General features: G+C 46.5%; 1 protein-coding gene and 1 long non-coding RNA gene across 5 annotated transcripts; one reads left to right on the top strand and one right to left on the bottom strand.

Annotated features, from left to right (window-relative positions):
* Positions 1–56592: 56592 nt before the first annotated feature.
* On the top strand, positions 56593–111221 carry LOC134551072 (uncharacterized). Of its 4 annotated transcripts, none has more exons than XR_010080520.1 (6): positions 56593–56767; positions 57626–57768; positions 58421–58791; positions 60150–60301; positions 65192–65311; positions 86203–88271. It is a non-coding gene; the product is annotated as an uncharacterized LOC134551072 (long non-coding RNA). The 4 variants fall into 4 exon arrangements; XR_010080521.1 differs by lacking the exon at positions 86203–88271 and adding an exon at positions 66988–73300; XR_010080522.1 differs by lacking the exons at positions 65192–65311; positions 86203–88271 and adding an exon at positions 106216–111221.
* On the bottom strand, positions 109400–127547 carry IGF2 (insulin like growth factor 2). Its single transcript, XM_063398170.1, has 4 exons — positions 127065–127547; positions 119390–119552; positions 112437–112603; positions 109400–111996 (listed from the first exon to the last, which is right to left on the bottom strand). The coding sequence occupies exons 1-4, from the start codon at positions 127170–127172 to the stop codon at positions 111754–111756; spliced, it is 681 nt and encodes a 226-aa protein (XP_063254240.1). The 5' UTR covers positions 127173–127547; the 3' UTR covers positions 109400–111753.
* Between the last annotated feature and the right edge of the window lie 10773 nt (positions 127548–138320).

Here is a 138320-nt window from a genome sequence, read left to right as displayed (position 1 = left end):
CAAACTTTGATTGGAAACATCTTCAAGAGGTGCCATGGATTTGCTGTTTTGCTGATACTACACAGGAGATCATACTGAAGGTTTGCAATATGGTGTCCTGAAGACTTGGGCTCTTTTTTGTCATTTTGCTTCTGTTTTTTTTCTCTGTCCACCGTCCAGTTACTCCATCAGCTATGGGTGTGGTTACCTCTGTCCTTTCTTTGGATTGCCTGACCAGGAAGTGTTCCTAAACCCTTTGTTATGAGCTGGCAATGTTTTGTAACTTCTTCAAGTTTTGCACATCAAATTATGATACTTAGGAAGCTGATGGTTTTTTTACAGGTGGCAGTTGGGCTGTCACTCCTAATTTTGTCAGGTGTTATTCTCACTGCTCACTGCTCACTTGACTGCTCACATGTCATGCCCTCCCCCATTCCAGGCCTCCTTGCAGGGTTCATGAGAGGTGTGGGGCTATGGATGCTGTAGCTTCCACCTTTTTCCTACACCCTTCCTTAGGAAGATATGTACTGTAGGTGAGATGAAGGAGACGTCACACGGCTGCTCTGCACCTAGGAACCCTAGTCAGTCTCTGTGTATTTTAAAACTGTAGCATTGTTTTAGCTTGACTTGTCTTCATTTTCAGTGCAGTTAACATGACCTCTGTTAAACTGAATGTGGGTGTTATTCATAGATCAAATTGCACCCAGTTAATGAAATCACTATGAAATAATGTCTTGTGTGATAACGGTATGAACTGGGGTAGCCCCAAAATGAAGTGAAATAACCATAGCAATAGTTAAGAATTCTGTGCTGTTGCCGTGGCTACTAGCCTATTTGACTTACCATTGCAGTGAAAGAATATTAGCCAGGAGACAACTCATTTCTGAGACTCCCACATGACAATAATACTTTCTGCCAAACCTCCCTCCCCCCCACCCCGCTGGAGTGAAACAAGACAGACATCAAACTGTTACTATTGTTGATTCTTGCAACGCGTCCCAAAGGGGAAACTAGATTTTCAAATGTCATTAGAAGGGGTATTTGAAGAGATATTTGAAAATTTTCACAGAGGTTGCTCTTTTCTTAAAAAGAAAAAAAGTTTTTAAATAAATTGATTAGTTGTATATAAGAGATAAATTGTTAACTTTCTACACAAATTACTCATATTTTCAAAAATTTAAACTATCCCAAACTGAACTATTTTAATCAAAAACCTTAGCATATGTTCTACAAAACAGCACTGTGGTGCTCTTCTGAAATTCAGTCTGAACTTTCCCCTTATCTCTCATGCATCTGAACAGGTGGTCCGAGGAGCTCTTCCAAAGTGTACTGAGATCCTGTGGATCTTTATTCACACTCTTAAATGGTTCCTGTTAAATTACAACCTAGAAAAATGTCCAGTCTGCTCCAGTAGTTCAGAAATCCTTGTGGTTCTGGTGGCTTTTTCCACTATTGGTTCAAGATGCCTAGGAGAAAAGCTGTTAGCAGGAAGGCACCCAGCATAATCTCAAAATAATGTACTCTGGATAAGTATTGGGGAACCCACTCAAACCATTACCTGCTCTTGAAAATCTAGACTGGGATGTTTTCTTGTGCGTCTGAAAGGACTTTTCTTTCAAGAACAAGTCACCAGTGCTTTGGACAGCAGTTATGAGGATTTCCTCATGATATTTATAGAGATCATGTTGATTATATGTAGTTGAATATATGTAGTTAATTTTTTTTGGCATAAGATCATGTGCATCACAGTAGCTATAAAGCCTCACAAAACTGCAGGGCTGAAGTTCCAACAGCAGCATTTTAGGGATTTTAAAGGAAGAATAAGAATCGCATAGCGACCTAGTATCCCCAAATTTTTACCACAGACAAGTGTTGTGCTTTAGATGTTCGGCTTGGCCCAGCTTGTGAGATGTAGGTACACAGCCATGGAGTCCTGCATCCAGCAGTCAGAGGGATGGAGTGAGTACAGAAATGCCTCCAGCTCATGGGTGTCTCCAAGGCAGCTATTGGAAAAGACAGCAGTCTTCAGCTCTCCCCTTTCCGACTTCTCCTGCTATGGAGACCTGCAGCTGAGGTGTTCTTTGGCCTGAGTGAGGATGAAGCAGGTGTCTGGTGTGGAGGCAGCGGCAGAAGAGCTGCAAAAAACCTCTTTGATTAGCCACTCAACATATCTAGTGCAACTTCTCAGGATGCCCAGATCGAGAGCCTGAGGACAGTGAGTACATTTGCATGATTCACTGAGGTGGGACAGGGTGGAGAGGCTAATCCCTGTCTGCTCCTAAACAGTACAAAAAGGAAGATCCAAAACAAGCAAATCATCACCAACCTCCAAGGAGTCAAGGAGACGTGCTGGTGGATAGCTGGTGTCTCTCCTCCTTCGTGTCCTCGCAAGGGATCCTGGACTGGGCACTTGGAACACACATCTTGATGCCTGCTGATGGCCTCGCTGCGTGGACATGGTGAGTATACAAGTGTGGGGAAATAATTTTTACTTTAAAATGCAATCAATTCCCCCTCCTTCAAGATCCTGCAGTGAACTTCGCTGCACTGTTGCAACACTATTTCCTACATTTGTTCAAAGAGGAAAAGATAGTTCAGGACCCTGCTTTAACCCTAACATGAGTCAGTCCAGTGTGCAGCCTCGGTCACATCCAGTGGTGAATTCAGACCAGCACTCTGGGAGCTTGAAAAAAGGGAGTAGATCAGGAGGGAGCTGAGAAGAGAGGATCTGACAGGAGGAGAAGAACAAAGCCCTTGAAGTGCCTGCAAAGAGATGTGAAGGTGAGAGGTGCTTAAAATCCAGCGGTCAGCTCTCTGTCCCAGTGATGGCTTGAGAAAACTGGGATCATAGGGGTGGTCTCTGCTACAGCAAGGAGCATGTCTGGAGCCTGCTGAGGAGGAAAGGCAGCTTGCATGTAGATTTGTGTTGTTGTATAGCTGAATTAAAGCATAAATCAGCTCTCCCCTCACCCTGTCTCCCCTCCTCTTTCCGTGTCTCTTAATACATAAAAATAAGGATCCTTTATGTGAATAAAAGTAGAAGGCGTCTCCCCTAAGCATGTTTTAAAAAAGCCAAAAATAGTCCCGAAGTCTCAACCAAAAGCGAACATAGCCAGAATTTCTCTGGAAAATGTCTGTAGCTGAAGTGGAGTGTGTGGGGGCAGAATTCCCGTTTGAACAGGGGCTGCCTGTGCAGCAGGGCATCTCTCCTCGCCCCAGCCCGGCTGCCTGCCCCAGCCCGCGGCGGGGGCTGAGCCGGGACTGGGCTCTGGCCGGGCGGGCAGACCCCGGGAGGCAGCAGAGCCTCCGCTGTGGGCTTCCCTGTCCTTCATCTGACAGTTCTTGGCAGCTCTGGCGCAACGTGTTGTTAACAGCAGTCCTAATTAATGGGGAACATGTGTGTGTTGCAGAAATCTTCCTTTTTTTTTTTCTTTTTTTTTTTTTTTTTTTTTTTTTTTTTTTTTCTCTCTCCCTGTTTGGTGGAAATATCGTAAAACTGTTTATTCTCACTATAAAAGGGGCGGGGGAGGGGTTTACTATCTTCCTATCCCAAAGGTTTCCTTTACCTCAGATCAACCCATTTTGGGAACAGGCACTTCTCTAATCCCTAGGTGCCTTTTCCTAAATGCTTTCACACATCTGCACCACTCTGTCCTGCATTCCTGCCATACCATCATCTTGTCCTAATGAAAAATAGCAGACTTCAACCCTGCCAAGTCCCTCTTTTTTTTTTTAAGACAAAATCCTGTTTATCAAAAAGAATTTCAGAAGTTTGTTGATTTTTTCCATTCATTAACTTAAATTTTTGAATAAAAAAAAAAAGAAGAAACTTTTGCTTTCCCAATTGTTTTCCCTTCTTGAGTAATAAGAAAACAAATGTTTATATACCATCTGCCACCAGCATGTTCCACAGATGATCTGGCAGACTCATGTCTCCAGTTCACCCCTAGCTCAAAAATAAGGGTCCCATGTCATAGGTGACTTGCTCTGCAGCACAAAGAGTGTTTTGGTTGGCTTAGGAATAAACACAGGAAGAGCAAAGCAAAGCAAAGCATAGATCTGTCCTCAGCTGGTGCTGAACAGGGAGAGGACAAGTGAGCACAGTGCAATGCAGAATTTCTCTAATTCCCTGTGAGTGTTGTAGGGCTCAGGGGTCAGAGGTACAGCGTGGCAGGGCTGTGCTAAGACAGTGTGCTCTAAGTTGGACCCTGGCCCCCTCTGTGGTGCCCTGTTATGCAAAGCACACAGACCCACACAGCTTATTGCAGCCAGGCCTGGAGCAAGAACCACTCCCAGACCTCCCCAGGGTACACAGGGATGCTACAGGACATCCCTATACAGCTGTAGATGGCCTTTCCTTGATGCTCAACCTGTAGGAATCCTTTCACAAGGGGGTGAGTAAAACCTAAGACAGGGGAAGAGAGCCCTAATGAATCTGATCTTCTTAAGGGAGGCAGATATTTCTGCTCCTGTTTCATAAATGTTGAAGATGAGAGATGGGCAAAAAAGCTCAGCTGGTGGAGGTTAGTGGAGAAATCCATAGTGCACACCCATCTTTTAAAGTTTCCTACTGCCAGGACAAGGAGAAGCAGCTGATAACCTTCTGGATTTCCCCAAGATCTGGAGAGGCTTTCACATCTCCAGTACTGGAGCATCATCCTTGGGTGGGTTCCCGGCAGCTGGATAGATGAGGTGGGCTGCAGGCTCAACAAACAGCACAAGGGCCGTGGAGTTGTCCTTTGGAATTCAGGTTGTGTGCAGGCACTGGTAACTTGGAAAAAACCTGTCATATCCTGACAAGTCTGGAAGGAAATATTATCCTAGACCGTAACCAGGTTCCTGAATGTGTTTGCTGAAGGTCCTGGGAGACTGGATATCAACAAAGAACAGCTGTCCAGTCTCTTCTGGAGAATGGCATTTCTTAACAGAGATGTGGGGATTACCTGTTTTGGAAAGAGTGGCTTCATCCAGCTACTCCTTGAACTCTGATTGCCGTGGTAAGCTTTTGGAGACGTATAGAGTACATAGGAGGGGAGCAGAATGATGAATAGCAATCAGTATGCAATTTTGGCTTAGGGCAAAGTTAAATCTTACATTTTCCAGGAGGCTGTTATTTCTGGTGGTTTTGGTGTTTTGCGTTAAAGAACAAGTTCTGAAATTCCATAGATAACAATTTTTCCTACATTTGCCCCAAACGGTGGAAAAAGGAGAAGGCCATTCGTAAAACCTTGTCCTTTGTTTCTTGTGGAAGACAGCAGAAAATTTGAGACCAAAGCATCAAATGTTTCACTTCTCATCAAACTCATGGAAATGTCATTTTTTCCAGGTTTACCAGAGCCACAAATATGTTCACATAAGCTGATACTACCAATAGAGCTAATGGGCAGGTCCACAGCCAGCATTAGTTGGCACTGCCCTGGGGTATACTTGTTACCTTAGCAGCTTGCCAACCAGGGTATCGTTTTCCAGATGATTTGCATGGAACTATGACAGTTTGTATCCACTGAGGACCTGGCCAACTTGATACCCACCCAGGAGGATTTGCTTTTTCAGAGCTTTACCCTGATCTTCTAAACCAACTTGCCTGAAGTGACTCACCTTGCTGTCAGGTCCTCAGCTGACCTGACATTTCCTCCATGAAATTATATATTTATATACATGACATTTTGTCCATGGCAATGCATTGTGTGACTTTGTGGCATATCTGGCAAAACTCCACCGGGAGGGTCCAGGCTTGGTGAAACTCCAGCAAAGGAACATGGCAGCGGCACCTTGTTTTGCAGGATGAACAGGAAAAAGGAAAAAAAAAAAAAAAAAAAAAAAAAAAAAAAAAAAAAAAAAGAAGGAAAAGGAAAGCAAGCAAGTGGATGAAACTGGTGGAATCCTAAGATGAAAGAAGAGATGGGGTCATTGCTGAATAACTATAACAGACCTCAGCTGAGGTTACTGATCTGTGACAACCTTGAAATCTTATAGATACTCTGTTTTTTCCCCATAGTCTGCCAAGACCTTGCTGACACATTCAGCATAAAAAAAGAACCAGCATATGCTGGTTTCTGGATAATCTTCCTCTAATGTATTTGGTGCTTTAGCATGCAGAAAGAGAAGGCTCCATCTTTTTGTCTTCTATGAGAAGCTGGTTAGTCCTTCTGATCCCCTTTTGGTCCACAGACTGAACCTATCCAGTTGCCATCCTTAGTGCCTTCAGGCAAGGGGAGCTTTTCTGAGTGTGATGTTTGTGATGCCTTCAGGGCTCATCCCTTGATACACATATACATGTGGTCTGTGACAGCTTTCAAAGAAATACCCCTTACCAGCATGACCCATTTTTTCTGGACACTGGTGTCTAAGCAAATAGTGTTGCCAACTTCAGGCAGCGCAAACTGCATTTGCTTTTAGAAGAGCAAGGCAGGGAAAGTTGCTGTAAAGTTTGGAATTAAAAGATAAGAAGTGCCACTGGTGGGCTGAGAAATGCACAGCATGCTAGTCCTCAGAAATGCTCACACCAAACCTAGGTTCATCTTAAAGAGGGTAAAAATCCAAAATGGTTGGATGTGAGGGGGTGTACTCAAAGAGGAGAACAAACCCACCCATGTTGGGTTTTCCCACAATGGAGAGTGTCAAACCATGTGTGTGCAGAGCTGGCTTCTCATCACCCTCCCACCCAAGCCTGTCTGTCTGCCCTGGTGCTTCCCTCCTCCGTCAAGGTACCTCTGCTGCGGCTGAGGAGAAGCTGGGTGGGGTGAGGGAGCTGCTGTTTAGTGACCTTGCACACAGGAGTTGTGCTGTAGCATTTTCTCACCAAGTCTGGTTTGTTTCAGCTATGCTTGTAGATATACGTGTGTTTTTTTTGTTGTTGTTTTTTGTTTGTTTGTTGGTTGGTTGGCTTGTTGGTTTTTTGTTGTGTTGTGTTGTGTTGTGTTGTGTTTTTTTTTTTTTTTTTGACACTGACTTTGAACTCCACATCATTTTTCTACTTCAATTCTCTTGACAAATGACTGTTCAATTTAGGCCTCCCCGTATCCCCTCTCTGTTTCTCTTTCTCTTGGATCTTTGCCACTATTGGGGTTTTAACCAAGGTCTTTGACAGACATCTTCAAAGTAACGTGTTTCCATATTCAGCCTGAGATCAATTGTAAGTTATTCTGTGGCCAGCCTTTTTTTTATGCAATCTCTGCTTTAGAGCATATTGCTTATATGTTTCTTCTTTGTGGTAGAGAAAAAGGCATTCCTCTGATTTCTGGCCTGTGGTATCAGAGCTAGATTTCTCCCTGCCAAGCACCTCAGGACTAGCAGCTGTCAGACATAACTTATGTCAGACATAAGGCTGCCAGTCTGACTCGTCCCACAGTGATCCTATAGCTTTCTAGGTACAGCGCAGTGTACTATAAAAACTTCCCATATTTTTAGTATTTCAGCCTTGGTGAAATGTCCAACTATGTTGTGCAGCTACCAGCTACAGCTTTTTTTTTTTTTTTTCCTTATTCTGGTGTTCAGCAACCACCTAGCCCTTTCATGGTCTTTAGATAAACCTGTCTCAGCTACATCTCCGCCAAAAAAAAAAGCAACAGACCTTGCAAGAGCAGCTCCCTTTTTGAAAAGAGAGATGCAGGGCCCCTCTGAGAACCTGGTACATCCCATCTGGACCCGTTCAGGGTGGTGAGAAGGGGTGGCATTAAACTTGGCATTAATAAAAGGTGAAAGAAGCACTCAGCAGGACTTCTGGATGCCTGTGTGACCTCCTATGAAGGAGGGTGTTAGATAGAAATGGGGTACAGGAAGAAAGCAAAGGAAGGTCTTTGCTGGGAAAAGGATGAGGGGAGGTACTGTGCCAGGTGTTTCTCTGAAAGCTTCCACAAATCAGGGCTGGAGAAGACTACTGTCAGTAGAAATATTGCTGTCTTCCTAAATTCATATAGGCAGGTGAGGAAAGGAAGGGAGGAGATCTCCAAAAGATGCCTATCCCTTTTCCTCTACCATGAGAGAAACTATACGGGGAGACTGGATGTTATAAAGATTTAAAAATAAGGAGGGGCTCTAACATTATGTCTTTTATGCATGTCCACAAGGTAAAGGCCCTGCAGGCTGAGCCACTGAAGGCAATCTCTAGGCAAAGTACTTCAGGAAATTGTTGTAGGGGAGAGCTGAAGTGACTGATGGCACAGGAGATGGCAGACGAATTTGGGAGATAACAGCAGATGTGAGAAAAGTCGATGTGTATCTTAATGCACACCAATTGGGAGTTAAGTAACATAGGATACTGAATTACCACCTTGCTGGATGAGGGCTGTCAGTGCTCCTCTGCAGCCCAGGGGTAAATCAAACTCTGATTTCCTGTGCTTAGAGGGAAATTTGGGACAGATGGGCAGGAGGGGTGAGAATTGCAGCAATTCCAGCAGTTTTGAAAGCCAAGTGGCTTAGGAGAATTTGAGGGAAGGCAAATTTCTGAACCTCTAAAAAACCTATGTGATCGGTGATTTTCTTTCATAAGTCTGATTCAAACCTGCTCAAATCATGTTAGTTCTTCTTACTTCTAGTCTGTAGATTGACTTACAAAAAGAAAAACAAAAAGGAAAGAAAAACAACCCCTGAGGAGAAGAGGAACAGACCCAAATCCACAACACATCAAGTGGCCGTGTAATACCACATTGCAAATGGGTTCACCATGGGCTTGCAGATGACTTAATAGTGTAGAACGGCCCACAATGCTCCAGTGACTCATTGCATTTGCTATATCTGTTCAAACTCACCCTACTGAGTAAGAGAGATCTGCCTTCAAAAAAACCTCTAATAAATTCTGTTGCTTTGAAATATTCCTGGTGCTTTCGAGAGAATCGTGGCATATCTCATGCTCTGAGAACACCTCAGCCCACTCTGTGGGGCTCTGATGGGACATGCAGGCAGTTCAGCCTCATTTAAGCCAGATTAAAAGACATGTTGAGCCAAAAGGGACTTGAGAGAGTTACCCACAATCTTCCTGAGGCGAGCAAAATAGATTATTTGGGATAGGAGCATAGCTGACGTTTATTTCGCATCTCCTCCTGCTAGCCAAGGGATGGGAGATGCTGCATTTGATGATTCTGGGCACTGGGCAAGGAGCTGCAGAGCAGCCCCAGTCCAAAGATGCCCCCATGCCTTGCATGTGTGAACCATCACCAGCATCCAGCTGCAGGGCTTCTCACTGCATTGCTTGTACTTGATTACCTTGGACTTTGACTTTAGTCGGGTTGTATTGGTACAGCCTAGTGCAAACTAAGGTCCTAAATTCCCTTCCTTCCTCTCTGCCTCATAAATCCATTTACCTCTATTTATTGGATGTACAGGAGCAACTCAGTGCTGTCAATAAAATAATTGCACTGATAGCATTAGTGGAAAGAGCACAAGTTATGTCAGTCCCACTGTGCATGGTGCTGCAGGCACATGCACAAGAGGTAAGGTGCCCTGATCTACAAGATCTTTGCTGTGGAAACAAACTTCCTAAAATGACTTTTAAATGGATGTTTTCTTTTTACAATTCAGCCCAGACTTCCTTCTGCCAGCTTGCTTTTTTCCCAGTGAACTTTTTAGCTGCTTAGCTGAATTAATTATCACAGCTTACCACAGGTTCTTAGTTTTTACTAATTACCAAAATTGGCAGTTTCCCTCTGATGTCAGTATGGGTTTTGCCTGTGGAAGGACTGAATGACACCCTCAGGATTACAGTGCTCCACAGGTTTTAGGAGAGGGGGCTTTTTATGTTCCTTCAGTGAAACTGTGTGAGAGGGTTTGATAGAAAACTTTCTAGCTCAGCTCTCTTCAGTTACTTTTTCCATGAAAGGTAACAGATGGTCATTGTGACGTGAACGTTATTCCAATATCCACAGAGGAGGAAAAAGGACCAGCGTGATCCAAACTTACAGGTTAGTTTATTTTAAGTTATTTTTTTGACGTCAATAGGCAGTGATATATATAGCAAAATATTTTTCCTCCTTACTGCAGGGCCTTTAAAAGGATATCTTTGTTGTCTTAGTTGCCATAGCAGTGACAAATGTGGATATATATCCATATGCACATGTATACATGTGAGGAGGGATTCCCCAACCCTGGGGCTGATTCTGTTGGCTTCTGTGCTTGTATTTCCTCTTCCTTCCGCTGCTTGAGATGCTCCAAGGCACTAAGACAGCCTGTGAAATGTCCCCAAGTTGGAAAATGAGTATTTTCAGTCAACCATCTTGAAGCGTGGGCCTTATCGTGTTTTGCAGGGCTCTGTTATTTAGCGCTTATCTCTAAAAACAGGTAGCAAAGGCAGGGCAGAGCTCCTCTGGTGCCAGGTGATTGGTGTGTGAAGGAGATGACAGAGATTCTCAGTGTGATGGGGCTCCATAAATAAATTAGGAGGCTATTAGTGGTAAATGCGCTGTTTACTATTTAGATGGGTTCACATGTGCTCAGATTGTGCTGAAAGGACTTTGACGTATTTAGCTCATCCTCACCTTGGAATAGATTTTTATCTCTGTGCTCATGTTTCAAAACTGTTCCTCCCTTTCAGCAACCTACTAACATACTCCAGAGATATTCCCTCAGTGGTGTCTGTCACTGTTCTTCCCTGCATTTTCCCTGCCCTGAGCTCTGCAGCCTGTAAACAGCAGGACTGTGATCCAGACCTGGAGTGGTCCCTGAGTGCAGCCCTTAGGAAGTGAAACACTTGCAGAAAGTTTTTTGGTCTCCTTCTGACCCAGTTCAGTTGTCACTTAACTTGAGGCCCACCTGTGTTGGTGAAGGGAGAGGATTCATACACAATACCATCCCAGAGTACAAAAATAGGGGAATCTGAAAACCTAACCAGCCTAACCTAACCAACCTTTTGGTTTTCAGCTCTTGCTTTCTGAAGTTTATATTTCCTCAGTGATTTTCATACTGGGCCTTTTTCACTTTACCTATGCAAAACCACGCTTCTGAATACCCACAGCCTGCCAAAAATCAGCTTTTCCCTTTTTGCTTGTTTTTGTTGTTACCAACAAGTAAGATGCTGGAATGAGAACTTGGCTGGCCATTGTGTTGATGACAAATGAAAGAGAAGCAAACACAGCTTGCTTGTCTGCAGCTTCAGTGGTTCAGCAGGGCTGGCAGTAGTAAAGGCATGTTATTTGTTGATAAAACACACAGCACCAAACTCTGAGAAGGAGCTGAGACCATATCTCAGTGCAATCATCTGCCTGTCCTGCCTGCACCTTTGGAAATCCAGTTTCTTGTGCTGGCTCAGCCTGGAGAAGTCCTAATGGGGCAGGGTTCCTGCTGGGTCAGGTCAGGAGGGACACTCCATGGGGACTGTGAGCACCTGACAGGTAGCACAGGGAAAATCACAAGGTGCCACTTGCAGCCGTGATGTGCATGTGTGTGCACATTCAGTCTTTGTCACTGTAGCTTCACAGGTATGTCCACATCCACCTTTATTCGTATGTAAACATACACACGTGTGTGTGTGTGTCTGTGCCCTGGTGTGCAGGGCAGCTAATTGGTGCTCCCTGAGTTTTAATCCCACCCTCACCGATTCTCTACACGATGATCTCACTAGTACTGTTTAATCTCCTTCCCTTTGTGTCCCATCCCTGTTGAGGCTGAGAAGTCTTCATGCAGGACTGTCTTTCCATGAGTGTATGCCCAGTGCCCAGCATGGGAGGCCTTACCCAGAGATCATTTAGCAGCTCCTGAGCAAGCTGCTGCCTGAAGGCATTTGAGGATCAGCCTCCAATGAGATTTTGAAGCAGAAGCTGGAGCTATGCTCTCAGTGGTGTGGTGGATCCTGGAGTTAAGGATCCTTAGAGTAAAACAGGGAAGGAAAAGGTCTCATGCTTTGTTTGTAAAAGTCCTGCCTCTGGCACAGCAGAGGTTTAGCCCCTGTTAAGAAAAGAGGTGCTAGTGTTACACCCAGAGATTCTCTTGGTGCTTTGGGCTATGCTGGCCATAAAGGACCCTGCAACTGCATGCAGTGCAGTCATGCCTGCAAAAAGGTGCATGCATGCCAGGCTGCAAAGTCAAGGGATTGCAGAAAGCTCAATGGCCCTCTGAGGTCAGGGATAAACCCTCGCCTTACTCAAGCACTTGTGACAAATGCATGCTGGGGCAGAGGTGCACCTCGGGGCAGAGCCCTCATATTTCTTGTGCTTCAAGGACATACCTTTGCTCTGTCACTGCTGAACAGTGACTCCCTGGGTTGGAGTCCCTTTGGGGCTGGATGTTGGTGGCAGATTGTCTTTCAGAGTGCATGTATGTCCCAAGAAGGGATGGTAGAAGCTGGCACGGTGTCTAACAGAGCGCTGTGGGAAGGGGTGCTGGAATGCAGCATGTATCAAATTCTCATAATTATGGTGGTAGCTAGAACAGTAGGAGACAGACTTGGACCATAAAGCTGGCAGCCTGAATAGCCAAGAGGCGCAGGATGGCAAGGAATGTGGAACCATGGAGGGAAAACGTGACTTTCCAAGGTTACACGGTGGGGTGGTGGGATAGCCAAGAAGAGTGGCCTGACTCCTAGGCCACTATCTTAGCAACACAACCACATTCCCCTCAGTAACAGGAGCCATGCCGAACCTTTGCCAAGAACCATCTTTGCTCTGCTTTGAATGGTCACCATTTTTGAGGGTTTTTGTGGGGGAAAAGGAGTTGAATAGTAAATAAACCCATTCTTTTCTACTTCTAGAGAGGTATTAAAAGCAGTAGTGTTGGAAGCCAGCAGTATTATTGGTTTTCTTCATTGCTCCAAACCTTCTGAGAGGGAGGAAACCTTCACCTCTGCTGGTGTTTCTTCTAAGGCTGCTGTCTTTGCTTTGAACTCCCAGTTGCTGGGTGCTTCTACAAGTCATCATTTTGCCTTTTGGTTTGCTTAACTAGACTCAGTGGTGGAAAACAGGACCATAACAAACCTCACTCCTTACCAGTTTAAAAAATTGCTTTATAAGTCAAGGCCCTCCAATGTGCAGCAGTAAGTAGTCCCCATCCATCCACCCATCCATCCATCCATCCGATTTTACTCACTTGATAATACACAGCAACGACCTCTACCTGGAAAATAAAGCATCAGACCTCAAGTACTTTTACATGAAAATAAATAGATTGGTATGGAGTTTATGGATATTAGGGACACTGGTCCAGGCTCTGAACAACAGAGCCCGTTTAATTTCAAGAGCTAAATCTCTGCAAAATGTTCACAATAAAGCCCCAAACTAGGTGCAATAAACCTAACACCAGCCAAGTTTGCAAACCCAAGCTGAATTGCAAGGAAGCCCAGGGCCAGGTTTCCAGTCAGCTTTGAAGCCACAGTTTTAAAGAGGCTCCTGATCAGGATTTTGATCTTCTCACAGGCTGTGCTTCAAGCCATTTCCACCAGCCAGGATTTGAGCTCACTGCTGCCAAATCCCAAACCTGCTTAGGATGGAGCAGTGGCAGTGTCCAGAGGTGAGTTTTAGCCATTCCTAGCATGCAGTTTGGTGTAGGACTGGTGCCCCAGGGAAGGTGCTCTCAGTCCAGCCGGCAGCATGGGCAGGGCTGAGTGGCAGGCAGCTTCCCCTATAGATTGTAATGGTTTCATTTTCACTGGGTTTCAGCACTTGGCATTTTGGGCTGAATTTCATGCCAAGTTTTAACATCCTAGAGGCCCACAGGCCTTGTGGACAAGCAAAACCACCAATGTAATGAAAATTGGTTTAAAATTGATTTAGTTAAAAAGAAAAAGAAAAAAAATAATTCAAGCCACCATGTGGAAACATTTAGAAGAGTCAGTTATGAAGTTTAACCAAATGGAAGTAAATGCCTTTGAATGTGTCCATACAAAGCACTGGCGCTTTAGAAAGGAAATTTATTTACCATGAATTTTAATTAAACCAGTTGAGCTTTTTTTTTAATAAGAAGTATTGAGTAAAATTTAGCAAAATACCAATACCTCTTCTTAGACTTCCAGAAATGCATCAGTCTTACAGTCACCTTTGTAAACTTTTTCAGACACTTAACATATTTTTTTAGGGGGGTGGGCATTGGTGTTTCAGTCCAGGTCCCTGAATATATTTACTAAAATGCCCAAGTACCACTGATTTCTAAGAGGATCTCATGCCTTTGAGGATCTTGGCTTGCAGACCTCAGGCTGGTTAATCTGAGGAGAGGTTTCTGCCCTTCTTGGTCAGCTGAAAAACTGTGACTGGACTGCAGAATCCTAAATTACTTAAGTCCAGTAGCAATTTATTCTATCTTTAAGGTTTTGACGCTATGAAGGACTGTAATCAAAACACATAGGGCAGGGAGGTGTGCTGTAATCCCAAGGTTTCCAGCCTCTCATGGGCTTGTGGAAATCATCTCCAGTCTTGGCACTTAGTGGTCCTTGCTTGATGTCAAACCTGCTTGGTCAGGGCATAAGGTTGAGTGAATATCTCTATTTTGGGTTGTTTCTGTGCAGACTGGGTAATTTCCCTCTGAATAAAGAGCACTGAGCAGTCCCTGTACTAGGTTTCAACAGGGCAAAGATCCAGCTTCAAGTTTCCAGGTAGGTTGTCCTGACAGCAGCATGGAAGAGATTTGTGGCTGATGTTGCTGAGCTCTCACAGCACCACCAGAAGCCTTCGTCCCACAGTTGTTTTGTCCCGTGGATTGTGGTTTCTTGTAGGGTTTTTACCCTTGCTGTGGTTGTCTTGCAAATCCTATCTGCAGTGACACAAGAGCAGGATACTTCTGCTGCCTGTCCTTCCCTTCAGCATCTGCCCATGTGCACAGCTCTGCACATTAACACAGCAGTCTTGGAAGGGGTGTGATCAAAAGGTTTTAGAAGGACTCTGCATGTTATGAAATGTTTTGAGGCTCAGAGCCCAAAGAGGGAACTCCATCGTGAATTCCCCATGTATAACTAATTTGGGAAAAGGGATAAAAATGGGACAGAGCCTCTTGCTTTTCTCCCCCCTCCTCGATGGCCCCTTTCAGAAAATTAGGGGGCCCCTCTCCAAGGAGAAACTGTTGAAAATTGCACACTGCTTTCCCTTCCCCTTCCTCCTGAACATAGCCAGAACAGCAATATACATTTCTGAGGTTTGGCAGCAGCATCTGAAAGCATGATTTTTTGCCAGAGAGGACTGACTGATGGGGGCCAAAGTGCATGTGGGTTGGGGGGACACTTGGGGAAGAGAAAGGAAGGCACCTGTACCCTCTCTTCCTGCCACTGCTATTACAGATCTTGTTCCCACCATTTCCCAGTTGGTACCTGATGAGCATGTTTATTCTCTGGATTGTATCCCTGGCTGCTGGAATGAGACCCATCAGGCGAGATTTGTGCCTGAACTTCAGTTTCATAACAAAAGCAGAGACAGTTGTTCTTGCGACAGACCTCTCTTGGGCTGAACAAAAACATGTACGACCCATGTGCGGTCCATACAGCTGAGAAATATGTTAGCTAAGCTACTCCACAGCTAGTGATGATCCTACTTTATGTTAAGGTTTCCTCTGCTGCAGCATCACTGCCTTCCTCCTCCCAGCCCCATCCCCATCCTGCCTGATGCAGCACCAGCCCCAGCAGCTTGCTGAGACCCCCCTTGGTCTGCTTTGGTTCTGGTTGCTGTGATGTCTAGACTGGTATCTGGTGCTGCAGCACACACACATGTTTTTAGCACCATGCTGAAGTCTAATGATGTCATCCCTTATGGCTCAGAGGAAGAAATTTCCATTTCATTTCAGAATTTTTATGGAAAGATTTGAAAAGTTTGGAAGGGGAGTGTGTGGAAATTTTGATCCCCAATGAATCTGAAACTCAAAGTGTTTTCATGGCTCACAAGTTCAAAAGCCCCTCCTGCACTTCCTTCTCTGTACCTTTCTTTTCTTTAAAAGGAAAAGGGAGAGGAAAAACTGAGAGGAGAATAAAAGAATTTCTCTCCCCTTCTAAACAGCACTTTTGATATACCATAAATGAAACTTTCTCTGAGCATTTTGTTAGCATTTAAAAAAAAGTTATTTAGTTAGAAGGAAGTCTTTATTTGACAAAAACTCCAGACTATTTCCAATTATTAATATTCATTTACGAGCACAAATCTGTCTTTTGTTGTGCATGTTTGATGTAGAGGTTCTAGGGCATGCCCAAAGCCCATGAAGCAGCAGCAATGCAAGCTTACAAATGTTTTCTTATTGTCTGTCATCATAATTAAGAGAATAAATATGTACATTAGGCTTGTCACCTTTCTCAGCTTAGGATGGGAGGAGGCATTCATGCTCCAGCGATCTATTTTCCTGCGGTTAAACTCTGCTAAACTTCCTCTGCCCGTCCACAGCAGAAGGGTATTTGGATGGAGCTATTCCTGCTGCCCCCAAAGTTCAAGCCCCCATCAGAGGACCTGCCGCCATCAGCGTGGGAGAGGAGAGAGGGGCTGCTGTTATTCATGTTTTAACATGGCTGGGTTCCACTCTGGCAGACGGGAGAGACTGAAGTCTGAAAGCCGTGGGCTGATAAGTGGTTTTTGAGAGATAAGATAGGAAAGACTGTAATTCTGGAAGAGAGTGTTGAGTAGTTTATATGTGTAAGTCCAGATGTTCAGTAGAAGGAACTGTTCCAGCCCTTCAGCTGAGAATGTCTTCTTGCACGTGTACGGTCTGATGTGCTCATGGCAATGGCCAAGCAATATGGGCCACAGGAGAAGCAAATGGAGCACTGAGGTTCCCTGTGGAACTCAAGGAAACCACAGGGTTAATGCTCAGGTAGTGTCCTATTTCCATTTTGCTTTGACACATGCATTCCACTGAGAAGACAAGGATGCTTTCTGATCACAGGAGCTGCACACCTCCTGGTCCCAGGGGCTGCCTTGCTGGTCCCATGGGACAGTAATTTACTACTGGCCCATTAAATGCTACCCACACATGGCTGGTGTGGATGCCTAAGTCTTCCAGAACACAGGGAGGCTCAGTTATAGATTCCCTGATTTCTGCTCAGAGTAATGAGCAAGGTGTAAAGTAGGTCTCCAGTCACATCTGATGGAGCTAAGGTGACAGTGGCCATTGCAAGGCAGGAAGAGTGTTTCTCCCTGCCTCTAGTGTCAGGCTTTGGAGCACAGTTCTGGTATTTGGGTATACAACCTGCTTACCAGCAAAGCTGTGTGAGGATACCTCTTCCAGAAAGTGCTTTTCTTGCAGAGGGAAGGCTTGTGTCCAGAGCAGCTGGACCACTTAACTGCTTTTGAATGTGAATCATAGCTGAAGGAGGGCTGCATTTAACTAGAAGCGTATCTTATCAGCAGCCCATGTCTCAAACATGCAGTCACAGGGTAAAGGCTGTTTGAGTCAGAGAGAGATTCAGGGCCAGGTTCCCAGGATCTGTCAATTGGGGATAGCTTCCCTAAAATGGATATAGCTGTATTGATTTAAATAGGCTGGGAATTTAGCCCTGAATATTCTGCAAGTACACAAACTGTCATTGGCCACGATTTTTCCAAGGAGGCACATAATTTTTTATCATGAGAAAGATCACTGCAGACAGGGAAACAGATAAGCAGTTGGATTTTCCTTTGGGCTGTGATTTTTGGAATAGATGCATTCATCTACCATGGGCTTGTTTAGTTGGTGTTTGAACAGAAACAGAGAACATCCATACCTAATGCAGAACCAAACTTTCATAATTTTTTTATTTGTCTGTAAGAGAAAATTTTATTTGGGACCCTTGGACATTTTAATTGGTAAGCATCACCAGGTTTTTCATGTGTGCTCCAAGGACAGGTTGTCATTCACTTGGAGGATCTAAGTGAGGTGGTTGGGTTCCCTCTCTTCTCTGCAGGGTTGGATATTCCCCAAGGACACCTTTCCAAGTTTTGTCTGCTGCTTGCATGCACAGCCTGCTGACTCTGCTGTCCCCACTGTGGGATGGTCACCCTGACAGGGTGTGTGGGGGGCAGTGGGGGGCAGTGGCCTCTTGAGCATGCACTGTGTGTTGGACGCTCACCTGTCATGTAGTGGCCACTCTTTGCCCGTGGGCATGCCCTGCTGAGACCCAAGCAAAGCATGGTAGGCTCATGTGGGAAAGAGATGTGTCTGCAGGAGCTAAGGCAGGAAGGGTTAAAATGGGGTGGGGAAAGACCCTTGGCCTGAGGGTGACCTGGTTGTTGGCAGCATGAGCAGCTCATGGTGTTGTGCCATTCTGTCCCTGTACAGTGGTACTCCACCTACGTCCTAAAATCCTCCTCGCCTGCCATGGGCCTTCAGGCATCACCAGCTGCTCCTGCAAGCTGCAGCCACAGAGAAGCATGACCACAGCACTCTTCTGTTCCACATTACAGCCCGGGATCCACCTCTATTGCCATTAGTGTGCATTCCTCACCCTGATTCACAGTGGCATCTCTCTCTGCTTCTTATTCATTACCCAAACATCTTGGCGAGCAGCGGCCTGTTAGTGGCTTTGGTCACTTGGCACAGGCATTGGAATCTCATGGTAAACCCAGAGACACTTTATGGAGGTGTAATATCTTGGTTTTGGTTCCCATTGCATTTTTGTAGCACAGAGGCCAAAAACACATCAAAGAAGCGAGCTTGGCAGCGAGCACCAACCCTAAATTCATTACACTCCAATTAGGCTGTTAAGAAGAGATAAAAGAAGCAGCAAAACTGGATGTCCTCCTCAATTTCTGTTTGCTGAGGTTACTTCTCTCTTTTGTGGTCTGGGTCCCTGGGTATCTTAGTCCACCAGCACCAGTGGTGATGTGTGCTTAGGGACAGCTGAGACATCCTTCTCATTACAGCCATGATTGGATCAAAGTGCTTTAGACAGTCCCTGAGGAAGAGCGAAAGGTTTTTCTCGTTGTGCCTCCCTTTGGGACAAATAGCTTTGTCACTATTTCACCTCACTGTCCCGGTCCCCTTTCCTCTCTGCAGTCTGTGATGGATGTGGATTCCTTGCTGCCAAGGGTGAAGGCCAAGACTTTGGGCGGCTGAGGCAATGGGCATTGTCTCTTGCAACCTCCTTTGCTTGGATGGAGTGTCTACAGCTATCCCTTGGTCAGGGGACCGAGGGACCCTCGTTCCTCTGAGGACAGGAACAAAGATATCCATATATCTTGATATATGGATATCAAGAAAGAAAATCAGTAGCTTGCTTGCAGCTTGGGGATTTGGGTGATGAAATATTGCATTCCAGTGTCTGCTCTCAATGGTTTATTAAATTGGCAGATCTCTTTAAATTGTGTACCACTGCTTCCCATGCCACCAAGTACAGGAACAACAAGGGCTTGAGTAGCAACAGCATCCATGGCAAAGGCTGCCCTTGCTGTTAGCTCCTGGCAGAAGTAGTTGCAAATAAAATAATCTTTTTTATATTTACCAATATTTCATTTATGGTCTAGATGCCTAAATAATGGTAAAGTCTTCTAGAGAGAATCAAAAAAGTTTTATGATCTAACAAAATTGTGTCTTTTAACAAACATTGATTTTTGCTGTTGAAAGTAGTGGCAGTTTTCTCCCACATCTTGAAATGTGAAAACTCCCTTTAGTCAGACAGAAAAACGAGGATTTCCAAAAACATTCAGGAGTGATTTGTTCAGTTCAGAAAACCTGATAAAACCTGTGAAAATTTCTTGACAGCTTTATGGATAACACTAACTCTATCCTCAAATGGATCTGGCTTTGATGGATAAAGAATATTTCCATTTGTTAATGTGAGCTAAAAGTCCCTTTTCATAAAAAGTGGAAAACATCACAGCAGAGCCATGGTTTCTCTGTGGGACCATCTAGGATGTCCAGAACTTGACTAGGACAGGGAGGTAAGGTCATCAATGGTCCTCAAGAAACTCCTGCATGTAAATGATGCATCCAGATAAGTCTCTCTTAACTGGAGGATGTGTGACTGTGCCTCAGCTCCCTGACTTTTCTTCAGGGCACAAACCATCTTCTCCTACACATGTCCTAGTGTTCATGGGAAGGAAACCTGTGCACGTGGGTTAGTCCTCAATCATATCCTCTCTCCTGGATGCCTCTGGTGGCAATGACCTCAGGCAACAGCATGGCACGAGTCTGCCGTGCAATGTAGATATGGCCTCAATACACCCACCTCCAAGTTCAGGGACAGTCTGTTCTTTCTGAATACTGTGTGACAAAAGGGTAACTGATCCACTGCATGAAACACATTGGGTAATGGTTTCCTTAATGGCTGGGACAACTGTCAGTTTGTCAGATCTTATTAAATACAGAAAATGAACAATCCTTCTCTCCTTTTCTTTCTCATCCCTTCCTCTCCTGTAACCTTGATGACAAAAGCTGGCTTTGTCTTCACTGGGAGAAAATGGGGTGGCACATGCTAATCTTGTGCTAAGTAACAGGTAAAACTGAACTAAAGCTGTAATTCCAGAGAAGTCACAGGAATTGTAATTTTTGCTTCATTTTCCAGATCAAGAAAATGCTGTCTTTGGGCTGGCCTGTTAGCTCATCTGAAAATGTCTAAATCATCTTGTCTTTCCAAGGCTTACTTGGAAGCCATTTACTTTCCATTTACTTGGTTTCAACCACACTATTTTGTTTTCATTAATCTTCACTGGTGCTCTTTATTCCCAGTGAAGATCAGTATCCTTCTGGCTGGAGACCACAGACAGAGGGACCACAGAGGCCAGCAGATCCATGCAGGTGATCCTTCTGCCTGCAGACACAACCACCTCTTTCCTGTGCACCACAGGAGGTTTGTAGAGAGCCCTGGGTTAAGCCCTGATCACCAAGAACTGGGGGAACCTGTGCCTCCAAATAATAGAAAGCAGTTGATATCTTGCGGGGAGCCAGCATCAGCAGTTTCCTCTTAGCTGTCTGACAAGGGAGGAAAAGGCTGCAGGAAGCCAAGAAGTCTCAAAGAGATCCCTCAGCACAGCTCAGAAGGGATTTCCTAAGCTCACCGCAAAGCCCCAGGGGAGGACACCGGTTCAGATGCTTTTGCTTCAGCACGCTGTGGTCAAAATCCCATTACCTACATGTGCTTTTTCCAGGGGAGCACTGAGCTTCTCCACACTGTGTAGAGCCTACCTGGCCAGGACTGGCCTCTGTGGTAGCGTCAAGGCTGGAGGAAGGGGACTTTGGGTCACCTTTCTCCTCACTGAGGAGGGGGCAGGGTTCAGAAATGGGATTGAACACTCCCTTGGGGGGCTTGTATCTCAGGTAGGACAGGAACTGCTGACTAGCTGATAAAGGGAAGAGAAGGGAGAAAACTCACTTTTCCTCTTTGTGCCTAAGGCCACATGATAAGCTAATATCCAAAGGCACACTGTTCTCCCTCATACCCTTTGCTGTGCAGGGAAAGAACAACTGCTGTGAACAGGCACCAGAATATGTTCTGGATGGATGGGGGCCCTGGGTCCTCATATGGGCAAGGGCATTTCCCCATCATTCAGTTTTTTTTCTGGCTCTCTACAAGACAGGAACGAAGTTCCGTGTTCTACTCCATGATCTTTTTGTCTTTGAAGCTTTCAGCTTTGTTGTTGTTGTTGTTTGTAAAGCTGGTCTCCAAAGGATCTCCCCTCCACATTCACACACATGATCAGTAAAGACTTCCAGAAGAAATTTTGAGTTTGGCTGGAAATTGCATTCAAAACCTCTCCCTGCGGAGGAAGATGAAAAGATTCCTACAGAAGGTTTTCACCTCTTCTGCCAGGAACTGTAGTTCTTTGGATTCACTTGAGTGACCCATCAACTTCCCGTACTCCCTGCTCAATCTGTGTCACCATTTTCCAGCTAAAGGCGTCCAGTGCTCCAAGAAAGAGTTGTCAGCTGGGTTGCAGCAATGTCAGGAACTAAGGACAAGCCCTTATTGGTAAGGCATTTCGAAATCTGTGCCTCGCATGTTGATAGTCAGAAGCTTCCTGATAGGCCCCGAGGCAGCTCTTCTTCCACTGCACATGCCTGGACATAGCTGTACCTACAGTTGGGGAAGGAGGTATCAGGACTTCCCCTGCCCCGCCAGCAGCAGCCAGTTTCAGCCTCAGCAATGAAATAATTGGGCAGGTGGAAGCCTTGCTTCTTCTCGTTTGTAATGTCTATGCTAGAATATTTCATTAATGAAATCACTGATGTTTATTACCTACTAAATGATCTCTCTCTCCAACAATCTCTGAGGGTTATTACCACAAAGACTTGCACAACAGATGTTAAAAGCCATCACTTTAAATCAACATATACTTTTATTAAAAACAAAACTGATTTTTTTTTTTCTAATCCCTGCATTCCAGTCACTAAAGCTGAGATAATCTTCTGGAGAAGCTAATGGATATTGTTAATATCTGGATTGAATTTATAAAGAGCGAGGAGAGAACAAACAGGAGAGCAGAGACAACCTTCAGCAGCAGCAGCAGTGCAGACAATCTGTTGTGCTTTGCTAGCAGAGCTCTATTTGTGCCAGCCATTTCATCCATTTAGGATGATGCACAAGACGAAGTTGGGTATTTCTAATTATGCCTTGCACTTTTTTTTTCCTGACTCAGGATCCCAGATTTAAGGAGTTAAGCAACTGTAATGTCAAGAGTGCATATTGTCAGCCATTTTTCATTCCTTGTGGTTTGCTACAGAAATCTAGACAGGCTGTTGTTTGTGGTCAGTTTAATGCAATTTGAAACTTTTGTAAAGGTGACTGAAGGTCTGACATCTTCAGTTGAAGTTATTTTTTCCCCCTGCTCATGAATGGAGCCAAGTCCAAGCAAGAACAGCCTAGGTTCAAATCTTTCTAATGTACTGGTGACTGCTTGACGATGAAGGATTTGCTTAACTGCAGGAGTGACACAAGGAGCAGATGAAAAGCTTTGGATCCTGATTGCATTGAGTGGATGTTGTCACTAGTGAGCTCTAAATACCAGCAATTCCTCACGAAATTGAAACAACCGCACTTTGCAGTGCCAGTGGTGGTGCATAATCTATGCTAATGTGAATGGTGATACAGGATAAGCAGGGCAACATGAATGATAGTCCAGGTGTGGCCTTGCTTTCCAAAGTCCACAAAAAGAAGGTTTCCAGTTCAGACTTATTTATGCAGGGGACTTTCTCAAAGATCTCCAGTGAATAGACATGTTTCCAGTAGATCTAAACTGAGAAATCAATTCTAGCATGTAGACTTCAGTGGAAAGTTTTGTAATAAAACACATCTTGTGACATTTCATCAGGTACTGGAGAAGAACTTTCTCCAAGAGACTATTTCCCTGATGCTTTTTTTTCCTCACTTTGGGTAATTTTGTTTTAAGACCTGCCGTGAGTCATGTCCATCGTAGTGGATTAGGAATGGTGCCTTTGGCATGTTTCAGAGTACTTGGTTTGGAAATAACGTTATGGTTTCTGCAAACAGTGTAAACTGAAGATGTGCAGAGTGCTCATTCCTAGAGCTTCAGAGTACCCCAAGGGATGGCAGAGCTGGCAAACATGCCTCCCTGATTTCAAAACAGAGGGGAGGCGATCTAAACCCGGGGTGCTCTTCCCACCACTCTATCTACCATTGCAACAGCCATCCAAGCTGCCTCTCAAGGACCTCCTTCATTGTCTTCACCTTCCTAGATTAAATAATAAGTGGCAAACACTGTTTTTTCTCTTTATGTCTTCTTTTCTTTGTGTTCCCCCCTCTCCCCTTTCCATTCCTTGCAGAGCCTGATGTCACTCTCCCAGCAGACACGCGGGAGGTTCGCGCTGGGATTTTGCTCCCTGGGATAACGCACAGTGTTTACTGTCTGTTGGCTTTCCGGTGGTCTCCCGGCCTCCAGCAATGGGAGTCACGAGGTCCTTTCCCCCCCGTCCCATGGTCTGTGGTATCTCTTGTTTTCTGAGCGCTGGAATCTTTGTCCCCGTTACGTAGCCCCAAACCTGACCTTGTCGGAGACCACACACGGGTGTCTCTGGATGAGAGGGGAATGTATGGAATGTTTTTCAATGAGCAGTTTATGAAATTCCTTTCCTATATGTTTCAGAAATTCTTTAAGTTAAAGAGGACAAACTTTTCTCCAAGGAAACTGGAGTTCGCAGGAGCTCAAATGCAGGCACTTGTTTTTAAAAACATTCTTTATTAAGAAGGGGGGAAAAAAGGAGGGGGTGAAAGAGAAAAGAGAAAATGTAAACAAGAAAGCCTAATTCCCTGCTCTGTAATGCACAGGCAGGAATAACAGCACAGTGGGGCTGCACTCCTCTGAGGCCTGAGAGCAGGCTGTGTCCTCCCACCAAGTGATAGAGCTGAACCGACCCTGTGTGTGCCATAGAGTGCAAGGGGTGGGAACCAGAGCCTCATCCTGACCCACAAAATGTGGGGAAGGAGGAAACAGGCTAGTGCTGATTGTGAAGATGCCCGAGATAGGAAAAGGCGATGCTGAGGACAAGGGGATGCCTTAAATCCAAAAGACTCTTTTGAAGACAAAAGCATATGGCTTTTAGGCTTGTTTTCCTCAGAGTGTTTTATATATTTACACATTGAAAATAGCAAAATCAGGTATTTATACAAAACTTGACAGAGGAAACCAGGGCCAAGATAGATAGATAGATAGATAGATATAGATAGATATAGATTTTTTTTTTTTTTGTATGCAACTGAAGTGCAGGGGGAAGAAGAGGGAGGGCTCTGGCCAGGGCAACCTCTGCAGTGCAGGGCTGAGTCTTCATGAGCTGGGGGAACCAGCTCTGCCCTGGGTGTGTGCTCCAAGCACTGAGCTATTGTATGATAAGGTGGTACCACCTCTTCCTCTGTTTGTGTTTTGGTGTTTTGGAGGAAAGTGGAGTTGCCGTTGCATGTTTGAAGGGCCCTGGCTTTGGTAGCCATGCTCCAGGAGATCCTGGGGAGGTATTGATGAAGGTGAAGAGGGGAGGTGGGCATGGAACTGCATGTCAAAGCTGAGGTGCTTTCAGGCATTCTTCAAAGCAGAATTACTAATTTTGAAAACTCGGTGGTTTCCAGGGACTGAGGAGGACCTTTGTCTGAGCCTCGCATACCTCAGTCCCACTTTAAGTACCTAGGTCCCTTTTTGGATCTGGGCCTAATCTGCTAATTCAAATCCAGCTTGCATGCGTCAGAACTGTAAGCCAATATAGAGTTGGCAGGAAATGGCTTTCCTATCCTGTGAACATTTTCAGGATTTTTTTTTAACCGAACCTGGGTTTAAAACTTGGGCCAACAGCCAGAATTTTGAAAATTTTTGCAAAATGAAAACCCAAGTTCTGAATCCTTTTCCTCTAACATCAGCTAAAACATTTGATTTCAATATTGACTTCTGCTTTGTGCTTTATTCTTTTATTACCAGTGGTTTAATTTTAAAGACAAAAGTGGAATTCAAAACTGGAGGGAGTTGGTTGAACTCTCTCGCCCCATCAAAAGTCTTGGTTTTGACAGATTGGCATATTCTGATCTAAAAAGCACTTCATCAGAAACAACCGTAGGCCGATGAGCTGCAGCTGTTGGCATCTGATGGCAGTGGTCTGTAATAAATGAGTATGTCAGTGTAGTACAACAGATGAAAAACATACCAGCTGGTGTACACTGGCTATCTCGGCAGAGACACCATCTCAGACACTGGAGATGTTTTTCCTTCTTATGAGGCATAGTTTCTTACCTCCTGGTTGAGGACCATGTTCTGTGACTTGTAGTATCACTGTATGGATCATGGTGTGATGGACAAGGTTTGGATCAGGGACATTTCACCACTGTTCGCCATTTACACAACAGATCCATAATGGTATCTTTTAACAATTTGCAGCATGGCTAGGGCTTCTCCTGCTGTATATAAATTTGGATTTTACTTTCTGTGCCTTCTTTTATGTTACCCTCTATTGACTGGCGCCAGTACTTCCCCCTTGGTTCTGGTCCAAAGACCGTTGGAATCAACCTAAGTCCTTCCAGCAGCTTCAGTGGGCTTTGGAGCAAATCCTTTGCATGCTAAAGAACCTTCGTCTCACCTTTCAGAATCACAGAACATTCCAAGTTGGAAGGGACCCACAAGGATCATTGAGTCCAACTCTTAAGTGAATGGCCCATATGGGGATCGAACCTACAACCTTGGCATTATTAACACCATGCTCTCACCAACCGAGCTAATCTCAGGCATTTCCTGGAAAATACACTTCTTTCACAAAGCTTTTAAGCACAGCTGATCCCATGTAACTTTTGCAATAGACTTTCTATTACTTTGCAATAGACTTTCATCCAGTAAACTGTACGTGGGTCAACTGAAGGAAAACCAGGATTCACTGATCAGGGTTGCTCTGTGTTTGCTCTGTCAGAGCACACAAGCAAGAAAATAGGTTGTCTATTAGTACTGAGGATGAGTTTAAAAGTGTGATAAGTGCCATCTAGGAACATGTCTTGTGTCATAACTCTGTGACTGTCATATAATATTCTTGCAGAGATTTGCAGTTTCTTTCCCTGTAGTTATGAGAGACTTTTGGAACAAGAGTATGGAAATGTAATGAAAATGTGTGGGTGTGGGATGGCTCACTTCAGTGTCTTCTTGATTCCAGTGGCCAATAAATTAAAAATATATTGCAGTTTATGAAATTGTGTGTCCAGTGAAAGCCAGAGGGGTGTCAGATCTGCAGTCGTCCATCATACCAGGTGTTGTCTTTCCTTGGAGGGCAGTGAATACTGCTGGCTTGCAATACAGCAGTTCTTATCTGTCCCTGTATGACACTGTGCAAACAGACCCATTCAGGCTGTGCTGACAGAGCTTTCCACCATATCTTTTCCATTATTCTCCACCCTTGTGTGTTCTTAATCCCACAGACACTCACTATGTGTGCCATTTTTCCCTCCTCCTGCTCTCTGTCCCTTCTGTCTCTGTAATGAGTGCTAGTCCTACAATGACCTTTACTGACCCAGAACTGCCTTTTGGGTAGCACAGGTGACATGCAAACACAAAGTAATTGTCCTTACCCTGAAAAGGCTAGAAAGCTAGAGAAGATGCATCAGATTCAGAAAGGTGCTTGTTCAGGATTGAATGTCAGGTTGGAGAGAGAAGCCAGACCCAGTGATAGAATCACCTTTTCTCTTCTTAGTCCCCTTCTTTTACTGTTACCCAAGCGATGGTTCACCTTACCATGGTCAGTAGAAATATGAATCTAAAGGATTCTTATGCCTGGGGCCAGCCCCTTGCACCTTCATGGTGTGTTGAGCATACATATGAAGATGATGTTCCTACCTTGAGCAGCTGGTGATCTCCTCAGGTGAACCACAGACACTGGCATGTGGAGCAGAGCAGCCTCCGAGAGCAGGAAAGAGCAGGCAGCTGTCAGTGGTATTATGGATGGTTAAGGTTAGCTGTCCCTTCAGCCAGAATTGTGGGGTTGCTCCAGCTGCTAGGAGGACTTTTGGGAATGGGAGGAGGCCATGAAGAAGGTAAGGAGCCTGACCAATTGCATGGGAGTGATGGAAGGGGTAGAGAAGAGAGACTGACACTGCCTGGGACCCTGCTGAGTTTAGGTTCCAAGACCAAAGCAGAACATCCTGGAATTATTGAAATAAAGTATAGTAACTGATATAACTAGATTTGCTGGCTTGAAAAATGTTTGGAGGTTTAGAAATTCTCTCTTTCACATGACAGGAAGCGAGGGGAGGGGGGAAGGGGGTGGGGGCTGGAGGGAGTATGAAGAGATACTGGGAAAAACCCCACAACCTACTGATCTCACAGAATGACATAATTTTTGAGGGTGACAGAAATCTTTGTTCCCACTGAACTCCCACCATACAAAAGTTAAGCTTGTGGTCATTGCAAGAGCAGGAAAGGCAATCAAAAAAGCCCTGTCCAGACTTGCCTATCCTCTCCATCCTAATTTGCTTTCACATCTAGCCAGTTCTATCCTCAGTATACCCTGTGTCACTGCAGTAGGTTTTTTGCTGGACAATGAAGTTGTGAACCTGAAGAACAGTGACTTCCATCCAGTTGTCTCTGCAGTTTTCCAAGCCAAAAAAGAACAAACAGAATGAGAACATCAGCCTATCTAAGAGTAGTGAACACAACTTCAGTTTTAAAGCCATCTGTCAAACAGCTGGCTTCAGAAGGAAAATTTACCAAGCAGGAGTGTGGAAGAACTCATGATTATTGTTTTGTTTTTTCCCTTCCTTTCATCTGGCTAGGATTAAGTGTTTTGTTTTTCTCTTCTACATGCATCAACATGCCACCATGGGATTATATTACTTCATACACAGATGAACAAAAGTAAGAAAAAAGAGTTTCCAGTGCTCATATGCTCATATGGAACATCAGCTGGGTTGAGGTAGAAACTGCTCAGGGCTGAAGCAGAGGTGTGAGAAGCACAGCATTGTCTCCTAGGCAGAGGAGTGAAGTCAGCAGCTTTCTCTGCGTGTTGGGGGAGAATGTGAAATTTCAGGTCATTCCAGAAGCACGAGGGTGAATTTGGAGAAGTGTTAGAGAATATAGAAGGGAAATTTTGCTAGCTGATTCAAGGTTGGCTTATTACAAAATCATGAGAATCAGGGCTAGAAAAGAAAACATGTTCTATTAAGTCATTCTATCCGGTCCCTGCAACCAACCAGTGTACACTTCCTCCCATGGGCTTTCCAGGCAAGGTTAACCCTTAGAGAATAATGAATGATCATTGTTGAAGTACAAAAGGAAATTGGCTTCTGGATTTCTTCCCCCGCACTCCCCTGGAAAAGTATCTTTTCCTCTTTCTGATTCAAATCTCCTCTGCCCTTCCCACCCTGCTGGGAGCCCGCAGACAGATATCTTCTCCCAACTCAAAAAAAAAAAAACCCAAAAAACCAAAAAAACAAAAACAAAAACAAAACAAACAAAAAAAAAGTCAAGAAATACTGGTATCAGAAAAAACAAAGATTTAGGAGGGAAGTTCTTAATCCCTTAAGAGAGATGTTTCTTTCTTTTCCTACTCTAAAGAAAGCTCCTTCCTGCCCCCCTACCTGCCTTTGCAAACACTTAGCAAAGATGATGATTTACCAGTTGTTATCTAACTTGGAGCTGTTGGTTTCCTGAGGATGAAGGCCCAGTGCACAATACAACAACAAGGTCTTACATTTAACTGCAAAGTCCCTTGACACTGCAGCATTCCAGCACAGCAGGCTGGAAAATGTGTTGCAGCTCCATATAAATTGAAGAGGAGGGGAAACGGAAAAAAGAAGAAGAAGAAACATAATGAATTAAATATGGAAATGAATAATACACTCACGTACAATCTCCTCTGTGCCATCTTGGTATTCAATTCCATTTATTTTATGTTATCCCTGCATGATCGACTTGCACAGATTTATGTGTAGTGAATGTGCAACTGTTTAGTTGAGATTATCCAAAATAAAGCTGGAGGCTCAACCATGGAGGAAGAGAATAGGAAGGGTTTGCAGGGCTGGGGGCAGGCTTAAGAAGCAGCCCAAGAAGAGAGGGAAGCATGTAATACTGGCGTTTGTTGCTGGTGTAATTGTAAGGATGCACCAACTGCCATTGAAATAAATGCCTTTAGGTTTTGCTAGACCACTGTGTCAAACAAAGGAGAGATCCCATCTGTCAGAGCTGCTTCTTCAGGCTGACATTATTTTAGTGTTTATGAGGATATCTAAAGCACAAAATGAAGTTTGAGGTTTTCAGAAGAATGTAGAGCTTCTGTGGAGCAGAAGACTGAGCCTGGAGTAACGGAGCTGTCCACCCTCATCCTCGATATGTGACTTCTAGTGCTTTGACATGAAGATGTGCAGCTTGATTTTCCTCCTCTTCTTAATATCCCACTATTTCTAGTGTAGGCTTCTTTTTCTTTGATCCTAGGTAAGAATAGACTGTGGTGAATCTCTGTATTTTTCCTCTCAGGTATAGTTGCAAAACATTTTTGTAGGAGCTGCTGTGGAGTGAATGTTTTATGAAATATATTGATCCAAGAACAGGTTAACTTGAGCTGATGAGTTACCATGAATCAGCTGCTCTGCAGTAACTGTCCAAGCACATGCTTTTAAACCTAAGCACTCCCATGTAATCATGTGTGCCAAAGTGCTAAAATGTCAGTTTGTGTCTGACAAACTCCAAATGTTTTGTGATTTCATTACATGTTTCGTATTAACTACCCGCACATTGAGGAAATCGTATCCTACTTCACAGTTGCATTTGTTTAACATCAGCCTGAATTCTCTCTGAATCTTTTTGTGTCTATTGGTGAAGGACAAAAGGTCTGTAAGGCATCTTTTCCACGCAAAAATACCTACATGTAAAAATATCCAGTCACATTTTAACTAACTGCAGCAGATTAAAAGGTTATACTCATAGCATTTCAAGACTTGTTTTCTCTTGCAAGGTCATTTTTGTGGCTTTACTTGAACGCTGAGATGTCCATATCCTTCCTGAACTAGGGATGCCAAGACTGAAGATATAATTCTTCTAATGAGTTTAATAGTGGCCAGCTCAGGGACAAAACCACTTCTCTGTTTCTATTTGGTAAAGCCTTTTTTTTACACCTGAGTATCATATTAGTCACCAAACACTGCACTGAGATCTCATGCTGAGGTGGTTAATTTTGATGTTCTTTATGCACAGATTTGCAAGACAGATTTTTCACCCTAAACACCAGGTCTTGGCTTCAACCCTTCAAATTTCAGTCAGATTTTCCTGCTGGAGGTGCCATCTTTAACTCATTGACTACAGAGGAAGCCTAGGCCAACTATAATCTTACTTTAAAAGCCTTTTAGGAGCAGGAGATGGGTGGAGTTGAATCTCAGCCTTTATTGCCAGGTGTGATAAGTTTCACTTGCCTCTAGTAAAATGCAGATATTGCATTGTGATGATTTAATCAGGTAGTTCTTGTACCCCTCCTCTCCAATCCAGCCTATTCTCTTTCTTCTTTACTATCTCAGTAATTTGTATACTACCTGCAAATCCCACTATCAGAGAATTTGTGTCACCTAGGTTATTACTGAAAATACTAAACCTTGTTGGACTAATAACCAGTTTTTGAAAGCATCTTGCTAATAATGGTCCTATTTACAATAATGTTTCTCGGTTAATAACAATATGTTGAAAGCTGTCACTGAAACACATGTTGGTAGGTCTAGTACATGCCTTACTATTTCCATATGCTGCAAAGTATTTGTGTCTTAACTAAGGTCTTGTGAGATATCAAATTACAGGCCTTGGAGCAAAACAAATATTCTCTACTAATGCCATTCCTTTTACCAAGATAAACCTTTGTTCAAAGAAAGGTGACAGTCTGTGCTTCTCATGGGTACCAGCACATTGTCACACCTCTGTAAGTCTGTTTCTAAGAAACATTGAATTTGCTGGCAAATGGGTTTTAACAGAAGTCCCATGGCAAACTTCTGGAACTCAAATTTACTGCCTTTATTCCCCTCAGGACATGTTGGCATTCATGTCCTGTTGTTGTTGGCCAACATCTCCTCAGTTGTCCATATCTTGCATTTCAAAGAATGTGACCCTTTCTTTGAGGAGGTATCATATTTCCTTGAAATCAAAGACTGTTCCTCTCTCAAGGTCTTGAAAAGTTCAGCCCACGCTTGTGTGATCTACCACAATTCCCAAAGCTGAGGGATTTTCTTATTTACTTCCAGATACTTAGTGCAGGGTGTGTTGGCAGAGGACAACCTGGGAGGGCAGCTTACTCCCTCTAATCAGTGCTGGATGTATTTTGCCTCATGTAGAGCTAGTACTGTTCTTCAAATTGACGCACAGGCAATAAGGAGTTATCTATGTGTCATTTGTTGTATGTTGTTGCTCTTGGAACCTATCTTCCCAGGGTTTGCCTGCTTCTCTCTGTCATGTTTAATTCTTTTTGCTAAGGGCTTTGGGACGGGGACCTGTGATTATTTTTTTTTCTTTGTAATTGTTAGGGCCCATAAAGTTGCAGACCTCCTCTAGTACTGTGTAAATAATAAACAATGCTAATTCTTTTCACTCAAAAACTCAGTCTGCAGATTCTTAAGAGGGAGAATAGTGTCAATGCAATCGCAAAAGTGCACATCATCACCAGATGGAAATCAATACATGGCATCACTGTGAGAGTCCACATGGTAGCATTTGTCAGTAATTCTCTTCCAGTCTGTCAACACAGTACTCCATCACACAAACAGGAGGAGCATGTTGTGGGTTTATGTATTTGAACCTCTCTGGGGACACCACTAATATAAAAAGCATTGCCACCAGAGCCGCCTTCTGCACTTAATGAAAGGAAATACATTTTGCTTCATTCTCTCCTTGAGCTTGTGGGGACTTGGACTCACAGAGCACAGCTATACTCTTCATTTGTGGATAGCAGCACTGCAAGAGTTACTGGCAACGGTGATAACAGACTCCTACCCCTGCAGGATGAGCTAGGACCAGACCCTTGGTTCACATTGGTAACATCTATACAAAACTTTAATACCAAGGCTGCAAATCCACTCGCTGGAGCAGTGGGATGGTGTTGCCCATGCTTAGGACCTCCAGGCCTTGCATGGGGCTCCTGTGCCTCACCCCTTGGAGAAGTGACTGCTGCAACACGTAGCGTCCCACCTGGTCCCACAAGGGCACGAGTGCTCGGCCAGCCACAGGCCCAGGGCGATGGGGAGGCGATGGGGAGGCGATGGGGAGGCGATGGGGAGGCGATGGGGAGGCGATGGGGAGGCATTGTGGCGGCCCTCAGCCCACGGCCAGCCATCTTCTCCCCCGGTCCCCCGTGGGAGCTCTCCACAAGGTGGCAATGTAACACCACACATCCCGCCATGCCCGCGGGGCATGACTCCGGCCTGGAGCCTCCCTCAGCTCAAGAGGGGTGTCCTCGGCTCTGTGCCCCCACTGCAGGCGTGAAGGCAAGCCCAGCTCAGACCGAGGTGAGTACAGGCGGTCATCCTGAGGGCTCTCTGCCACGTCTGCAGGGACAGAGAGCCAAGTCCAGCTCTGTGGCTTTGACACTACTTGTAGGCCATGGGAGAAGACAAGGCATGAGCCTATGGAGTCACCAGGCTTGGAGAACTGTGGTCGTGCTCTTTGGGCAAAATGGCAGACTTTTAAAAGACCAAATCTGATATCTTAGTCTTACTAAATTGTACTTAATTGAAAAAGTAATCCTGCTGCAATATGTAGGATATCAGCGAAGCACAAGGTGACCTTGACATGAACGAGCAAGCCAAACAATGTCTGTCCTAGCTTATACCTGCTCCCTGTTAGTTTAAAAGCAGCCAGGAAACATGTTAGCTGAATGAGATGTGATCATTGTTAGGTTGCTTATATCTGCTTAAATGTAGCAGTAGCAAAAGAAATACAAATGATAGATACATAATACTAGCTTCCTTCTACACCACAGGCCAGGATTTTGTGAATTATCCCCAGATTTCAGTACCTCCCCTCCAGCTTCTGTTCTGTCCCTTACAATAAAGACTTGCTTGCCAATTTCTCTGAACAGGGAAAGCGAGCCAAGCCAGTCCTGGAAGGGGTTGATCTGTGTTTGTTGTGCTACGTTTTGCGAAGCCCTTTTTTGATATGTGCCAATGTACTTTGTCCCCCTTAAGTCTCTTTATCCTTGTGGGGGGTCTCTGTCCTTTTGCTGATGCCTTGAGAAACCCACTGAGAAAACCTGAGGTGGTTCAGGGTGGAAGTGGGAAGGATGCTTTGTCAGCTCTTCACAGAGAAAGGACTCTGTCTAAAGCTGAAGTGTCCTGTAGCTGCTGTGCAGTCATGTTGTCTTCTGAAGCGACAGGTATTGGTCATGGATGGCAAGAGGAGAGCAGATGAGATGGATCCAATGAACTCATCTGGTATGGCAGGCTTTAAGCAGTTTGAAGCCTACAAGGGCATTTCCAAACCACAAATTATTTCCAGAAACTGGGAAACAAGAGGAGGGAAACAAGAGGAAGGAAAGCTTGCACATGGCAAGCTCAACAGAGAAGAAAAATCCTTTGCAATGAAGTCATTGGACAGAAAGTAAACTGCCCACAAGCCCTTTTACCAGAAGAGTTTGGACTGAGAGTCCAGTGAATAGGAGAATTATATGTAACATGCAGTATATGAACTGTCTGGACAATAAAGAAGTATTGTCCATGGATTGGTCTCAAAACTTCCACTGAAGGCTTTAGTGCATGAGTCAGTCCCAGACAAGATTGGTATATATTACCAGAGCTAGGTTAGAGGAAAGGTGGAACTTTTCACAGAAAATAGTTAACGCTTTGCTTAATCAGGCTTGCTAAACTTTGCTTAACTTGTGCAATGATTTCTGGCTCCTCCATATGGCCTTCACCTTTGAGTACTATTGATTAACTAATACCTAGTTTACCATATGATCCAAGTTCCTCTTAAACACCTTATTCTTCTTTATTTAATGAAGTTTGTTATTTTAACCCTTTGACTGGGAATTTACTCACTCAGTAGGTGGCTGGTACCTCTTCTGAAAAGTTTTGTGTTAGGGAAGCAAGTGAGAGAGAGTGAAGATCCTGTCAATGAAAGCCAAACTCTTTTGAACTGTTTAGGCTCTGAACTCTTTGTGTTGTGGTAGGATCTAGTAGGAATTCTTCAGCTAGGAGAGGGGGGCCTGCTCTGGGACACAGGACCAGCACGAAACGAGAGAGCTGCTCCTGCTCTAAAGAGCTGCAGCATGAATAGAAAACACAAAGAATGGGAGGGAAACTAGAGGCACAAAGGAAAGAGATTACTTGGCCAAGATTGAACAGTAAATCAGTGGCAAAACTTCGAAGAGTTCCCTTGAGTCCCAATCTGGTGACCTTTCCAGTGGGGCAGGCTGCCTCTGGCTTTTCACTGAAGTGTGCAAAGCGCTGGCTTTTGATTTGCAAATAAATTAAAGCATACAGCACCTTATGCCAAAAAACTTCAGCACAAAGTTAACATTGCCTAATGGTGTCTCGTATTGTTCCAGAATGCATGGAGGATTAATCCTCAGCACAAGGTGAAAAATTAATGCAAATGTAAATCCTTCTGAAAAGTAGGAAATATTGGTACACTGTCAAAATAATATTAACTCTTCCCTCTTTGAGAATTGCTGCTATATTTGCTTGTATAGACCAAATCTCAGGGAAAATTCAAGAAAGAAGGCACATGAAAGCATCCAGTACAGCTTAATATTGTCTTTTTCAAAGCATAGCCCATCATGAGAGATGGAACAGGCAGCAGAGGGTTCTCTTAAATTTCTTCATAGCCACTTCCTTTAAATTCATAGACTTAAAGCCAGGAAGACCTCCCTAGAATGTCTGACCTTATCTATAACAACTTTCAGACTCCTTTTAATTCCTCTGTATTGAGCCAAATACACTGAGATTGTCCTCAACCTCTTCAACAAAGGCAGGTCTTGAGTGCCAGAGTAGTTTCAGACAGAGAACCTATTGTCTGGGGGCTTTGGCTCGGGTCCCCCCTGCACAGCCACCACAAGGCTGCTTTGCTAACCTCGGCGTGCTCAGCAGAGAGGATGCATCTTGGGGTGCTGAGGCACGCTGCTCCCGGAGCGCTTAGAATAGTCCACCTAAAACTGGAAAGTGATGCTTGGTATTATCTATAGCAGAGCTGGCATTCCTCTAATACCTGGATGAATTTAATCTAGTGCCCCTTTTCCTTTTGGGGAGAAAGGGTTCTAGCAGTGACACAAATAGGTTAAAATTTAGAAAACGGTTTGGCTCTTCAGGGCTTGTGATCCCTCCCTATTTATCAGCAAGGTGCTAACAGCTCAACTTCCAACATCAAGAGCAAATAAATACATTTATTTAGTCAGGATGCTTTCCCACTGAGGGAAAGAGCTAGTAGGGGTCTGTGGATCCAGCAGCACCTGCAGAGATGCTGTCAGTATATGGCTGCAGAGGACCTGGTGCTGGTAGGGTGGCCAGTGCTCCCATCATGGCAGTGAGGGACTGGGTGTGGGCCCCTCAAATCTCCCTTGGACCTTGCTGAAAGCACTGAAGCCCCATGTATGCTTCAGCTCCTCACTTAAAAACACTTCTCCCTTTGCCTCTCTTACTCAGCTTATAAGCGACTTGGGCAGAGCCTGGGGCTCACTCCATATGTCTGGGTGTTCCATTTAAGTGTAAGATGCTCAAATCTGGTATTTTGTGTATATAAATCCTGGTTTTATTGAGCTGGGAGGAAGAAAAATCCTCTTTTCTCATCTGCAGCACACCTAACTCTTGTTACCCAGTAAGTAAGAGCTGGGTAGGGAGAGCTCAGGCTCTTGTGCCATTTAATCACATCTGATCTTACAGCCCAGTGAAATGTTTATAGGAGGCCATTTATTAGGTGTCTTTTCCCTCTACGTGCTCAGGTGCTTTGAGGAACTTCCTGAATTTGCCCCTGTGCAACACTCAGTTGAATCATTCCTCCAGACAAGTTTCAGCCCCAGATTAATAGGAACTTGAGTCCAAACATGATTCACTCTTTTGACTGGATGCTGAAAGTCTGGTATTCTCTTGCTTGGACAAGGGCAGCTGTTTTTATCTTTCTTAAAAACAAGAAATAGAGAGTAAGGGAAAGGAAATAATGTACAATGAATGGCACTTGGGAGTTATTTGTGTAATTAACAATGTCTTTGCAATGCTTCCATGACACTGGAACTAAAATCCACATGCCAAAGGGAAAGTGGCTGAAAGGGGATGCCCATGCAGCCTACCCATCTGGAGTGGTCCCATCTGGTCCTCATCCCTCACACCTTAGGATTTGTCAGTCATGACATGGTTTCATTTTCTCCATCCTGTAGTGATGCAACATCTCTATGTCATGATGGGAACTGAGGCACAGGCTAGTGAAATGTCTTGCCCTATGGTTAGTGGGAAGCAGACTCCAAGTCATTTTTAATGTTTTCTTCACTTCCACTGGGCACATTCCCCCAGTGACTTTTTTTTTTTCTCTTTTGTTTTTTTCAGGGTAGAAGGTTCCCTTATGTGCCCAGGTATCTCTAAGGGACAGAGACACCAATTTTCTTTGGTCTCTATACTGTTGTTTCCTAGAGGCTAAATATCTGTCCATGCCCTGCTCTTTACATTCATCCCAGAATACCTGTCACCATTTACTGTCACATCCAAAAAACTGCACTGTTTGGACGTTTGGTCATGTGTAATGTAGCAATCATGTTCTTATGAGAACTAGGCACTTCCCTGTTTTTCATTGTGGTCTCCACTGAGCAGGTAGCATGCAAAATGACCCCAGAAAATTTGCTGTCAGTGTTTGTCAAATGTCAAGATTTGGACATTTTCTTTTCCATGCCTTCCTACCTCCAGCAGGGTTGGCAGTAGACTGAGTCCTCTAGCACTCCCCCAAAAGGTTTTTACCAGGTATATATGGTGTGTTCAACAAAGAACTACTTTTCCCAGTAGTGTAAATAGGAGTTGTGCAAGTGAAACGTGTCAGATTCTGGAATCCTGATTATTTTTAATGGCCCAAGGAGCTGCTACCATCACAGAACCTGAACTTTCAAATCAGCCTGAAGAAGTCCTACCCTAACTGTTGTTTTGATCCCAGTCACTTTTGGTTGTGGGTGAGAAGGTGCAGGATGCCTCCAGAGCAGTTGCCAGGAGATGGGATAGGTGTCTGGCACAGGAGAGGGCCGTAGAAAGGAGCAGAGCCACATTGCAGAGCCAAGGTGGTACAGTAATGGCCTTTTGACAGGGATGTGGTTTCCAGAATGTCTCTCTATTTCTGGCAGAAGATGTCAGGGCCAATGAATCCTGGAAGCTCTCAAGTGCAAGTCTGGATATGTTCTGTCTCTGTGTGCCAGCTCTGCTGAAGGAAAAATGACTGCCACACCACTGTCCCATCCCTCAGCAGCTATTTGGCAACCTCACCCCTACATAAACACAGCAGCTGGTTTGCCTGCTATCTGCTGACCCTTTTCTTTCCCTCAACCCTTATGCCTCGAATGGATCCGTTTTTGGAATTTATGGAGAGTCAGATGTACAATTCAGAACTGAACGTGGATGAAAAACTACTGGAAAAACGGGTGGGGGTTGCTGGAAAGCAGCATTATTTATCCTCCGTGGCCCGCGTCAGGTCAAGTAGCACCTCTCCTGGCTCCCTTGCAGTCCTTTGAGCCCCTGCTGAATCTGATGCTTGTTCAAGGTCACCTGGCCACTTTTGGCTCCTGGCTCTGTGCCTCAGCCCCTTGATGGATGTGTTCTGCAGCATGATCAGCCAGGAAAGAAGGGGCAAACCTCACTTACTGGCACAAGTGGGTTTGTTCAGTTCAGACCCTCTCTCTTTCTCCCCTCAACAGTCTTGGATCCACCAGTTTCTTTGACAATGTCCTTGGCTCCAAGCAGTCTCAGGGGCTGGGCAAAGTCAGAATTTCATTTTGGTGCATCTCACCTAGAAAAGTGTTACAAAAACATGAAGTGATTGCTAAAAAGGGTTGGAAATTTTATTTCACTTTCTATTTTTCTGTCACAAAAGACAAATATATTAAAACTGTAATTATTTGTGGTAAACAGGATGGTTTTAACAAATTTTTCAGCTTGCAAAATTGTTACAACTCTTCTAAGCCAATTTTTAAAGAAATTATTAGAGGCTTGGAGGTTTTCTACATTGAAATAACATTTTTTTAAAAAATTTAATTTATAGTAGGAGAAAGACATTAAGTAGCAAGGAAAAGTCCAAATCAAGTATTTAAAAATTATTTTTATCTGTACCAATTTTTGTTTTGACTTGGTTTGTTTTTGTTGGTTTGGTTTTTGTTGTTGTTGTTGTTGGATTTTTTGGGTTTTTTGTTTTTTGTTTTTTTTCCCTCATGGTCTGTAAACAGTTCTGAGATTTCCTTCCAGTTTTCTTTCTGATGTGGAGAGGAACATCAACTGAAGTTTCGAAAACTTTTATGAGAAAGGGAAAGTCTCCCCTGCCAGGCTCTAGCTGCAGCTTGAATATGTCTGAAAACACTGACTGTCAAAAGCTGTGATCTGATTTTACCAGGAAGGATTTTCTTATGTCACACCCCTCTGTAGCCTCTGAAGAGTGAGTAACAGGGAGCTATTCCTGACAGTTTCCACCTGCGTGAGCTCTTAAATTTTCTAAAATAGAGTATATCATGTTTTGGAGATGGAGATGTGTCAAGATGCTTGGAGACAGCCAGAAGGATTTGTAAATAGAATTATATGAGGCAGGAGTCAATGAATAAGAATAATGACATGTAGGAAAGAATTGGGAAATAAGTTAAGGATGACTCAGTGGGAAGGTACACAGCAAACAATCACCCATCACTGACAGAAAATGCACAGGGGAGCTTTGAAGCAGATTATGTCCAGTAGAGACTCCAGTTTATAGAGGTTTGCAGCTCAGGGACTCCTCGAGCAGGGAGCTTCATTCCTTTGTTTACAGGCATGTTTAGGGTATCTTGAAATACAGTGTGAATACAGACAAAAATCTAATAATTGTAACTTTTTCAAAGTTGAGTGGAACTGTTCACCAGAGCTGATAGAAAAGATCCTGTGGCACCTTGTTTGCTAGAGCATCTTTCTTTTCCCCACATCTCATTTATCCATGGTTTGATTTCTAGAACAATCATGCCAGTCCTGTGTTTTTGACTTTTACTTTTGCTCGAAAAGTATTTTTGGTTTTTTTTCTATAGTAAGCCTTGGGTTTTTTTCTATAGTTCATCCTTTCTTCCAGTGAAGTTTCAATTAAAAAAAGAAGTCAATTTGCAATTTAAATCTTTTATTTCACCCCACTTTTAATCTTGTTTCTCTCCCTAGCAGAGTAGTTAATTGGAGATATGAAGCACTGGGTGGCTTTGACCCTGAAGAACATAATCTACTCTTTCTTCTCCTGCGTATAAATCTCACTGGTGCACCTTGCCCTTTGCAGCATGATAAGACTGAGTGGCCAGCACACACTCAGCAGAGGAGATGAGCAGGGTGTAGGTATGGATAGTTTCCAAATGACCCCAGAGAAGTGTACAAATTTTGTTGCTAACAACCATACTCCACATGGCAGGGATCCAGGGCCCTGCAATTAGATGTGAATATTACAGTTGGCTTCAAGACACTATGGAAATGAGAAATTACTGTCTTTTGGGGAATTGGAGCATCTTTTTATTAGATGTGGAGAGAGCAGATTGGTGTCAGGCTCGTTGCATGTTTTTGTATTCCAGGCAGTTTGCCTGCTCGAGAGGAAACTATTTATTGATCTCTGACTGTGAGGGTTAATAAATCTCTGTTCAGACTGGTTCAAATTCTGGCCAGGTCAGTCTGAGGCAGATGATAACTGCTTCTTAACCAGAGGCACTCTCTGAAGCTGCCCTGGTCTGGTCTGCAATAGGAAACCAGGGGTTTCTTGATCTTCCCTCAAGTCTCCAGCATTCAGGTGGTTCAGATTTAACTCACATGGAGTTCTTTTTTTTATTGCACGGCATCGAAGCCAACAGCATTTTTTCCCATCCCTTTAAGTATTCTGTTACACATCCGTGCCACCTTCGGAGGGGGTGGGTGTCTGCTTGGCAGACAGGCTGGTTTCATTGCCCCGTACCTCCCCTTGCCTCCTGAAGGACATCTTCATCAGGAATCTCTGTGTGTGGAAGTCAGCCTGTGCTCCACACAATGTGTGAAAGCCCCCTGGAAGGATTTTACCAGAGGTCACACTCTGGAGCCTGCCTGTCACTGCCCACCCAGGGGTGGCCACCCCACCGTGCCGCCTCCCCGGGACTTGCCCTTTGATTCCTCACCCCGAATGCTGAATGCCTCTGCCTCAATAGACCTAATTTCCAATTGTCTCCATGCGCTTTGGAAGTCTCTCTATCACACCCTGAACAAATATGCCTTCTTTTTTTTCTTTTTTATTTGTTCTTCTGGACTCTCTGCTGAATAATCGGTTCTTTCCCCCACTTCCGTGTTTCTGCTCTAATCAAGGACAGATTCTTGTGAAAATAGATTGGTCTTCCCACCCCCTGATGTGTGTATGTCTTTTTTTAAATAATTTCCTAGAACTGGTAAATTTGGCTGGCCCTCTGGTCTCTTCTGCTGTAGGAGGGTTAAAGGGAGAGCTGGGTGGCCTGTTTGCTTTCAACTTTAACTATTTCATCATTTTCAGAGAAAACCGTTTCCCTTACTCCCCTTCCTTAAGAGGGTCAATCTCATGTGGTGTAGGAACCCCCACTGAAACCTTGTCAGCAGCTTTGGGCTCAGGCAATGCCTCCTACCAGCTGTGTTGAGCAGCCCCGAACTCTGGGTTGATGCCTGTTGGATGCTGAGTGCCCTTGGCTCTCACTGGAAATGCCAGGACTCAAGACAGGGACCCTTTTCTCCAGGGCTGTAGGCACACCCTGAAGTGTGGAAGCTGTTGATGCTGAGTTTCATAATTGAGGATATGGTGTTCCCTGGACTTCTCCATTTCCCTGGCCTCCAACTGTGTATGGAAAGCACCAATTCTCATCTTCCCTCAAGGGTGCTGGATGCCTGGCAGGGGAACAGCACATCTAGAGGAAGGTGAACCTCGCATCCAGAGGAAGGTGAACTTCTGCAAAACCTGAGGAGGGCACTAGAGAAGTGCAGAAATGTCAAGGACTCAGCCAGCTAGTGCATGTGGCTGCCATCTGCAGAGCCCACCGCCTCTTCTGCTGGGCTTTTCCTGGGAGGGTGAGGTGAAGAGGCGGGGGAAAAAGGGTTCTCAGACAATTCTTTATGTTGTGGAGCAGCTAAGGTCTTATCAACACTTTCCTCCCCGTCTGATCTGTGATTACTGAGCCTGCACGTGAACACACGGGTTGTGTGTGCGTATAAAAATATATGGCTGTATAATTAGAACCAGCCAAGAATATTTGGCTGAAATGGTGGTGAAAGGGTAGGGGGGAATCAGGGGGTGTCCAAATATACGGATTCATTGGAGCCAGAACTCTTCATGGGAAGTGTCAGGTTTGATGAATTTCCCATTAAAAAAAGAAAAAAAAAAAAAAAAGGTTTTGACATATTTTAAACATTCCAATGCAGCATTTTAAAACCATCATCTCCCAGCCTCATTTTTTTTCCTGCTTGCAGAGGTTTTTGAGATCATTCTGAATCAGGCAGAATAGAGATTTGAAGTGTGGCCAATGTCCTAAACACTAGCTAAACAGCATCAGTCAGTGTCTTTCTCTCCTTTTCACCAAGAAAAGCTTCCTTTTAAAACTGATTGAAGCTGAAATGGTCCAGGGATATGTCAACTTTAGCCAAGTAGTATGTTTGACTAGATGAGGTGATAGCCACCTCTAATTAGAATGTTTCCATTATCTGTGTATTTAGTGACTCTTCCCACCTCCAAGATGCACCTACCATCCTACCTTTTAGCAGCTTTTTGACTGAGTCCCTTAACTGCACTGGTTTCCCTTACTCTCCTCATTTGCCCGTGACTTTCCATCTTCCCAGAAAGGCTCCCTGCTCCCTCACTAGTGCTGCAGGACCTCAGCCTTGCCACAGCAACAGGAGCTCAGGGGGATAGCAGCACTGGCAGAGACTACCATGCATCGGGACTGTGTGAAACCCACACTTCTCAGAGAGGCTCTGAGCAATCGGGACTCACCTATTGAGGATCTAAGCCTGTATTAGAACCACATCCATTAGGGGAGTTGGCCTGAGGGCCACGTGGCCAGTACTTTTGCCCAAACTAATTATTCATGCTTGTCTAGGTAGAAAGTCCTTGGAGCCCAGACCCTCAAAGGTTTGGTTTGACTTGAAAATCAAATACCTAAATTTAAGGATTGCAGCTTTAGTCACTACACTGACAGCCAGTTTTAAATCCACTCTGGAGAACTTATAAATGCTTCTTTATAAGCCTTTCAAACTGTATTCTGACCCCAACTGGCTTTGTCGTGGTGATGCTGAGCACCTCAGCTCACCTCCTTGCTCTTCCTTCCCCATGCAGCAATTTCTCTGGGGTCATGGCCACAGCTCCTCCCTTCCTCCAAGCCCCTCAGCAAAGCTGTCACCTCAGCCACTCTTTCAGTAGGTCACTGTGGTTTGGGCTAAGCACAGGTTGGCAGCTGAACAAAAAGGTAATGTAAATTTATGTCTGTTCACATTTAAATAATACATAGACAGCCCTGTCTGTTTATATATACTTAAATATACGTATTATTCTCATGCTGGTGTTCCAATACCTTGAACAAGTTCAAAGCCAGGCTGAAGAGCTGGGGAGAAAGGACCTGTTCCCAGTGTTCTTCCCACAGTGTTCTTCTGTTCTCAGTGATACCATTGTGGATGACAGCAGCTTGTCACTGTACCAACACCTGCATTTGGGAGCAGTGGGAGGGACACTCAACATCTCTGTTTCCTTCCTTGGGACATTGGAAAAGAATTACTCCTGTGGGTCATATAGGAGCTGCCATCTGCAAGGTTTCCTCCAATTTCCTTGCCATCATCAGGTAGAAGCTCTAGAACTCCAGATTTAATTCAGCTTGGATATATATTATTGTCCTTTTTCTTTCTTTTCTGTGCTGTCCATGTTACCTTCAAAGGCTATTTATCTCTCCATGTTCTTTTGCATTAGTTACAAAGGGCAATCTTGTTAGATATAGTGATAAATAGCAGCAAAAAATAATGCAAGCAAGAAATGAACTGTTAAAAGGAAATTACACTGTAAAGTATTCAAATGTTAATGGAATACTCATAACTGTTGACAACACTTCACAATCTTGGTCAGATCTTGAATTTATCTATTTTATATTGTGGCAAACTCAAATCTAAACCCAGACAGAGGTCAGAGGATTGATCTGGTACTACCTGAACTGAGAGCAAATCAAAGTGCTGCCATACTGGGAAGCACTCCCATGGGACTGCCTGACTGAACCCAGCGGAGCCAGAGCTGGCCCCACTGATGTGCAGACAGTGGTGGTGCTTCCAGGGGAGCCTGGCCACCAAACCTCTGCTGGTGCCAAGCCCAAATATGCTCAGTATTGCAATGCCAGCTAATTGTGCCTCCATACAAGAGCTGGATTCCATGATCCATGTGGATCCCCCTCCCACTCGGAATATTCTGTTTCTGTGATACACCCTCCAAAACACCAACAGTCCCTGTTCTACTTTTGTCTCCAACAAAACCTTTTCTATTCCTATTTTTCCTGCTCTTTGCCCTGGTTTTCAGCTTGCTTTCCATGCCATGCCTCCGCATGTACATTCAAGGCTTATACAGGCTTTATTGATGTTTTCTTGTAAATATGGGTTTGGGCTGCAACCCACCCATTACACATTCAAAGGGTGCTTGACTGACAAGTCTCTCCAAATAACAGAAAAATCAGCTGCACCCTACTCTTTTCCTTTCTTCTCCAGAGATCTGCTTGGACTCCCTCCTGTGCTGTGCCAATGCTCAGGCCTGCCTGCTCCCCATGGACATTTAGGGAGGCTTTAAGGCTTCCCTGTATTGATTTTTATGTTCTATGAGCTGTGTGAAGCAGAGGGCTGTCAAAGCATTGCACCTTACAGTGAGGATGCTCGGGGCTACCCTGGAGCTCTCCTGCGAGATCCGTGGTGGGGCTGGCTGTGCCAGGGGCCATGCAGCCCTGCTGTTGGCATGCATGCATGCAACCACACCAAATAAAACACTGCAGAGCACTGTCCCATGTCTCCAGAGTAGGACAGCATCCCCTGAGCCAGCAGAGGCAGCAGCTCACATCTCTGCAGGCAGCCACACGAGCTGCACAGCCTTAACACTGCTGCTTCTCATTTATTCACCTGCCTTTTTTTTTTCTTTTTCCCCCTCCACCCTCTTGCAGACGGATTTCCCTCAGACAGGACCTCCCCGCGGCCGTCTCTGAGCGTGTTGTTCCCTCTGCTGAGTTCTAGACCCTGCGTAGGGGTGGGCTGGGGGCTGAGTTTGCCCGAAGGGCATTGCTTTGTACCTACCAGATGTGCTGAATTTCTCACTCTGGCTCCCTCTGAGCAGCCCCCTACTTCCTATTGACCTTGCTGTAATTTAGATTCTCAGCCTTTTGCCAGTCTCTGCAGCTGATTTATTCTCCTGGTGTTTAATGTTGGATTTGCCTCTTTGGAGAAAGGTTATAAGCACCTTGGAAATACTTGAAGAGCTGACTTTCTCTCTTTTTTATTTTTTTTTTCTCACTCCTTGAGAGCAAGCTCCTGTTACGGTATGTGGTAGCCTGCAGTTCCCCAGCTAGCAAATTCTCTGCTGGTCAGGTCTCTATGTGAGCATTTGAGATCTATCATTAAGCCTTTAGAGGTCTTGCCAGCCACTGGTTTGGCATCCAGTCATTCTCAGCAGGACTGGTTGCCTGTATCCTGTCTTTAGCTAATACTCTGTCAACCACAGAGGAAACTCTGCCAACAAGATCTCTATCAGCCTTTCAAGGACCAACCGTTCTGCCATGTGGACTGAAGTCCTGTGCTCTGGCCTGATCTATTTATTAAAGAGCTCTGCCAATCAGCAGACCTTGTCAAAAATAATGTTTCCCCTCATCCTCTCGCTTCTTCCTGGAAAATTATGTGAGTGACAAAATGTTTGTTTTTATTGACTTACTCCATGGAAATTTACAGGTGCTGTTGGAAAATGAAAGATCGGTTTTCAGCTGCTGAAGATCTTTCACTTCAAGGCTTCTCAGATTTCCAATAAAAGAAAAATAATTGAAAATTTTCAAGGAAAGGCACTAATCACTTGTTAACACATGGATTTCACCAAATCTCAGCTTTCCAGCAAGACTGGAGAGACTCTTTGCATAGGTTCACTAGTGACTGAATGGTTTTCCTATCACAGAGGTGCTCCTGCAGGATGGTGCTGAGGCTCGCTGTAGCACACATTGCCACCTGCTCTTCTGGGCAGTGTTAGCTGCCTCTCACCACCCCCATCATTGTCCTGCATTGCTGGTTGAGTTGACACATACAAAAATGGTCTTTCTTCTTGATGGAGTCTGCTGGCTGTCTGATCATCTTGATGGCTTTCAAGCATTGTTTCAGAAGGAGTGTTTTTTGTTTGGAAGACAGGTGTAATTGTGTGGCTTAAATTCTTTGTCTTGCAAAGATCTTGATCTTGTTACCATTTCTTTCTTCCTGTGTGGACTAGGTGTAGTCACATAAGCTGTAACCAGAGTCTTCTTCATTCCTTTGTGTTTGGGAGACCATGTCTGAATGGAGGGGGAACTCTCCTGGACACTTCAGACCCAAGACAGGGGGTTTCACTTCACTGAGTCTTTAAATGTGTAGAAATCTGTGACAAAACCTAGCAGTTATCACAGCTACCTTGCATTTTGATGACTACTTGATCCTGTCTTGCTCATCTGAACACATCTGGTCCCGCCCTCCCTTCCCATCAGATATTTATCTACTGTTAACCTTCCAGGCCTAAACACACACACAGGATCATGTCTTTGTTTCTATCCAGGCCATTGGCTTCCTACTTTGTGGACCAGAAAGTGACGCATTGCATCACATCCAGCTCATTAGGCTCTGCTGTACAAGCATGAGGGAAGGTGGAGAGGGTTGACTGAACAAAGCCTGGAAGTGCTCCATTAGTGAGATGTGCTCACAAAGCCACTGGAATTAAGCTTTAAAATACTCTGTGCAAATGCTGTATTAGCTGAGCTCTGAGAATTGCTCTGTTGTGTGTGTGTATGTGTGCACATGTGTGTGTTTCAGCCAGATGTTCTCAAGCTCAGCCTCCCTGAGCTTGGCAGACAGCTCTTTACAGAAACTCGGACTAGTGACTTCAATGCCTAGTGGATTCCTCTGAGCTGGCCACCAGTTTGTCTGGCACACACTGATCAGCCATTTAACCACAGCTGGATTGATAGGAGAAAGCTTTGGAAACCAAAGAGCCTTGCCCATCCTTGTTGGCTGGGAGAAATGAATCTCTCCCTCTTGCCTGCCCAGCTCTGGTGGTGTTGTCACTCCGCCTCAGTTGACACCTCAGTCGTGCCGCATAAAAAATCACCAAACAGCTGGTAGGGCAAACACAGGAACAGTGGGTTTTCCTTTGGAGAATGCAGCTCTGTCAAAACTCCAAATATCTCAAAATATTTTTAGTACGAAAAGTGCTATTTTTAAAATTTTGAAACAACTTTTTAAAATGTGGTGTAATAGGTTATATGAAATATAAAGTAAGTCCAACTAGTCTTGTCCAGATTAAAAAAAAAAAGGGTTTTAAATTTTTTTTTTAATCATAGAGAATTTAGTCGTATTCAGGTTTTATCCTGGCTTTGAAGAGAAAACCCTTCTGATCTTGAATGAGTCCAAATTACAGTACCCCGCTTCTTTTGTGAAACAAAATACTGATTCACAGTGAAACTTAATGGGAGGAATTTTCTTTAGGATCAAACCCTATTTATGCTACACAACTGAATCATGCAGTTGGAGTTCTCTTCCAAAAGCCTCAGTCCTTCACCTGGAAAGCAGGAAAAGCTCCCTGTAGTTGTGTGACCGATCACGAAACATGCACATTGAGTCAAGCATGACAGCAATGAGGAAAAAGGAACAGCCATGTGGGTAGGGCAGTGGTGTCGGCCATGAGATCCGTTCCCTGTTCCCTGGGAGCGGTCCCTGCGGCCGTGGCCCCATCACCTGCCATCACTCATCCCTGTTAGATAGCCATTATGGCTCCGGCAGCGGCTCCCAGTGTGCCATTAGGAGTGATCGAGTGCACCGTGTGCGCAAAGCCACACCTGATGACGAAGGTGGCCCCAGCTGATGAAGGCGATTTGGTGCTGGGTATCAGCTCCTTGATTATAAAGGAAACGTGCAAACCTTTTTCCTCTTGGCTTCTATTGCATTGCCTTTTCCTCTTGGCTCCTTGAAGGGAGCCAGAAAAATGCCACGGTTAGAAGTCTGCTGGAAGCTCAGCAGTCGAGGGGCTGGTGGCACACAGGACCTGACAGACTTGGGAGTGAATAGGATAAACCCAGCAAGGGTTAGGTGAGGCCAGCAAGCTTTATTTTTGAAGCAGCAAATTTTGAAGGAGAGAGAGAGGGAAGAAAGGAAGGAGGAAACAGCTGTAAGGACATTTTTGTTGCTGACTGGTCCAAAGGAATGTGTATAAACAGCTTTAGATGTATTTTCCTGAGCATGCTAAGTGTATTTACTCCCTGCTCTAATTGGTCCTGCCTGAAGTTAGCCAGGACTAAGAGTTCCCATGGGAAGTACGCCTCACTGACTCAAGCGGTCTGCAGACTGCCTGGTGTTCACAGTGCAACCTGTGTTTATGATGGCTCCTGAGCTGTCCTTTCTCAGCCTCCTGCTGCAGTGCCCAGGGCCAGGGCAGATTTGGCCCTGCCCAAGGGTGCAGGCCAGGTGGCTTCACTGCAGGGCAGCAGCAGGGCCTGGCTGGCACCAGTGCTGGATCTGGCAGCACAGGAATAAAGGGCTGCATCTCCCTCCCGGGAAGGCTGGTCCACACGGCTGAGGCAGAGGATGCTGGAATTTATTTCATGAGCTGGCCGCAGCTCAATTCTTCCCTCAATCCAAGCAAGTTGCAGACGAAGGCTCCATGAGCAGGAACATTTTCCTGGTGTGTGCACTGCCATGCAGGCACCAACAAACAAAGGCATTTTTGCACGTGCAGACACCCCTGGATGCACACAAAGTGTTTGTTCCCAGTAAAACCCATACAGACACTTTTTCTGAAGAAAGTGCAAGCAGTCAGCAAAAAAGGGGGGGGAAGCATAAACCAGTTTCTCTTTGCAAAATGTCATTTTGATGGAACTGACATTTTTAGCAAAGCCAGTATAAATTTCAATGTTTTGTTTTGTTTGTTTTAAAAAAACAAACACAGAAAATGTCCAAATATGTAATATTGACATTTTCAGATCCAAATGTTTTCCTATTCCATCCCAGCACAGTTCTTAAAATTTGAGTTAACTTTTTCTTAAAAATACTACAAAGAGACCAAAGGAAAAAGAACATTTAAGTTCTTCTGAAGTATGTGGGCTTTCCACAAATATTATCTTTTCATTCTGACTCAACACTCGAGCCCATCCATCAAAGTGAAAATGAGATGCCCTCTTTTGGGAAATGCATGTTTTACTCCACTATCTAAGCCAGTTTGTTGTGAAAATGTTTCCAAAGAGCCCTGCCCATGGCTGGTGATCTTTTGGGCTGCTGGCACCCTCCAGCCTGCAGACACCTGTAAAATGCATCCTTGGCAGGGTACCAGCACAACTGCCCTTCCTTGCAGGGAGCATCAGGGCAGAGGCAGGTTACAGCCTAGGCTATCACCTTGTCCAAAAGAAAGATAAATCAAAAATCTCATCCAGCAGCTGGATTTCTAAAAATTTATTTCCCTGAAGCTGCTTGAGGGCAAGAGATGTTGAGGATGGGAGATATTTGAAGCGGGGGGAGAGGGGGAATTCCTGGGTGCAGAATGATACAAAAATACGGTAAGGGAGCTGCCACTGCCTTGCTGGCTGCCAAGCCGTGGGGCCAGCAAAAGTTGTTGACAGGGAGGGAAGCACTTGTGTGGTTCTGACAGTTTTTAAGCACTGTGTAAACACTGGCAATAAGGATTGACTATGACTGCAATTCTCCTTCATCCATTATATTGCTTTAGATCTACAAAGAGAACCCAGAATGAGTGGGTTTGAGTTTGGTAACCTTGGATGCTGAGTTGGGCTTGGGATCTCCAGCAAGGTTTGTTTCATAAACATGCTGAGCCTCTAGTTTCCCTTCTCTTTCACTTCCACCTTTCCTTCAAAGCTCTCTTTTCTTCAGTGCTTCCCAAACCCCACCAGCCTCTGATGTGTCGGACTCGGATCTCAGGACTTGGCAGCAGAACCTTCCTATGTGCCCAGGAGGTAATGCAAGTCACACCTGTCATTCTGAAGAAGGCATTGCCCATAAATTTAGCGGGACCCCTGAAGGGAACCAGTAGGAGAGGAGAGATGGAAAAAATCAGCCCCCAGAAGAACCCAGACTTCTCCCGGCAGGAATACTGACCTTCAGGGGGTGCGGTGTGTAAAGCACCAACAACATGCGGTGTCATGCATGATACATGTGCCAACTCTCCAGGAGTTTTCCAGGAGCATTCCCAGTTTCTATCTCATATAGAAGTTGATGCTCTGAGCCCCAAAAACCTCCTATTCAGTTCCTCAGGACATGGGCTTGCTGCCCATGGCCCAAAAAGTCTCAGATTTTACAGCTGGCTGGAGGGGTTATGAAAACGTGGAGTAAGTCCAGTCTGGTTTTTATTTCTTTTTCCTTGAGCTGGCTCTTTCTTTATCTTGCTATCCATCCCATGACATCTCTCTTTCCCTTCTCCCATGGCCCCACACCAGAACCAACTCCACCCTTCCCTGAGTGTCCCAGTTAGGAAGCAAAGAGGTAACTACGTGCCAGCTACCTTCTTATCTAGTCACAGTATGTTCCCCTAAGGGAATTTTTGGCCTGGGATTGTGTGTGTGTGTGTTATGTGTGTGTTTTATATGCTTTATTTTTATCACAGAAAGGATAGACAGTACATTATGTCTTCAGTCCAGGAGGTTACACACTAGATAAGAGTCAGACAGATATACTACAACTGCTCCAACCCGTGGAGTTGTGTTCCTGAGATAGCACTGGGAATGTAACAGGTAAACTGTTTCCAACCCCCCACATTTGGGCAGTGGATTTTGTGTCAACAAATCCAGATCCAAGCAGAGATTTCAATGCTGATGTTCCTGCAGACAGAGAATAAAGTCCAGAGTGCTTCCTCTGTTTCTGCCACACTTGTATCTTCTCATAGGCCTCAGTCTCTCATCGCCCCCATCCTGTCCACTCCTCCTCTGGCTTCATTCTCACCCTCTCTGTCCATCTCCAGTCTGGGTGTGTTATGTGGTTCAGTGATCCCCTTGGGCTTATCCAAGAATACATCCAGATTCAGAAGGAAATGGGGGATGTGTGTGTTTAGGCGACAGTGGTGTCAACAACCTCATAGTAGCACCTGTTAACCAAAGCTGGGAAAGGAAATAAAACAAAAAAAGGTATTTTGGCATTAAAAGCTGGAATAAGAGATGGTTTGTCTGTGCCTACTTCTTGCATCCTTCTGGAAACCATCTGGGCTAATTATAATGCTGGGGACTGTATACTAGTTTTTAAAGGATTAAGGGTGAGCGACAATAGTGGGTGATCCCCTCTACAGTGATCACTCCAAAAGAGTGATCCCTTTTTATTCTGTTGTTTCAATAACTGCATCCTTACCACTGAGCCTCAGCTGTGGCAGGCTCCAGTGGGCACCCAGGGTCTTGTTCACAAGCACCATCACTCCTCACAAAGCTTGGGGGCACAAAGCCACTTCCATGAAGCCATTCAGCAAGGGAGGTGTTGCAGAGCCTTTGAGTCATCCCGCAAACTCCTGCTCTCCTTCACCTCCTCGCCCCAAAGCCTTTGTCTTATGCTGTGAAGGTTAACAGCATGTTGCAGCATCACAGTGCTCCTCTGGGGATAGTGACTCTGGGTTTATTTTCTCTGGAGAAACAGATAAAGGTGGCACCAGCTACTACCCAACACTAAAGCTAAATTAGTAAATTTATTGTTCTTTCAAACCTGAGGGATGTGACAGGGGCTGTTTTGGATTTTGATCCAAAGCTTGGCAAAGCTGTGACCTTTGTATCAGCCTGACAATGAGCAATTGCAGCCATGCTGCCCCAGCATCCATCAAATGCAGTGATTTAGTGGCTTGACTGGCATTGTAGAGATAAAAGTCACTGTAACTAAACATTGTCACAAGATGGATGTCTCCCACTTAGAAAATATTGTCTTAACTTAGGCTTTAGTTTCTGGATGTTTCTGTGAGGGTCTCATCCCAGTTGCTGCACCCTTTGCAAATATTACACAGACTTTAACGAATGTATCTTTGTGGCTTACCTGTGAGATAAGAGCAAACCATCATCCTAATTTCAGAGTGAGGGAAGTTAAGGCACCAAGGGATAACCACCAAAGTGTAACCACTCCTTGTGTTAGCTAGCAAGAACCATATCATTTTCAGTTTTCCTGATCAGCTTTTTTGTAGCTCTTTATGCATATTCAGCATGGCTCTGGCTGGCCCCAGGTCCAGTTCCAAAAGCCGACAACCTTGGCATATCCAATCTCTCATGTCTTACACTTGGCAACTTGAAATGAGAGATATGCAACACACATTTCAAAGCTCTAACTCCCTAACTTGTGAGAGTCTGGCATTGCCTTTTTGGTGTCCTGATGCTTCTGTTCATGCCATAGATATTCAGTATAAACTCAAGTTTAAAGTAAAGCTGACATCACCCCTGCAGTGTTATTTTCAAAGACTCCTGTGGTAAGGTTAATTAGGCCATTACACTATCTTGCAAGATTTATAATCACTGACTATATCAAAGGAATTGATCAAACAAATATCAGATTAAGTTCTACCTACGTCTCCCTCAGAAAATTCCGCACTGATTGTTCCAGTGCTACTCATGCAATACAACTGTGGGACAATATTTTCTCTCCTCAAGGTTTTAGATGAGGAAAACCAGAGCTGCCAGAGCCCAAGTCAGCGAAGTCCATGGAGTTCTTACATCCTTCTCCATCTGCATGTGTCCTCAGTCTCAGCCATCTGCTGGGAGTTTGCAGGTTGAGGAGATGGGACAGGAGAATGGTCCCTGCCTCATCACATTGCTGGGTCCAGCTGAACTTCTCTGCAATGAGAAGTTGGTCTACTTGAGCCCTTTAGCAGCTTCTCACCTCCACCTCCAGGGGACATGGGCAGAAGGGACAGATTTGTTCTTGGCTTTTCCTTCCTACCAAAGTCCCCCTTTCTGGTTCAGCTTGTGGCAGAGATTTTTGCTGGACACTAGAACACTTTCAAGATATAAATGAAGTTCTGAGCAATGACTTCTGCTACTCTTACTTCTGCTACCTGGCAAGTAGTTAGAAGCTCCTCCCAGATCTCCCAGCCTCCCAAAGACTCCCCTCATCCACTGTGAGGTTCCCTGTGGCCAGCTCTCCCTGTATGGCAGGGCTTTGCTGGGGTAGCACTGCGGAGCTGGTGAACCCACAGCCCAGGTAAGCTTTTTCCTCCAGCACTTTACAGCTCTGGGACTGTTAAAACTTGCACATTCTTGAGGCTGAGCATCTCACAGTGGTTTTGGGAACAGGTTATTCTGCCTGCCTCTAGCTTGCTTTTATATTTTCAGGTCTCCCAGCTGCTCTGCATGGCCAGCAGGAGGGCTGAGCTCTGCTTCTTCCAGTGTGTGTGGTGGGACTAGGTCCCTACTCTGCCATATAAGCAATAACTTATTGCTCTCCTTGGTGAGGAGAGACTGGCTGTATGCCTGGGCAGTGGGGCTGGGACCCAGTGGGTGCTCCTGCCAGCCAGGGTGTCAGGCAGGGTAGCAGAAATGCTTTCGTTCCAGCTAAGCGGTTGGGAAAGTGTTTTCTTTTCATCCTCTTTCTAATTTTGGGCTCTGAACTCAGTGCTCAAAACACACATACACCCGAGTCTAAAGTCCAGCAGGCCAAGATACATGTGTCATTATGGGGACTGTACAAACAGGAGCAGGGTGGGGGGAAGAGGAGCCAAACAATGGAGTCTCCCTTCTTTCTGCCCAATATTTATTGTGATTTTCATGTATCTGTCCCCGGCTACCCTCAGGCATGTCCAGGGCAGGTAGAGTTTAGCAGCACCTTCCTTGTTTAAGCCAGACCTCCTCTATCCATGCTATTTGACTGTTTTCCCCCTTTTTAAAGTCATTTGTCAGATTTTCCATGATGGAAGATGACACAGGGAGCATCACTGCGGCTGCAACACAGCACACTCCTACCTGTTTCCAGGCTAATGTCACTACACCCCCTCTCATCTGTGCAGCACAAAAACAGGACCAGAAGCACAAAAACAGGATCAGAGTCCTACGTGGGAATGGGATGAGGAAACAGCCTACCCATCCACAAACACAGCCATCTCTGCCTGAAGGATGTGGCCCCAGGACAGGATGTAACCAGGCAAGTAAAAAGCCAACAATTCATGAATATTTTGCAGACAGACCTTGAGATATTTTTAAGTTCTAGTGGAAAATAATATTTGATACTTTGCAAGTTAGTAATAATGCATTTTATCTATGTGACTTTTTCTGCAAGGCAGGCAATGATATCACATTATTGATAGTATCCTTTGTACTATCCATTGGCCTTATTAGCAACACTTCCCGTCTCTTATCCCACTCACTCATGAACTGATTATTCATTCTGCCACAAAGTTAAATGGACAAGAATACAGGTCAGCTGGACCTTGAAAATCAAGGGGTTTGTATTTAATATATTTTCACCTGTAAAGCAAGGCAGTGATATTAACTGAAAGTGGATGCTTCCACAGCGGGTTTCCTCTCTCACCCTTCCCCAAAGAAGAGACCCCTACCCACTGTATTGCACCACCCTGTGTGTCTGCACAGGCACTGGGTACTGAACAGAGGCTGTACTCGCATCAGTGCACAAAATATTATATTCAGCACCCTAAAAAGAAAATTTAAATTATCCTGTCCTGCGAAGTTCCCTAAACATTCTTAAAATAGATTTTTCCATCATTTAGGGTCTTTTGCAGAACCCTGGCTGATGAGGTCTGGGAATCTGCTGTTAATTTGCTCATTAGGAGGTGTTTTTACAATGGCTTTCAGCACTCATGAGTTTTGTACTTTTTCTAAAACACTCACTAAGCTTCCAGTAGCAAACTGCATGAGGAGACGAATGCCCTCTTGGTAGATCCCATTGATCCTCTAAAATCAGCACTAAATCCAGACTCCCCCATGATCTACTTCTGGTCAGGATGGTGCCAAGGCAAGAATCAAACACGTTCACGTCCTCAGATACGCCATGACTGAGAAGTCCTGGGTTCAGAACAGATCTGAAGGAGCTTTTACCTGTCTATCCCAGGAATGCATCCCACTGCCAGCCTGCTGCTCCAGCAGTGAGTCCTGGGCTGTGACGCACACGGAGGAGCAATGTGGCTGGGAATGCCGAGGATGCCACAACAGGAAGCACGGAGACATAACATGTCCAAGTGGGGTAACTGAGGCAGGCAGAGCAGGAATGCGATTACATGACCCCTGCGGGATTTGGCTGAGACGCCAGGGCGTGCTGAGCTCACTCCTCCGTCAGCGGCAGGAGGGAGCGGAGCAGGTCTTGCGGTTTGTGTCTTATCAGATAGACCCTAACGGCATCAGCAAACATTGTGGTTTGGGGTAAGAGGGATGCCAACACATTCCCCAGCCCCTGCTCTGCGTCCCAAAGTACAGCTAGCACAGGGAGAGAGAGCAAGTGAAAGTTTCCAGGGGCACACTGGTGTAGGAGAGGGAGCCACCTGCCAAGGCTTGCCTGGAAGCCAGCAGATGCCAGAAGCTCAGGCTAATTCAGTGTGCAGGCTACAACGCCCTTTATGAGCTCACTCTTCAATGTGATCGGGAGTTTTCCTTTGAAAGAATTTCAGGTTTTTAACTTGAAAATACCACTTTGTCCAAAATGAAACTGTCCGTGGGAAAAAGGAAAAAAAAAAGAAAAAAAAAGAAAAAAAAAAAAAAAATCAATGTCAGCTAATGCAAACAGTCCCTTGCCAGTGGTTTCAACTCTGGGAAATCCTGCACCAAAAATATTTTAGGTTCAGTAACACTGTTATGAGTATAGAGAACATGGAGTAAAAAGACCTTGAGACCCTATTAATAAATCATCTGAGTGTTCTTTCCTAGGTTTTGCAGGTATCTTAAGTGTCTTATGTAAAGCTCTGAGAAAACAAAACTACCAGTTCATCCATATAACATGGCTTGCTCATTCTTCTTCTTTCTCTGCCCAGTTTGGGATTATTCCTATCAGCCCCTTTGCATTTTATACACAGCTTCCCAAGTTCCATCACTTCATTAGGAAACAATTGTGTCCAGCAACACTGGCAAGAGTAGGAGCAGATCTGAGGTGCTTACAGAAAAGCTGGGAATAAAATTTTCAAAAGTTTGGAAAACAGTTCTCAAAGCAATTGGTTTGGGGTGGTACCTGAAGCATCCCTCATGTCAGATCAGAATCAATAAAGGGGACCTCATCAAAACTACTTTGCCTCCCAGATATATTTCCTTTGAATGATTCCTGCTTTTCCCAGGTTGAACACTGCTTATAGGTTAAATGAAGGTAATTTTTTTCCCCTACCTGGAAATACTGAAAATCTTACATGGGTGTCTGAACAAGAAGTGAGATTGCTTCCAGTCTTCCACGCAATTCAGAAGTCAGGATGTTTATTTAACTTTCTAAACTATATGGACCATGTCAGAGCTCTGAGCTCTGCTGGAATTTGTGAAATGGTTGATTATGGGTTTCAGTTCACATCGGAGAGGAGGATTCAGATGACTCTTGCTGCATTTGGTGCATTCATATTCCTGCCCTTGTCCTTCCTGGTTTTAAACTGTCACCTGCCAAAAACATGCTGAGGTCAGGATTCAGCTGGTGGCCTGGCTGGTGGGAGAAGCAAAAACTGGCCTGAACTTCCCTCTTTTAGCTTTGCTTGAGCTTGGGAGTGCTGACTTTGGTGAAAACTTTTTATCAGTCTTCAAAGCTGCTTGCTTGTTACTCAAGGGGCAGAGAGGCAGTACACTCCAGCTGGTTAAACTCACTTCTCTGACCACAAACTTTGACCCCTCCTCAAAATGTTAATTTCTAGTGCCAACCCAAAAAGGGTTGCTCAGCCCCTCTTCCCATATCCCTACTCCGGCTCTTTGATAAATGTAGATATTGCAATTTTTTTTTTAAATCAATTTATGCAACAATCTCTCTTCTCTTGTTGTTATGTAGCTATCAATACACATACAATGCAGAAGCACCTCAGAGTACCTCATTTATTTTTCTTTTACTTACAGGCTGATGTTCCTAAACAGATGGCTGAGCAAACCCAGACTCCAGGCTTTAGTGCTGAGTTTTACTGTGTGGACCTTGGGATGTTTCTGAACTCATTTCTTTGAGAAATGAGGGAAGTCCCAGAGGTGGTTGTGCTGTGAGCAGTTCTGCTGGCTGTTCTCCTTTGCTAAAGCATCAGCCGTGAGTACTCTGACTCCTTTTCCCAGGAGGGACTGACCCGGGTGGAGGTGTAGAATGGCAGGGGAGGCTGCAATGTGCCTGTGTCCCCAGCAGCCCTCGGCTGAGTTCGGATCTGCAGCTGGATGTGCCTTACAGTAGCCCTCAAATGTCTCTTTCTGCTGACAGCTGAAGCTGATGGTGCACGGGGCCAGGCATTGCCTTTGCCCAAGCACTAGTCGGTTTGGCCAAGATCTAAGGCAGGCCTTGAGGCCAGGCTGAGAGAAGAGGCAGGGTGGTGCCCTGCTGTGCAGCCCTTCAGCAGAGAGCCAGCATTTACAACCCTGACCACAGCCGTGCTCCTGCACACAATAGCCAAGAAAACCTGCGAGAACCATAGGCTTGAAACATGCCCATAGGGAAGATGAGTCTCCTCTGGCTCATTAACTCCTGAAAAGACTTTAACCAGGGCCAGCTTGCAAAAAACCCCAAGCCAAGCTCAATAACAGAGACAAGAAGACAGCTGGTTAGCTATAACTAGTGTATTTAGCTACTTCCCTAACCATTGTCCACCCTTATTAATGGTTAAACACTCCCTGTGTCATTGTTTGCTGTTTCTGGCCAATTCAAACTTTTCAAGTGGGAGGAAGAGTGAAACATGGAAGAAAACCAACACCAAAGGCCTGCTTGTATTTTACAAGACACCAAATTAAATGGCACCTCAGATTACCCATAAGTCATTTGCTTTCCTGTTAAGGGACATTTATTAGAATTCAGAAATGCATGAATGAGAAGAGTTCTTAACCTTGCCTTGAGACTGGTGACTGCATGTTTTGCCTCACATCTTCATACTTATATGTTATCTTTCCCTTATCTCCACAGTATCAGAGAGCTTCAATTTTCTGCTTATTTATCTCTGTGGTGTTCTGATGACTTGTTAAAAGAATGAGATCTGACTAACTTGTCCAAAGTCACACAAGAAACTGCTGGCAGCAGAGAGAATTGATGAATTGTTGGCATGGCAGGTGGGTGACCATGAAGCCCTTCTCAAGCACCTCAAATGTCACAGCAGCCCTTTGGCCTTGGGCCCCTGCCCTTCTTGCATGGGAGGGGTGAAACTGCTGGCCTGGGGCCCTCGAGGGTCTGGGTGCCCCGTGGCTGCCCATGCATGGCACAGCTGGAGTCATGGGGGCTTTCCCTGGCCACGGGGCGGTGGCAGGTAACTCATGCCCCTGCTCAGCCACTAATGTCTCTGTCCTTCACCAAACTGAAACTGCTAAGAGGAGCAGATCTGCTAAACCACATTCTTTTTCTCTTTCAATCAGGTGTTCAATAAGGATTAAGACAAATCTACTCCCTTAATTTCTTACTTCCCCTGTTCCTACTCCTGCCCAGTGGCCATGAGATTCTGTTTGAACCAGAGATGAACCTCCTCTAGTAGATGAAGACCCATATCCAACCTTTGCCTCAGACTTGAACCAAACTTAACTTGACTCTTCAGTTGAGTTTGAAAAGTTCTATCAACATTTTATTCAACTTTCACGTTCCTCTGCCCTCTTTGGGATTTGACTGGAGGTAGAGGCACCAAAATACCCTGAGGAATGCTGTCTTACAGTAATTTCTGACCCTGCTGATTAACCAATCTTTCTGATTCTGGTTAACTCTGTTCATTTATAGGCCAAAAACCCACTTGGGCAAGATTCAAACTAACATCCAGGCCAGCAGCTTCAAATGCTCTCATTCACAAGTGTTCAGTCAGAAATCTCTCTTCTGAGTTTGGTGGCTCCAACATCAAAGGTACAGCATTTTTCATTGCATGACCACACTGACATCACCACTGCAAAGCCTGATGTTGGATGGAATGAGCAAATCCTGCCAGTTTTCACTGTCTGAATTTGGCAGCATGCAGAGGTTGTGTGATGAGCTCTACCGAAGGTGAGGTGATGTTGGACAGATGTGACAACCCCTCTGTCATATGTGGCACTCAATAACCTGACCTCTGGGCCAGAGGGCAACACTGAGACTGTCTGGGAGTCCATCACTAAATGGTCAGTATGTAAATAGCTTTGTGGGGTTTTGTTGTTGTTGGTTGGTTTTTTGGGGTTTTTTCTCCTTCTTGCTCTTTTATCTGATGGACAGCCTGGTTCACACAACAGTATGCTGGGAAGGTGGGCAGATATGAGTGCTCTTCCATGCAAAGACATCCAATATTTTCTCTTGGGCTCTCTTTCCTATTCCAGTGCTGATCTACCACCATATGCTCCCACACATGCTGCTGTGGTCCCTGTCTTGCCCTGAGAATTTACTGAGCCTTGGATGGGCTGAGGGAGGTATGAGAGCATCAGGACCACCCAGTGCATGGCTGGCACATGTCCTTATAGCACTCAAGCATCTGAGAAACAAAACATTATGCAGGAGATAATGGACATAACAGGAGATAATTTTGCAGACAATTAAAAAAATCAGCCAGTGACATTTCAGCCAGCCAGGATGTCTTGAGCAGCTTCCACCTGCCTAGCCCTGCCATTGAGATAAGGCCCTTCTTGCACGGCAAGAAAAGTAATTGAGCAGCCAGAGGGAAGTGGCGGTGAACATTGTCATGTTTAACATCTGTTAATGAAAGATCATTTAACCAACTGCAAAAGCAAGAATGGTCACTATTTCAGCTTCCCAAACTCATAGTGCTGCAGCACTTCTCAGAATTGTGCTTCCTGTAGGACAGCACTGCTGGGGTGAAAGGGCAGTTTGGTTTCAAGCAGATTATTGCTTCATAGCACAGGGGATACAAGGACTTCAGGGCTTGAGTCTGAGCTTGACAACACCCCCAATACATGTCAGATGTCCTAGTCCAGCCTCCAGCCTTCCTTCCCTACCACAACAGCATAAGAACAAACCAGCCAGAGTTGTTGCTTAAAGGGAGAGCTGACTGATACCATTCTGATGGTGAAGCACATGCATCTGGATGGGTGCTGTGTACAGCAGGACCCTCTGTTTCTTGAGAAAGAGATGAGAGATCAATTATGGGGCATGAAAATGGTGATGCCTCCTGCGGGACTGAGAGAGCATTAGATTCCACTGCTCTGCCTCAGGCAAAGAACAGGCAAGTCCTTAAGGAAGCTACTTTGCTTCCTTGTTGGTTTTTTTCCCACTTCTCATGGGAGAGAGGGTGAGGGGTGAGTCCCAAGATTACCATCTCCCTGCAAGCAGCAGCCACATCACCTCCACCATGCTCTGAAACCAGATGAAGATTGCAGGTGCATTGCCTGGTTGCCCTCATAGAAGATGCCTCATAGAAGCCTCATCAGCTAATTCATCTCAGTCCATAGGAAAATCATGATGGAGTACAGCTGTTTCTTTATCTCAACTGACTTCTCTTTCTCCCTTCTCCCTTCCTGCAACTGCCCAGGTTGTTTGGTAGCACCTCCACTGTAGTGTCAGTGCCAGTGTGCAGCGGGAGGGGATCTCATCTCTGAACAATGCTGGAGTGGGAGGTGGGAGTCAGCACTCTTCTTCCAGCAGATACCATCCAACCTTAACCTCCACCATCCAGATTTGCAGGTCAGTGCCCCAAAGCGGTGTTCCTCCTTGACTCTGATGCTTCTACCCAAATGATCATTTTAGCTGGTAAAGAATTTTTCTAACATATAAAGAAACAAAGACCTAGCAAACCAAAATATAACTAGTGCCCAGCTGCCTCTTTATCTGACTGTGCTTTATTTTCACAAGCTGAAGAACTTCATGGTGCCAGGAGGGATGTGATAGAAGTTCTTTGTCTCATAAATTATTTTGGCCCAGTTTTTCCCCAGGAGATAGGACTTGAGAGCAAGAGCTGGCAGCATGGGTTCTGCTCCCAGCTTTGGCACTGACCTGCTGCGTGACCTTGGACAACTCACTTCACCTCCCCTGAGCTTCTGTTTCCCCTCCTCTCCTTTGTCTGCCTTGTTTATTTGGACTGTCAACTCCTAGAGAAAGGAATTCAGCCTCCGTGGCAGCTTGAAGATTGCATAGCATGACGGGAGCCCAATCCGACTCGCTTCTGGGAGGTACCACAGTAAAAACCTCATAATGATGACTAGAAACTAGCATTTGCTAAACAATTGTATGGGAGTTTTTGCTTATTAAGTGACATACATGAACTAGCAGAACATCTCTGACAGTTCAGAGAGCTTGTCCAGGGACAAGGACTGTTTTTGTTCCTTTTCCATGGCCACACTGAAGATCATATCTACCAGCCCCATAAATATTGACATCTTCTCCCTGTCCCAGCTGTACAGTGGGAGGAGTGGGAAGCATCTGGCAAGGAAAAGGGAATGTTTATTGGAGGTAATGAAGAAGGCTTCTCTTGGAGTCCTCCCACTTGCAAACATCTGGATAGATAACAGCTCTTGCGAGAAAGGTTAAAAGAGCTGGGGAGGCCTCCTGGAAAGGGCAGGGAAACACTCCACTTTGGAGCTGGTTAGCACCAAGGGCAGAAAGGTGGAGAGAGTCTGTGGGGGCTAACACAGGCCCTGTCACCCAGAAGTCAGGGATGGAACAGGCAAAACCAAGACCACCAAAAGCCCATGGGGCAGATCATCTTTAGGTGAAACCACAAGAGCCTTAATTCCAGAATACACCTCTTTCAGGCAAGTGCTGCACCTTTGAAATCCATTTTACCCTCTGGATGGTATCAAAAGGTGTAATGGAGGGCTTGCCATTGCATTTGTGGCTCTTGAGGGGACTGCTCAGAGTCTCCCTGGCAGTGCCACTGCTGCCCCTCAGCCAAGAGCATGGCCTTCTCTTCCCGCTAAGTGACCCACAGCTGGTACACAAGGACATCATGATAGGGCAAGGATCACGTCGTTTGTGCTACACGCTGCTCCACAGATATAGCTAAGAGCAAATTGTTTCTCTAACATGCCAAGGATGCTTTCAAAAACCCTCTTACCCCACTACCCCTTCGGCAGCAACCCTGCAGCTTGGCAAACTCCACTGGAACACTTGTCTGCTTTTAAAATATCTTGAATGTATTGCATGTATTGGCCTGTCATTGGTTTTCTCAAGCCCCAGCGATGCAGAGGGGTCTGCTGGGAGCAGTGTGGAAAGCAGCTCCTTAAGTGATGCTTTCCAGTTGACAGGACTAGAGGGCAGGCGCTACCTGCTGTTAGGGGAGAAAGCCAATCCAGTTGTTAATCCATCAACTAGAGCCAATGCAGAATTGTTTCCCCCAGTGCTGCTTTCCAATGCTTTGTCCATTTATGCCTCTGCTGGTGAAGGTCCTTCCCCTGCCTGCCCCCTCAGGAGCATCCATTTGGGATAAGTTCTTCCTACCCTGGCAGTGCCTGGGAGTGCACAGAGGCTTTTTCTGTCTCCAGATGTGTAACAGGTGGTATAAAAAAGGGCACAAACATAGGAAGGATGACCTAAAAGAATAAACACCACCTGGCCTTAGTTCCCAACTCCCCACTGCAACAGGAGCTTTGGAAACTCAAGAGAGGAGCACGCATGGAAGAGTGATGCTCAGGTGCAGAGCGAGCAGGAGTGAGGATCCCCCTGTGCACTGCCACTGATGGTGTTTACAGATCTGTGTTCTGCCACTGCATCCAGCTTGCTGCATAGCCCGAGGCCATCACCACATGAAACAGGTGAAGGGCAGTGGCTGCATATTCAAAGAAAACATAATAAAAGAATAAAAAAGTCTGTTTTTCACAGCTTGCAGGTTGAAGTTAAGTAGTTACTTCTTTCCATGGCAGTCGCTGGGGCTCAGAGACCACCACAGACAGGCAGTTGCCAGGGTCTGAAGGGTGAAATTCCTGTGTCTCAGTCTCCAAATTCTTCAAATAGTCCCTTCAATTTTTATGTTTTCATAAAGGCATGGCCTGCTGCTGGGTGACCTGGAAGAGGCATCACAGTGCTTTGTCAGCACACTCGCCTCACTGCAGAAGCTAAGGACCAAGTTGTCTTATTAATCATTTAAAAAGTGGGGAGGAAAAAAAAAATAAAAGGCACAGTTCTGGCTAATTGTAGGGGGGAAAAATGGGGTCAGAGTTCATTTTTTTCTCTGCTGTCGCTTCACAGTTCACTGGCTGACAAGGAAAGCAAGATAAGAAGAGACTGGAGATAGTTCAGGGAACAACCTCCCTCTCCCAAGGAGAAGTGGGGGAGTTCAGCTTTCTGATATGGATGGAGAGGCGACTGTGCTGGATGTTAAGCCACAGGACTTGGCAGAGGGGATGCCATAAGCTGCTCCAAGAGGGAGTGGGGGGGTTTGGCATGGTGCACATGGAGCAAGCATGTCTCATTTTTTGCCACCCCATAAATGTACTGACGTTGGTGCTGCTCGCAGGGAAGTCTGAGCTGAGAGGAATTGGGAGCCTCCTGCACCAGCAGCTGTGCAGGATTTCAAGCAGATACATTTGATTGAATCTAAGCCTCATGGTTTATCCACTTTCCATTTTTTGTTTGTTTGTTTCTTTTTAATTTAACATCTATGCAAAAGTATAGATTGGAGGGGAGAGCAGAGCCCTGGTGCTCCTTCCTGCTCTGACACTGGGCTGATGATACAGCAAAGCCTGCCAAACCACCCTTCCCTCATTCCGTCCCCTATGGCCGCTCCCGCTAAGAGCAGCAACTGCTGGAGTAACCAAGACCTCCTCAGGAGCGTGAGATCCAGAATCATTCATTTTATGGGGCCCTCCTGCGAGAGCAAGGGATTTGTTACCCTGATTCCTGCTGGGGAAGCGCTCCCACAGCCACAATGTGAAACACAATACAGCACGGACTCTGACATTCAAGCTGGGTTATTTGAGGCAAGTTTGTTACACGGGGCCTACGCAGCACAATTCCAGCAGTAATTATCCAGGCTCCTTGCACCATTCTGGCCGGTTAAATGCTAACTCTGGCCTGAAAGCGCAAAGTCACCAGGAAAAGCCGATGTGCCGTGCTTGGCTTTAGGGGTATAGGGGGAGGAAGGGGGTCAGGAGAAGGAATCACAACCAGGGGTGGCTGTTTAGTGAAGACCCCAGTGCTGGGGTCATGCTCTGGGGCTGGGATGTTTGCCTCTGTGAGCATTAGCAGTGGAGTATGGCAGATGGCTTGGAACTTTCTTCAGCAGCGGCACTCATGGAAATTCCAGTGTTAATGAGAGGTATGCTTCCTGCTACAGAAACTGAAGTGATGCCTAAAATTCCCTGCCTAAAGGTCAGGCCAGGGGATCACAACTGTGAATGTGAATCTCTGTCACAGGGCTATTTAGCTTAGGGAGACTTATCTGCAAGAGGTTGCCTTAAGGTAGGATCAAAACTAAGGTCCTGAAAGTCTTTCTTTCCTCAACTGAGCATGTGCAGAGCAGGCAGGGGTTGCCGGGGAAGTGTGAGGTGAGAAAGCTGTTGTCAAACTCTTGTGAGAGGTTAACCTGGTTCCTGAAGGTTGCACAAGCCTCCACCAGCAACACAGGTGGTGTGGCAGAGCTGAAGGCTGAGCAGGTAAAAGGCAGGTGGGCCACTTGTGCCAGTCCCCAGACAAACATGAATAACTTCCAGCACAGCCAATTCCACCGTACTTCAAAACAGAAAACAACTCCTGAAGAGCCTTGGAATACTAAGACATGTAAGCAGGAATAGTGGATAAAAAGGGCTGAACAGAGGACTATAAACATCTACAAAGATATGTTCTCCTACCCCTCCAGCCAGTATACCCACCCCTTCCCTTCCCAGCCTTATTTTCCACTAATGCAGGATAATTCCTAATTGCTTTTGCTATGGAAGTAATGACACATCGGGGTGTTTTTTCTTTCGATTGGGACAACAATCACGACCCTTCTGCATTTAGACATGAAGGAAGAGGAGGAAAACAGTCTTGTTTTCAATAAGACAGGGTCTCTTCCTCCGTTGCTCAACTGCCCATTTGCACAAGGCTTTCTGGCCCCGTAGTAGCCTGTTTCCCTGGAGAGTACAGTCAACATGGGGAGGCAAGGCAGTGTTGGAAGGTAGCCTGAGGATAACAGGCGTTATAAAGAGGAATTTTTTTCCCTGCTGTTTTTGTTTGTTTTACCACAGAGGCTCAGAGGAGCTGGCCAAGAGCCTCACACAGCAGGTGCTGCCTGGGAATGCAAGGGGAGCAAAATTCCTACTAAATGGAAGCATTATTTGACACCACTGCCTTTCGCAATCTCTTTCTTTTGTTTCAGACAAACTCCAAGGCCTCCTGGGCTTTGTGGTCAAAGCTGAGTTGGACTCTTCTGCAGGGGAGGAAAGGGAAGTAGTAAGGGTGTCCCCAAACATGCCAAACACTTGGGTGACAGAGACCAAGCCTTCTGGAAACAATACTGCTGGGTTCCCACAGAAGTAGCAAGAGGGCCAAGAAAAAAAAGAAAAATCACCTTTGGCTCCCTCACAGAAGTGTTATACCTTTTTCCTTTTTCTTCTTTTCTTTTCCTTTTTTTTTTTTTTTTTTTTTTTTTAATTGAAGGAGAGGCTGAGCCTGCTCACCCACACCAAAATGCTTTTGACATTTGGAGATCTTCAGGAGTGGGTTGCTCTGGCCAGCTTGCTGTTGTGTACCATGGCTGTTGCAAGACTCAAAGAGACAGTAAGTGTGGCTAAAGGAAAGCATGATAACTCCTTCCTTTACCAGAGGCTTCCCCTGTAGCTCAGTCCTTCAGCTCCTCTAATTTTCTTTTGGACTTCAGCTCCTTTCCCAGTAAAACTGTGAGAATCCATGGGGAGGGGTGGGGGGGGGTGGTATAATATATCAGCAGCATGGGATGTGTAACTATTTCATAAATGATGGATCAGTGTTAAAACCCAGAAAGAAGAAAGTCGGAATCTTCCAGAAATGTCTTTGCCACAGACTTTACATCCTTGTAGTTTTTCACAAGCAGCTAGACTGCCTCTGTCCAAATGCTCTGCTCCTACCAGCAAAAATACTGTCTCAGAGGAAGCCTTTTGGATACCATCAGTTGCCAAAATGACCCCACAGAAGTGATAGGTCATTTTCAGAAGCCTTTGAAAGGTGCAGTAACTGGCCATGCCTGTGTGTTCAGGCATGTCTGTCTCATGGCTGTCCTCGAGCAAAGGGACAGTGTTCTGGTTAGCTTCACACCTTGCATGCTGGCGTTGTGCTCACTGATGGGGAGCCCTGGGGTGCTCCTCCAAGGCTAGTGCTATTAATATTAATGATTTTCTCCCCCTTTCACACTCTGTGGCTCCTGGGGGACCAACATCCCCAGCCTGGATGCTTTTAAACAGTGCTGTGTGAGACTCAGCCACATTCCTTAGCTGTAAGTCGTCAGAATCACCCACCAGCTCTCTAAAACAAGTTCAGAGCATGACTTGCAGCCACACAGATGACGCAGCTCTTCAGGCCCAGAGGTAAAACCTAGAATATTAACAACACAGTGGATAGGTGGTACCCACATTCCACTGGCATTTCTCCCTGCCAGTATCCAGCAATTGCATTCCTCAGCCCAAACAGCAGCTTTCTTGAATTTCTTGTACTGCAAAAGATGGAGAAATCCATGTGAGACAAGTATCTGATGCTTCCCAGCTCTTCCACTGCTATTTATTGAGTACACTAAAATTAATGAAAACCAAAGACACTTGAATGGAGTGCAGAAAGTCATAAAGTTCAGAAAATGAAAATTGAAATGAGCCTCTTTCAGAGGGCCATTTGTATATCATTAAAATTTCTGCCCACTCAGAAAGGAGAAGGAAGCAAAACTTAAAAGCTTCTGGTGTAAATTTGCAATGGTGAGAAAAGTATGTCCTTGACAAATAGCCAGAAGGACAATCTACTGCCATGATCAAGCTCTTCAGGATCAGGAGTTCCAGTGGATGGTATAGCTACTGAAAAATAGCAAGGATGCAGAATAAGGCGGCACAAATAGTTTCAAAGATGGAAAATATTCCTTGATGGTGTAAAATGCAGATTTATCTCCATCTCCAGTTCGAAAGGGGATGGGGAGAGCTTAATAATGTACAACACATCTGTGCAGAGAGATGGGTGAGGTGTTCAGAAGTCCTTTGGCAAGGCTGGTTAGAGCCCTTGTTTCAGCAAGAAATGTCTGTCTGGTTTTTACATCAGCAAGTTCAATTTCTGTTCATTTTTCTAACTGAAAGTATTTTGAAAAATATTTTTTTAAATATCCCAAGTGAATTTTTTCTGTATTAGTTAAGGACAAATGATAATGCGAACAACAGTGCAAAAAGTTTTCAAATAACTAAAACTGCAGTAAAGTTGACTCACAAATACTTTTGATATATCAGCTTTTTGTCCAGATGCCAGGATTAAAAAAAACCCAACTCCAAACTTTGAAGAATGTGGTGTGCCAGGCAATGCCGCTCAGTTATGAGGCAGAGAAAAGTGTAAAGCTGATGGCTACGTGTGAAGCCAAACAAAAGTGAATTGGAAATGAATCACATTTTTAAATTAATGTGAACTTCGAAATTCAAGTAATTTGATGAGTCTCCAACTACTGATGCATTCATATTCCCATATATTGGTATGTCCGGAGCTGGATGTTTTTCTGGAAGATGCAGCAAAGCTACTGGGCTCGGTACTGGGCTAATTGACTGCAACTGAATGGCTTTGAAATATAGGAAGTCATACCAGATGTTTTCATAGTTCCTTCTGGTCTTAAATCCTGTGATTCTATGAATGAATTTCTGAATCTGAGAAATCTGAGTTCCGGAGAATACAAACATATGAGTAGAGTTATACTTCTGGCCTCCACATCAGAAGAAAGATACCGAATGTGCATTGTTGTGATAAATCAAAGAAGCAGCTAAACCAGAGCTGTAATAAAAGTCAACTGCAGATCTTTGTGCAGAAACTGGTCATATGTCATGTGAGGACAAGGTTCGGAGATGAGATTTCTCAACATCTGAAATGACTTCTTCTGGAAGCAGCCCCTTCCAAGCACTGTGGTGGAGATCCTCCTCCAGACTTGGTCTTCTGTGCCACACAGGAGCTTGTTTGACAAGTGACGATCAGTGAGGCACTGAATGCTGCTGACCACAGTGTAATTGAGATGAGCATCCCTGCCACGAAAACCAGCAGTGAGGCATTCAAGTCGAGAGAAAGGGTTTTGTTTTGCTGGGCTTCCTTAAGGGGAAGCATGTCAAAACTGAGGAAACTGAAATCCACAGTCAGCAAGAAAGCTTACTCAGCCATGGTCTAAGCACAGTCACACCAACCATGTATCCACCCACTCCCCTGCTCAGAAAAAGGAAGAAGTGCAGCAACAACAACAAAAAAATCTCAGAATTATGATACTTCTGTGTCATTTAATAACACATCTAAGCAATCTGATACATTCTGGGAGGAAATCCACTGTACACGCTATAACTGAATTCACATGACGTGAGTGTATCACCACTGAAATGCCTTCTTGCCAGGCTCTGAGCATCTCCAGTTTCCTGCTCTCATCTCTCTTTGCTGTGCCTCTGGCTCTAGCTGGAGAAGGCATCAGAGTGGGCAGGACCCACCTGGGACCCAACATGTCTCATCAGCACAACTTGGGGTGGTTCCTAAGTTGCGTGGTTGATCACTGTGATGTAAATCTCCCTCCTTCATGCACAGAGGATTCTGGACCCTTGCACCATGGGCCCATTGCTTTAAAGAAAACCTTTGAGAAGCAGACACTTGGTTTGAATGAAACCAAAAAAGAGCGTGCGCTGCCAAAATTCTCCAGTGAAGCACCCTTATTATATAATACCAGGCTACATGTGTTGTGCAAAGTGCTGTCTGTCATTTGCAGAGGGCCCTCGATGCTCTAACGTCACCACCAATGTCACGCAACACTGAGTGAAGCAATGAGCACGGCAATGTCACCAGGAAATACATAATGCCAATGACAGTGGAACTAATGCAGAGGCGATTATCCTTACATTATTCAGCACTTCCAATTGCTCTCTGTTTTAAGTGGCCATATGATGTAATAATATATAAATACTGTAATGAAGAGTTTATTTATAGCCATCCTCAGTGTTACTGGTGAAAGTATTAATGCATTTTTCCCACGCTATGTTCATTGACCGCAGCTGTGCAACCCATTTTCAAAGGACTGTGTCAAAAGAGTGTTTAAGCCATTCCTCAGTCAGAGGAACAGGTGAACAGTTAATGCAGCAAAGGAAGTAGTCAGCTTTAAATATGGGAATGAAAAAACCTAAAGAGAAAGTGAAGAAGTGTGGGTGAAGAGAGGACATGCCTCAAATGGAAAAAGAGGGTTAAAGTGTCTCTAAAGCTGGCAATTACTTTCCAGCCTGGGGAGCAATGGAATCCATGGAGAAAAAACTTGCACCTAGCTCTCAGTTAAGACATGAGAACTGATGGATGGAGCAGGGGAAGTGATCAGATCTTGGACCAAAAGCAGCTTCAGGTCTTACAAATATGGAGTGATGCCATTCACACTGCCAGAGTTGCTCTCAATTGCAGTGTTTGCCTTAATTGAGCTTGCATTCCTGTATAATCCTTCACATCCTTTAACTTTCCAAACCACCCTGGAGCCACCAGTAGCTTCCAGATGTTTTTTCCTCCTCCCTGAGGATGGTATAGAGAGAAAAACAGCAAGTCTTGAAGGTGCAGGGTTTCAGAAGGACTATGTGGCTCTTGCAGAGACACACAACTCTCCCATTCCTACGCTCCATCTGCAAAGAGACTTCCCTTTCACTGTAAACACAGTAAAAATGGGAAAAAGCGGAAAGAAAAATTTTTACTTGTGGGAGAAATGTGTGATCTCATCACTGTGAAGTGTGGATTTTTTGGTGTGTGTAGGAGAATCCACAATTACCTGGAGAGACAAAGTGGTGGAGATGGGGCTTCTGGCTCTCTGGCCTGCTTTCCTCCTGTGCTGCACCAGGTCCTGACCCCCTCCTAAGCCCCTCCTGTTACTGCAGCTCCATTGCTGACCTAGGAAGAGATGCTTTTCAGAAATTCACCTGCTACCTGCATTTCCCTATTTAGGAAGGAGCTTTCCCTGTCTTTGACATGGCTCATCATTCCTTGCAGGGTGTACCATGTATTTCCTTTAAAGGCTCTTTAAGTGTTGAAAACAGGCCTGGGCTTGTAGAGAAAATGTCAAAATTTCTTCATCCAGATTAGGACTTCCTCATTCATCTTTCTTAAAATTTGCCATTCCCGGAGCACGAAAATCCTGTGTATGCATGTGGGCTTTGAGTGTGAAGCAGAGCAAGAAATGGGGCAAGAAACGGAGTGACAGCAGGAGGGGATGTATCTTCCTCCACTGCATTGGCGTGCTGCCAGCAAGCGCAAGAATCTGCCTTTTTTTCCCTGTTTCACAACAGAGCTGCGCTGTAAACAGCATTCATCACACAGGGAGTTCCACTTAGAAATGGGTGAATGTTAGAAAAATACTATTTACAAGTCCTCCCTCAAATAAAAACCGTGAGTTTATTTTGGCACCGGCAGCGATTCTCCTAGTGATTGCTTCTGGCAAGTGCTCAGGCAGGTACAACAACACTTGCTGAAATATTCAGAGGATGTGTTAAGATATTTGTGTAAATATGAACTGTGGGACAAACTCTTGTGCAAATCCATGCAGTGAGGGGTTTGCATAACTGGTTCTGATTGCTCCTTGTGGGTTCCAGACTCCTTGAATCAAAGTGGAGAAGTTCTGCCACATGACAGAAGTAAACAGGGACACACGCAGAAACTCACCAAGAAAAGTACAAATGAAAATTATCCAAAAAAAGGCAACAACAAATAGTTGAATTGCAGTCAGGCTGCATAGTTTACAAGCAGCCCAAAGACTGAGAAACAGCTAGAGACACCATTCACGTAATAACGGCGTGTCAAACACATCTGTAAAGTTCCTACAGTTCATCTGTAGCATTTGCAAACAGCGGCCTAAGTTCAACTGGATTTACTTGGAGCAGTTCATGAGATTAAAATCAAGAGAGCATGCAAATATCTTACTGGAACAGCGCCAGGAGACAGGACTACAATTGCATGGTTAATTGAATTTGGCAAGCCGTCGCCCAGCTATATTTCCTCCGGGATTGACATGTGTAGTGGATTGACTGACACTGGAAGAATTAAGGAAGAAAAAGGAAGAGCTGACCCTGTGGGCTCACCAAGGTGGGCAGATGGGCTAATGTTTAATAGGTGGCACCTACAAGCAGACATCCAAGGCTGATGTCACCTCAAACTGTCCCCCATCTTCCAAACACTTCTCTTGATGCAGACGGAGACTTAACCATATGCTGGCTGTAACTGGTGTGTCCACATGTGAAAGCAATTGCAGGGCTGGAAGGGCTCGGATTCTGTTTTGTTTGCGTTGTTCATTATCTACAAATGTAATTACCAAGGGATAAATTAAATTAGGTTGTAGCATTATTTTGAACATCTTTTCTGGTTTGCTTTACTTCAGATTTTCTGAGAGGCCAGTGTTTATAGTTAAAAGTACAACTTGGCAGAAGTACAATCAGGAGTGAGCAACACATACCACAAACAAAACCATTAAGACCATTTAGAAAATTTTTGCAAAAGACAATCAAGTGTTACGGGACTAATTTCCCACTTGGTCACCATGATTTTATGTCAACATTAACACCATTGACTTCAGCTGAGCCCTACAGGCACAAAGCTTGTGTGATGGGGTGGGAAACTGGCCCAGTTTAGGATTATGTATATCGTATTATTTAAAAGGCAAAGAAACAAATCCCAGGAGTGTGTAAGTATGCTGAAGTCTCTGAATGTAGGCTTTTCCCGCTGAAATCAAAACCAGAGCATCTGTGTACTGGGAGGAGTGGAATCAGGTGTCCTCTACCTGCCATTGGCAAGGCATGGCCATCAACAATGCACTTTTTGGGGCTGGATGTAGAGTGCAGGACAGGATGGATGCTCTGGAAAATAGAGAGATGACTAAAGAAAAAGGTGTGTCTTCCTCCCTAAGAATCTCCTCCCCCAGTCCTAAATACCTTCTTATTTCTCATTACTTCATTCACTAGGATCTATTTTTAATGCTTCTCAAAATAGTAATATTTTTTTCCCATATGTGTATGAATATAGAGATACGTAAACCCAAAGAAAGGCAGGAGGTGTGTTCTACCTGGTTGATCGTTGTTTTGGGTTTTTTTCATTTTAAGCCTTTGGAAGTGCAATTATATTAGACATGCTGGGCTGGCCACTAGGATGAGTAAAACAGTTTGGAAGAAGAAAAGATTTGTGAATATTTCAGGATAATTACTAACAGTTAGTCCCAGACCCAGAAAAAAGATCTTAAAAAGAAAAAAAAAAAAAAAAGCAAAGAAAAAGAGAAAAAAAGAGTTTCGCCTGTTACTGATTTCCTTTTTGGTTTCAGGGGCCATTGTTTGTTTTAATGACCGGAAAAGAGAGCTGTCAGAAGATATTTGCATAGTGCAAATAGGGTCACAAATCAGAGGGGCTCTGGAGATCATGTAGCAGTGGGCCGGCACCCATCGGTGTGCAGCTATGAGAACGAGGTTGTTTTCTGTAGTAATGGGGAAAAGCTGATAGTTTTTCCACATGCAGTTGAGGGCTCAAGCAGTTTTGGGGAAGAAAAGCTTCCCGCTTGCAGCAGGGTCTGCTGGGCTCTCATGAAGGCGTTGCTGTTTGTTTATTTTCTTAGCTGTGTGCTTAAGATGCATTCTTTGAAAATTTAGCTGATGGGTCTGTTTGTATAGACTGCACTGCTGGTGAGTTAGACCAGGGGTTTGTGTTCATTTGGGAAAAGAGAAAGAATCCTGGCCATCAGAAATGTTTACTATATCAGGAAATGAATTCACTACTTGAGGGTTCCAGTGGATATAAAACAAAAATTAAAACAAGAGCCTTGTATAAACCCACTTGGTATTGTCTCCTCCATAAACAACCCCATACGTGACAAAGCTCGGAGTGAGTGAGAGAGGTAGTTTTATTGGGGCATGTGGAAGCGAGTTAATTGCTGTCGTTTTTTGATTTTTTTTGCACATGTTGGTGAGTTTGAAGTGAAATCTGGTTGTCTTTTCTTTCTCCCATTCCAGGGAGAGCTGAGACTTTGCTGAGAAATAACACTAGGCAAAATGACTTCAAGCTGTCACCATTACACAACCTAAACTTTATTTCTTCATTAATGCATTACAGAGCAAAAAAACAATGAGAGCATTCCTCTGGAATGTGTATTTACTGAGCACAAAATGATATGTTTACTGAAATAGCAGTTGCTGCCGGGTTACCCAGTGGGAGAGAGCTCTCTCTTACCACACAGGTCCGAGATCCCGGTGCTGCTCTGCTCCACGGCCTTCGACGCCAGTGATTCCCCCCTTGCCAAGAGAGTCCTGTGGGAAAAAAGGCCCAGCATCATCCAGGGGCACCTTTCTGGTGGTTCCCACAAGCCCTGGAGGAAAGGGGAAAAAGGAGAGGGATTTCAAGGCATCCCTTTCTGGAAAGAGCATGAGTCAGAGGAGAAGGGGGTAAACCCAGGATTTCAGGGGGGGTGTCAGCGCTTCTCTTGCTGTGGGAGTGGGAGAAATGCTTGGGGAAGAGGACAGGTGCTGGTGCCATGTGAATGAAGACTCCCTCCCCAAAGAGTGGGCAGAGGTGGTGGCTGGGGAGTGACAGAGCAGCTCCTGGGTACAGCGCACTGAGGGGATGTGCCACAGGGGGAAGGGTGGGAGGGCGGGTGATACCCTTTGTGGTCACAGTAAGGACAACACCGTTCCTGATGGTTGGGATGAGATGGGCGTGTTGTGAATGCCCCAAACAAAATCAGCCAGGGAAGGGAAGAAAGGGAGTTAGATAGACAAAGGCAAGTAAAATCAGTGAGGGAAGTTTCTCCTTTATCCCAAGAGTCAAAGCAAACTGTGTGTGTGTTAGTACACATGTACATATGCACACACAAACACCCTCCTATGCACCCAGTCTCCTAAATTCAAAGGCAGTTCATTCTTTTCTTTTTATTCCATTAGGATTCAGACAGCAAGAAACCCCAATAATTAAGGAGCTTTTGCTGAGTACAGCTGCCAAGCAGACATCAGGTTGGCTGCAGCACTGTTTGGTGTGGATATGGCTCTCCAGTGATTCATAACCAGCCCAATCGGAACAGGGTTCATCAGTGCCCCGACCAACAAAAACACAACTGCAGTGTTTTCATTTTTTTGCCTTCTCCTTTAAAGAGAAATACACACACACATGCAGAGGGAAAACAGAACTAGAGAATGCTTTTTAACCTGGTACAGCATATTACACTAATTAAGGGATGCTGTTACTCATGCATCATTCACTACCCTGCCAAAACTTGGAACAAACAGTCCCTACAATCTTGATCAGACTGTCTGAGCTGAACTTTGTAGAGTTTTCCAACCTGAAAAAGCCCAAATAGGAAACATCCTTCCCCACTGCTAAGTCCTGTATTGGCAGCATACTGGGCAGTGTCCTTCCCCTCATCTGCTTCTCTAATGATATTTTTGTCCATCAGTGACTGCAGGGCAGGTGAAGGGGTCTGCAAGTGTCATGAGCTGTCATCTTTCCACGGGGTTGCAGCAGAGGCCTCAGAGGCTCTGTGTTGGGTCAGCTCCCCCCATGGTGGCAAAGCCCCTGGAAACGAGGAAGAAGTTGAACCTGGACATCACCTCTGCCCTGGAGGTAAAAGCATCTTGCTGAGAAGGCCTTCGTTCTGGTTACTGTGGTGTTCCTGCTCTTTGGTGTCTTGTCTGATGCCACAGACACGGGGGCACTGCTGCCAGGAGAGGCAGAGGCGTCATACCTCCCCCCAGCACTTCTTGGTGAGGTGTGAAGGAGACCTGGGGAAGCCATAGAATCAAAGAACCATTAAGGTGGAAAAGACCTTTAAGATCATCAAATCGAACTATCAAGTCCTCCAAGGTGTCTCCAGCCATGGCTGAGAGAGGCCAGGAAAGTGTGCTATTTGTATACTGCCATGAATGCATCTCGGCACCACACTGAGAAGGATTGACAGGAGCTGCAGAAAGGCTGAGTAAAATTTTCCAAAATACCTAAGTGACGTGGAAGCCTCCTGTCCTATTTTTAAAATGTGACTGAAGCACGTGAGACCCAGAGCCTTAAAGGTACCTCTGCAGATAGCTCTTTAGAGCTGGGCATGTAAAAGAGCTGCTCCATCCCACTGCCCTGGTTATCCATCCTCCCCAGGCTGGGGTGCTTTCCCCTCTCAGTCACATCATTGCAGACTCTCACACCCAAAAGGAGGTTGCCTCTTCTGCAAGCCCTACAGGGACCTGCACAGACTTCTCTGTCCATCCCACGAGAGATATCCTCTCTTTCTTTCCACTAGTCCCACCAGAGATGCATTGTACTTGGGTTTTGCTTCCAGCTGTGCTGCCCTTGGGGATTTTCCCCCCTTCTTTCCTTTGGTTTTGCAGAAACCCCTGCTGGGTGGTAGTTCATCTCCAGCCCAGCAAACTTCCAGCTGGGACCCAATCCTCCCAGCTGCTGTGTGTGGGCACATTGCTCACAGCAGAACTTGTAACTCCACTATAGGAAGCAAGGTGGCTTTAGCTGTGTCTTTTCCTGCTGGCCAGTATGGTCTGTGAGCTCAAGCCCGTATGGCTTGGCCCAAAATATCTCAGGCTGCTTCCTCAGCAATGAAATGTCTCTATTTATTGCTGCTGATTATTGCTAATGACAAAGGCAGGTGGCTGGGGACGGCAAAAGGAGAATGGCAAGGCTCAGAGAGATGGGAGAAGATAAAAAGGTCAAAAAGCAGTTATTTTAGCTGCCGGCTTTGTGCAATTTTGGAAGCAGAGGACTGTTTGCATTAGATGTAGAAAGCACAGGTTTTAGCTGCAACAGCACACTCTTCCCACTCCGTGTTTTTGCAAAACTTTCTGCCTATTTGTAGCACCTCCTGCTGTATTGCTCACACCAGCCCTCCTCACTCAAGAAATATACTGGAGCCATACGTCGGAGCCGTATGTCTCATCGGCACAGTGAGACTTGAGCAGAATCTATTGCCAGAGGCAGAAATACTCTCATGGATGCAGCCAGTAGAATAGGTGGAAATTTTCCAAATTTCTTTTTGCAGAGGGAACATTTATCCCCATGAAAAATGTGGAGGGACTGAAGGGAAGGTTTATTAATGACTTTTATGACATATCCTTTCCCATTTCTAACTTCTTTTAATTGTCTTTTCTATCTTACGATGCCCTTGTGGAGCCCCTACTCTCTCACTGATGTCAAAACAGGAACAGTGAGGAAAGAAATACTGTCACCCAAGCTGCGGTGCTGAAAGCTCCTTCTTGTCAGCACTGATACAAATAACCATATAGATACCAGGACGTGCTCCTAAAGTTTCTGTCATTGCGCAAGGGCCCTTCTGGCCTCTCAGCTGCTGCTGCAGTGCAGTGCTCCTGACACGGGAATGTTTCTCCTGAGCAAGTCCTTTCCCTATGGACCAGGAGATGGCTTGGAGGGTGCTGCTTCACAACGGTGCTGCTGTCGGTGAGGATGAAGTGAGAGGTAGGTAGGAGAAGATAGGGTTTGCAGAGCAAAAGGCAGGATGGGTGCTGGGAGCCTGGACACTTCAGCTGGCACTCAGCAGGAGTGTCCTCCAAACACCATCTCTACAGTGCAAATTCATCTAACTTTTAAATGCCAGAATGTCTATTTTGTTTTAATCTGAAGTTGCATGATGCCAGTAGAGCCATGAATGATTTGAGCTTGTTTCTCTGCAACCAGTCACCTGCTGAACCCTGGGGACCACCACACACCCTTCAGGTACCATCAGTTACATCCCTTCTGGTGTGATGCAGCACTGGCCCTCACACCAGGGAGCCGCTGTGTGGAAGCCAAGATGGCTCAGATGAAGGCCTCTGATAATTATCCACCCTCCCACTTCCCTGCTGCATGGACCAGATAGCTGCAAGCCAAGGCCATTACTCAGCGTATCATCAGGTGTGTAGCTGTGTCCTGAGCACTCCAAATTGGCAGGGAGATGACTATTGGAGGGAAGATGAAGCCAAAAGGGCTGTGGAATCTGGCCAAATCTGCTGTCAATTTTAAAGCTGATTCCACTGTTCCTCCCATGGAGCAAAACAACCATATTTTTCATTTTGCAAAGGACAAAGCTCAACAGGGCTTTTTTTTCTTTTTTTTTTCTTTTTCTTTTTCTTTTTCTTTTTTTTTTTCTTTTTTTTTTTCTTTTTCTTTTTCTTTTTCTTTTTTTTTTTTTTTTTTGGTGGTGGTGGTAGTGGGGTTTATTTTGGGTTTTTTTTTTTTGGGCTTATTTTTGGCTTTTTTTTTGGTTGTGCTTGCTAGCAATTTATTGAACACTGTTACATTATTCTTCTTGCTGTCAGGAAACAGGCTGACTGCTCTCCCAAAGTTTGGCTACTGAGCTGCCAAACTAGGCTGCATGGGGCTTTTTGGCCACTGGTGAGGCTACTGTCTTAGATGGTGGCCTATGAATGTCCTTCAAACACTTGGCATTGAAGAGCTTTGCTGTCAGCCTCTGGAAGTTCCCCTATCAGTGGGAGATGAGTGCGTAGCACAGCTTCTGGGCCCAAAGAGAGCAGAAGACTACTACCATAAAATCTGTAACACAACATCTGCTTTGGTTTATACTCTGTGTGCTGCATTTCAGCCTCAGAGAGTGGCCTTGAGCTGCTCAGGATGTGTGATGCATGGACCAGGGCTGTTGGGGAAGGTGCCCCATTCCCTGGCATTGTCACCTCGTCCCAATGGCTGAGAAATGCACAATCCTTTGATGGGAAGTTTGTAAAGCTGAACTCTCCTCCCCTATTCCTTCAGTGGAAAGCATGGGAGGAAAAAGCCTGAAGTATTTTCTTGGGATGGGGATGAGCATCAGAAACAGGTTGTGAGAAGGGACAGTAACATGACAGAGCAGCAAATTACTCTTGTCTTTTACTCCCTTGTCCTAGTTATCCATCATGATTTTGCACCTGATCCATCCACCTCCATATACAACAACAGTTTGGAGCTTGGCCACCTGCCAGCCATCCTCTTTCCGTGCTGGAGCTGGTCTCATTCCGGGGAAAATTCCCCTGCCCTGGAGAAACCGGAGAGAGAAGCAGTTTCCCTGGGTTTATTCCATTATTCATTGTTATCCTCCCCTCGGGCCACCCTGAACAATTTCCTTCCCCTCCCCTCCATGTACACTCTTCAAATGGTTTTAGAATATGGCACTGAAAAATAAAGTTTAAAAAAAACCACCAAATACCCAAGGCATTGAAAACATTCAAATATATTGCTCAGCTCTTTCCTCCCTGCACCATTGTCTTAGGAGGGCTGGCACAGGACCAGACTTCTTTCTTATTACCAATCATAACTATTCCACTGGGCATCGAAAAATAAAGCCCTATAAAAGTCACTAATTAAATAAGTTCTCCCATCTGACCTAATACACGCAACATGGGAGGTTGCGTGATTTTTATTTTTTTTTTAGGTTTTTTTTTTTTCTTTCTTTCTTTCTCCCTCCTTTTTGTAGAGCCCACTTTTCTGATGGGGATTCGTTGTTTTTCTGGTAGGGGAGAGGGATTTCAAGGTCATGGAATGAATAAATGATGATAATGCGTGGCCGCGGGGAGAAGCGAGCACAGCGAGCGCGCGACGAGCGTGGCAGCAGCCGAGGTGCTTCCTGCCTGCCCGGTCCCTTCCAACGAGGATAGGGCTGCAGCTGTCCCTCCCTCTGGCTGCTCAGTGCTTGTCCTCCCTGCTTTTGTTTGCCATGGTGGCTGCTTGCTTTTGTAATTATCATCATTATTTTCTTCTTTCATGACTCAAGAGTGGATGATTATCTCATCTGAATACCCCCCACCCCAAGGCTCTGTGGGGCTCCTTGGCTCCAGGCCTTGTGGGATGTGGGCTCACCCCAAAGCAAGTGAAACAGAAAATTAATGGCTGTATTTCCCGTTATTCTTGGGAATTTTAGATGGATTCATGAAGATGGATGCTTGCCATGCAGAGCTGTGGTGGTTCCAGTGCTGTTCGCCCGTGCTCACTGTTTCTCTCTCCTCCTTGGGCATGAGCCCACAAGTGGGATGAGTTGGGCAGCTCCAGCTCACTGCCTGCCGCCGGGGCTGCACAGGGCAGTGCTCTTCCCTCTTCTCCTGACTCACTTGCTAATGAGCTCTCCTCTTGCGAGAGCATCCTGAGGTTTTCTAATAACAGGAAGCGGCGCGCTGCCTGCCCCGTGGTCCAGCCGCATGCGGGAAGAGGTGTGGCTGCCTCCAATTTCGAGGAACACCCGTGTCATGACCTGCCCCAGTCGCAGAGTGGTCTCTCCTTGGCATCCGCCCTGCTGCCTCCGGCACTGTTGTTTCACTTACTACCTGAGTAACCCAAGGATTGCAACAGGACTGGGCCTGCAGAAACAGACATCTTGAGGGACAGAAAAGTGGCAGGGAGGGTGGGGATGCTGAGTCCAGAGAAATGTACACATGTACATTTCTGCTGTGGCTGCCCTGGTCCAGGTTGCCAAAGATCCCGAAGTCTTCAGTGAAACAGGTGCTGAAGTGTTCAAAGATCACCAGAGGATTTCCCAGATCTCTTTCCCTTTTTTAATGAAGGATCTCTGGCAGTGTAGGGCCTTGTCCTTTAATGAAGTGATGGATGGGATCTGCCCAGCCAGACAAGCTCTTCATCTGGAGAGCCAGGCAGCTCAGATCCCTGGGGACGCCTCCCAACAGTCCTGATTTAGCTTATTCTAGGCCATGCAGAGAATTATTAGCTGCAGGAGTCTGCCTCTCTCCTCTCCTCGCTGAGACTACTTTTCCTATTTTAGCTTGGTGCTTTGCTTTCCCCCACATGAGCTATTTATTCTATGGCTTTTACACTATAAAATCTAGGAAAAATAAACAGCAGATGAGAGGGGGCTGTGGCTATCAGGGAGGACAAGGATGTGTGCGTGGAGCTTGGAAAGGGTGGTAGGAGCCTTCCCTAATGCTACCTTATGGAGTATGATCCCTGAGCCAGGGCAGGCAGCATCTGCCCAGCTTTATTCCTGTGGCTGTCGTGGTTAAGCACAGATGTTCGTTTTGAGCCCAAGGTAGCAAAACAAACCAGAGTCACCTCATGGAGCCAGCAGGCTCATTGCTTAACCCATGGAAAGACTTCACATGATTTTTCTGTGACCAGTCACTTCAAATCTTCCGTGAAATGCCCCCTGGCCATTAACGTTACGCGAATATTCCTGTGTTCTCATTTATTAATGAGAGGCCCGTGGAAATGAAACCCTAAACAAATGCAGGAGACTGTTCATAGAACAATTATATTTGCTTTTCACCAGCTTGCGACCTGGAAAAAAACATCACTGAATTTGGATCACATCAATCTAGTCATGAGACAAATATGTTGTGTGACTTGGCTTAAGTAATGGGGCTCTCCACTGGCTTTCCGAGGGTTGGTGGTCACTTTTGGGACTCAGCAAGTTCCAATTCAGCTGACACTTCACACAAGTTGCACTATTTTTCTGTGCATCATCTGTAATCTCAAAAGGCTTCCTCTCTCATGGGTCTTGGGCTGAATATGTGGTGGAAAAAGTATCAAAGGTACCTGCCCAGGACTCTTAGGAGATGATTTCCAGAAACAAAAAGCAAATAAGCTGCAGACCTAATGCCAGGATAAGGACAGTACGGAGCAAGCTCACTGCCAAGCTTTGTAAGACATCCTGATGAAGGCATTAGCAGGATCTGCTTAGCATCTTACCCTTCAACTCAAGGGAGGAACCCTTCAAATTTCCATGTTCTTCTCTATGAAGAATATGAAACACATGCACTATTGCAAATTTATTGCCTCAGGAAAGTTGGTTATGCGAGAGGCCAAGTCTTGAGCACAGAGAGGAACAGTCCTCCATCAATAGCAATGATCATTGAAGATTGAATATGATGTCTGGCATCCTAGCATATCTCAAATGGGAAGATCTGTGGACGTGGCCCTCTCTCTGGTGACTGTCTCTGGACAGTTGAGGACTCTTGTTGCCATCTTAATTGTGAAGTTCCCTAGCAATACCTGTGTTCCTGGAGGCTACCCAGCGGGGATGACTTTTATTTTCCCGTGGGTTTAAGGCTGACAGCATGAATAGGTGTTCAGAGGCTGCTCTGGGCAAAGGAGGAGAAAAGTCACATTGCTTCTCTAACCAAGAAAAGCCATAGATAAAAGACAGCAATTTACTTTTCTGCAGCTTTTTTTGGGAGGCACTGCCTGTCTCCTACACATTCTTGTGCTTCATGGTCAGTGCAGCCCAAGCTGAAAGCCTTTTTGGTGGGAGAACATGGCACTTGGTGGGGTGGTAGGAATTACTGTTCTGCGGGGCAGGAGAGGGCTGCAGGGCATTTGGTAAGTAAATAAACCATTTGTTATTGAGCTGTAAAGAAAATTATAATTGCCACAAAGCTTTTTCTGCAGGAAAACATTTTCAGCTCATGATGGATGGCCAGGTTTAAGGCGACAGGGAAACTAAGTGTGTCATAAATACATCCTAGCTTACCCTCTAACAACAAACCTCCAGAAGCAGCTTTTGGGTGGCTGATGCTTAGGGACTTTAAAAGACAAAATAACTGAGATGTCTCCTTCAGAAGACATGCAAATGAATCAAACTGTTTTACACTTGTGTTTAAAGACCTCCATAGAGAGTACAGAAAATGGGGTATTGTCTGGTATTCATGCATACCTTAAATACATCAGTTCAGCTGTATATTTGCATCCAAGTAAATCTGTAATCAAACGCTTGGTAAAAAGGGCTTGTCTTCTTTCTGTTTTGTTTTTTTTCTTTTGGTTTGGTTTGGTTTTTGTTGGGTGTTTTTTTGTTGTTTTTTTTAATGCTTCAATACCCCCATGTTTCTATCTTGTTAGGACACAGTCAAGAAGGGAATAACCCATTACACACTTCATTATTTTCCAGATAGCAGAGAAAATCTCCTAGGAATATTTGAAATATAAAGGATAGTATAATATCTAAACTCAAATTACATGAATTTTGATAAAGTGTCAGCATTTGCAACTGGTAATGCTAATGTTGATTTTTGGGGAGCCATTACTCAATCTGCATCTCAGTAGCAAATGAGGGGAGGATTTCCATACAAGCAGCTGCTCTGTTTATTTTTAAAATAATACTGCAAAATATGGTATAGATTGATCCCTCTTTTTTACCTTTCCTTATTTGCAAATCAAAGCTTCAGAATTATCCCTGATATTTTTCAACATCAGCCTCTGAAATACAGAAATGCTGAAGCAAATCCCTACATGCATGCAGCATTTGATGGGCTAAAATATTCTTTATGATAGTCTTAAAACTAGAATTACCCAGTCCAGTAAATGCTGAAATTTACAGTGGTGCATTAAAGCTATGACAAACAACCTCAGATAAATAATTTGGTCGTAACTCTTATTTCAGTACACATTATGGTGAAGCAATGTAAGTGGAAAAAGATGCTGCTGGGTAGCAGTGGACACCGGCTTTCAGTGCCAGACTCCAGATTTCAACTTCAACAAGCAAAATGATCTTAACCTATTTTATGCTTTTTTTTCTGAAAAAAAAAAAAAAGAAAAAGAAAAAGAAAAAAGAAACTAAGAAGTCCAATTCATTTTTTTTTCATAAACTCTCCATTTTATAGCATGTTTGAAACTTGAGAAGAGACTGGATATGCTTTGTCTCCATGAGAACTATTTCATTCTGATAGATTTAGTGGCGAATGTGTCTGTGCTCCATGAATCTTCCCCTAAGAAATATCTGAATGTATTGTTTCCAAACACTAATTCTCTCAACTTCTTAAAATCCCTTGGCACTTATTATATTCATTCCTCACAAGCAGTAGTGAAAACAAATGTTCTTTGTGTAAACAGATTTTGACAGAATGTGGGAAACTTAAATAAATATGGTTATAATATGGTATAAAAATCAGCTTCAAATTTGAAGCAAACTGAAAGTTCATGGGTAAAGAGTCTTGTCACTCATCTTCAAAAAAATATCCAAACCCAAATATATCCCAAGATATATTAAAACAGGTAAATATCAGCTCTGAGGCTCCCAACTGCGTCATATGTTTGAAGACATATTTACACGAGAACTGTGTAAATATACAATGTTAAGTAAAACAGTTGCTCCAAAATGTCCTTTCACACAGAACATGCTCTCGTATGTGTTATTCTGCTCCAAGAAAAATGAGCATCCTACCAGTGGTGTTTTCCTCAGCTGGCCAGAGGTGTGGGGTGTAGCTCTTCCTTTGGGGTGGGCAATGATGTCATAGGACTGATGGAAACTAAGGATATTTTGAAACATTTACATGGCTTATTTAAGTTAGGGGGGAAAAAAAGAAAAAGGTACTCCAAAAAGCATAACTGGCCACAAAGACTTTCTATGAGATTGGATACCCTGGGTGGTTTTCTGAGGCATGAGGCCAAAGGCCAAAAGAGCAAAGCCACCCAAAAAGTGTCATAATTACCCTTTGGGGCAATGGCGGCATGAAATGGAACTTATGAATAAAGACAAGGAAAACCCATTAAGTAATATTATTGACATGTGTCTGACATCGCCAATAGCCAATCAGCACTTGCCACTTGTGCTCTGGATTTCTGAAATCATTTCTTAATGGAATAAGGGGTTTCCAATTCATAATGTCTTTCTACAGATGCTAGAGAATGCAGGTTTGCCAGCTATTCACGTTCCCAGCCTACATGCTGGTAATAAATTAAAAATTTAGTTGAAGCAGGGTAGTAGTTCTCTGTTATATCAGTATTGCGAACAAGTTTCAGCTTCATGCAATAACATAAAGTTGCCATATATCAGCATTTCCTAAGCACCTGTCCCTGACAGTGCCAAGCCACTCTGAGAATTACAGGGGGAAGAAATGAGAGAGACCATTTTCCATGCGAGATGTAGTGCTGCGGCGACAAATATACCTTTTGATTACATAGTGCAAACAGACTTCAGTGCCAATTTCAGAGGCAAAATGAAGGAAAATAGGGTTCAGACGATGCTACAAGCATGAAAAATGTGTCTGGACCACATAAGAAAGGCATAAATGGAAGATTTGTGACTCCTGAGGTTTTTAAGCTTTAGGGTCCAAACAGCTGCTTTACTTCCATGTTTAATAGCAAAGCACTTTTAAGGAGAAGTGAAATCAGAGCTGAAAGAGGATCAGCTGAGTAATGCAGTTGTACAACCAAAGCTGGATACCCATTTACTGGAGGGTGATATGCTGGTCATGCAGAGTAGGGTTGTCCTGAAACTAAGCAATATCTCCCCTCCAAAAGCCCTTCTCCTCACCTGTGTCATGACGTGGACACAGATTCTGTCGGTCTGGGTGTGGAGAAAACATTTTTCTAGAGGACAGCATTTAAGTAAAGTACACTCCCACTCTTTGGGCTTAGAAAGGAAATGGACTCCTCTCTCTTTGTATGTACAGTGAGATGTGAAGGTGCTGATGGCTCTAAAGAGTTGATCCTTTTATTTGAATTTTTTAACAACACTGAGACTCTGCACCTTTAAAAGTATTTCTTTTAAGAGCTCAGAGCAAATCTCAAATTTGCTCAATTTAAGGAAGCTGACCCTGCTTTTGAGACGCAGCATAGTATTAGTAACTCCAAAATTCAGGTATTAATCACAGCTAAAAATGACACTTCAGAAAGTGCGTGACTGTTAATCTTTTGGAGGTGTTTTGGGTGTGCATTTGCTGGGTGAGTTGTATTTTACAACTTGAGTTGGGATGGCCAGTGAATCACAGATGCTATTTCTGAGACTTTTACTTAGCCTTACATAGACTTAGCCCTTATACATATGTTGCACCCATCTTAGCACATATCCTGATGGCTTTACTGTGTCCTTTTAAACACTGAATCAGGCTGCATGATCTGATGATGTGTTATACACCAGGAGCAGCTCAAGCACAACCTGTCCATCTTGCCTACACAGTTGTGGTTGGTGAGATGGCTGCCGATTGAGTTGGATGATATCTGGCATTCTTTGTGGGAGTTTCTGCTCTTCTCTGTGTGCCAAGTAAGACAAGCTAAGGTCTCCCTCATGTAGCCAGGCATGCAAGGACCCCAGGAGGGACACGGCCCTGAAGAGCAAAGGGGTGTAGGTGTGAGACCTTCCCATTTCCTCCATAGGGATGCCCAAGCAGACACGGACCTCAGATTTTTATGCCAAGATACTTCTCTACCTTGCAAGGGCTACAGAGTGAAGGGTGGCAGCTGCTCACCTGTCAGTACCCCAAAGCCATCCTTTCACAGGGTTTCATGGAAGGGAAGTGTCCCCTGAGGGAGAAAGCTAGGGCTGCCTGGCAAGGTGAAGAAAGCCAGCTCTGGGGCCACCTCATGGTGGGAGTTGGACTTGTTTATCAGCAGAGCTTGCCTGGTGCCACCCTTTTCATTTTCGACTGAGTCAACCCCCCAGACACCAATGAATGAGCTCGTGTAAACAAACACCATGGGTTGTTCAGTTTTTGCTGTTGCTGCTGCTGCTGTTAAATGTGTTCCTTCCTTTTCCAGATAAAACTGCTTTGCCTTCAGAAAACAGGGCAACATAACCTTTGCAGACACTTGAGCAACTTTTGAACGTTCTCAGTGGGGATGGGAGCATTTGCTTTCCTGGTGAAAGAGGCATGACCATGGGCAGTAAACAGTTCTGGGGCAGTGGAGAGGACTGTGAAGGTGCATTAAAAATACAGAGACTCAAAAGTCTTCCTTGACCTTACCACCTTTGGTGGCATGTGGTAAGAGGTGCAACTGGGGGGGTCTAGCGGAGTCCACAATGTCTTGTCATCTTCCCGTTCTATTTTCCTCTTTGTTAAGTGATTTCTTTTCTTAATTATCATTCTGCTCTTCTTGTGCTTGTGTAGCCCTGGTTATACTGCTAGCTTCCCTTTGCCCATGGTTGAGCATTAGTGGTTAACAGCACAGCGTGTCCCACCAGCTGGTGCATGGCTGGCCCTGGAACTGGTGGCTTTTGAGGGATGTAGTGCCCCTTCACTGTCCCCGGAGTGGATAGGATGCCTGTAACAGCAGCACTAATGCAAGTCTTTGGTTTTCCCATTTTTTCCTTTCCTGCTCCCTCTGTGAGATGTGGTGGCACAGGAAAAGAAGTAAGCTGTGTCTTGCTCAGATGCCAGATGCTGCTCTGCATGGGGAAGAACTTGGGTCTTTTTCCCAAAATGACTGTGCATGTCCTTTGTTTGCTTGGCCACAGCACCAAATTGGAAGTGGTGGGGCCACCTCAAAAATCAGAGGGGATTTTGCCTTTGCACAGCGAAGTTTGGGGGTTGAGGGTTATGAAACTGCAGATGACTAAACTGATCTCATGGCATATTGCCTTCCCTTGGGTGAACATGATCCCAAGAGTTTGTTTCATTCATGCATTAAATTGAGTGACTTCACTCTTGTTAACTGCAAAAATACAAATTTTTCTGTGCTTACTACAATAGCTCAGCCACAGACTGGGAGTTTTGGTACAGAAGAAATTACAATTCACTTTAGGGTCAGCCAGAAAAGCTTCTCTGCCACCAGCTTTCCTCATTTTCTTTTTCCAGTTTTTCACCTTGAAGCTATCGAAGAACAAGAACCCCAGTTCACAGAATGCTTTTGGCATCAGTGGACTGCTCCTTGCCATGCATCGAGCAACCCTGCAGCAGCATGGCAGCTCTGCATCCTGACACAATCAACTCTGAAAGCATAGGGACATCAAGGAAAGCAAGCTGCATGTTCTTCCCCCTTGGCTCGCCTCTTCTAGCACTGCAGGACACAGAAGTTGAAAGTTAAGCTTTTGAGTTACCAGCAATTTCCACTTTGGTGCATTATTGACTTTGCTGCCGTGCTTTTATAAGCCTGTTTATAAGACAATAGACAATGGGAGAAGTTGCTGAGGCTCCCAGTGGACATATGTTGACAATAAACCCCTGTAACAGAGGTCAAATGTGTGTTCCCAGAATAGCAGAGGGTAACTTGCTGCCTGAGGAGTGTCACACTGCAAACGAACCGATGCAGAAGAGAAGTCTGATTGTTTGGGCCACTGAGTCAGCTTGGGCCAAGAAGACTAATTTTCCAGAAGATCTGATCTCTTCACTTACTGCAAGGACGTGACAAGTCTCTCCCATTGGCAGTGCTTATGTGTATGCAAAGGTCCCTGTAGGCATAGATATAAAGCTGTTTGAAATTATTTGAAGTGTAAAGAGGCAGCACCACCCTGAATGTCATGTTCTTGACCAGGTGGCCCCGTTGGTGGAAAGCCTCTCTCCAAGTGAGACACGAGAGTGAATCAGACAACAGTTTCATGTGGGTGGGGTGGCTCTGCACAGTATTGGGGGAGTGAAGAAACTATATAATGCTGTGTCCTATTTTTAAGAAGTTGTAACTTAGCTTTACTTTTCCCTCGTATGAAGTCTCCTTGGGCGGGAAAGCATTTTTGACACATGGTTTGCAAAAAGAAAAAAATACCCGACTGACCTAGTGGAGATTTCATCTTTTGCTGGCCACTCCAGCTTCTTACAGTTGCTGAAAAGAATTCAGAGCTTCTTTTTTTCAGTGGTTGCATATACACTGATTGTGCACTGATAGCCAGAGGATGGTAGGATGGGTGACGGAATAGGACAACCCATAGTCATTTATGTCAAAGACTAATTGCTGGCAGGCAGGCTGCTCAGGTTGGGTTTCATGTTTTGGGAGCCTGTCACACCAAGTTCTCCCTGGTGCTACAGGAGCTGTGCTGTCTGCAAGGTGTTTTGAATAGCAATGTGAGCACATATGTGAGCACTGGGGCAGACAGGATGGTCTGCACAGGCTCCAGAAGCATTTTGGCAAACAGAAACTCTCTCCTTGAAAAAACATGGATGTCAATCTAGAAAAAATACATCCATCTACAAAGTGATCCAAAACTGGCTGTGGGACAGTTCAAGTCCCCTACATGTGCCATCTCCATAGCAGCAGGGAAGTGAAGTTGCTAACGTGCAATGACAACAATTGTCCTATGTTTAATACTTATTTTTACTTTTCATGCCTCAATTTTTCCTGGCACATGAATGGTTGAAAACTAAGGCACTGCACCCTGGTGTGGTGAGGGATATTCCAGTGGGAACACATGCCAGGATTACAATTAGATTCTCCCTTGATTGGCATCACAACAATTTTGTGACAAATTTTGTCTTATGAACATCCAAAGCTCTGGACCAAGAAACAGGTGTTGGTTTCTTTTCATTCTGGAGCCCTTCAGTGAGCAGCAAGCAGTGGAGATTGGAAGCAGCTGCACTGTAAAGGTCGTGTTGGTGGGATAGATACATTTTCTTTTTCAGAAGATTGTGTTGCTAAAGCCATTGGAGTCACTTAAAGACCCTGAGACATGTAAACTGGGACCACATGGTCACACTAGCAGAGGACATTGCATCCTGGGCAATCCCTCATGCTGTTGCACAGCTATGTTCCATTCAACTTGCAGACTTGGCCTTCAGTTCAAGTGGACCCAGACAGGGGTGTGAAGAGTGACAGGGTTAATGGTACCTACCAGAAAACCTGGAGGGATAGTGTTTCCAACAAAATGTGTGACTTCAGTATTTCCAACCAAAATATTGGTTCTTCTTGGTTATTGAATTTCTGCAGTCAAATTCGCAGCTCACCCCTCCAGCCCAGTGCATTGACATCTTCACAGCAACTGGCTCATTTTGAGCGAAGTTCCTTGAGGGATTTTTTTAAAAATTACTTTCAACTGTCTGGCCTAGAATATACAGGTGGTAAAATAATTATTTGATCTCTGGGAAGATGTATTTGTTTGTGGAATTCCTCTTCTACCTTCATGAATTCCAGTGCTAGTGGTAAGTTTTGCCTAAAAAAGGAGACTAGCAGTGACAATCATGACCTGGACACCCCTTTGCTGGTATAGTAACACCTTGAAGGTCTTGCTGAAGGAACAATTTATTTAGGTCTTATAAATTATCTGCATATCTATTTCATGGGGACATTCACTTTCTTGAAGGTTTTGCTGTCCAGCCACATAACACATTTCTCTACTCTGTGCAATCCATGGAAGAGGAAAACCTTTACGATACCATGCAGTCTAGTTATAGCAGATAACTGATGAGTCTTCATATCCTCCTTAGTTTTCATGTTAAATCCTTCACAAAAATGCCAGAATTCTAGGAGGAGTGGGAAAAGTACTTGTTAGAAGGTCAAACAGAGCAAGAAAATTAGCATCGAAAGTAAATACCATCTGAAGACCCAGCTAAAACACTGTCCTGAAAAGGGGTTACCCATCTTCATCTTATCTGAAACAATATTGTCTGGAAACAATATTTAGATGTTTCTTCTCTATTCCATAGTAAACATGTGACAATGAAAATGTTTTTCAGGTATTTAGATATTCATAACCTAGGGAATAATTGAATTATAGAATGGTTTGGGTTGGAAGAGACTGTAAAGATCATCTAGTTCCAAACCCCCCTGCTGTGGACAGGGACTCCTTCCACTAGAGCAGATTGCTCAGAATCCACCCAACCTGGCCTTAAACACTTCTAGAGATGGGGCTGGAAGTGAAGCCCCATTAACAACTTCTCCACAACTTCTCTGTGCAACCTGTTCCAGTGTCTTACCATCCTCCAGGTAAATAATTTTTTGCTAATATCTAATGTAAACCTTCTCTCTTTAAATTTGAAGCCATTACCCCTTGTCCTGTCTCTACATTCTCGTCTAGAAAGTCCCTGTCCATCTCTCCTGTAGGCACCCTTCAGGTACTGGAAGGCTGAAATTAGTTCAGCCTGAAGCCTTCTCCTTTTCCGGCTGAACAACCCAAATTTTCTCAGCCTTTCCTCATAGGAGAGATGCTCCATCCCTCTAATTAACTTGGTGGCCTTCCTTTGGACTTGTTCCAACAAGTCCATGTCTTTCCTGTGCTGGGGACCCCAGAGCTGGATGCAGCACTCCAAATGGGATATCACCAGAGTGGAGGGGAAGAATTACCTGCCTCAACCTCTTGGCCATGATTCTCTTGATGAATCCCAGAACACGATCCCTTCACCTGTGTCATTAAACAAGATATTAAATAACACTTGTCCCCATACAGACCCCTGAGCCACTTGCTGCTATGTCCATTGGGACTCTGAGCCATTGATGCGACCATACAATCATCTTCTTATCCATCTAACAGTCCACTCATCAAATCCATCTCTCTCCAGTTTAAAGAGAAGGATGCATTATATGACATTTATCCCTAATGAACTTCTGCTTGATAAGGTAATTTCTACAGCAATAGATTAAATATCAGAGAATCACAGAATGGCTGTGGTTGGAAGGGGCTTGTGGAGATCATCCAAGTCTGACCCCATGCTTTTGACAGACACCCTTAAAATATTTGCACAATTACATTTGTGATACTAAGATACTAGTATATCTTCATTTTTTTTATTTCAAACATAGGGAATAAGGTTAAGGGGAAAAATACCTGGAAGAGTGCAGAGTATATTTCCAAAAGTAGACTTTTGTGGGGTTTTTTTCAGTTTGATATAAATTTCAAGATTCTCACAAATCTCGTCATGTGCTAATTTCTTTTATTAATGTTTCTAAATTAAGCCATATGGGTTTGCTTATGATTTTAGAGCACCCTAGATCAGAACTCAGAACTGAACTCTTATTTCTTTAGGCTCAGGACTCTTTCTTCCTTTAAATCTTCATTTAAATGGTATTTGTTATACACTTTGAGGCAGGGCAATAGCATATAAACAAGCATCTTCAGAGTGCTTCAAGGAGAGAGGGCTTGCAGTGGTGAGAGGTCCTGAAAGAGCTTCTATTATGAGAATGCCTCTTTCCTGTTTCATCCTTTGCACAAACCACCCACAGCATCACTGCAGATACTCCAGCATGTGTGTCAAATTAATTATTAGAAGTGAAATCTGGCCCCACTGATATCAGACAAAACTCCCTCCGACTTTGGTGGAACAACATGTAGCATGGGGGACCATGTCAAACGCTTTAGAGAAATCCAGATAAATGACACCTCTATCCCTTCCCTTGTCCATTGCACTCCATCATAGAAAGCCACTATGTTGGTCAGGCAGGGCTTTCCCTTGGAGAAGCCCTGCAGGCTGGCTTGAATCATCTCCCTGTTGCCCATATGCCTTAGCATTTTCAGCAAGGAGTTTGGAATTTCTTTGCAATCATCTTGGAGGGGAAAGGTAAGAGAAGAAAAAATATCAGTAATGTCAGCACTGCATCATCTACTTTAGCTACAAGCATTATGCTCACAGCTCTTCTTAGCTCATATCCAAAATGGACTCCACAAATATTTCTGGGACAGTGCTATGGGCAGAAAGGGTCCCACCAAAGACACTGATTCAGTTGCCTTGTTGGCTGAGCTGTTCTGTAAATGAGAAAAGCAAAATCTTCCTCTACCCCACCAATACTTTACAAAGTTGCTCAGGAAAATTTGAAATGCAAGAGGTAGCAGCAGTCTCATGTTAACTCACAGACTCCAGATATTATACAACCTGAAGCTTTCCTTGCTGCCCTTAATAATTTCTGCCTACACTCACACATCTGAACACTGTTGCAAAATCCAGGGTGATTTAACCTTTATTTTGTCAAAATGGAATGTTTGATTTGCAATCAGCTAGGAAAAAAGTAGTTGCTCCTGATAGTAGCAATTACTTCAAACCCAGATCATGGGACTCTGATATTCAGCCTCTTGGAGAAGAGGCAGAGGGGCCTGGTGTTGGTGGGTACCTTGCTGAAAACCAGCTTTGTCCACCACTGGTCAAGGCTCAATGTAAGGATGCCACTCAGCAGTGACCAGTGACCTCACCTTCAGCTGTCTAGTTGAATTTTGCTTAAGAAAAAAATGTCCTTGGCTTGCTCAGCCTAGATGCTCCATTACTTTTAATGTAAATTAGCTGATTTGTACTCATCTATGGCATATTATCCCAAAGCCTCTGTAGCTGGTCATGATAGGGTGGTCCCCTCAAGTGATCAGACTATGCTGTTCCTCTTTTCTTCTCCTCTATTAGTAGTGGAGAAAGCGAGGTAGATGATGGGTAAGGCTTTCTTGCACTTATCAAGTGAATATGAAATATTATTTCTTGAGAGTTTTGCAGTTACTTTGAACTTCCTATCTTCTGGGCTAAGCTGGTTCTGCATTGCCTGTCATGGGAGTAGCTAAACCTTGGTTAAAGAAGATTCTCCTTCCAGGAAACTGAGCTAGCAATAAGGTTTCCACAGATGGAAACTGGACTGCTTCATGGTTCATGAGCCATGAGATATTTGGGTGAACTGGTTCCTACTGGTCTTTTTGCTGCTGTCTCAAAATCATCTAGTTGCCTGCTGTGTTACTCACCATTTGGCTGAAGGCATCAGCCCCTCTATTCTATCCTCACCTGCATCTCACCATTGCCTGTTAGAAGTTATTATCCTTTTTGATTTCTGAACTGCCTGGGCGGTTGTTTTCTGAGCTACTTTCAGTTCCTTGCCAACCAATCTGAAGGGGCAGCATCCTGCAGCAGGAGAATGGTTCAAGATAGTAAGTTGTCCAGCTGGCTCAGTTGCTTTTGGAAGATGTGTGATCATGCTGTAAATAGAACCATTTCCTGTGCTTTTCTTCCCAGACTTTATCTTGTTTATTCATGTGAAAGGTACCTGGGGAATAGCTGCGCCTGGCCTTGGTTTTAATTTGTCTGTATTTCAGCAGCGTCATGTCGTTACATTGGTGCAACATCAGAGCTGGAGGAAATTCATGTGGGTGACCTATTCTTGATAGCCCTTTAAATGAGGCCAGATGGAGCGTGACCCACTGGTGGCCACACATTGCACAGTGAGGAGCAAAAGTTACTGAGCGTGGCCGGGAGTATATCAGAACTCTCATCACAGCTTGCCTAATAGATGGGTTTTTCCATGAGGCACAAGGCAGAACAACCAGCTAACAAGCTGTAGGATGTTTTTTGGTGGTGTCTGGCACCCTGATCAAGTGAGGAGCTGCTCTCTGCCTCTTTTCTTCCAGAGATGTTTAGGGAGCTTTAGGTTAAGCAGATGAGCTGCAAGCATGACCCTTTATGGCAGCATCTGCAGTGTGACTGCATGTGCATGGGATTTCTGCCCTACTCTGCCCTACTCTCTTGTCCCCAGTCATTGTGGCTTGGGAGAACTGCATTTCAGTGTGCCAGTTCCCCGTGTGTCACCTATAGCACTTGGAGCAAGAAGTTAGCCTTGTTCAGCTGTATCTAAGGCACCCACTTTATTAGCATCTTTCCTGCAAGGATCTCAAAAAACTTAATACAGGGAAAATTTCTCAGGTTTTGCCAAAGGGATGCTTACAGCCAAAGAGCAAAGTGATCTTTACAGGAGCACTTTCAAACCAAGCTTCATGAATGCTTTTCCACGACCTGCTAAGGAGTACTGCTTGCATCCATCAGTCTCATGTAGTTCTGGTTCTTGTGGCCACTAAATATTTTTTCAGTGCGTGACTGAGAACCCTCCACTTCAGGACTCAGGAGAACACTTAACTCATGACTGCTTCCATGTCACCGTGTATCACCATTAAGTCAAGGCAGTACAGGAAGAAAATATTCTGAGCCACTCAGATGGTAAGTGGGAAGCTTCACCAGATATTTAACAGGGGCAATCCAAAGAGCAAGGGATGGCCACCACCCACTTTGGGAGGCAGCAGTGGGGTGGTGGAATGCTTGGAGCTGCCGAAGGGTGCACCAGTATTGAGGCAGTCAGGAATGCCTTCACCTTCACCCAGTATTAGAGGCTCAGGGTTAGAAGCAAGCTGTTTTATGGAGTGGTCCTTGTGAGCATGAGGCACAAGACAGCCTTGGATCACTCTTTCCCATTTCATTACCACCTCATATAAAATGTTTTTAAAGAAAACCTTGGTTTCTCACAGCCATTTGATAAAGCTGTAAAAGGGAATATAGAGTCCTGCAGCATACTGGGGAGATGAGATTAGCTGACATTCAACCACTGCAGCAATGCACTTGGCTCCACACTCCTCACAGCCTTATATAATTTCCACGGCCTGAAGATCTCCTGCAGCTGGACCTATCATAGTGGTTTGTCCCAGGTGATCGTAGCAAAACACAACTTCACTTTCTAGGATTAAATTCCATGATTTCCTTGCTCTTAAGCAAGTTGCAGCTCTCTGGGGTCAGCAGCAACTCGGCCAGATCCTGCTTTCAATTTCATGCAGATGTAAAATGCAGGGTAACGTGGGGCTCTGCTCTTCCCCCTGGGCTGAGCTGCTCTGCTGGATGCTGTACCTTTCCCCACCCCTTGGGAGGCCAGACAGATCCCCTCAAAAGAGCACAGTGACCCAGTCCCCACTGTTGCACTGGGACATTGTGCGCCTCCATGCTGTCTGGCTCTTCCATGGCTGGGAAAGGCTTTGGATGGAATTCATTCATTGCAATCAAAGCCCAACAAGTACTGGAAGAAAGTTCAAATGTATGTGAAATAGCTTGTCCAAAAAGCTGGCAAAGGCAGCTTATTTTTCCTGTCTTACAAGAAGTTATGCAATCAAGTGATTAATTACCCGTGGCACAGTCTGAGGGGTGAAAGATTAATACTCCTGGAGACTGCTGCTGTTGACCTTGTGTTATACCCAGCATGGGAATAGCCTGAGCTTCCCAGCAGAATAAACCTTGCCCAATGGTGAGATTGTCTTCTCACTATAGTTGAGTGAAGAGGTTAAAGTTTTATTTTTCTTCTAAATTCTGTCCATCCAGCAGGAAATAGTACCATCAAAAGTCTCCCGCCCATCTCCTGGAGAAAAAATAAAGCTCAAGTCTTTTATAATTTCAGGGCTGTGCCTCAGCCAGCTGCGGCAGTGGAGTGGGAGCCCAGCCTTGGACATGGGTGCAGCTGGGAAATGTAGCAGCACTGTGTGTGTTAACTGGTTTCCAGACAACACTGGGAACCATCACAACTGGTTGCAGTTAGTCCTGAGGGCACAAACCTCAAATTCAGTAAAAATTGGTTCTTGCCTGCACAGAATGCTCATTAATGCACATTGTAATATTATTTCTTTCCTGGGAGAAGCAATCCCGGGATGTGACAGAAGTTAGATCTGTGTGCAGTTGCAGCACTCATTCATTCATGCTGCTTGTCATGTGCAGCCCAAGGGTGCCACGTTTCTATGGCGTAGGAGGATGTGCCTTCTCCAGCACATTGCTCATTCCACCTTTCTTCCTCTGCGCAAGCCCGTGTGCAGCAATCACCTTCTGCTGGAAATCCTGCACTGGCTTGTTGTCAGCAATCTTAGCTTACACCAAAAGTTATCTGGTACTTTTCCTAAAGAGCTGCTTTTCAGTAGCTTTTAACTTTGCCAGACTAAGTTTTCACTTCAAGATGAAGTTATTTAGCCAGGGAAAGGTGCAGTAAATCGTCGGTCATTTTAGTCCCTTGATGTGCAAGGCATAAAGTGTAGCTTTCCCTATATGTAAAACCTTGTCCACTTTGTTATTAAGTGTTTTCAACACCATTCTTTGGAGTATATCTTATCATATCCTGCCTCTCATGGCTGAATTTGCAGTTAAACACTCTTCTAAGAAAACAAACGCTCATTATTCAATTTTAAGCTATACTCAGTACAGAAAGAGGGAGTAGAAGAAAGAGCTCGTACAATTTTTCTTTCTCAAGTAGTGGTTTCCATCAAAGCAACTTGGCATGTGAAAGCTTCTAGTGAAGGAGAGAACCAAACATTAGAAAGAAACCAGCAAAAACAGGGCGGGGGGCAAGGGGTTACTTCATGTGCATTAAATAAAACCTCTCATAATCCTTGGTCTTGTGAAAAGATCTATAGTGCTGGTGCCAAATAATTCCTCCCAGCAGGAAGACTGGACAGCAGAGAGGCTTCCGGGGCCAGTGGGCGCCTCTCAGCTAAAACAAATGGAAGGGATGAGGCCAAAACAGTGAGATGGTGAATGGGGGCTGGGTGGAGGGCATAGAAATGAACAATGTCAACAGCCTCCAAAAATGCTGTAACAGACCTGACTTGGTGCAAAGTGGAGCTCACAGCTCCTCACGTAGTCAAGGATGGCACTGGTGGTATGACTTGTGTCTCACTGTCAGTCTATCAGAGCTTGTGCCCATGGCCTCTTATCCTGCCACTGAGCATCACTGTTTCCATCTTTCCTCCCCCATCAGATATTTACACATAGTGATAAGATCCCCCTGAACTTTCTCTCCTCTGGGCTCAGCAGTCACAGCTCTCCAAGTCCCTCCCCATATGGTAGATGTTGCAATCCCTTAATCATCTCTAGGGCTCTTTGCTGGGCTTGTTCCACACATCCATGTTTTGTACTGGGACACCCAGAACTGGACACAACTCTCCAGGGTTCGATCACCTCCCTGGACCTACTGGACTACTCTCCATAAGGAAGCCCAGGATGTTTTTGGCATCTTTTCTATGAGGCCATGTTGCTGGTTGGTGGTCAGCTTGTTGTGCATCAGGACATTAAGGTCTTTTTCTTCAGAGCTGTTTTCCAGCTGGCTGATCATCTCCCAGTCCACACTTCTGTCTGAGGTTATCCTTCTCCATGTTCAGGACATCACATTCCCCTTTAAACATTGTGAGATTCCTGTTGACCCATGCCTCCAGCCTCCTGAAGTCCCTCTGAATGGCACCCCAACTGTAACTGTTGCTGTTTCCATAACTTGCCAAGGGTGTCCTCAGAGCCATCATCCAGGTCATTAGTGAGGAAGTTAAACAGTTCCAGCCTCAGTATCAGCCCCCAGCGTGCACCACTAGTGACTGGACTACAGCTGAGCCACATGCCACTGACCACAGCCCTTTGATCCCAGCACTTCAGCCAGATTTCAGGACACCTCACTGTCCATTTATGTCATCCATATTCCACCAGTTTGTCTGTAAGGATGTTATAGGAGACAGTGTTGAAAACCTTGCTAAAATTGGCATAAATAACATTCGCTGCACACTGAGCCACTCATCTCATTGTGGAAGGCTGTCATGATGGCCAGGAATGATTTCAGCATATCAAATTCACCAGAGCATGAGGTTTTGAGAAACTGGAGAAAGGGAACCGCACCTCATCTCCCTCCGGCCTTGGTTTTCATAATAGTTGGAGTGAAATTGGTGTTTTAGCTTTTGTTGTAACTAAGAATGTCTGTCTCCCTTCTGGGGAGTTTTGTAGGAAAGGCAGAATTTACTGTAAAAGCTTAGTTATGTGTGCAAGAATTTTAGTCTCTGCTTTGGCATGGATTTAGAAAAATAATAATCATTTAAAAATAACCTAGCTATTGTATTTAACCTTGGCCCGTGCAGCCAGTGCTATTTTGTAAGACGTTCCAGCTATCCAAAGATTCTTTTCACCGAAGCTTCCCTTCAGGAAACAAAATAAATTAATGATACAAACAGGAAGCAGCTGTCTTTTCCTAAATAATAATTAAAATGGGGTCCCCTTAGCAGTGAGATGAATAAATGGGAGGGGAAAGACCCGAAGTATTGTTGGTTTAATTTTGACCAGCCTTCAGAGGACAGGCTTAGAATAATGACACAACCTGTGAGGCTGGGAGGACTTATTTTCTTATGAGCCATTTTTGGATTTGAAAAACAGATAAAGGTCTTCACAAGGGGCAGATGAGCAAGACAAAGGAATGTTGCTCTCTCAAGGCACACAGTCTGTCCTCTTTCGGTACTATTCACATGGAAAGAAACATTAATCATTGTAATCATCGATGCTGTTCTTCAGCGGCTTTCATCTGCTATCAGCAATCACTAGGAAATTCCAGGGTGTTCCTGGATGTGCTTTTTTTGTTGTTTTGGGTTTTTTGTTTGTGTTTTTTTTTGTCTTTGTCCCAGACTGTTGACTTGACACAGTTCCTTGAAATTCCACTTTAAGGAGGAAGAAGGACAAGAGAGATGGAAATTCTCATCTCCTTCCAGCTGGCTGGGAGGAGGAGGTGGCGGCAAAGAGTGTGGTGGCTCCTGCTGTGGCCCCAGAGCTTGGTCTGGTCAGGGCTTCCAGATGTGGAGGGCCCTTACCCCTGTGGGCTTAGCAGCTGAGCCTGTGGGTGACCGCAGAAACACGTTGGCCAGAGGCGAGGAAACCATGGGAGAAAACTATGGCCAGCAAAAGCCACAAGCAGCACATGAGCTGCCACTTTTTATCTGTCATTACCACTGGGTGAAGCAGTGGTAATTGACACAACATGGCAGTGTTGGGGAAGGTGCATTTCTTAACAAGGTGAAATCACACTTTATTTAAAATCAGGTTTGAGCCTGCTCCTTCTCAGGAAATAATGTCGGTGTGTAACCATATGACATGGCCCTGAGAGATGACTTGGGATGTACCTGCAGTTGGTGTTCTGCCATTTGTTTGAGTAGGTGGGACTGGGTGACATGTGGCACTGGTTATAAAAGGAGTGGCTTAATGTCAGTTTTTATGACCGCAACCAGGGAACTGATGCAGAAAAATCTGTGCATAAACACAGTGAGTTAGCCAGTGCCACCTCCCAAAATACAGAGTGGGTGGAACAAACAAGGCTTAAGATTTATTTATAAGATTTCATGAAAAGAATCTTCTGTCCACTCCCAAACATATCATGGAGTTGCTGGATGTGGCATGGATTTACAGGTGAAGAAGAAGATGGCAGAAAAATGGGTGGCATGCCTTATGACTCCTTCTGGTATTTGAGCGTACCATCAGACTATCTTAGATCTTTAGAGGCCTGGAAACTCCAGAAAGGCCTCATGCCAGAGGCTTTTGTTCATGAATCAGAGTTGGCACTAATTTTGATTTAATTTTTTAAAAAAACTGTTTGTTTGTAAATGGGAGGGCAGTAAGGCATCTGGACCTCAAGAAGATTTTGACATGGTCTGTTTACTCTACACTCAGCAACCCCAATATCTATACAACTTTTCTTCCACCTTTCTCCTTTTGTATCTTGTCTGAAAAGCTGGTGTTCTCTGAGTGAAGTGAGCAGTAATATATGTTCATTTTTAACTGGGCGCAGCAGTCTCCTGCCAGTCCCATGTCTTTAACACTAAGGGGACAGAACTAATCTTGTGGCAAAACTGCAAATGCTTCTTTTAGCAGCACAGAACTTAAAAGTGTAAGAAAGTTCAGCCAGGACTGTCTGAGACACTTAACAGCCTTCACTAGGTCACAGGGAAAACTTTTCCATGGAAAAATTTATCTTGAGTTACTTTCAGATAAAGATGGTGTACTCACAGTGACCAGGAAAATTCCCATTGATGTTGCTGCTGTGAGAAGGGAAACCTGTTATGGGCCTCTGAAGGAAAACATCACCTTTCAGCGTGAGTTTTTAGTGATTCCTTAATGGAAGTACAGTCCTGTCCCTGCTGTCATATCCCGTAGTAGTTAAGATACAGGCTCTGCATCTTCCCTGCCATGAGGCACACTGGAAGAATAACGCAAGCCAGGGATTGTCATTCAGAGGCTCAGAAGGAAGGCAGGTGAGCTGATGTGCTATGGGCAAGCACAGCTGTTATGACAGAAAACTTCAAGGACAACAAAAGAAGGAGTTAATATTTCCCTATTGGTGTGGAAGTGCCTCCACAGGGTCCCAAGAAACTGAACAGCTGGCAACATGATCACTTTTGGTTTTGCAGATGCTTGCATGTGGCACTGGCACAGGTGAGGTTCCTAGTAGTGCTAAACTCCTAAAACTTGCAGAAGAAAAGACATTTTAATCAATGTTTAGATTCACGAAGCACACACACCAAAAAAAGAATAATATTATAAGGGAGACGTCATTTGAGGCCTCTTGACTCCTGACAGTACATATGCCCTCATTTTTAGTTTAAACTAAATTAATCTATTAAGGTACAGGAAACCTAATTTGACATCTGACTCTTCTCGGGCAGACTCTGAAATACCAAAAAAGGCAGCTAGGTCTTTATTACAATGTACAATTCAAGGGAAGTAAGAGGTATTATTCATGTGGGTGTGACCTGATGGCCATGCTGATTCACTCTTCCACTCCAAAGCCCTCCCTGTCCTTCCTAAGCCTTGCAGGTCTTGGCGCCAGACCTTACAAGGGTCCTTATTTGGTGAAGAGGGCTACATATTTTGGCCTACTCTCTTTCCTCCCTGCTGCAAGTTATTGTTGTGGAAATGGCTCACAAACGGGTGGTTTTTTGTCTTTTTTTTTTTTTCTTTTTCTTAAACATTAGGGTCCAAGCTGCTAAGAATAGCTTCTGCCATTATTTGAGCATCAGCAAAGAGTAATAGGAGTATCAATAATGTGAATGTCACCTGAGACAAGAATCCCACTCCACCCATTGCGACAGTAGTCCACATTTGGAGAGCTCCGAGTGGTGCTTGGCTAATTTTGCAGCTTCCTCGGTGGGGATCCACCGTTGGTGTGGCAAAAAGGATGGCAAAGTTAGGACCATAATTTTGCATCAAGTAATCCCTGCAGTGCTGCAAACATGCTGATACTTGGACATCATCAACCCCAGCAAGTTTTGAACTGCAAGAGAGCTAGGGTTTTTGTTTCCACAACAGATGGCTTGCTATGAAATCCTAAAAATCTTCATGTATTCATCTCAGAAGATAGTTCTTGCTGTAGCCATGCGTACTTCTCCCTCTAACTGTCTGGGAGAGAGAAGAGGGTCAGCAAGCTACAGGTATATTTCTCATATTCTTCTTTTTCCAGACCATTTTTTCCTAATTCCCCTTCAGAGGTCACTGGCGTTCTTCTTGCTTTTAACAACAGCAGTTTCTCAAAGCCATAGTGAGAGACCCAGGACAGGAGAGCAGCTGAGAAGAGGTGAAGGGAAGGCTAACAAGGCCACTTGGTTGTTATTCAAAGACTCAACTTTCAAATACTGTTTTTCATGGATGAGAGGGGTGAGAAAGGCTCCGAATGTTATCGCTACAAATAAAGTCTTTACAACATATCCCAAGTGGGATGAATAGAGTCCCAAAGCAGTTCATCTGAGATATGTGCAGATTTACACGTCTTGGCAGCTTCAGCAATTTTTAACGCAGATGTCGATAAGGACTCAATTTCCATAGCCAAGCCTGGTACCAAGTGTTGACCAGAGCAGAATTACAATTCACTGCAAACAAACAGTTGGGTTCAGAATAGTTTTGACACTCTTTGCTAAGATGGGAACAAAGAGGGCATCAAGGAGCTGAGAGAGGTAGCGGTGACTGACATTCATATTATTGCCAAACACTTGATTGCATCAAACCCCAAAAGCAAGCGTATTTCAGGCATACAAGCCTTAAGCTGTTAAAAAAAAATCTGTCTGCCAGCAGTCAGGATCTTCAGCTGCTCAGTCAGGCTGGAAAAAGGTGTGCACAGTGCTTGAGCTGTGATGAACAGTGAGTGAGGGTGCTCGAGGGTGGTGAAAAGAACCATGGGAACTATGGGAAAGAACCATGCAAGAACCCATCTTTTCTGTATATGAAGTTATATAAAGACATAAAAACAGCTCCTCTGGGTCAGACTAAAGACTGTCTAACCTAACATCCAGACCTCAACAGAGCCCATGAGTAGAAGCCTAGGGAGAGTAAGAACAAGGGCAAGCATATACAATACTTGCCCTCAGTGTTCTCCCAGACTCCAACTATTTTCAGCTCAGGAACTCCCTGAGCCAGATAGAGCTTCTATGTATTTATTTAGTAATTCTCAGAGGATTTCTCGTCCGCGAACTCTCCTTGAATCCATGCAAGCTTCTGATATCCACAACATCCTTTGGTAAGAAGATTCACAGATCTACTGCCTGTTGCATGAAGGGCCATCTTCTGTTTGTTTTTCAGCCTGTCTCCTACTAACTTCAGATAATGCTGCCTGCTCTTGTACAGGAAGAGACAGCAAAGCTTGACCCCTGCCTGCTCCCAGGCCACTCACAAGCTCAGAAACCTCTCTCATATACCTCCCAGTCATTCCTCTTCCAATCTGAAGATAACTGGCTGAGTCGTGAAGGACACTAAACCGTAAGATAGAACTTGTGAAGGACTTGGGCTATTTATTGTCCAGCCTCATTTGCCTTCAGGCTCCAGAGGGTCTTGTTGCATCTTGCAGATGTGAACAAAAGCCTCCAACTTGCTGAGGGTTTGAGTTCTAGCTCTAATGCTTCAAGCACCATGCATTGGCAGAGCTTTGAGAATATAAATAATAGCCTGCTCTCAAATTCCAGGCAGGAACAGTTCCTAACCATGCACAAGCCATTCCTGGAAGCTTTCCATGATCCCATCCTCCCTTACACCTCCCCAGTTTTTCCAGCAACCCATAATCCCAACTTCTCTTCCAGGGGTCTTGTGAGGTTATTCATGTCTACAAGCTGCACTTTGTAGACAAAATTGTGGCGTTTCTGGCAGTGACCAGCAATTTATCCTTTTCTGTCACTGTGCTGGCATGTAAATCCACGGTGAGTGCCCAGGGAAACCAAGAGCCTGCCACCTGCATAAACATTACAGAGCACCTACCAAAAGCATGGCGTGCTCTCCCCTCTGTGTGTGTGTCACCGTGACCTCTGAGCACACCATCTAAAATAACCCCATGCATGGGACCAAGAATTGAAAGATAGGAAGGATGCATTTTATGTAAATGTAGTCAGAAAGTCTGCAAGACAAATTGCTTGAAGTGGTTTGAAAGATGAAGAAATATGACTCACTTCCAGAAGGAACTGTTTTTTGCTGGGCTGGACTGAGAGTAGCATCTTGTCTTAGGCATGTACGTGGTTGCTGTTGGGGTTTTACTGATATCCACAGGGGTGGGTTGGACACCCAGGGAACTGTGTGATGGGCATGCAGAGCAGGTGTGCTTCATGAACACAAACGTGAGGGAGATCTGCAAGCAGAGGGTGCACTTGTTTATCTGCAGTGCAGATTTACACATAATATTTCCAACCAGTGGTACTAACATAAGGATTCTTGTCATGCTCTTGACAGAAAAAATTCTGCAAAGCACCTTTTTCTAGGCTAGCAGAAACCGCCTGAATGGTTCAGAGCAGTGCTGTATTTAATTAAACACTGTAGAGGATGAGGTAAACGTGTTCAGAGACTAACAAGCTGCCAGCAGAAGTCTCCTCTGCCCCCCAAGTTATCATCACTTAGCTCCTCCGAAGCATGAGGGTTTAGTGTTGTTTATCAACACTTCCCCTGCGAAACACAGCTCTGTGTACCCTTATTTGTCACACAGGCAGCATTCTCTTCCCAGTGTTTTTCTTTCACTAACTCCTTGCAGCAACGAGCGATTTCACTGAATTAATCTGTGGCTGTTGACGACATCGGGTATTTTATTTCAGACCATCTTTCCTCTCCATGCGTCACTGCCTGCTGAAACCAGGGTTGCTGTTGCATGGAGGAGAGCTGAGAGATGTTCTTCATGTGCAGCTCTATGGCATGTCTCTGCCCCACTGTGCCAAGGGGACAGCAGGGGCAGGTCCTTCCTCCCTGGCCAGGTATGCAGTTCTGGAGGTCTGTTTTGGCCCGGGTGTGTGTCTGAGCAGGACACGGCTATCCTTAATTGCCGGCTGCCTTGAGACAGACCAGAGTCCGGATTTTCCAAAGCCCTGCTTCCATCCACATCCACTGAGGACAGGAATGCAAGTTCACCTGGAAACCGCCTCTCCCTTTTAAGTGAGCGCATTTCTGAGCTGGTTAGGTATTTCCCATCTCTAGATGTCACATTTTTTCCACTGACTCCGCAGGCAGCGCCAGGGGTTTCAGCGAAAGCCTAAATCCATCAGCGCACCAGGAAGCGCAGGAAGCCAAACACCGAAGCTTCTCATCCCATTTTCAGCAGAGGGGTCAGCGCTGTCTCTGCCCTGTGGCGCGCCGAGCGATTTACCGTCATGCCTTCAGTGCCGGGACAGGAAAGCGCTCCGAGACGCGCTCCATCCCGGCGCCCCCAGCCCTGGCAGCATCCCCGCCCTGGCGCGGGCGCTGCCCCTCGGAGCGCGGGGGTTTTTCCTTTCCCTCTTCCCACTGCCACCTCCGAAGATGATGGGTGAGCCAGGCTCTCCCGCACATGCCGGGGCCGGTGGCAGGGTGGCACAAAGCCGGCATTGTGCACGCTCGCCGCCCTGAGAGAGGCGAGCTAATTGTCTTTCCCTGCTCGGAGCAACAATTTGCTGGCAGCCAGACTTGTGTCATTATATAACGGGAGATAGTCCGACTTGTAAACGGATCTCCAGAACATGTCTCTCTTCCCTGATTTTGGAAAAACAATAAACTCGGGGCTGGCTGACACCTTGATGCTGCTTGCGAGGTCTCTCCCTTAAAGGAAGAAATTCGTCCAGAGTATCGCGTCCTCTTATCCGAGGCAAAGGGAAGTCAGCAGGGGAATCCCAGGAAAGGCAGGAGCTTTTAAAATAAACCTGGAGATCTGCAGGGCTCCTTCAGCTGCATCTCATGCAATGCAGCAGGCTTTACTCCGACTGGGGAGGGAGCTGTGCAGGAAGGCTTTCGATAAGAAACCTGGAGGAGCCTAGAGAGCAAGAGGAGGAATTTGATTTCCATGCTCACTTTCCCTCCTCCCCCTGCCCAGCTCTATCCTATGCTAACCTGGCTGGCCATAAGCAGTTGAGAGAAAGACAAAAGCCATCCTCACCTACTTTCATTTGCATTTCTATGCATGACTTCCAGGATAGTGAGAGATGCCCAAAGGCATCTTCTCCCAGTGATTGCCAGAGTTGAAGCTGAAGGGCATCATGTTGTCACCATCACTAGTGCTCCTTAGGCTCCTTTTCTCCTCCCCATTCTGGTTGCTCTGAACTGGTGCCTGTATCCTCCTTGGGAAAGAAATGAAACAGCTCTCCCTTTCTGAGCTTCATTTTTCTTTTCTGCACATGGTAATATTGGTGGGTAAAATTTATACTCGGAATAACTGCTTCTCACTGACTGCAGGAAGCAAATTAATCTTCAGGTTAACTTCAGTGCTGGACTCCCCAAACAGCCGTTTTGCTGACTGAGCCTGAAACAGGGAACAATGATGGGGTGTCATTATTTATTAGGCTGAAAAAAAAAAAAAAAAAAAAAAAAAAAAAAAAAAAAAAAAAAAAAAAAAAAAAAAAATCTGTGTAAAGACTAAAAAGGCTGAGAGGAAAGGACTGGTAGAGTCTGGTCAGAGCCCGCCTGAAAGCAGATGTCTGCATAAGGACTGCACCTATCCCAGCACCAGGAACGGGCTATAAACCTTGTAATGACTCCTTCTTGTCACACCTTTCCCCTGCTCTCGATGCTAAGCCTGTCTCTACTGTTTCTCTCTTCTGCCTCACTTTCCTGGGCCCTCCAAAGCTCTGAGCATCACATCCCTCCCCCAGAAAGAGGACAGAAAAATACTGGGAGACTGCTGCTCCATTATAACTTGGCAGCTGCTAGCTCTGCGCGTCCATCTTCCTCCACTCCTCTCTCCCCCACTGTTTGATTCCATTTCATAAATAAATACCCTGCGTATTGACGTCAGTGTAGGCCTTGAGAAATAATATTCCTGCCGCTTTCTCTGCTCTGCACGGGGAACAGAGGGGACAGGGAGGAGGAACAGAGGCAACAACCTCTTGGAAGATGAAGTCTTAATATTCTCTTAATTGCCTTCCCTCCTTTTCAGCTATGCCCCAGCTGTGAAGAAAACAAAGATTACCATTATCAGTGTGCCCTTCTGGCTTGAGACAGATAATCAAATATCCAAAATTCCTGTTCTTGCTGATTTTTTTTGTTTTTTTGTTTTTTGGTTTTTGGTTTTTGGTTTTTGGGGTTTTTTTGTTTGGTTGGTTTTGGGTTTTTTTTGTTAGTGAGTGGGGATAATGGGGAGAAATCTGTCCTAGAAGCTGGAAGGGTAAACACCATAGGTGCTTAAGAAAAGTGTGCCCAAAATGCTGTCACCTTGGTGAAATGAAGGAGCTGGTTCCCCCATCCAGGGACAGAAGACAAAAACAGGGTTGCCACTGGAATAGGTGTGATCATAGGTGGCTTCATCTGGTGTTTAGGAAGTGGCTGCTACCAACCAGAAGTGATAAGTCTGCCAGCAGAGGCAATGAGACAAGAAACTTGGATGTTTTGGGGGAAGATGTCTATTAATAAATTATTTTTTCAAATAATATTTGTTTGCAATGACAAGCTTTGTAATAAGCTCCCTGGCTCTTGGCTGCCTTTCTAAATCAGTTCCTTTCAAGTTTGACACAGCTGAAGGATGTGGTCTTGTACAGAAGGAGCATGACCTTCATTTAAACAAGATGTTGTGAGGGACAGGGAGGCACAGAGACCGTGCCAGTACTTCTCCCATGGAAAGGCATAAAAATACATTGTTTTACACTGTAATCATAAGTATCATTTCACCTCACGAACTTAAAATTGTGAACTATGCTCTTTCTAAAGCTGGCCAACAAAGAAGCACAAGCATCTTTAAGAACAAGATGCGATAGCATTGAAAAGTCAGCATAAGCTGAATTAATTCCTGGTGATTTTGAAAAGTGAAACAGGTATTTTACTGCAGGTGACAGGGTGCAAGTTCTGCACTTACCTCAGTTGCTCTACCTGTGAGTTACAGACATGTTTGAATAGTGTCTTTTTCCATCTAAAATGGTGATATGCTTAATACTTTCTGTTCAAAGCCTTGTGTCATGTTGCCCTTTGCAGAACACACACGAAGACGGATGTTCTGCCATGGGGCTCTCCTCTGATCACTGTTGCATGATGTTCCTGTCCTGGAAACCCCAACCCAGAGCTGCAAGCAGACAGAAGACGACCAGAGCAGCCCATTTTGCATGTCAAGTTTGACTTCCCTTGCTGCCCAAGCCAAGAAACACCCTAGTTCAGAAATTTCCTGCTGGTCCCTGAGCCAGACCCCGGCAGGTTGGAAACCTCAGCTTTCAGTCTGCTGTTGGCAGGTACAAGAAGAAGGCAGGGAAAGAGGCTCTTGCAGGGCTCTCTGCAAACTCTGACATGATTTTAATGAGCAAGTGCATTCCTTGGGTCGTGCACAGCTGGGAGCGCAGCAGCAAAGCAGGCCAAGATTCCTGTGAGGACTTGTGCTTTTCCAGCAGGTTGAAGTTGTGCCTGCCACTGCACGCTGCCTGCTGACAGTCAGAGCATCCCTCAGCATCCTGGGGGAGGGAGAGCCAATGCTGGCACCTTGGTAGCAATGACAGACCCCTCCTGGGACATCTGTTTATCTTTGAAAACCAGACTTCCACCTTTGCCTGCACTGGGAGTGGTGGAATTGCTCCGCAGCCTCGGGTAGTGTATGACTCACCTACTCTTTAGAAAATAAAGTGGAGGGGGGAAAGTTATGGGCTGCCAGGAGACTGTTAGAAGTCCTTTGCTTTACTCATGCTTTATTTTCATTTATTTTATAAATGAAAAGCACAAAAGGTGCAGAAAGCATCAGACTCTTGCCTACTGCTGGGTGCACAAGTGAAATAATCCATGGTGCAACAGTACCTTTCTCAGGTTTCCTCACAGCCACAAAAAAAAATCAGTGGACAATTATAGATGCAACAAAGAAATCAGGTGATTGTAAAAAACAACAAACGTGGTTTTCCCCCTTCACCTTGTGCAGCTAGGTCCTTCATTTAATGCAGTGAGGTACATCACTGAAAGACTTCTGAGAACAGGCAGGATTGAAGGGATGAAGCTGCTCTGAGATACAAACAAACAAGTTTGGAGGCTCAGTCTATTGTAATGGCACTAGTACAACTCGCTGAAAGCTAGGTAACAGCTCAACTGCACTCTGGATTAAAAAAAATTAAAAGTTAAGAAATAATGGAAAATGTAGAAGAAAAGGGAAAAGTATCTGTTGGTTAGTGATGTTTTTTTCTCCTGTGTCTCCCTGTATCCAGACAAATACAGACACTGATTTATATACCTTGAAAATACTGTGGCCACTTCCACACAGCAAGCTGGACCTTCTCTCTGTGTATCACCTGGGAAAATGCCCTCCAAAGAGATGTTTTATGCAAAAAACATTTGCCCTTTGCTGCCTGCAGAGCTACATGATCATGCTGAGACCCAGGGGCCAGAGCTGGGGCTGGGCTAGGATGCGGTGTTAGCTTTCCCAGTTGTTTCTGGGTCTCTAAGCAGCATTTAGGACTTCTCTGCTGAAACTATCCTTTGCCCCCCCACCCTCTTGCATGTCAGCAGAGCAGTGGGTGGAGGTCCCTGGACAGCTGGTCAGGGTGTGGAGGTGCACTGAAGCTCAGACATGCCAGCTGTGCCTCCCCAGGGATCACTGCCCGCCGCTGCTGCAGCCCCCGGTGCTCCTGCAATCCAGCAGCTGAGCGCTCGGAGCTGTGCCTGCATGCAGGGGCATCCTTACAAACATCGGAGCCAGCTCCGCCCATCCATCTGAGACAATACGGCAGGCTGGGGTTTGCTCTCAAGCTTGCTGCCTGAGAGTCCCAGGCTAAGCCCATGGCTTACCTGCCACCTTGCAAAGAGCCTTTGCAGGCAACAGAACATTCTCAAGACAAAGCAAAGGTCCAGTTTCATCCAGACTCCCACCCTCTGGCCAGGATGATGCTCAGAGGCATCTTCTGTTTCTCCTTGCAAGTCCTTGACAAGCCAAGAGGCAAGACAGCACATTTTGGAGTCTCTTGAAATCCAAAGAAATGAGCTGCTCTGGTCTGGCCCCACGGTGACTCCTGACAGGATAAGGCAAAAAGAGGGTTTTTGAAGAGCCGTGTTTGCAAACATCATCATCACCCTTATGGTATTTCCAGCTTTGCTACTTTCCTTCCTGGGGAATGCAGCAAGATACCTGGCTGAAGACTTTCTTGCTTTTTAATCAGCTCTAAACACCACCCATGACAGTGGCTTACACAACGAAGAATAGAAAAGAAGCCACAATAAAATCAGTCCTCACTCTTCATAGGGACACATTTTATTGTGAAGGAAACCTGTGCCAGGTCTTGGAACATGGTCAGAAAGGCAGATACATCCTTTCTCCACCTGCAATAAAGTACGTGTCCAGAGGAAGCAGTCAGTCTTGCATCTGTACAAAACCCTCCCTGACCAACCACAAAAATCCCAACAGGAAAAACTGTGTGAAAATTCATTATTGTTGTTGTTTATTGCAAATTTTTAAAAGAAACTGGTTTAAAACATGTATTTCCAAGGGTCAAAATCAGCAACTCCAATTTTGAGACAGAAAATCTTTTCCAGTCCAAGTCATCTAGGGGAGGAGGTTGGGCTTGGCGAGGTGCTTGCCCCACACCATGAGAGAGGTCTTGGCCATGCCAGTGGGGCTGCACAGTCAATGTGGTGTCAGACTGATTTACCAGATTAGGGGTGCTTGGGCACTGTTCTACCCACAGTTGCTCTACTACCAAACTGGAACTGCAGTGCTTTACCTCCTGTTTGCAGTGGTGCACGATGGTTGTATGTGATGAAAAGCAGATCTTTGGGATTCCTAAAAAGGAAGAGAAGCTGTATCTATCCCAAGAAACCAGAGAAACTACATCCATCAGGAAACCTTACCTAGACACAACATTTCTTTGGGTTTTTTTGCCATCTTCAGTTCCCATCCAGCTTTCAGGTCCCTGGGAACAGCCCAAACTGATAAAAGCTAAGTAAATCCCAATAGCTGCTGGGAAACAAACCCAAGAATCACTGGGCAGATGGGGGTTTCAGGGGGGCATCTGCCACAGGATTGAGGTTCCTTGGTTTAAGGGTACTGCACCCTCTCTTGAAGTTTTGAGCTCCAAAAGAGGAGCTGCAGCTTACTCTGTTCCTCCACAGAGACTGGTGCTTTGCATGGCCTTCTTCCCACCCAACTCTCACCCCAGGAGGAAAAATGAATGAAAAATAAAAGAGAAAGTCAGGCTTCATATTCTGGATGGATATTTATTTGCTTAACAGGTTTTCTTTTTTTTTTAAATTTTTTTTCTTTTTTGGTACAAAGCATCCAGGAAAGCTTTTACTTCTCTTTTTAAAAAATAAAAACTAAGTTTTTTTAAAAAAAGACACATGAAAAGGAAAAAAAAAGTCAATTATTTGCAATTTCTCTGTTTTCATTCTGCCTTCCCAGCCCACCCACTTCCCTTCCCCCCTCCCTAATTTGGATTGATTTTCATTCTTTTCCATATATATTTAATAAAATAAATAAAGGATTTTCTTTGTCGTGTATTGCAGTGCCATTTTTTTAAACAAAGGCTTCATGGCTCAACATTGCAAGGTAATAACAAACAAAAGGATTATACATTAAAATCCTCCCCCTCTCAAGACTCCCCCTAGCCCTCCCCTCCAAACCACGAAATAGAATACAATTCAAGTAGTCTTTTTTTTTTATGTTTTAAATGTATGGATATATAAGACAAAGCAAGTACAGAACTGGTTAACAGAGTGTCCCCATTTTATTAGCAAGTGAGAGTATATTAGGGAGATGTAATTGATTCCCCCCCTTTTACGGTTCCTAGACAGATAATATATATTATTTTAAACCCAACCTATTTTACAGCCCTCTGCCGACCTCTCAAACCCATCGGCTCACCGAGTCCCGAGCCTCAAGCCAGAGACTTGCCTTTCCCCCATCCCGTGCAGCAGCCCCGGCCCCGGGGCAGGTGCAGCCGCTCCTCCTGCGGGCCCTGGGAGGGCAGCGAGGGCAGGAGGGCGCGGGGCAGGGACGCGAGGGTCCGGCCAGAGGGACGCAAAGGGCAAGAGAAGGAAAAGGAGACGGCAGGGCATGGAACTGCTGCTTCTGCAGGGGCTTGGTGTGAGGGCTGCCCGCCCACCTGCTCGCTGGACCGTCGGCACTCGAGCGAGGACAGGGAAGAGCAAGACTCCCTGTCAAGCCAAGCTCCAGGGGGTCCAAGGGGTCTCCACGGCCAGGGGGGGACCATGCAGAAGCAGGGCCTTGAGTTCTAACTGGCAACATCTTCACCATTCAAAATAGTTTGTCTCCAGAACGGTCGCCTTTTAGTCTAAGTTGCGGTGGTTGTGTTGTTTTTGTTTTTTTTAAACAAAAAAAAGGATGCGTGTCGATGTATTCTGTGTGTGCGTGCATCTGTGTACATGAGTAACAGCCAACTAGCTCATATGGTCATGACCAAGCTATATTTCAGAAGAGAAAAGAAACACATTTATCACACTTTTCCTAAAACGAAAAGCTAAAATTTCAAGTTCAGTATTCGCTATCTTGTCCTTCCCTCCCCACCCTCCCTTGCTATTTCTGGGTTTTTTCCCTTCCAACTTACTTTAGCACCATAACACATTTTAAACATTACAATCCCTCTTCAGATACTACACAAAATGTCCCATAAAAATAGTGCTTTTTTGCCAAAAAAGTTATATAATATATTATATATATAAATCAACTAAATCCGTGGCAAATGTGCAATGCAGACGCCTCCTCCATTTAAAGTGAGCATCAGCTCACTTTTTTCTTTTTTTCTTCTTTCCCCTTTCCTTTTCCTTCTCTCTTTCTTGCTTTCTCTCTCCTCTTCCTCTCTTTCTCCCGTCATCGGTGATTTCAAAAAAGGTGCAAGTCGATTTGGAATCTTGTAATGAAGCACACACACAAAAACGCAGATGGGGGCTCCTCGGAACTTCTTCTCAGGTACGTTTTTCTTTTAAAGGTGCAAAAGAAAGTTATAAAAATAAGAAAAACCAAAAGAAAACAAAAAGAAGAAAAAAAAGTGGGGTGGGAATGAGGCAAAAAAATTTTATCCCTCAATGTTTCTCCCCGTTCTATTGGGTGTTTTTTCACTTTATTGTCAAGAAAGACACGGAATGGACGCTTCTCGAGAAAAAAAAGATTAAAAAAGAATTTAACTTCATATCCTTTTTTCCTCTTGCTCTTTCTTTTGTCTTCTGGCGTTGGCACCGGTGATGTCACGCAGCACCCGGCAGCAAAAAGTTCAAGTGCCAAACTGTCCCGTTGCAAGTACAGGTTTGGAAATACTTGGGGGCACGGGGGAACGAAACAGGTGTGGGAAACGAAACAACCCTCCCCCCCACCCCAGAAGGAAGATGCCGTGGGAGCGGTGCTGCTCGCCACCGCCGCCGCCATCCCCTCCTTGCTGTGTCAGTTGTTTGGTTGGGGCCGGAGCGGCGTGAGGGTGCCCCGCCGCCCCGCTCCTCGGCTCAGCGGCCCCGGGGACGGAGGGGCTCGGGGGGCGGGAATCGCCAGTCCTCCCGCCTTCCCCCAGGAGATCAAAAATCGAGACAGCTGGTCAGGGTTCATTTCTGGGGGCCAGCCGTTTCCGGGGAGGCTCGCGCCGCTGGGGGCCTTTGGCTGGGCAGGGAGATGAGGGGACGGTGCAGCGCCTTGGCTTCCTCGGCCGCTTGCAGCCCCTCTGCCTGCCACCGGTACCGGCGAGCCCGCAGGATGTTGGGCGCATCCCGCTGCCGCCGCTGCGAGCTCTTCTTCTGCCACACGTCGTACTTGGAGTACTTGCCGTGCGAGGGCTTCTGGAAGCTCTCCTGCAAGGACAGGGACAGTAATATTAGCATCCACTCAAGCCTGCCCACTCTCCAGATGGGGATTCCCTTCTTGGACCTCCATCCCTCCCATGGAAATATTGCCTCATCCCTGGAAACAGGCACAGAAAGGTTGGACAGGGCTCTGAGCAACCTGATCCAGTTGATGTTTATTGCAGGGCGGTTGCACTAGATGACCTTTAAAGGTCACTTCCAACCCAACCCATGCTATGACTCTGTGACCCAGCCCACCTCTGGTTCCCCACCTTACTAAGAGCTGAATTTTGGCAGGCTATTTGGCACAACTTGCCAATGGTGGCTGTCTTTCAAAAGCCCTGCAGAAACATCAGACTTTGCAGCTGGGGCTTGTTCTCTCCACACACGGCCTTCCTTTTCTCTCTCTGTTTCAGAGGAGGGCCACCATCCCTGCTCAGCCTGCTCACCTTGCTGAGGGCTGGCAGCCCCGCCAGGGAGGTGGCAGAGAGGTCACGCTCTGATTTGACGGATTTGGCGCAGTACGTTTCCAGCAGAGCCAGGTCGCAGCTCCGGAAGCAGCACTCCTCCACGATGCCCCGGTTGATCCGCCGGTTATTTCGTCCCACCGGTCTACCTGCAACAGCAGAGACCCTGGCATTAGCCACCAACCTGGGCTGGACCCCCTCCCCAGCTCCCTCTAGGCATCCCTCCACCAGCAGCCACCAGAGACTGGTGGGCTCCACATCCTTCAAACACAGCAGTGCTTCTCCCAGACCAGCTGACACGGACCCGCACCCAGCCAAGTCTCACGTTGAGACTTTCCCAGACAAATGCTACTGATGCCAACACGTGCCTCCAGCAGCAGTGTAAAGGCACTTTAAATGATGGGGGTTTATCTCCCTCCCGTATCTCTGGCACGGGTGGCCTTCTCGGGCATAGCTGAGGAAGCTCAAGCCCAGCCTGACCGCCAGCACTGCGCCGATTACTGCGACCGTCTGCGATGTTGATCCTGGCAAGGGAATTTTATTAGAAAGAAGCAGCACAGCGTTGTGGCTGCCAACCTCCCTCCGCCGGATCAACACTCAGGCAGGTGAAGTGAACCAAGGCGGCTAAATTTTACCAGATGGGACAGCTCTGAGACAGCTGCAGAAAGAATACAGGCTCCCACGCCCGCCAAGAATAGCTATTAAACTTAATCTTTTAATAAGGGTTCCTCTCCCATTTCTGCCTGCAGAAGGATGCAAAAGTCCATGTCTGGTGCAGCAATGACCAAGTACATTTCATATCACTGCTTAATGATGGCCAGAGTGCTGCAGAGCAAAAGCTTACATCAGTTTTACTGTGTTTCCTCACCCTCTTGAAATAAAAGAGATGGGTAAAGTTGAATTTCAATGCAAAGCAAATTTAATTGGGAATTGTACCCTCCAGAACGTAAAATGGCCCAAAACAAAAGGGATTTTCTCTATGCTTTTGCATATAGCATGTTATGCTCTTGAGGGGTTTGCAAGCCAGACTTCTGCACAGTGCCACAAGCATCTTTTCCCAGTGCAAGGTGCTCCGAGGGAGGGAAATAGTGGGGCTTGCAAACAGGAGCTGGTTCCACATCCCAACCAGGAGATTTTGGGCACAGGGAAAGCTGACAGTGAGTGGTGTAAGTGCAATGCCTAACGCTGCTCACTGTGGCATGCTGAGCCCTCACCTCCCAGCTGGCCTGCAGGAACACACAACACTGTCCACATTGGCCCTGTGCATGACCCATGATCCTCACCCGTTGCACTTCTGATGAAGCAGGCACTCAAGTCACAGGCCTTGGTGAAGGCCTAAGGCTGCCTTACATGGAGCTGACCACTTTCTCTGGAGGGTATCCCATCCTGGATGCCCACCTGAAGTGCCTTGGGACAAAGTGCAAAGCACAGTTCTCTATGCATACAGGGCAGCCCCACATGTGAGAAGCAGCCCCAGATGTGCAATACAGATGTGCACGTGGGATGCAGTCCTGTACATTCAATGCAGCCCCACATGTGCAATGCAGACATGCATATTCAATGCTGTCCTCCATGCACAACGGAGCACTGTGTGTACAATGCTGACATGCAAAACATCACAAAAATGCCTCGCTGCTGCCTCTTCAATAGCCCTGGCAGCAGGGCACCTGCTCTCTGTAAAAATCAGTCATGTTCCCATAGGCTGGGAGCCCTCTAGTCCAGGCTGGTGCATTTCCACCATGCTCAGAGGTCACACAAACACACACAGCATCAGTGTGCTGCTTGATGGGGCAGCTGACCCATACCTGCCTTTGGGAGTCATTTCAAAATGCTTTGTTTTCCACATTCATCCCCCTTGTGTCACCACCTTCCTTTTCTTTTTCTCTAGAAGAATTTCAGGTATGACCTTTAACCAGCCCCACAGCGAAATGAGAAAGATGGTTCCTCCTTGGCAAAGGTTCATCAAAGGGAACTCTGCTAGGAGTTTATTTTTCTCTCTTGTGGCCAATAAACACATCGGATTGAGCCCTACGCCCTGAAAGGCAGGGCAGATATGTTGGTGCCCACAGCTCAAGTGATGCTAGAGTAGGCAACCGGGGTGGAGATGGCCAAAGGAGACAGGGACAGGAGCCAGCTTAGGGCCAGCTGCATGTATTCTTCTCTGTGCATGCAATGCCCAGTGAGATCCGTGGGAGAGGGGCACTCCACCAACACCCTGCACTGCACATGGCCCCTGCTCAGCTCCTATCAATCCCAGTGCCCCACTCAATCCATGGCAGGCTGCTGAAGCATTAGGCTGCTCCACAAAGGCATCCTGATATGGACAGAAGGAGTGTTTAGAAAGGAAAGAGAAAAAATTCAAGTCACCCCCTCTTGCTAGCACATCCCCTAAGGGCTACATTCACACTCCCGCTGAACAGAAGGTTGCACAAGTGATGACACACATGGTTTGAGGAGAAGTTGAGGTTTTCAAAGGTTACATATCTGCTCTCAAAAACAGAAGTTTCCCACTTGCAGTTATGTGTTTGTTTGGAAAGAGGAGGGGAGGAGAAAAACAATGAGGAAAGCGGGACTATATTCACTGCTGTGCCTTCAAGGGCAATTCCTGGCGTTGGTGCGCACGGGAAGATCATGTCAGCGTGTGTTTGCAAATGCCCCGGCGTGGCACCACCAGGGTGAGCTCCCAGCAGGGACCACCACAGTGACACTGCCTCTTCCTTCCTGATTGCTGCCCCTGCCAGGCCGTCGTGTGGCCCCCAGCCCCAATGCCTGCCCTTTCTCTCCTGCATGAAGCTGCTGCGAGCCGTTCCCCTTGCCGGCACCACTGCCAGCTCCACCGTGACTCTCCCATAGGGCACGTTTCCCATTACATAATTGTCCGTACAGACCTTGCCAAATGCCACTACGATCCTCCAGGGGAGAGTTACTTCAGGAAAAAAATAAGCAAACATAACAAACAGGGATCTGGTCTCAGAAAGTACCTGGAAACAACAGGACATTGCTGGCTAACAGCAATATTGCTGCTGACCTGGATTGGGAAGAGGATTTGTTCTGTAACACAATTTACACAGGGACTAAAGGCTGAATTTCCTGTCTTTTTCCCATGGGTGGCATCTCACTGTATCACCACTGCCAAACCCGGGGAGGGTTTTGCCGCTCTGTCCCTTGCCCGCAGGGGAGAACTGTGTGGGCAGCAGGCTGCGGCATTGCCGGGGCACGCGAGCCACTTCCCACCACAGCAACGACCGCTTCCTCCTGAGGAAACGCGCTTCCTCTCGGCCTCCAATGAATGGCCAGGCTCCCTTTTCCCAAAGCTGTGCTCCACCAAAACCTTCTACAGCGCTGCGGAGGGGACAAGCCCTGAAATGCAAAGCCCAGTGATGCAAAGCCCAGCCGTGTGAAGCCCTCCAGCTGCCTGGGGTTATTCCTGCCTAGGTATGGGCTATCCTGACAGGGCATCCCAGAAGCAGCACAAAGCCAGACCCGTTCCTGGGAGAACCCAGAGGCCACGTACCTGCAGCTCAGCTATGCCACCGTGCCAGAGGCAGTGGCACTGCCACTGCCATGGGGAACAAGAGGGTCCCTTCCCGAGCATAAACACCCCACTGCTCCTGGCTCCCCACTCCCACCAGGGCCGAACAGATGCCGCGGGGAGGGGTTCACGGTGCTGGTGCCACCCTGGCTGGGTCCTCTCTCCTCCGGTCAATCAGGCGGTCAGCCGAGTGGAAGGGGACTTTGGGTGTAAACAGTCCCCGTGCCCCTGTCGCAGGAATGTTGGGAGCAACAAGGGGGCCTTTGTGCAGCACCGGGCCCCGTCCCAGTGCCCCCAGCCTGGCCCTCCCCCACCCCGGCACCGCACTTTCCCCCCTGCTTTTTCCTAGTATTATTCGGGAGCGGCGGGTGCGCAAGAATGTGCTCCGTCAGCACAAGCGGCTGCAAAGAGCTAAATTCTTATCAGCTGTTGGAAAGGAGGAAACAGGAGCTGTTGTTTACAGAGAAGTCGGCCGCCTCTCCCCCTGCAGCCCCTTCTCCCTCCCTGCCAGCGCTGCATGACAGCAACTTCAGGGCTGAGGCTTCCTCTCGACCTGCCCTGCTTTCACTCCAGGCTGGACCCAGCATCCCACCGTGGGCTGTGCCGCTGTCCCTGGGTGGGTGCTGGGGAGCAGGGGTACCAACCTGCCACAGTGTCGTGGCAGGATCCACCACCTTGACAGCAGCTGCTGGCCAAACCGAAAGCCCTAAAGGTCACAGAGAGGAGGCATCACCAGTGCAGAGCAAAGCGTGCTCAGACTCAGCTGTAGCTTGCCCATGCATGCCTGGGATAGGTACAGAGCTGGCATCATCGTGTCCACCATGTTCCATGGCTAGGTAACCTCAGTGCTGCCGGCCTGCCCCTGTTAGTGCAGCTCTTCTGCAGCCCCAGCTCTTGGAGGCAGCTTCAGCATTCTCAGCCCCAAGCACCTGCCAGCCATGGTGCCTCCCAGGACACCATCAGTACGTGCATCCCCCTAGCAGTGATGCAAAGAATGCTGTATCTCACAGCCAGTTTTGCTTGCAAAGTGCTCTCTTGTGAAAATAAAGAGCATCACAAGTTCTTAAACAATTGTTTCAGCAAAAAAAAAAAAAAAAAGGATTTTCATTCCATTTTTGTTTTTCTCAATATTATCAGTCAGATGCTTCAAAAACCCTTGTCCAGCAAGTGGGCCCTCAGGTATGCACAGGACAAGGCTCCCCTGAAGTCATTTATTTCCCATGTGAACAGCTGCTTTAGCACAGGCTGCTCATCAGGTCACACCTCCCATGCTGTGAGGTGCTCAATACAAACCCAGGCCCAGTTTTAAGATGTAAACCCATGATGGTGCAACATAATTGTGCCCTATTGCATCTACATGGTGACAACAGTGTAGTCAGGTGGGTTTAGGAGTGAAGATGAACATGGTCAGAAATAATCACTTATGAGGCCAACTGATGGAGGTAGAGAGGGAAAAATTAAGTGAAATGGGGATGTCCAAAACCTTCATGAAGTAGAGGCATTGTCCAGCATCTTCAGCCCTGCATGACACAGGCTAGTCAGATCCTGAAAGGATTAAAATACTGGACTATGCTTCATCCCCAGTACCTGGGCTCACTAGAAATATTCAGAAAGGTGAAGTGGGGAAGGGGGACGGGAGGAGACAAAGCGAAATACAGCAAGAACCCCCTTGCGAGCACCCGACTGGCCACTTGGCACCAAGAGACTTGTCTGCCTTCAAAAGTGTTTTTATTTTGGCCTGGGCAGCTGGGTTATTTGAGGTGAAAGGAGGTCAGTTTGACCTTAAAACAAAAGCCCCGTTCCCTTTCATCCCCAGAGAGAGGGAGGAGGGAAGAGAAAGCAGGGAGAGAGACAGATGCTCCTCTACATATAGAGGGAGAGGAAGAGCTGTGAGAGCAGGAGAGGCGCTTGCCTCCTTGCCATGCCAGTAAGGGAAGGGGAAGATGAAAAGCGGAAGGGCAGCTGGCACACGAATGCTCCCTGCTTGGCTCCGTCTCAGTGAGGAAGTGCACCCAGAGCACCCCAAAAGCGCCGCCTGCCCAGAGCACCCAGGGAGCCACGAGAAGATCCCACAGCTCAGCCGGGATGGGGGAGGGGGATTGCCCCCAGAGAGCTACAAAGCCACCTGCAGCCCAACCACCCACCCAAAACTGAAACTGAAGCCCTTCCCAACCCGAACCCTGCTGTGGCTGGGTGTGGGGTCCCTGTGCCTCTCTCTACCCAACACCAGCAGACAGCAGGGGGCAAGTCTGGTAAAGCATCCAGGTTGGGAAGGGACATCCAGGTTGGGAAGGGACATCCAAAGTTGCTTCCTAACTTTGCAGCACCCCGTTGTTCCCTACACAGGCAGACTGGAGAAAGAGGGAGGCTGGCTCTCAACTCCTCCAAAACACACCTTGTTTTCTTGAAAGTGACTTTTTAATTCCTTTTCCCAAGGCAGAGGCAAGACTGCCAAATGCACCATGTGCAGGTGGTATCTCCATCCTCTTCCCCTACATTTGGCTTTGCATCTTTCCTGTAGTCAGTCACCCTGTGGCTCAGTTGTCAGTGGGGAGAAAACACAGTGTGTTCCCACTCCCAAGCAGAGCAGGGGACCGAAGCACCAAATCAAGGTGTAACACTCGAGGCACCTTTGCACATAGATTAACTGAGCATGCATGGTCACGGGTTTACTCCTCATCCTCCCTGTTTACACCAGCTAATCCATGGCACTGCCAATGGCCCAAAGACCCAAAACACCCTGGTGGAAAGCCCACTGCAGCCAGCTGGTCTGAAGCCATCTGCACGCTGCACACAACAGCAGTGCTGCGTTTTTTTGCATTGGCTGCACTGCAAAGGGGTAAGACATCACTCTTCAGCAACAAGTTCACCAGCAGTAGCTGGGAGGTCACAAAGCTACGTCAAAGTTTTGGGAGCAGCTTAGAAGGTGCTGCTAAACCCAAGCAAAGCCTGGCCAGGAGGGGAGAGTGCTCAGCTTCCTGCCTGCTGTCAGGACGCAATGCTTAGGCAGCAAAGTTTCAAAATAAACCAGGACCCAAGCTCAGCAGAGCACTGGCTGCAGACATCCTTGTTATTGCAATGACTTCGTAATGTATTGCCCTTATCACTGGTGAACCAGCCACATAACGTTCCCCAGAGACATTTGACTTTCCCCAACATCTTATGCAGGACCCAGCTTCCCCATGGTACCAGACAGCCCCCCAAACCAGTGCCAAGTAGATGCATGTCACCCTGAGCATGTCCATTTTCTTGCTCCTCTCCTGGACTACCACCACATGACAAGGAAATGGAGAAAAGCACCAGGCTGGGAAACCCCTCTTATCCCTCCCAGCCTGCTCTGCCAAGGCAAGGCGTGGGATGGGGGCAGCCTCCTGCCCGCTGCTGGCAGCTGCCCAGCACTTACTGAAGTAGAAGCCCCTGTCCCCGCAGACGAACTGCAGCGTGTCCACCAGCTCCCCGCCGCAGAGGGTCTCCGCCGTGCCGTAGGCGGAGGCCGAGTCCAGCGCGTAGGCCAGGAAAGCCAGGAGCAGCAGCAGCATCCTCCGGGCCGCGCACATCCTCTGCACCTGGGGACAGAGGCACAGCGTTAGCACCGCGGGGCAGACCCCTCCGCCACCCCCGGCCCGTGCCCCCCGCCCACGGCACGCCCGGGAGGCGATGCCCAGACACGTCGGGATGCTGCTGCCGCGGGGAAGGAGCGGCGGCGCTGCGGCCGCCGCTGGGGTGAGGCCAGCTCCCCGCGCTCGGCCGCCGGGCAGCAGCTCCGGGCGGACAAGGTTTGCATTGAAGCAGTTTTTCCATCGGAAAATCCCACTTCAGCCTACCTCTAAAAGGCTTTTATTTCCCCTGCTCTTTCAACAGTGTGATTTTTTAAATTTTCCCCCTTTTTAAAAGGGAATTCATTCAAATTATTATCATAGGTGTTTTTTCTCCTCTTCTGATGACAGGTTTTCATGCCCTGTCTGAAAACATGTCCATGCAAAGTGAAATCAAGTTAAGCTTCAACCTGTCCTAGAGCTGCTTTTGAGGAAAGCTGGGAAGAGCAGCTTTTGTCCTGGGCATGTGAGAGAGATGAGGCTCAGGCAATCAAGAGGCTGATTGCACAAGCTGTGTTTGCTGACAAGAGCTGGGACTGAGAAGACATCCCTCAGGAATAATGCGGTCCCATGGGAACACACCTGAGGCATCACTAGGGAGGGGCAAGGCAGTGTCAGACAGCGCAGAGTATTAAAAAAGAAACTCCCTGGATATCTGCTAACTAGCCCAAAGACTCGGCTCCAGCAAACAGCTTTACCTCCATGTCAGCTTCAGCAGGTGTAAAGCAAGGGTGCTATTGCCCCACAGGATGGGGCAAAACCCATGAATGGTTCAAGGCATTATAGTCCCTCAGAGACAAGCTTCACAATACACCTACAGCCAAATAACGCTGGGTTTTGACCAGACAGGTAAGCTCAAAATGACGAGAAGTATATCAAAACAGCAGACGGTGGGTTGCAACCCTAATCTCAAGCAGAGCATCCCCTCTCCTTGCTAATATTCAACCAAGACACTAGGTTTCACATCCAGCTTTCATCACCATAGTGTCTGAGCAACTCGAGAATAATATCAGTTAATGAATATTACCTCACCCCCCTGGGATGCTCGGAGATGGAGCCGAAGCCCAGGATAGATTAAATGACTCGCCCAAGGTCACAGGGGAAGTCTGCAGCGCAGCCAGGAAATTAGCCCAGGTCCCCTGAGGCCCCACTACGGTCCTGCCAGCAATAAAGACACCCTTGCTCCCGAATTTTTAGTAGCACGTAGCTCAAATTGTCACCGCTAGAAATGCATCATGCTTACAAGTCATGAGCTCTACTGAGCAGCAGGAGGACAGAGATCAGCAGCAGGAAAAACCAAAACAGAGGTTTCAAGGTCTGGGTAGGCTCTGGGGGACGTTCCCCCTGCTTGAGTTTTGATGGCCTTAGTATTGCTTAGCCTGTGCTAGGAGAGATCAGCAAGACTTCAAAGCTCTGGACAAGAGAGGCAGCAGCCCTGGGAAACAAACTAGTCTCAAATCAGCAAGTGATGGGACCAGGACCACCTTTTGCAGTAGCAATGCTCCCTCCAGCACACTGCAGGGGCTTTGTTCTGTATTACAGCAGGAGCAGAGGGATGACACCAGACTCTGACACCATGCTCCCAAGCTGCCGTGTTTTATCACCAGCACCTTTTCACCTTGATTTGTTTCATCAAGTGGCCCACAGGTGTTTAGTGGGCCTCTCCAACATGAACACAGCATCACTTTCCCTTCTGGAGTCATGCTTCTGGTGCTGCAGCATCAGGAGCCAGATCTCCAGCTGACAACAGACCAACCCCGTTGCTCCTGTCCCTTTTCCAGCCCATTTTTTGACATGCAAATCCCAATTGCTGGTGTCCCCAGGTCTCAGGTAGCACCAGCGCTCACTGCCAGGGTGACGGATTTGCCACCAGGCAGTGTTGCCATTGAAGGCACTTACACAGGACTTCAGGACACTCCCCCATGATCCCGTGTCCCCAGTTAGGCTCATGCTGGCTGTGGGCACTGTGGCTAATGAGCAGGCTGCATGCTGGCCTCCCCAAGCCAGAGCCAGCTCTGACACAAAGGGGTTGATTGGTGGCACAAGTGACAAACACCATTTTTCCTCCACATTCAGTCTAAAGACAAGGGTGAGATGCTCTGAAGCAAGGGAGGAGTGAGATTTTGTCAGTGGGTGATATTTGATGCTGGGGAGACCTGATACCTTCTGTGGAAAAACACTTGTGCTCCTCAGAAAATACCTGCTCCTGTACAAGTCACACTGCAAGCCCCTGGCAGCCTTCCCTGCCTCCACTGCAAGCTCTTTCCAGGTGCCCACACACCCTGTAACTCTGGCCAGGAAACTCCCCTGAAGCGGAAGGAACAGGGAGAGACCTGGTGCTGCCATCCAGAGCATGGCTAACACGGAGGTGTGAAATGCAGCTAAGTCCACTTTTGCCCACGCATCAGCCATCAGCCCTTCCCTCTGCTGTCACCTTGGCGTCTCCCTGCTCCTTCCAGTAGCTGTGTAATGAGAAACCAGGTAGCAAAGTAAAGAACATCTTTATTTACTATCCAGTGCTGCAGTTTCTCTCCAGTTTGATGGAGCAGCAACGCAACCCAAAGCCCTAAAGTCCTTCCCTCTCCCTTTGGCCCCACTGTCTCTGCTAATGAAAAGCCCCCAGGCTGCACACAGAGGCTACAGGGGCTCCCAGGGTGTCATCACTGGCTCAACGTGTCCCAGTAACCTTCCAATTGATCCTTCCCTCCCTCACAAGCAGGGATGAGCAGACCCATGCAGGAGAGCTCACACCTGCCTTGCCACAGCTGCCACAGCAGGTGCTGCTCCCCCAAACAGGGTGTCATGGCACAGCTGGGTACCTGCAGCCCACGACCTGGTTGGTGCAAGCACCGTGCCAGCTGCACAGGTTGCAGGAACTGAATGGCTGCTCAGCATGATGAGTCTAAGCCCTGTGAATACCTCTAAGACTTCATTCTCCACTGGAAACCTGGGACAGTGCAGCTTTTGGTTTCTAGTCCCAGGCATTAGGACAGGTGTGGTCTCCTCAGCTGTTGAACAGGAGCAAGTTCACACCAATGGTTGGAAGAACCTTCATATTTTATTAGAAAGCCTCTCTTACATGAAATGGAGCAGGAATAAGGCAGCATGAGGGAAGTGGGCCACCTCCCTAAAGGACAAGGTCCTGTCTCTGCTAGAAGAGAGGCTACAGCTACCACTGTCTCATTCTTGCAACAGCAGGTTCAACCAGCCATGCTGACTGCTGTTGTTCCTTATGTGCCCAGGTGGAGCTCAAAGGCTTTAGGATGCAGAGGGAATAGCAGGGCAAACCATGCCATATGCCCAACAACCTGAGCACCAAATTCCTCCTAAGGAGGGCTAGGACCCCACACAGTGTGCAAGAGGGTGATCAAGAGCAATTTCTTGGTTGTACAGGTGACCTGTACCATCCTGGGAGTCACACCTGAAGCTCCTCTGAATAGCCCACATCTGAAGCAGCATTATCAGTGCAGAGCAGGCTCAGACAAGGTATCAGTACACACTGCTGGCCTCTCCCTCCCTGGACAGGGTCTGCTTTGCTCTCTACCTTTCATGCCCCTCTCATGCCTTTCCCAGCACCCCCAGCACCTCACACAAAGCCAGGCTGCCACTGGAACTAGCAAGCAGCTGTGTGCAGGATGGTCCTCCTTGGAACTCCTGTGTATTCCTGCCTTGCAGCACACATCACTGCACCCATAGCCAGGGACCCCCAGACACCTCTTGGCAGGCCCCAGCCAGCAGGAAGGTCCAGCAGAGAGGGCTCTCTCTGAGTGGCTGTGGTGTGCTGAGAGTGGGCCCGAGGGCAGGTCTGCAGCGGAGTCACCCCCCCACCCGAGACCGTTCAAGGATTTTTCAGGATCTGCTGCTGAATCAGCTGGATCGACAGTTTCTGTCCAGCTGCTGGGGAGTCGGGGGCCAAGAGGCCACAATGTGCTAAAAGGCCCAGTTGCCAAGTCTCAGAGTACAGCTCAGGCATCCCTTGCATCCAGGCTTGTGCTGAGCAAACCAAACCATGATGCCTCTTGGGCAACAAATATCTCCCCAAAAACAGAGACAAAACCTCCTGTCTGACCTAATTCCTTCTCCAGTCTGGCCTTCATTGCAATTTAATATGAACAGAACAACGTAGGAGGGAATTGACAGATGGCCCAGTCTGTAAAATTTGGATTTGGACAGCAAAAAGAAAAAAAAAATTTCTTGCTTCTTTGTGGAGCAGTGCAGCATTTAAAAGGGAGCATGGCAAAATAAAAGTGATCAGCCCAAACCCAGTGGCACGTGCCAGAGGGGAAAACCCCAGTTTACACATCCCAGCATCTCTCACACTCCACCCCTTAAAAAAAAAAAAAAAAAAGGAGGATGTTTTATTACTCTGACGACTGCCTGTGAGAGATGCTGAACATCTGCCTCTCTGCATTACTCCTCTCTGTGAACAGCCCAGGAGAGTGGGGAGCTGACCCTGTTGTGAGCGTGGCAGTCCCGAAGGAGCAGGATGTGGGCATGTGCCAGCCTCACAAGTGCCAAGTGAATGCCACCCCTGCCACAGGGCAACCCAACCTCACCCAGGGCGCCGGGCCATGATGCCCCGAGGTGCCAGGGAGCAAAAGGAGAATGGAAGCCAGTGTGAGAGGCAGGTGCCTTGGCAGCTGAAAACCAGCCAGGAGCCGCAAGTCGGGCAGAGGCACAGGGACGAGGTGCCCAGCAGTACCTGAAGGCAGAGGAATCACCTCATGCCATGCCACAGAAGATCCTCTCTTCATCTGAAAAAGAAAGGAGATTTCCAACCACCCACAGCTTGGAAGAAGCAAGCTTCAAAACACAAAACTTTTGACCACTGAGTTGTCGGGCAAATAAAAACAACTCAGGAAGACCATGGGTTTTGCTGCTTAGCTCAGGCTTGAAAAAAATTAAATACCTTCTGATTCTTGGCACCTGGCTCGCATGACATTCGTATGGCTGAGGCTGGCAATACTGCTGCTATTTTTAGCCCTCACTTTTTTTTTTTTTTTGTCTTCACTGCTCTTCCCCATCAGCAGCCCACTCTGCCCCACACCAGGGGTCACCTTTCTGCCTTGCATCCTGTGAGCCCAGAGAGGCACCTGCCTCCTCTGCCTGTGGGACAGGGGCCAGGCAGGCAGGGAAGCACTGCTGGCACCCCGTGTCTATACATGCTGCAGGAGAACTACTGTGCCTGTGGAAAAATCAAGCTGAAAGAGGTGAATGGGGTATTCAGTACCATTTACTCACCCCACTGGGGAGTAAGAGAGTATTGCATAAATTTTGGTATGCAGCCCAGAAATATTTGATTTATTGTATTAAAAAAAAAAAAAAAAAGGAAATGCAATCTTGCTTAACTCTTCTAAAGACAGCTGGCAGGACCCAGTGAAGGGATTTAAGTCCATTTTAGTAGCCTCACTTAACTCCTTTCTTTATTGTTCCTCTCTCCTTTCTGCATTCCCTTCCAAAACCTGGAGTATATCAGGGAAAGTTAACAGCAAGTTAAGCTGTTAAATCAGGAACTGTGGTGACTGGAGTCTACTGGCAAGTGATATTCCCACAACACGTTGAACTTGCTTTATGTCTTGGCAGAGCAACTTTAACCCTTTCAGAGCCAGGCTGTAACGCCAAGGCAGACTTCCTCTCCCGGTGCCCCCCCACCTCTCCTGACCCCTCGCACAACCATGCCGAGAGAGACTGATATCGCTTTCCCTGCTAAGGCTCTCATCAGCTTTTAAAAGCAAAGACAATCCAAAGAAGGATCGGAGAGGTCAGCCCCAGGACACGAGCTGGGAGAGGGTGGGCCACTTACAGTGCTCATATGCACTGCTGGAAACACACCAACTCCTCGGTCCCTCTAAAAATAAGACCTCACCTGCTGTGTTTGCTTTATTTAAAAAAAGAAAAGTACAGAAATGCTTTTCTCTGGTGCTCCGTGAGGCAAGCTGGGCTCGTGCTGAAGCCTATAGGAATCAAGGGGAAGACACGCACTGACAACTCTGGGTTGACTGGTCAAAGCAGCAGCCCTCCAGCCAGGCTGAAAAAAAGATCACCTGTCAGAAAGAGCGCTGGGACACACACGCAGACACATTTTGGCTCTCAAATTTCATGCAGCGGTGGGAGGGGACCCGCGGTGTCAAATCTTTTATCCCTTAATGAATTTTCACAGGAGCTGGGATAGCCCCTTTGAAAGGCTAAGTGAACTTGTGTGGGTGTCAACAACACGGAGCAAGATTTACAGCTCTGACCCATTCACCCCCACCAAAATTGTCAAGTTGAGTCCAAAACAGCACTGTGGAACTCAAATCAGAAGTGTCAGTCAGTTTTATACCTCCAGATGTCCTTAGCACAAAGTCATCCTTAACAAAACCCCACGACCCAGGCTCCTCAATTCCACTCTAAATCAAGGCAAGAGGAGGAATAAAAATCCCAACACGTTGAACCCTGCAAAGTAAAAGGGGGAAAAAAAAAAAAAAGCCACCCACATACACACACAACCTGACAATAAACAAACCCAAAGAAAAACAGGCCTCGGTCTCCCAGGCACATCCCAGCATTTGGAAGAAAACTACTGATTTTCTATAGGAAGCCTGGGTTGAAAGCAGAGGCTCTCCCGAGGTGTCTGTTTAAAACCACCCACACAAACCTTGTTTTTACACTTGATTGCTCCACACCACCCTAGCGAGACCTGGCGTATCAGCAACCCTGCTGAAGTACCTCCGGCTGGAGGCGAGGCAGCCACATCTGCTGGTACAGTTACGCTAAATCCGAGTTCCCTCATGTGCCCCAATTCCCTACTGCTCAACAGAGTGCTAAAACCTTTCCAAGTTGCGCTCTTAAAACAATTACTGTAGGGAAAAGCAATTGGGAAGGAAGAAGAAGAAAAAAAAATTTAAAAAAATCACAGAAAGTCGAAGGCTGCACGCCAACCATTAACTCTCATTCCGTTTTGGCTTCGCTTTCTTGTTTTTCCTCTCCGTATTTTTATCCCTCCCGAGACCAAACACACCGCAGTGTTTTGCAGAAGAGAGTTTAATAATCTCCCCGGTCTCCGGAGCACCGCCGCTCCCCTCCCCGCGCGTCTCTCCGCTCCCGCGGCCGCCCGGCGCGGAGGGAGCGCCGCGGGCAGCCGGGGGCCGCGCAGCCCTGCGTGACCTCGCATAGCCCCGGCCCGGCCCCCGCACGGCCGCGGCCGCCCCTCCGCCGCTCCCCACGCGGGACCGCGCCTCCGCCCGGCCGCAGCATCCCCGGCCGCAGCATCCCCGGCGGCGGGGCGGGCGGCAGCCCCGGGGACACCCCGCGCCCCCCGCCGCAGCGGGGCCGCGCCTGGGCCGGCGCTCGGGGTCCCTCTAGTGACACGCGTGGGGACGGCGGGCGGCTCTGCCCGGCGCGGCCGGGATGGCTCCGCGGTGCCCGCGGCGTCTCGGCGGGCTCGGCGCGGGAATGCCACCGCGCTCTGCCCGCGGAGCGGCAGCGCGGAGCGGCGCTTACCTTGGCACTGCCGCTGCTGCTCTCAACTTCTTGCGGCGGCGGCGGCGGGCCGGGGAGGAAGGCGGGCTGCCGGCAGCGCTCATCCGTGTGTGCCCCGGCGCTTGACATGCTGCTCTCCTGCCCTGGCAGCGATCGCGGCTTTGGCTTGCCTTCCCTGCGCCCTGGCACGTTCTCCTCGCCTTGCCTTTTTGGTATGTCAAGTCCCTGCTGGATTTTGTCTGAAGGATGTTATTTTGTTACGATCAGGTATTTTGTTATTCTAGAGAAAGAGCGAGCGAGCGCTTTCCTTTCCTCTCCTTTTCCTTTTTTTTTTTTTTTTTTTTTCTGGGTTGTTTTTCGCCCTTTTTTTTTTCTTCCCTTCTCTTTCTCTCCTGCTTTGGCTGCCCCTTGGGTGGCTCTCACTTTTGTGTTTACTGAGTGCGTCCCCTCGGTCGGGGCGAAGGGGCCGTCTGCCTCACTGCCCGCTGCTCCCGGCTGCTGCCCCACGAGCGAGGAGACAAGCAGGACGCTCTGGCTTTTATACCTTTTATACCCCCCCAATGGGCATGCTCTCCCGGCGAGCACCAGCCCGGCCACGCAGCCAATAATGTTGCAGAGCGGTCTAACCCCCTCTCTTCCCTCCCTCCCTTCCTTTCTTCCCTCCTTCTCCCTCGTAACCCTCCGGAGTCCAGCTCGGGAGGGAAGAGGGGACAGAAAGTTTCTGCCGCACGGTTTCTTTGCGTGCTGCTACCCGAGATGGGGGCTTTACCCCCTCTGCCGGCCCCGGGTGGGAGGGGGTCTACGCGCATCCGCGGCCGCCCCGCAGGTGAGGGGAAGAGCCGAGAATCCGCACCCCGGGCCCCTGCCCCAAATACCGGGGAGCACCCCTTGAGCGCCTCTCGCTGCGAGGTGGCGAGCCCCGGGTCCCGGCGGGCTGGGAGAGGGGACATCGCCCAGTCCGTCCTCTCTCGGGTCCCCCTCTAGGTGCACACGGGCACAGGTGTCGGCGCCGGCCGCCCGAGAGCTCGGAGGAGCTCCCCGGCGCGGGCACGGGCATTCCCGCCCGGCCGCCGCGGCCCCGCGCCTGCCCCGCCGCGGGCAGCCAGCCCCGCCTGGGCGGCAGCGAGCCCCGCAGCCACCCCTGCGTGTCCGTGCGGACAACATGGACGCTGCCCCTCCGCACCCGGCTCTTGCACCTCGCGGAGCACCTTCCCGCTGCAGTCCCCTCTGCCTGGGTCGCCTCTGCTTCCCGCCGGCTGCTGCAGGCGGGCGCTGCCGCCTCCGAGCCGAAGGGACTTTTCCCAGGCTTTGCCGTGCGTGTGCAGCAGCGCGGGCAGAAGGCGCTCCCGCCGCTCTGCGCTGCTGCAGGGCAGGCACACCGGGCTGCACCGGCCAGCACTCGAGTGCCCGCTCCCGAGGGTCTGCCTGCCACGTCTGGAACGGGGAAGGAGCCCCGCTGCTTCCAAGGGCAGTCCCCGGGCAGCCTCCGGTGCCCGCACCCTCACCCCTGCCCCGGAGGGTGCCCCTTTGCAGGGACACGCGTGTGGGGCTGCGCCACAGGCGCGCACCCTTGGAGCAGAGAGGAGCAGGGCTACCTGAGACCTGAGCGGCAGGTTGGCCTTCCTCAGGTAGCGCTTGCCATAGCTAGTGATGCGAAAGGGCAAGGATGCAGCAGAGCTCACCCCAGCACACAACTACAAAAAAAAAAAAAAAAAAAAAAAAAAAAGGTTTTTTTCTTTTTTTTCCTTTTTTCAAGTTTGTACTTTAATTTTCCCCCAAAGGATGGGAGGTTTGGTGCACCTCTTTCAGCAGTCGGAATTGCCCTAAACGTGCCCAAGAAAACGTGGGCAGGATTATCTTTTCTTGCTGGGCTTTGGGCATCCTTTCCTTTCTTCCCTAGCATCCTTCTGTTTGCTGTGCTGTCCTCCGGGATGTGCACATCACACCCAGCAGTCCTGATATCAGGGCTGTAGGCTGCAACTGAAACATCGGCACATCTGGGGGATGCCGAGGGAGCAGTTCCGTGCACATCACAGACTCAACCACCAGCAGCAGTTCTCAGCTCCTACACTGATGTTTAAACATGTGAAGAAGGGACCTGGCCGTCAACGAGACTGAGCGTCTGCCAGCATGTGCTCCAGTTTTCTCCTTACCTTGAGCTTTTGGAGTTTCTCTCAGATGGTCGGGACTTAGTAAATCCGAGTTGAGGGTCCTCGCAAACTGCTCAGCAGAGGTGGTCTTAACAAAGAGCAAGCCACCTTTCCTGCCTGCAAAAGCAGAACCCCATCAAAGGAAAGGACCCAACCTTGGCAGGGGGGTCAGCAGGGCTGTAAGCTACTGTTAATGGATGAAGGAGCCCAGCTCCCTTCCCCCAGCTCACCACAAGGACCTCCTGAGAGTAGACAAAAGAGAGCTCGGAGGGTTAATCTCCCTGAGAAAAACAAGTGATTTTCCAGTAAACAACTGCAATAGCAAACAATGGGGGTGAAAAATAGCGATCATAAAAAAGTCGGTTTGGAGGAAGAGGCGACCCAGTAAGAGAGGTGTCCTTTGGCTGGGGGAAAAACACGGCAGCAGTTTGATGAAGATTCAGCAGCAGCAGAAGCAGCAGGCACAGCAAAATAAACCCCACAAGTTGCTACTGGATCTACTTGTGTTTGTGCCTTTTGATCTTTTAATTGCTTCTTAGTTATCCTTCAGTGCAAATAAATAGTGCATTGTGTCAAGAAAGAGGAGGGGGGCGGGAAAGGGAAGAAAGAGACACAAAAGAAAGAGCTGTCGCCCAGAAGAGAAAAGGAACAGGTTCTTTCCCCCCACCTTTAAAGGAGTGAATATATCTGTATTGGGGGGGAGGAAGGGGATAGGATTAGAAATCAAAGCGAAATTGGAGAGAAGCACATTAAGCCTCGGGCATCCTTACAGTAGGAAGAAAATAGTGAGGTGGTAAAACCCTTCGGGACTTTATTCGGTGAGTTATGTGAGGATCCATGAGTGTAATATTTTTAAAGGTCAGCCGAAACCTAATTTAATCTAGGGATGTGTGACCTCCGCCCTTCATTTAATACAGTCTCATAAGGAACATTACACTGCAGATAGCTGGAACAATAGCTGCCTCCACCCCAAAGTGCAGCCTTTGGCTTTGCCTGCGAGGAGGGCCGGCAAGGGGGAGCAGGAGAAGGACCAATAAAGCCAAGGACACAGCAAACCTGGAGACAGGGAGGCAGAAAGAGAGGGATAGGAAGGCCCCTAAAGCACAGCACTGACCACCAAGAGTCTTGCAAAATCACAGGAAACATTTTGGTTTGAAAGTGGACGGGGCTGCAGCAAAGCATCACCTGAAAAAGTGGAAAATGCAGTAAAAACAAACCACTGCCTCTTGCATTTATCTGACCTCCGTGGTCATAGGTGCAGTTCAGGAGAGAAATTACAGTTGTGGGTTCCCATTAAATTTGCAAGAAGCGAGGACAGTGTTCACACAGCAAAGTCAACCAAAGCAAGCTGAAACTAAGTGAGGCTAAAGTGGGAGATGAAATAAACACAATATCTGAAGTGTGCCTTGAAACGACATGGGGATGGCAGGGACTCAGAGGGAAAGCCTGTGCTGCTGCAGCGGCTCGGAAGCGCCGGGGCAGGCTGCAAAGCCTCCTGGCGGCACTGCCCGTCTGAGCTGATCAAAGCGCTCGTGGGTGGCCACCAACATGTGGCGTTGGGCCGGAAAGATTTCCAGGGAAAGGGGGAAGAACAGGAAGGCTTGGGCCAGCCTGGACCTTGCAGACAGGGATGTGAACTTCAGCAAAAGCAGAGGAATGTAAATAACTGCAGAAATGCAGTGGTCCTGGGCCAAGATGGATGTTAGGGATGCTGCTAGGGAGGTGAGCCAAGCAGATACCTTCAGGGAACGGAACATTTACATGACTTTTCCCTTCCTCTCCCACCTAGAATCCAAAGAGAGAAGAGGTCACCTAATCCCAGCCCAACCAAGATATCCTGTGGTGCTCATTTGGCTTATTTCACAATTACAGCCCAAACGACAAGGTGGGCAGAGCGGGGATTTGTGGTCTATTGTTCAGAGGCTGTGTCTGCAGCACTACAAAGGTGCCCCAGTTTGTATTCTCATATGTCCCTCTAAATTCTCCTGTGTCAATAGCGAGGACAACCAGGAGAAACCAGACTGCTTTACTGACATGCCCCAAAGATCTGCGTTGAGATGTCTGAGATGAGCTGAAGGGAAGGTGAGGGTGGGCTGTGGATCACTGAGGACTAGAGGAAGTCATCCGTAGTGAGACTGGAGAGGGAATAGCCAGAGTCCTGTATGCAGCTGTTTAATGACTGAGGAGTACTTGGCCAAGAGCATCCTTCAGTGGCTTTAAGAAAGTGATACCTTTTGCTTTGTACAACCCAGAAACCTGACAATAACACTGTGTCCTTGCATGCTGAGATATATTGATCCTGGGGCACACTAAACTGTTGGAACAGGAAAGATTCACTGGCAAAGGGGGATGTGATATATGGAAGGTCCCTGCAAAAAAATTGAAGTCAAACAACTAAAAGTGGGAGAAATAATTCACCTAGGGCCCCTGATCAGCAAGGAACAAACAAAAGCAGAAGCTGGGCACGTCTGTTTTAGGACTCCTGGCACCCCTGGGTAGCAGGAACATTTTGAGGCCGTGCTCCCAGCCAGAGGGTTTCTGCTGCAGGATTGTTTTATGGGCAATGAAAAAGCCAGTTGACCTTAGGCATCAGCAGGGCACCTTTTTTGGCACGTTCAGAGAGAAAGAGGGACTCTTATATCAACTCCTGCCCAGATCTACTGATGCCTTGGAGCACTTACTGGACTAAGGCATTCAGGAGAGGTGTTGGCATTTGCTTCCTAAGGACCTGGAGGTTGCTGAGCAAAGCAAAAATGAAGTTATTCCACCATAAGTTATTGCACTGTGCCAGAGGAATTTGTAACAGCAGTAGAAGGCACTATCAGTGAAAACAGGGTAGTGTTTTCACCTGTTTATGGAGGACAAACTATGCATTTTTTTAATGGGTTGGACAGACTTGATGTTCCTGTAATGTCTTTAAAATTCAGTGTCCCCAGTGACTAGAGAAAAGCTCCAGTGTGGGCAGCCTCACATGGCTCAAGAGGCTGCAGGAAGGAGCATGTGGGGTAGAGAGGTGTCCCTGCGGCCAAGTGTGAGGGAGGAATTGAAAAAGCACAAATGATGTTCAGTGAATGCGGCTCGGGGGGTCTGTTTGCAGGAATTCTGTCTGCAGAGAGGCCCAAAAGGAGGACAAGGGGTCCCTGAGTCAGACAATGCCAGAAAGGGAGAAAAGTGTCTCCTTTCTCCTCATCATCTGTGGAACAGTAAACATCTCGTGGTTATCCTTGATTGTCAAGGAAGACTCCAGCTCAGCTAACAGCTTCCCAAAAGGAATTTCCAAGAAGAGTAGAATAGGGTAAGAAAGGAGAAATTCCTGCCCTCTCCCCAGCTTCTTTTCATTGCAGAGGGAGCCCAGAAGGCTCCAAGTTTTGTCTGATTATTTGTGTCAAAAATGTGCAACAAACAGAGTAGCAGAGAAGTAAGATATGTCTGTGCCTATATTAACAGCTAAGCACATCACCATTTCCTGTTTTCCTTTTTTTTAAGCATTGCCATCAAAATACCCATCGGAATGTCATGGGGAAGAAGTGGGCCAAGATTGTTTAATGACCAATAAAAGCTCCAGCAGGTACAATTAGTTCTTCCAAGCACCGGGGGATGAAGTTGGCTCTTTACAGCATTGTACAAATATGGGTCTGTCTACAGAGCAAGCTCAGAGTCAAAACATCCTGCAGATGAAACATGGTACAGAAGATGGCAGGAAACCCTTTGGGCTTGGAGTTTTTGGGGGTGAAGACTGTGACCCATCACCATGTCCCTGCAGGGATGCCCTGAGGAGAATGTTCTGGGAAGGCAGCATTAGTAGGAAGCATCCTTGTATTTCTCAGGGAGGATCTGAGCAGTGGGAGGTGGTGTGCAGGGATGCCACTTGCCTCTGAGCAGGAGCACACCATGTCCTCTCAGGGTGTCTGTGTCTCATCTTCCAGCAAGAAACCCTCATCCACACCACTTTCCTCTGTTTGCACTTGGAAAACTCAGGGTTCACCCTAGAAAATGTTTTATCCTGCTCAAAGGAGTACCAGTATGAACTGGTCAGTCTGGCTGCATATTGCTGGATTCATGAGAGAAAACAAGTGAGCTTTTAGTAAGGTCTTTCCCAAAAAAACGAGACCGCAGCTGTTTCTGAGATCCTCTCCAGCAGCTCCAACAGGACAGCCATCACTGGGTGGCCAGTGGCAATGCCAGTGATGGGCTATGCCAGGGGTGCTTGCAGTCCTTATTTGCACCAGTATTCCCTTGGTGCAGCTTCTTGAAGACCTTTCTCTTGGCCTCGTTGTGCAATCAGCTCAGAAAAGCTGCCCAGGTGATCAGGGTGGGATTTCCAGCCCTCTGCCCCTGTGGAGGCAGTTCATGCATTTCAGATGCACCCTTGGGAGGTGCATAGTTTGAGCACCCTTTCAGTGCTCTGCAGAAAATCAGGCACAAGAGCCAGCTGCAAATACCACCATGGGATGGGTTATTTTTCCAAGTGCCCAAAGGAGCTGATGGCATGGAGCACAGAGGACGAAGCATTTCAGACAATAAATGTGGGGCCCTTATTTGCCGCAGAGAGGTGGAGTGGTGCAGATATGTCTCTGTTGTGTAATTAATGGCTTTGAAAAAAAACCCCGAGCCTGTTGGCTAAGCCCAAATACCTCTGAGGGGTTCTGGAATCCCAGCTATGTATCTTTCAGGCGTTTCTTCCTCTTTTTTTTTTTTTTTTTTTTTTTCTTTTTTTTTTTTTTTTTTTTTTTTTTTTTTTTTTTTTTTTTTCTCTCTCTTTTCGCGTTGCTGCTGTGCTTCAGTGCTGGTCTTTGTTTGCAGCTCTCATTGTCTTCTGTCGGAGGGTTGGATGGCAGCATCTCCTCCAGGCCAGGGCTTCACACCTTACCAGGAATCACTTCTTCAGGCCAGGGCTTTTTTGGGCAGGACAAATGTGTTGCCAGGCCTAGCAAGTGATGCCCTCATGTCTGAGCTGAGCAGTGCAGACCCCAGAGGAGGATGTGGGGCTGGGGTCCCATGGGCAACTGGCTGTGGGCATGGGGACAAGGGCCAGCATGAGGGTCATACAGAGCCTTCCTCTGCTGCTGCATCCACACATCACCTTGGGCAAGTCACTTAATTTCTCTCTGGTTCTCATCCCCATCCACCAGTTCATGACAGGGATAGGTCTGTCCCCTGTTGCCTCATTGCCTTTTAAGCTGGGATTTCCAGCACCTACAGCAGGCAGGGGCTGTGTGAGTGTTTGCAATAACTTACACCCTCACCTCATTCCCATTCCTGATGCAGGTGACACAGGGATGCCCTGTGCCCACCAGTGCTGCCAGCGTCCACTCCAGACCACACTGCCCTTGCCCTGGGTGATGGATGCCCAGTGGGGAGAGAGGAGATGTGGACAATTTGTTTTCTTGCTTAAACAGAACTCTCTCTCATAATCATAGTGAAGAAGGGGAGGCAACAGCTCTTGGCAAAGCAACTCACACTAAGTGCACTTCACTAGAAATGTTTATATTCTGCTGCTGAAAAATTCACTGAGCGTGGCAATAGTGTGGCGTGGTGCTGGCAGGGCCAGGCTGGGTATTGTGCCCTGAGCCAGGTCCCAGCCAGGGTGGGCCTGGGCATGTCACCAGCCTTCAAGGACAGGTGTACAGCTGGGGTTGGCATCTCTGAGTAGTGTCACAGGGCAAGTAGGTATAACACAGCCCTGTGTGATGGGGAGGAAGGCTTTTCATAGTGCCAGCTGTGTTTCAGAAAGGTTCTGGTGAGAGAAGCAAGGCTTTTCCCCAAGATCCCAGCCTTTCTGGAGCAGGAGACCTCACACAGGGCAGGACTCTTGAGACTGCTAAACTAATTACTAATTGCTTGGGAGGTAACCCTCCCCAAAACCCCGTGCATGTAAGCTTTTCAAAACAGCAGGTGGTATGCTTGCGTAGCACGTGCAGGCGTGTGTGTGTGTGTGTGTGTGTGTGTCTGTGTCTGTGTCTGTGTCCAAATGTATTTTTGGGCTGAGGGGGAAGCGAGTGCTTGTCTGAGTAGGTAGAGCCAAATGGCAGGTGATTCAGATGCTGCCCCCATTTCCGGCCCCACTCCGCCAGTGTCACCCCGTCTCTTCATCAGCCACAGATACCGGGCTCCAGAGATGCCCTCTGTGAAGCCAGCGTGCAAAGGGTTAACTGAATTCCCAAGGCAGGTGGGAGCTCAAGTCAGGCTGGGTGATATCGCAGACATGTTATTTGAAAAGCTAAGAAATTGTGGAATTCCTCACCTAATCCAACTTCCCCACAGTTTAAAGAAAACTGCAGTGAAAGATATCAGCACTGCCAGGGGAGACCCCCCACGAGCGTTTCCCTGCATAATCCGTGTGTGGCTGTAGGCTCCATCAGCCCCCTCCGGTGGCACTGGGATTCTAACCCCGGGCCGTGTGCTCCCGGCCAGCTCAGGGGATGCACGCCCTCGCTGCCCTGACCCGTGTGAGCTGGAGGTGACTCCCTGCCTGCCTGTGACACTGCTCTGAGCAGGGCCCTCCCTAACCCTGTGACAGCCCCTCTGCCTTTATCTGAGCCGATTGCAAGGACTGTGGTAGCAGAAGGTGATTAAAACACCTGCATGAGCCAATGTTCAGTGAGACAACACAAAACTTACTGGAAATAATGCTTTTCACTTCAGGTGGTCCCAGTTTAGGGCACCCCTAATTATGAGAGGTAGCCACAGTGAGCCCTTGTAGCTGTGCAAATGCCTGGACATATCTAATGATCAGCAAGTGTGATGGCAGTGATGGAAATCATGTCCCTATTCCAAATCTGCCCACCTCTCCTCCCTTCATTTCTCCAGGTGGGTCTCTTGCTGAACCATCTCAGTCTACCAGGTAGATCTTGCTGAAGAAATTTTTGTTTTGCCTGAAACTAAGTTGCAGAGATTTTTGTTCAGATTTTTTCTTTTTTTTTTTTTTGCATTAAAGGCAACCATCTCAAATATGTAGAGATCACACGGGTGTTTTTTAGTCAAAACAAGCACAGTAACCACAAGAGGTGCCAGACTGGAACAATCTCTTCTCCACAAACCTAATCCAAAACGGGAAAAAAATAAAAAGATGCTTTCCAGAGATAGAATGAATTCCTTCGTCTCTAAAAAATCCTACAACGGATAGCAGGCATCCCCTTTCCTTTTAGAGGAAAGTTGCTCTCCCTCCAAGAAACCTCAGTGTCCGAGGTGGGGAATTATTTCAGGCCAGACCTGCTGGGCCCCACTCGAGGCTCCTGTCATCGGAGCTGACGAGTGCCTGCAACTGCTGATTCTTGTGAGCTGCTTCGGTATCCCTTTCTGGGGGAGCCTCACCATTTCCAGTGAGTCAGCCCAGGGGCTTCGGGCTCATTTGGGTAGGCTGAGTACTACCCTCGCTCACTAATTAACTTACATCATTATGAGCATCATCTCATGTTAGTCTGAATCACTGGGGTGTCTCAACAGCTCCCATGCCAGTCCATTGAGACCCCACTCACGTGGGGCAGCAGGTCCTGCCTGCCCTGAGCCAGACCTGTCTCGGGGGGGGAGGTATCCCTGGGGATGCCTCGCTGACCCCCCACGTGCAGCAGAGCAGCGGGGTGCAGACCCACTCTGGCAGCTCCGTGGCCGCTTTCCCCCACCCACGGCCGCCCTCGCCGTTCCCAGAGCCCCACATGAGAGCAGTAATAGCACTGTCGGGGTATAAAAAGTAAAAGATGACTCACCGCTAAGCCTTTGCTCCCACCTTCGGGAGGCAACCAGATAGGGAGTAATCTCCTGGGGAAGGGGGGTGGAATTTAAGTCAGACTGATTTTTTTTTCCTGAAAACCTTTCATTTAGTCTAAACAACCAGCTTGGGATGTTGGCACTTGGCTTTTAAATTAAGCATGCTTTTCTGGGCGTGATTCTGCCACGATAGCAATGGCTGGAGCCAGGTTCTGGTCATCAGAGTGGAAACAGCCCCAGATCCCTGCAATAGAATGGAAAACAGCCCTTGAGATTCAGTAACTGCTCCGAAGGGTCTGCCCTGGCTGATGGGTAACTCGTGGGGGGTGAGATCCAGGGAAGGGTAGTAGTTTTCAAGTGGACTACGTGACCTGGACAAGGCCACAGAGGAAGCTGGGGCTGAGGAAGCCACTTCCACCATGCTTGGAGGGTTTTGGTGGTGGTTCCCATCTTCTGGGCTGCTCTTATCCCTGACACTACCACATGGCCTTTGGTTACCAACATGCCAGCCTCTGTGTCCTGCCTTTCTCTCAGCCCACTGGTTTCCAGCACCAGGATTGATCCTGTGGTGCTGTTGCAAGACTATCTGATGGATGAAAAACCTCCTGAGGTCTTAAGCCAAGATGGTGGATGGAGCTCCCTTGCAGGCAGCAGCATCTCTGCCTCCCGAATCCAGCTGCTCCAGGTGCAGAGTTAGCTGTGGGGTGGGAGGTGGAGCTGCAAGAGCCACTCAGGCCAAACACAGAGGGCCATGTAGTGAGGGCACTTCACTTGGCTCACTGGCTGTGCTCTACCTGGCTCCAACATTCAACACCTGCCCGAGAAGACACTGCTGACACACATCTACCCAAACAGCATCAGCTTTCCCACCTGCCTCGTTTCTGGCAGGGCCACAGCAGAGGCTGTGGGGAGCCAGCCTCCCAGACACAGCCTTTTTTCATCATACAAGCTGCTCCAGGACTCTCTGACAGACAGCCCTCTCCCCCATGGGCTGTTCCAGAACTCTGCCACCCTGCTGCCGTTTGTGACTTTGTCAGGAAGGTAAAGCAAAGCGTGCAAGCCAGGATCCCGGATGGAGTCAGGAAGAATGGCTCTGCTATGGAGCTGGGAGACCTGCAGCCCTGACAGGAGGTTTCTGTCAGGAAAGCCCTGGTGTGTTGAAGCTCACTGTGCCTCAGTGAGTGCCCAAGCTGGAGCCCACATTTCTGCTGGGCTGCCCAGAGGATGCGCTCTTTGGCATTCAGATATAGCTGAATAAAACTGTTTGCAGCACAGGTTGCACGGGCAGGGTGTGGCAGAGGGAAAGACACCACACCAGAGCTCCTGCCACCCTGTAGAATGGAGTTTTCTCCTGCTTCTGCACCAGCCATCAGGTGTTGTCAAAAAGGGGATTTGCAGTAGCACATGTGGAAGATATTAC

Source organism: Prinia subflava, chromosome 5, assembly GCF_021018805.1.
Source record: "Prinia subflava isolate CZ2003 ecotype Zambia chromosome 5, Cam_Psub_1.2, whole genome shotgun sequence".
NCBI classification, from domain to species: Eukaryota; Metazoa; Chordata; class Aves; order Passeriformes; family Cisticolidae; genus Prinia; species Prinia subflava.
This window is presented reverse-complemented; position numbering and strand designations above follow the sequence as displayed.

Bases quoted from the DNA above. Each gene is read 5' to 3' on its own strand.
- IGF2 (XM_063398170.1), bottom strand. From the start codon at position 127,172: ATGTCAAGCGCCGGGGCACACACGGATGAGCGCTGCCGGCAGCCCGCC. The intron at 119,553-127,064 runs GTAAGCGCCGCT...CTCTGTCCCCAG, and splicing joins GCAGCAGCGGCAGTGCCAAG to GTGCAGAGGATGTGCGCGGC. The intron at 111,997-112,436 runs GTGAGCAGGCTG...CTGTCCTTGCAG, and splicing joins GGCTGCCAGCCCTCAGCAAG to GAGAGCTTCCAGAAGCCCTC.